Source organism: Dipodomys merriami, unplaced genomic scaffold, assembly GCF_024711535.1.
Source record: "Dipodomys merriami isolate MVZ:Mamm:240054 unplaced genomic scaffold, mDipMer1.0.p SCAF_57, whole genome shotgun sequence".
Taxonomy (NCBI): Eukaryota; Metazoa; Chordata; class Mammalia; order Rodentia; family Heteromyidae; genus Dipodomys; species Dipodomys merriami.
The window spans coordinates 7484266-7600039 of record NW_027206146.1 but is presented as its reverse complement, the minus strand read 5'-3'; the positions used below and the strand labels follow the sequence as shown (position 1 = coordinate 7600039).

General features: G+C 54.6%; 4 protein-coding genes, 1 non-coding gene and 1 pseudogene across 10 annotated transcripts; 5 read left to right on the top strand and 1 right to left on the bottom strand.

Moving 5' to 3' along the window:
* Positions 1–756: 756 nt before the first annotated feature.
* LOC138812866 (zinc finger protein 541-like) lies at positions 757–29628 on the bottom strand. 5 transcript variants are annotated; one of them, XM_070001093.1, is made up of 18 exons: positions 25308–25379; positions 24118–24273; positions 17754–17835; positions 16900–17304; positions 15474–15717; positions 13618–15310; positions 11082–11140; positions 10670–10829; positions 10279–10452; positions 9339–9663; positions 7256–7319; positions 6654–6796; positions 6265–6368; positions 4260–4335; positions 3620–3708; positions 1988–2128; positions 1531–1712; positions 757–1442 (listed from the first exon to the last, which is right to left on the bottom strand). In XM_070001093.1, the coding sequence occupies exons 4-18, from the start codon at positions 17204–17206 to the stop codon at positions 1271–1273; spliced, it is 3933 nt and encodes a 1310-aa protein (XP_069857194.1). In that variant the 5' UTR covers positions 17207–17304; positions 17754–17835; positions 24118–24273; positions 25308–25379; the 3' UTR covers positions 757–1270. The 5 variants fall into 5 exon arrangements, with proteins under 5 accessions (XP_069857194.1, XP_069857193.1, XP_069857195.1 ...); XM_070001092.1 differs by lacking the exon at positions 25308–25379 and adding an exon at positions 24483–25300; XM_070001094.1 differs by lacking the exon at positions 25308–25379 and adding an exon at positions 24751–25300.
* A 3594-nt stretch (positions 29629–33222) lies between these two features.
* On the top strand, positions 33223–68264 carry LOC138812865 (BRD4-interacting chromatin-remodeling complex-associated protein-like). The gene is given in 16 exon segments (XM_070001089.1): positions 33223–33304; positions 48280–48380; positions 50556–50601; positions 50703–50745; positions 53875–53940; positions 56288–58243; positions 59314–59490; positions 62674–63111; positions 63113–63301; positions 63433–63616; positions 63723–63832; positions 64834–64895; positions 65300–65448; positions 65657–65751; positions 65912–66014; positions 66724–68264. Coding segments are annotated over 14 exon segments (4599 nt in total). The 5' UTR covers positions 33223–33304; positions 48280–48380; positions 50556–50560; the 3' UTR covers positions 67710–68264.
* Positions 68265–69989: 1725 nt separating this feature from the next.
* LOC138812864 (EH domain-containing protein 2) lies at positions 69990–86958 on the top strand. The gene is made up of 6 exons (XM_070001087.1): positions 69990–70077; positions 72909–73333; positions 73837–73934; positions 78711–79123; positions 84291–84455; positions 85441–86958. Exons 2-6 carry the CDS (start codon positions 72930–72932, stop codon positions 85990–85992), a joined length of 1632 nt encoding a protein of 543 aa, XP_069857188.1. The 5' UTR covers positions 69990–70077; positions 72909–72929; the 3' UTR covers positions 85993–86958.
* A 2818-nt stretch (positions 86959–89776) lies between these two features.
* On the top strand, positions 89777–96362 carry LOC138812863 (ribosome biogenesis protein NOP53-like). Of its 2 annotated transcripts, XM_070001085.1 has the most exons (13): positions 89777–90020; positions 90663–90727; positions 92909–93014; positions 93308–93507; positions 93785–93855; positions 94223–94318; positions 94510–94614; positions 94739–94930; positions 95074–95249; positions 95366–95432; positions 95912–95988; positions 96074–96130; positions 96249–96362. In XM_070001085.1, exons 1-13 carry the CDS (start codon positions 89797–89799, stop codon positions 96253–96255), a joined length of 1443 nt encoding a protein of 480 aa, XP_069857186.1. In that variant the 5' UTR covers positions 89777–89796; the 3' UTR covers positions 96256–96362. The 2 variants fall into 2 exon arrangements, with proteins under 2 accessions (XP_069857186.1, XP_069857187.1); XM_070001086.1 differs by lacking the exon at positions 96249–96362 and having other exon boundaries at positions 96074–96134.
* Positions 95470–95578, top strand: LOC138812940 (small nucleolar RNA SNORD23). Its single transcript, XR_011367655.1, has one exon. It is a non-coding gene; the product is annotated as a small nucleolar RNA SNORD23 (small nucleolar RNA).
* A 5997-nt stretch (positions 96363–102359) lies between the features above and the next one.
* Positions 102360–104854, top strand: LOC138812575 (selenoprotein W-like; annotated as a pseudogene).
* The last annotated feature ends 10920 nt before the right edge of the window (positions 104855–115774 follow it).

The window sequence follows — 115774 nt, the reverse complement described above, 5'->3', positions numbered from 1 at the left end:
AAATAGCGCTTTGGTGGCTTTCCTCTCAACTCATGAGGCCCATTAAACACTATACCTGCCCAAAATGCCTCAAAACTGTTAAGTCATCAAACAAGGGAAGTCTGAGAAACCATCACCACTGTTATTGCAAGAGTCTAAGGGAACAGGATTACTAAATATAATAAGATATCCTGGATGGGACTTTGACATAAAGAACACTGGTAAAAATGAAGGCAATCTAAACAAACTATGGACTTTATTTAAAATGCTGTGCTGATATTGATTCACTAATTGTAACAAATGTATCATACTAGTGGGAGATGTTAATGATGAGGGGAAATAGGAGTGGAATATAGGACTTTTTGGTACTGTTCTTGCAAAATTTGTATAAATCAACAACTATCCTAAAAGGCTCCTTTTGTTTTCTGGAGAAGCTGAGTCCTTACACTTATGCATTCTATCGTGGAGCCACAGCCCAACCCTAAAAAGACTTCTTTACCTAAAATTAAGTTCTAAGGCCCCACCCCCAGATGTAAGCAGAAACTATGGGAGAAAAAACCCTTGCCCTCAGCTCTCCTGCAGCTCTGCTGCTGGGATGGAAGCAGAGAAAGTCTCTTAACAGGTGATTTTCACATTGTACACTGAATGATTGCCTGGAGGCAAATGCCCAGCTCTCTCCGGGCCTCCAGGGCAGGCACAGGGGCTCACCTTCCGGATCTCAGTGGGGGCTGTGTGCTTAGACGCCTCTGTGTAGCTGAGAGTCTGGGGAGTCAGAAGACAGCTGCTCAAGAACTCAATTTAATATGATTTACAAGTAGACACGTACAAAACACACCTAACAATGTACAAGTCACTGTAAGACAATGGATGGACCCAGAGCACAGAGCCCCTGCTGTGGGGAGGAGCCAACCTGCTGGTGATTTCAGTTTGCACCCGCTGATTCTCCACATCTCCACCTCATCCAACAGAACAAACTCACACCGGCAGCTAAGACTGAAGAGCCTCTGCCCCCCTCCCCCCATCAAGCCTCCCAGCTCCAGGCAATATAGAATTGAAAGGAGTGGATGACTATTAACCTGCAGAGGATTAAGCCTCTGGTCCCCGCACAGGGACTTCAGAGCTGTCTGGTGACATCTCTGCCTGTGCACAGCCAAATGGGCCAGAGAAACTGGCCAAGAGGAATAGGATAAATGGGAGTGGTGAGGGAGGGGGGCGCAAACACTCTGCAAAGACCCAGGGAGGCAGGACAGGGCTGGAGCTGGAGCCCCCCAGAGTAGCTGCCAGCAGGGAGTCACCACTGCAGAGGGCCAATGTCAGCTGCCAGCTCCTCCTCCTCCTCCTCCTCTTCCTCCTTTAGTGGAAAGGGCTTGACAGGCCACTTGACTCTGACCACAGGCTCCACGTGTTCCTGAAGGCGATGCCGCTTCATGTGGGCATTCCGACTCTTGATCTTGTCGAACACCCTGTTGAGCCAGAGGACGTGGGTCAGACAGGGAGGAGGTGAGTGGCCAAGGGAGGGACCATAGGCTAAGGCCCGGAAGGACCAGCTACCTCTCACACTCTCTGCATGGAAAGACATCCTGGCCCTCCACACTTCCTGGCGGCTCAGGGGTCCGCTTTGGGCCTGTGCTTGGGCTGGGACTGAGGATGGACTCTCTCCTATAGGTCTTGGTCTTTATCTTCAACTCTGGAGTTGGACGGTGGCTAGATCGTTCCCGAGGGCTGCAAGTGACCTGCAGAGAGGCAAAACCATCAAGGTGCTGAGTGTGACCCTTGTGAGGGAAAGATAGGCTAGGCACCCAGGAGCTTTACAGGAAGACCTTCCCTTGAGACTGCTCCCCCCACCCTTCCAACTACAGTGGCTGTGTGTGTGTGTGTGTGTGTGTGTGTGTGTGTGTGTGTGTGTGTGTGTGTGTGTGTGTGTGTGTGTGTGTGTGTGTGTGTGTACATGCACCTGCCCATTGGGACCACGATGCACTCCAGCCTCCTTCCCCCTTGGTCCGCTAACCTTTTCTTCTGTCCTTTCTACCTCATCCAATTCTCTCCTGACCCTCTTTTCTAGTCCAGGGGCTCGGCCGCAGTCAAACTTGATCACTTTTTTCCAGATGTAATAATACTCAACACACTGTGCTACAGTCTTTGTCTGGATCTAGTGGAGGAAAACGGAAGTAGGCTGTTGGTGGCACCTCACAGGCCCCTAAGTGCCCCAGCCAGCTACCACCTGGTGACAACCCTACTGTACCACTGGTCTAGTGGTACCTGGCTTGGGGGGCCCAAGCCCACCCAGCACAGGCAGGGTCCACCCAGGCGATAACAGGATCCAAAGTGAAGCCACACATTAGGCACCCACCATCTAAGGCTAGCCCAGGAAGTTCTTCCCATGGGAAGACCTAGAGGCGGTGCTTTTTTTATCACTCAGCCCTTACAGGCAGACAGACCTGAAGAAGCCTTGGAAGCAAACTGGCCCACTCAAGGTGAGGGGTTTTGAGGACACAGTTGAAGCCAAAGGCACTCAGGCCCTGCCCCTTTGTCCTTCCCTCTGTCCTAAGAAGAGTTCTCTTGGGGGCTGGGAAGTGGCTCAGTGGTAGAGCGCTTGCCTTGCATGCATGAAGCCCTGGGTTCAATTCCTCAGCACCACATAAGCAAAAAAAGAAAAAAGCCGGAAGTGGCGCTGTGGCTCAAGTGGTAGAGCGCTAGCCTTGAGCTGAAGAGCTGAGGGACAGCACCCAGGCCCAGAGTTCAGGCTCCCAACCAACTGGACCCAAAAAATAAGTAAATAAATTTAGCCGGGCCCTGGTGGCTCACGCCTGTAATCCTAGCTACTCAGGAGGCTGAGATCTGAGGATCGCGGTTCAAAGCCAGCCCAGGCAGGAGAGACCGTGAGACTCCTATCTCCAATAAATCACCAGAAAACCGGAAGTGGCGCTGTAGCTCAAGTGGTAGAGCGCTCGCCTTGAGCTGAAGAGCTGAGGAACAGCGCCCAGGCCCAGAGTTCAAGCCCCACGACCGACAAAAAAAAAAAAAAAAGAGTTCTCTTTAAAGGTTGAGTTCTGGGGCTGAGAATGTAGCCTGGTGGTGGGGTGCTTGCCTAGCATGCAGGAAGCCCTGGGTTCGATTCCTCAGTACCATTTAAAAGGAAAAAGCTGGAAGTGGTGCTGTGGCTCAAGTGGTAGAGTACTAGCCTTGAGCAAAAGCAGCTCAGGGACAGTGCCTAGGCCCTGAGTTCAAGCCCCAGTACTGGCAAAGAAAAGGAAAAGGAAAGGAAGGAAATGGAGGGCTGGTGTACATGTCAGTGGTAGAGCCCACACTGAGCATGCTCAAGGCCCTCCAGTACATTCCCAGGAACTGCCCACCCCTCCTCTGGAAACTCCTCGGGACATTTCAGTGGGTAGTAAGTTCATGCCAGAAATCCTTTCTGCACATCACTGTTTCGGCTTTGTGTATTCACAAGCTAGAAGTTGAAACAGAGCATTTGTGACATAAAGAAACACCATAAATTAAAAAGAAAAGGCAGCTGAGTTTCTGATCCTGAACAAGGGAAAGTTTCTGATTCTGAAACAATAGGAAGCAGATTTACAGCACCAGCCAAGGTCCTGAGAGAAACATTCACAATCTTTGAGCAGTGGTAGCCAAGCCTCACCGTCTTGTGGATCAGGTGAAAGTCCTTCTTGTGGGCGCAGAATGCCTTCTTAAAGAGCCTCTTCTCCATGGGGGTCCAGATGTCTGAGCCTGTGGGAGAACACGGCCAAGAGGAAGAGATATTTCTCCCTGTGGGACCACAGCCAGAGTGGAAGTGCAGACCACCCTCCACATTAAAGCCGCCATTCCCCAGCACCAAACGTGTGCCAGTGCCAGGTGACCCACAAAAAACCTTGCAGTACTCTAGTGGCAACCAAGACTTCAGTGGCTTGCTAGGGGACGTGGCCCAGGCAGCAGTGAGAAAACACAGCGAGCCTGGTGCTGGTGTCTCATGCCTGTAATCCTAGCTACTCAGGAGGCTGATATCTAAGGATCACGGTTCAAAGCCAGCCCGGGAAGGAAAGTTTGGGAAACTCCAGAAAACTGGAAGTGGCACTGTGGCTCGAGTGGTAGAGCACTTGCCACTTGCCTTGAGCTGAAGCTCAGCGCCCAGACCCAGAGTTCAAGTCTCATGACCAAAAAAAGAACACACTGGTCAGGCCCCTGAGGAGGAGAAGGTCAAGGCAGAGTGTACCACTGGGCCTGATTTGTTGGCAAGGCTCTCAACCAGGCCCTGGAGTGCCTGCCCTTCCCACACTTACCTGTGTATCGATAGTCAGCCAGTGGGTGGGCACGTGACTTCTGGGGTCCTCGGAGTAAGAGAGTCTCTAGGGCAACCTGGAATGAGGGCAGGTGCAGGCTACTCATAGGGCAGGGCAGGGTGGGAAGTGGAGTAGCACCCGCACTTCTGCATTCATGTGGACATTACAGTCATCCTCACAGCCTCTCCTACTACCAGGGTCCTCAAAGTGGGTGGTCCTAGGGCAAGGACAGCAATAGGACTTGGCCACACCATGGGGTGTGGTGCCATTCTGGCCCCAGCGCCCACTCCCGCAGAACAAGGCCTGGTGCTGGAAAGCCTGGCCCTCAATGGGCTGGACTCACTTTATCCACAGCACACCATGGTGGCTAGTAAGCCTCGCACAGTGACGGCTTGTTTTGTCTTTCTTAAAATACAGGCCCTGTGAGGGCAAGGATGTATCCCCAGCATCATCAAGAATAGATGGGTCATTTCTGGGCTCCAGTGCAGAATGGAGACCCCTTATTCAAAAAGGATAAAAAAAAATTCCAGGATGGTGGCTGGGAATGTGACTTAATACTAGAGTGCTTGTCTTGCATGCATGAAGCTCTGGGTTTGATTCCTCAGTACCACATAAAAGAAAAGGCCAGAAGTGGCTCTGTGGCTCAAGTGGTAGAGTGCTAGCCTTGAGCAAAAGAAGCTCAGAGACAGTGCCCAGGTCCTGAGTTCAAGCTCCAGGACTGACCAAAAAAAAAAAAGAATTACGAGATGGTGACACCCACAGAAGGATGGGCATATAGGAGGTATTCAATAAGAATGCACTGCATGCCAAACACTGCCCCACAGCCTGACAGAAAGCGAGGCCACCACCTAACGCCTGCCTTCCTAACAACAATGCCTCCCACTACTCAGAGTTGGACTTAATTTCCTAACTGAGAGATGGGACTGTATAGTAGTTTTCAGATGCAGCCTTTTCTCTTAACAGTCCTGGGGTTTTGAACCTAGGGCCTCACTAGGTGGTGCTCTACTACCTGAGCTATGCCTATTTTAAAAAGTTATTGTTATTCTAAAGGTGATGTACAGAGGACATTACCAGTTATGTAATGCCACCCCTTTCCTCGTTCTTTCCCAGTTTTTCTCTCCCATCGCATCCACCAGTTCTTTTTTTTTTTTTTTGCCGGTCATGGGGCCTGAACTCTGGGTCTGGGCGCTGTCCCTCAGCTCTTCAGCTCAAGGCTAGCGCTCTACCACTGGAGCCACAGCACCACTTCTGGCTTTTTCTGTTTATGTGGTACTGAGGAATCGAACCCAGGGCCTCATGCTTGCAAGGCATGCACTCTACCGCTGAGCTACCTTCCCAGCCCCCGCATCCACCAGTTCTATAGTTCATTTTTAACGTAGTGTCCAGTGAGTACCATTGCCTTAGTGTCCAGTGAGTACCCTTTTGCCTTAATTTTTAGCCTGGACTGAAGGTCCTCCTAGCTCTGCTCCTTGTACAGCTATGATTATAGAGCCAGGGGATTATGCCTGGTCTTTCAATCAAAGGATGAAGATGGACAGACAGTGCCTGTGACTTTCAGGCCAGCCTAGACTACCCAGTGAGTTCCAAGCCAGTCTGGCCTACTCAGTGCGATTCTGTCTGAATAAACAATGAAGACAAGAACATATGGACAGGGCTAGGAAGTTGGCTCAGTGGTAGAGCGCTTGCCTTGCATGCCTGAGGCCCTGGGTTCTATTCCTCAGAACCACATAAGCAAAAAGAAAAAAGCCGGAAGTGGCACTGTGGCTCAAGTGGTAGAGCACTAGCCTTGAGCTGAAGAGCTGAGGGACAGCGCTCAGGCCCAGAGTTCAGGCCCCGGAAAAAAAAAAAAAAAAAAAAAAAAACATATGGACACAACTTGAGCTGGATTTGTTGCTCCCTTCCCCACTGCACCCCTTCTCCAAGGATCAGTAATGATGGGACAAGTGGAACCCACAGCTGAGCGTCCACGACAATCCCACTCTAGCCTGGCCCAGCCCAGCCTCACCTCAATGCTGCCCTGGGCTTCGTGCAGGCAGTGCAGAGCGAGCTCCAGGTTGGTGCCCCCTCCTGGCATCACACTAGAGCATGCCACGTTACAGAGCTCTGTCACTGCGGTTCCGGTTGCAGCAAGCAAGGCGCGCAAGGGTTAGGAAAGATGAAGGAGTCAGGAGCTGGTCAGGTGGACACCTCCCTTCCTCCCTCCCTCCCTCGCACTTCTCTGTGGACAAGGAGGGTGAGCAGAAGCCTTCCCTGGGCTCTACATAGCTCAACTAGCCACTGGGTCAAAGGAGAAGACAGAACACAGCTGGGGAGAAGCGACCCTGGGAGGGGGAGACTCCCTGGTACTGGTGGGGAAGGAGGAGCTTTTCAGTGAGACCCCAGAGCCTCAGCCACCTCTGTCCTGTGTCTCGGGATTGGTCATCACATCTCCCCATGGCTTCCAAACCAGAGCTGCCACATGCTTGTCCACTCCAGCCAGAGATCTCTCCTGCAGCTCCGGGATCTCAGCCTGAAACCGGCTCCCTATGTTGATGTGTCTGGAAGAGATACGCTGGGGTGACCAAGATGAGAAGCAGAGGCCTACGCCAGCCACAGCCTGCTCTGTGGGTCCCGATGCCATCTTGCAAACACATTTCGGGAACCTCTCTAGGGTCACCTCCTTCCTCCTCTGCCTCTCTTAGGGTCTTGGACAGGGAGGTGCATGCAGATAACTGGCCACATCTGTCCAGCCACAGACTGCGCTGTGGGCTACACCATCACTAACTCTGCTCAGAGCCCCAAGGACAGGCTGTCCCACATGCCACATGTCTGCCAGAGAAAGAAGTAGCAGGGGAACTTCCTGCATCGATCTAGAGAAGCCCACTATTTGCAAGGAGACTCTGCAGTCTGACCTGACCTTCTATGAAGCAGCATCTTGGGGAAAAGTGATGCTGGGCCCCACCGTCTGTGAAAGACCCTCTTGTAGAGGATGCCTGGTTCTCACTGCTCCAACTCACGGTTCAATGCTGATCTTCGTGTCATCCTTCACCACACAGATGCCAAAAGAGCCATCCACTTGATCTAGAAAACACACAACGAAAAGCCTCAAGTGGACCAAGTGGACATGACCCCTTTCGGCTGCCTTTGTTGACACAGCCAAATACAGGCCATGAGGATACCTGGGAGGGAAAGGACGTCTGAAAAAGCTGAGAAAGGAACTCAACAAACCAATTAACGAATGACAGTGACACATTGGTACTAAACTAGTAAGGGAAGGTCTCTGGAAACTGTCATAAAGGCATACAGCATATAGAGAAATATTTACTCAAGAAAATGGATGAAATCTTGATAAGAACAAGCATTTGTGGTATTTGAGCCAGGGCCCGCTCTTTCCTCACCCAGCTTCCAAGGCTGCATATGGAGGTTCCACCCAGGGAGGGGTAAACAAAACAAGGCTCTCCCCTGGTCCCCACGCTTCAAGATGTTCAAGGCAGGCAGAATGACAACTTCTCACCAAAGAATACTGATGTTATTTTAAAAGTGGAAATTCTGGTGTGAAAAAGTACAATAGTGAAAATGGAGCTCAACAGGCTTAAGTTGGCAGAAGGAAATAATTAGCAAACTAGAAAATAGATCAGTAGATATTATGGAATCTGAATTAAAGAAAAAGAAATAATAAAAGTGAAGAGAACCTCTGAAGTGTGGGACACCATTAAATGTAATACTCACATGTAATGGGGTAGAGAAAGGAACAGAACACATTTAAACAATAATGGTAAAAATTATAAACATGTCTGTGAAGCTCTATGAACTTCAAATAGGACAAATAACAAAGACATCTAGAAGAAGCTTTGGTGTTATCTGGCGTGAACAAGGCCCTGATTCCAACCTGAACACTGAGGAGTAAGTGGGGGGTGGGGAGGTGTACATCTAAATAAGATGCTGAAAGTTAAAAGATAAAATTTTCAAAATCGGGGCTGAGAAGGTGGCTCAGTGGTAGAGCGCTTGCCTTGCATGCTTGAGGTCCTGGGTTCGATTCCCCAGCACCACATAAAGAAAAAAGCCAGAAGTGGCGCTGTGGCTCAGGTGGTAGAGCGCTAGCCTTGAGCTGAAAAGCTGAGGGACAGTGCCCAGGCCCAGAGTTCAGGCCCACTACTGGACCCAAAAAAAAAATTTTTTTTCAAAATCGAAACAAGAAAAAAACAAAAGCAAAACTCTTATGAGCCGGGCGCTGGTGGCTCATGTTTGTAATCCTAGCTACTAAGGAGGCTAAAATATGAAGATCATGTTTTAAAGACAGTCTGGGCAGGAGCATCAATGAGACTCTTCGGTTTTTCTTTTATCAGTCGTGAGCCTTGAACTCAGGGCCTGAGTGCTATCCCTAAGCTCTTTTGCTAAAGACTAGCTCTACCACTTTGAGCCACAGCTCCACTTCCAAGTTTTGAGTGGTTAACTGGAGACAATTGTGTCATGGACTTTCCTGCCCAGGCTGGCTTTGAACCGTGACCCTCAGATCTCAGCCTCATGAATAGCTAGGATTACCAGCATGAGCAACTGGTTGCTGGCCCATGAGATTCTTCTCTCCAATTAATCCCCCAAAATTCATAAGTGGAGCTGTAGTTTAAGTGGTAAAGTTCTAGGCTTGAACAAAAAGAGCAAAAGGTTGGGAAGGGGAAACAAAGGAGGAGGCTACAATGCTTGTTAAGAAATGTAATCATTATCTTGCCCATGTAATTGTAATCCCTCTGTACAGTATTTTCACAATTAAAAAAATGTGAAAAAAAGAGCAAAAGGATAACACTCAGGCCCTGAGTTCAAGCCCCAGTACTGAGACAAAAAAAAAAGGAAAGACTAAAAGAGTATAATGTTACACTTTCATAGTGCCATTAAGGAAATGACACAGAAGGTCAGACAGCGATTGGTCTGACTAAATGGCCTCGGTATTCCTTCTGTCTGCAACACTGTATGCATGTACAGGGTGCTGGCCCCCTAGGGATCCTGGGACACTACTCAGCAGCAACACCAGAGAGAACACTGGACCCGATATCACAGGGAGGCATAGCATGGCCAAGGAGATGCGCCCTGGTCTGTACTACTCACCAAACACAGAGCTGAAGAGCTGGTAGGGCCCCGCCTGGGGTACAGGGCAGAGCGTGTTGAAGTAGAGCCCAGAGCCCTCCCGGATGGGGCTAAGCATGGGTGGTGGGGTGTAGGGGGAGCACTGGAACAGGCCCTTCAGGAGGTGGTCTACCAGGAGCACAGGGGAGGGCAGGCAGCTCTGGTGGCAGCCTCCCCCTGGCGCTGGCTCGCCCAGTGCAGAGGGCGGGGCAGGCAGGAGCAGCGCCTGGGGCTGTGGGCGCTTCTTCCGCTTCCTCTGCTGCCGGCTGTCCTTGCTGTCTCTCTCTTCCCCATCTTTTTCTTGTCCCTGGCGCAAGAGAGCCCAGAGTCAATGGAGGCCACCTATAGCACCGCTCAAGTCTTCTGACTGGCCTCATGGGACAGGCACACCCAGTGGGGCCACACCTGACCCCTCAGCCTAGGAGGCTGGCCCAGCCATCCCTGTGCCAGAGCTGGGATGCTGCGCTCTGCTGGCAGCCGAGGCTCTACCCTCCTATGCTCCTGGTAAGAGGTGTGGGGACAGCATCAGAGACACCAGGTGGCAGTGTGACTAATGAAAACCTATTCCACCAATGCCAGGGGCTCCTGGGACCCAAATGTGGACCCAGCAGGGTTGAAGGGGACCAGACACCATCCCCGAATGCAGCAGAACCTCTCCAGTGTGGTCCTCATGCAGGCTAAGAAGGTGAACCCCGCTTCAAGTGCCCCCTTCACCTGCACAAACCGTGCCACCCCTCCAGCTCACTCCTTAGCCTTAGGGTCTCAGCTTGAGGCTCACAGACTCTGTGTGCCCCTCATTCCCTGATGAATCTTGGCCATCACTGGCTGGCTCAAGTCTGTGTCTTCTACAGGCCTGGGCCAGCATAGGACTCTAGGAGCACTGAATGAGAGATCCAATCAGTACTTCTAGATAAGCACCCACCTTGGCTGCGCCTCCCAGGCGGCGAGGTGCTGGAGTCACAGGGACTGACAAGGGGATCACCAGAGGGGCGGTGGCCATGCTGTCCAAGGACTTCCTGCCTCCTGGGGGACTCTGTCCATCCCCGTCCGGCCTTAGCACCTGTCTTGATGGTTTGCAAAACTCGGTGCCAAATCCCTAAACATAAAGAAGTGAAGGGTCTCTAAGTGTCATGGCCACTTCAGATTCCCAAGCAGGGAAGCTGGGGGGGCCTGGACCAGAGGGAGCAACTGCTGAGTTCCTGCCTGGTAAAGGGGGGGAGGGTCCTGTCCTAGAGCAGCCGATCCCAAAGGCCCTCCCCCAGGATGCTGCCTTCAGCTGCCATTGGCCCCAGAAGCCTCTCCAGCCCCTTCACCTGCTGTTCCTGCTTCCCCCGGGGTGATGGCCACTGGTCACTGTGGAAGCACATGTGGCTGCTCAGCCCCTTCTCGGTGTAGAACATCTGGCTGCAGTTTTTGCAGACAAAAGTGCTCCTTGGTTCTGTCCAATCAGTGGGACCCCCATTGGGCTGGTGGCTATGGGCAAACGAAGCAAGGAGAATGGAAAGAATGATTATTGTATTTTGCTTTTAACTCATATCCACTGGCCACGATTGATAAACCTTTCAACATGCAGGCCATACTCAAACTCTCTAGGCCAGCAGAGCCTCTTCTGGATGGAAGGCCTTCAGCTCATCCTCCCTTCCCCCCCACCCCACCCCACCCAGGGCCACCAAGGACTCTGCCGCAGGGAGAGCCCAGCCAGGACAGGAGGGCTTCCTAGCTTACCATCCACCTGCCACGTTCTCCTCCTTCATTGGATGAGGGAGCCTGTAGATGTTTCCACCCTGTACAAGAAAACACATATGGGTCCACACAACAGAAATGAGAAGGCACTGGAGATCCACATCTAACAGACCCTGAGGGAATACCACCAGAGGAAGACTTTACACCCTTGGATTAGGTAATGGACTCTTAGGTAAGACGCCAAAGCAAAATGAAAGACCAAAAACAAATTGGGACTTCATTACAATGGAAAACTTTTATCCTACAAACGATAGCACAGAATGGGAGAAGCTGTTTATAAGTCACATATCTGAAGCCAGGCACCGGTGGCTCATGCCTATAATCCTAGCTACTCAGGAGGCTGAGATCTGAGGATCTCGTTTCAAAGCCAGCCCGGGCAGGAAAGTCTGTGAGACTCTTATCTCCAATAAATCACTAGAAAACTGGAAGTGACACTGTGGCTCAAGCAGTAGAGTGCACGCCTTGAGCTGAAGAACGCAGGGACAGCACCCAGGCCCAGAGTTCAAGTCCCACGACCGACAAAAAAAAAAGTTACACCAATAGCTAAGAAGCCAATGAGAGGGTGTTCAGCATTATTATCCATAATAAAAAGGCAAAACAAAACCACAAGGTGCTACAGGCATGAAGATAGAAAACAGCCAGGCATAATCATACATGACTGTAACCCCAGCCTTTGGGAAGCTGAGAAAGGACCATAAGTTTGGCACACACATTGAGTTCCATGAGACTAGGTTGCATAGTGAGACTGTCAAAAGCCATAATGAAATGTGACTTGACACTCACCAGGTTGATTCTAATAATAATAATGATGATGATGATAATGATAATAATAATAGCTATACCAAACAGTAGGGAAGAATGTGGAGAAATTGTACCCCTCATGTGCAGTAGTGGGTATGGCCTGATAATTCCTCAAACATTGAACATTGACTTCCCATGTAACCTGGCAATTCTACTCCTGGACATCTGCCCAAAGAAACAAGAGCATGTGGGGCTGGGAAGGTGGCTTAGTGGTACAGTGCTTGCCTTGCATGCATGAAGCCCTGGAGCAGAAAAAGCCGGAAGTGGCATTGTGGCTCAAGTGGTAGAGTGCTAGCCTTGAGCTGAAGAGCTGAGGGACAGCACCAGGCCCAGAGTTCAGGTTCTAGGACCACCACCACCAACAACAACAACAAAAAACATAAGAGCGGGCTGGGAAGATGGCTCAGTGGTAGAGCGCTTGCCTTGCATGCCTGAGGCCCTGGGTTTGATTCCTCAGCACCACATAAGCAAAAAGAAAAAAGCCGGAAGTGGTGCTGTGGCTCAAGTGGTAGAGTGCTAGCCTTGAGCTGAAGAGCTGAGGGACAGCGCTCAGGCCCAGAGTTCAGGCCCCACAACTGGACCCCCAAAAAAACCCAAAAAACAAAAAAAAAACACAAGAGCATGCATCCACACAAGCAGCTGGGCAAACATGCTCACACAGCCATGTTCACAATAGCTAAGAGGGAAACAGCCCACCCATGAATAGCTAAAGAAACTCTAGTCTATCCATCCACCAGCATATGGCTCAACCATTAAAGAAACAAACGAGGCCCGGACTTGCACAGGAACACACATGAATCTTGGGAACACAGTGCTAAGTGACAGGAGCCAGGCACAAAGGGCCCCAGTGTATGATCCACTTCTCTGAGATGCCCAGAAGAGGCAGCTCCATAGGAAAGGCTCAGAGGATGGAGAGATGATAGGCAGGCAGAAAGATCAGGGGTGACAACAGACAGATATAAGGGGATGAAGTCACATAGCGGTGAACCTCATGAATCCACTAAAAACTACTCAACCGCACACTTTCAAAAGGTCAGGTGCTCAAGATTTTGAGTAATAAAGCAAAGCAAAACAAAACAAAACACTAGATAGGGGTGGGGCAATGAGAAGGATGCGGGCATTACTAAGGGGTGCGGCTAGACACTTCAGAGTAGGTCCTCAAGCGTGAAGCGGGAGGACCCAGGCTAAAGCGAATTAGGGTGGGCCACACAGCAGGCAACCTTCCAGTAGAAAACACACATATCACGCAGAAGTACTTAAGGAGGCGGGAGGGTGGGGGCTCTCTACCTTCATCTCCTCTGAAGAACTTAAGGAGACAAATCCAGAAGGCAACAGGAGGCAAAAGAAAACAATCAACAAAAAAAGCTTAGTGACATAACAGTGACATAACAGTGCTCTGGTCACCTCTCCATGGTCTCCCCGCTTCAAGCTCAAGCCTGTAATCCTGTAAACCCAGCTGTGTGGGAGGCAGTGATTGGGGGGCTGCAGACCGAGGGCAGCTAGGTGAGTAAGTATGGGGGACTCCATCTCAACCCATTACTGCAGCTACAGGTAGGGGAGGCACAACGGCTTGGGCAGTCATTCCCAACATCCCAAGAGGACCACAGGCCAGGTCCACCTGGACATAGAAGGAGATCCAAGGTAACTAAAAAGGGGTTCAAGTGGTAGATAGGATGTCTTGTATGACGCCCTGAGTTGAGTCCCCAGTATTGGGTACCTGGATTCTGTTGAATATGGTTAGCTTGGACTTCACATCGCGGCCAGGATCGGCGGGAGGCCCACTGGACGAGAAGGAGGCCATGGCCACCTGGCTGGGAGACGCAGCGCAGCACACGTCCATCTTCACCTTGTCCTTCCGGAAGCCGGAGAAGCGCTGGGCTCTGGGGTTCCCCGAGAACAGCCGGTAGCTGGCCCCTCGGGGGCAGGCTGGGCCCTTGTCGGGCCTCGTGGCCCCGGCGACCGCGCAGCCGTCGGCTTGGGCCTGCTTCCCGGGCAGCGGGGCTCCGGGCGGCTCCTCTGCCCCGAGCTGGGGCTGCCGCGCGCCCGCGGCGGGGAAGATGTCCCCCAGGTCCAAGGTCCCTTTGGAAGAGCGCAAGTGCTTGGCCAGAGAAGAGATGTCGGGGTTCCGGGACGCCTCCAGGGGCGCTGGGAGCGACGGCGGGGCGGAGGCCACCTTGAGGCCGCCCTTGGCGTCCCGCCGGGTGCCGCCGCCGCTGGGCGAGGTCTCCCTGGGCGCGGCGGGCGCCGTCTTCCTCCTGCGGGCCGGAGAGCCCTCGGGCTCGGGGTGTCCGGGGCCCCCCTGGAGGGCGTCCGCGGCGGCGGGGGCCGGCGGGGGCGGCTGCTGCGGCCAGGCTCCCTGCAGCGACTTGAGGGCCGCCTGCCGGGCGTCGGCGGGGCGCGGGGCGAAGAGGCGCTGGGACGCCGACAGCACCTGCAGCATCTGCACCTGCTCGTGGCCCGCCAGCGCCTCCTGCGACTTCAGCAGCAGCTGCCGGAAGAGCGGGGCCGCCTCGGCCGTGCCGGGCCCGTCCGGCTCCCCGGGGCTCGGCCAGGACAGGGGCTCGCCGTCCTCGGGCTTGCTCCTCCGGGAAGGCCAGCCGTTGTTGTCCTCGTCCGCTGCGCACGCCTCGCCGGGCGCCTTGGGGGCCGGCGGGTCTTCGGCGGCGCCGGGCGCGGGCTCGGCGGGGCCGGGCTCGGCGCGGGGCTCCGGGGCCTTGTGCAGCACCAGGACCCCGCCGCCCTTGCCCTTGGGGCAGCCGGGCAGGCTCCGCAGCCAAGGGAAGCTGTGGCCCGGCGTCGGGGCGCCCGCGGCGGCGCCTCGGAAGAGCGGCAGTCGGGCGGGCAGGGCGCCGCCCTCGGCCCAGCTCTCCCGGGCCGGGGGCTGCGGCGGCGGCTCCGGCTCCGGGGCGTCGAGGGCACCGTTCTCCGCCGCCCTGGACGGCGCAGCTGCGCGCGCATCCTCCGCAGCCGCCTCCGTCCGCGGGGGCTGGGGATCCTCAGGCCCCTCGGCGCTCCCCGGAGCTCCCGGGGCCGCCGCCTGGGTGCAGGAGGACCCCGCGCCCCGCCCGTCGCCGTCGGAAGGCCCCGCCAGGGCCGGCCCGGGGGACGGGATCTTCTGGTGCACGATGCTGCTCACAATGCAGCGCAGCAGGTCGCGGTTGGGCAACACCGAGCTGGGGGACCTGGCTTCAGGGGGTCCTGGGGGCCGCAGGGCGCTGGGGGGCGGCAGGTCCGGGTGCGGGGGGTCCCCGAAGGCTTCCTCTTCGGGTGGGGCCTCCCGCAGGATGCACAGGCCGTGCTGCACCTCGTAGTGGCGGCGCAGGGAGCGGTAATCGCAGTAGCTCTTGCTGCAGCCCTGCTCGATGCACACGAAAGGCTTGGTCTTCTGGTGCGTGAGCATGTGCCCGGTTCTGCGGGCACACACAGGAGACGTGGCTGAAAAGATGACCTGGTAGGGACTGACCTCCACCACCCTGCCCTTGGATAACCCTTTATCAGAACTAAACAAAACCTACTGAACCCCAAGGTTGGATGGGGAGAGGAGCAGGAGTCAGCACTCCATTGTCTACGTACAGGTGGTCCTGCCGCTTGAAGGCCTTGCTGCAGACTTTGCAGACGTGCTTCCTCTCCTGGCTGTGCGTCAGGTAGTGCTTGCTGAGGGAGCTGGCACTGCTGAACACCTTTCCGCAAAGGCTGCAGTCCAGGAGCGGGTTCTGCGGGGAGCTGTGCTGCCGCTTGCCTTTCCGTGCGCTCCCTGAGGTGGCCCTGCCGCCTTCATCGGCCTCTTTAGGCACCTTCAGGGCGCCTAGCCCCAGGTCTAGACAGAGGGAGAAAGAACAGGTTATCACAGCCCAGGGCACTCCCCAAGGATGCTCTGCAGCTCTCCTGAGTGAAGGTTTTGCAAGGACGGGCCAAGACCTGGACTTCCAGCAGCTCAGGAGCACCAGGAGGGAATGAGGGCCCTGATCAGGCCCCACCCACAGGGCCGTACCTGGTTCCATGCCTGGTGCAGAGGGACAGGAATGGCAGCTGAGTGACATGACAGGCAGAGCTTGAGCCTACACCTTCACCTGCACCCACAGAAGGGCAATCTGCAGGGCAAAAGTGTGAGTCCCTGCACTCATCCAGCCGGGTCTGCTCTAGGCTTTTTACTTCAGAGGTGGCTTTCTACAAAGAGCTCCTGCAGGCACATTAACCTTCCCATTGCTTTTCCTCCTGACCCTGCATGGTGTCAAGAGGGTGTGAAGAGAGTTTTTCCAGGCCTGCAGATTGAACCCAGGACCTCAAAGCATGTGGGCAAGATAGTGCCACATCTCCAGCCCTTTTGTTTGCATTTCATTTTCAAGTCAGAGTCTCAAGTCACAGCCTTGAACTCAAGATCCTCCTGCTTCTACCTCCAGCAGGTATGTGCCACCGTGCCTAGCTTATATTAGGGTTTAAGTGGCCTCTGATGCAAGCCTTCCAAATAAAACCCAGCACATGAAAGCATATGTTTGACATGCTCCTGAAAAAAGCTGCCAAGTGCCCAACCGAACTGGTACAGATGTGAAGAACGAAAAAGGAATTGGAGTGGAACTGAGATTGCGATTCACTGCTAGGATGATGGGTCTATTTTCTTTTCCTCCCTTTTTTTTCCTGTTCTGAATCTCCCACCTTTTCTGTATCCCTTGGGGATACAGACCGAGTTGCCTGAGCACCAGCTGAGGACACTCAGGTGGGAGAGGGGAGGTATCCTCAGTTCTGAAAAGTTCAGCAAGTAGAGGAAGAGCACACATGTCTCTCTTGTTCCAAGGAACACAGAGTCAGGCTTGGGGAAAGAAGATTACAGGGCAGTTGACTTTAGGTCATCTGGGTGGGACAGGGACATAAAAAGCCACAGGTCCCTGGGTCACTAGTAAAGGAGGCTTGTCTACACTGACCCATGCAGAATCACCCCTGGATGGTTGGAAGAACTCCTGAGCATCCTGTTAGGCCCTTCCACCCAGGCAGGCAGTCTTACCTTGCAAGGAAGTCTGAGATTCGGAGTCTGCATATTCCTCCAACAGCTTCACAGAGTCACCGTCCTTCCCTGAGTACAGGGACAAAGTATCCAAGTTGTCCTCCAGCACCTCACTGGGCATGTCTGATGCTGGGAGACTGGGGTCCAGGTCTAAACCGCTGAGGCCGGCATAGAGCAGGTCTCGAGTGCTGGGCCCCAGGTCCCGGCTGACAGTGTCGTTGCAGTTGAGCCCCTGGCTGTCTGAGAAGGAAGGAAGGTGCATTTCTGATGGAAGGGCACCCTCGTCCTCAGGGCTGTACGGGTCCATGGCTCTCCTCTGCCCGGTCTTGGCCAAAAGCCACTCTGCAGATGAGCCAGGCTGTGTAAGGAGTCGGAAAGGAGAGAGCACCTGGCGGTGACTAGTTCCTGCAAACCAACACGGGGGAATCAGAATCTGCAGCCAAATGGGCAGAGCGTGGCCTTGAAACTCAAGCAGGCCTAACCAGGTCTGTGCTTGGCCACTTAAAAGCCACGGGACCTGGGAAGCCATTGAGCTTCTGGTGTCCTTATCTGTACACGAAGAGAGATGCATGAATTCCTTGCACATGCTGGACTGAATGCAACTCTTTCTTTAGCCTGGACAAAAATGTCAGACCCTACCTGAAAAATAACTAAAACAAAGAGGGCTGGGGTGTGGCTCAAGTGGTAGAGCGCCTGCCTGGCAAGTTGGAGGTCCTGAGTTCAAACCCCAGTACTGCAAAAACAGCAACAATGACTCTGGGAAACAACCCAAGGTTTTTCAGCCTCCAAGCAAGTCCCTATCAGGAAAAAAGATGACAGGAGCTGGTGGTAGAATGGGCAGTGCTTTAACTTACCCAGGCTTCATCATGTCCCTGGCTTGGCAGTGGAGAGCAAAGACAACAACCTGGCCCAGGTATCTGGTACGGCCTCCTGGTGCTGGAAGGAACAGAGAGAATTTTGTTCCCAAAGAATTGCGGTTCTGGGCTAGGAAGGTGGCTTAGTGGTAGAGTGCTTGCCTAGCATGCATGAAGCTCTGGGTTCCATTCCTCAGTACCACATACACAGAAAAAGCTGGAAGTGGTACTGTGGCTCAAATGCTAGAGTGCTATCTTTGAGCAAAAGAAGCTCAGGAACAGTGCCTAGGCCCTGAGTTCAAGCCCTAGAACCCTAGAACTGGCAAAAAAAATTTTGGCTCCCTGACAGACTAAGGCAAAGGTCTCGCCCTTATTTTGCTCAACTTGGCACTTTCTCAGGGAAGAGCTGGGTAATATGGAGGGCATTTATTGAAAATATCATAAAGAAAGTGAACCAGCCACTGCAGCCTAAGCAAAGCCTATTACTTGGGCAGTCAGATGCTTTGTGGGATAAGAGCTTTGAAGTTCTTAGCTAAATATAATCGCGCATAAGCCAGCAGCTGCACACCTAGAGATTTACCTATTGCAGCTGGAACTGGATGGTTACACAGAAACCTGCACACAGACGTTTATTACAGTTTTATTCACAACTGCTCAAATGTATAAGCCACCAAGAAGTCCCTCAATAGGTGAATGGATGCAAAACTCTTACATTCAGCCAGCAGGGACATTATCCTGCCATAAAATAGGGAGCCGTCAAACTGTCAAGAGAGATGGGAAACCTCAAAGGGTGAAAAAGGCAGTATGAGAAGGAAGCATGTTGTTTGGCTGCAACTACATGATGTCCTAGAAAAGGCAAAAGTCAGGGCTGGGAAGGTGGCTCAGTGGTAGAGTGCTTGCCTCACTCACATGAGGCCCTGGGTTGATTCCTCAGCACCACATAAACAGAAAAAGCTACAAGTGGTGCTGTGGCTCAAGTGGTAGAGGTCTAGCCTTGAGCTGAAGAGCTCAGGGACAGCGCCCAGGCCTAGAGTTCAAATCCCATGACTGACAAAAAAAAAAAAAAAGCACAGTGCAGGGAGGGAAAGTGAGATAAAATGAGGGAGGGGGTAAAAATGTTCGACAAGAAATGTACCATTACCTTACTGATATAACTGCAACCCCTCTGTATATCACCTTTACAATAAAATAAAAATTTAAAAACAAATCCTGTATGCAAATAATCACTTAAAAAAAGAATTGCACAATGTCATGGATGAACTCTAATGTAAATATAGACTTTGTTTACTTAAAGCTTCCATAAGCTGGGCACCCAGTGCCTCACACCTATAATCATAGCTGCTCAGGAGGCTGAGATCTGAGGATCATGGTTCAAAGCCAGCCTGGGCAGAAAAGTCCATAAGAGTCTTTTTTTTTTTTTTTGGTTCCGGTCGTGGGGCCTGAACTCTGGGCCTGGGCACTGTCCCTCAACTCTTTAGCTCAAGGCTAGCGCTCTACCAGTTTGAGCCACAGCACCACTTCCGGCTTTTCTCCTTTTGCATATGTGGTGCTGAGGAATCGACCCCAGGGCCTCATGCATACAAGGCAAGTGCTCTACCACTGAGCCACCTTCCGAACCCAAGACTCTTTTTTTTTGGGGGGGGGGGTCCGGTTGTGGGGCCTGAACTCTGGGCCTGGGCGCTGTCCCTCAGCTCTTCAGTTCAAGGCTAGCGCTCTACCTCTTGAGCCACAGCACCACTTTCTGCTTTTTTCTTTTTGCTTATGTGGTGCTGAGGAATCGAACCCAGGGCCTCATGCATGCAAGGCAAGCGCTCTACCACTGAGCCACCTTCCCAGCCCCCCAGCCCAAGACTCTTATCTCCAATGAACCACCAGAAAACCAGAAGTGGCACTGTATCTCAAGTGGAAGAGCGCTCACCTTGAACTGAAGAGCTCAGGGACAGCGCCCAGGCCCAGAGTTCAAACCCCGCAATTGACAGAAAAAATTTTTTAAAAAATATTCCATAGATTCCTGAGACTATAGAAGGCTGTGACTTAGACCTAAAAAGACTCTCTGAGCAAGGTCAAGCCTTGCTCTGTGTGAGCAAGAGGCAAAGGCCAAGGCAGGGCTGTGGCCAGCCTGGCTGAGTGGGAAGGCAGGCCTCAGGACTCAGAGCCAGATAAAAAGGCTGCGGGTTTTGTTGTGTTTCCTGCTCCAGGCATCTAGGGAAATCTTTTTTAAGTCACTACTTCACCACTAAACTTAGTGCATGACTTCACTGATCACACAGAACAAAGAATACAGTATTACCCAAACTAACCAGTTTAAAAAGCCACAAAACAATTACAACACACAAGTGGCAACAACCAACCCTAGGGGCTCAGGGAAGAATCTGACTCCCAGAGTTTCCATTTTAAAACACTGCTGGTGGCTCACACCTGTAATCCTAGCTATTCAGGAGGCTGAGGATCCTGGTTGCAATCAGCCCAGGCAGGGAAGTCCATGAGACTCATCTCCAGTAAACTACTCAGAAAAAGCCAGGTGCTGTGGTTCAAGGGGTACAGCCATAGCCTTGAGCAAAAGAAGCTTAGGGCTAGAGCCCAGACCCAGAGTTCAAGCCCCAGGACTAACTAAATAAAAAATAAATAAATATTATAGCATTCAAACATTCAAAGTGCCCCCATGAAGAGGCATGCAAACTAACAAAAAAGATAGTCTTAGCCAGGAGCTCATGTCTCTTATCCTAGCTACTCAGAAGATTGAGATCCGAGGATCATGGTTTGAAGCCAGCCAGGGGCAAGAAAGTCCATGAAATTTTTATCTTCAATCACCCGAAAGCAAGAAGTGGAGCTATAACTCAAGAGGTAGAGCACTAGCCTTGAGGAAAAAAAAAAATAAAGGGCTGGGAAAGTAGCTCAGTGGTAGAGCACTTGCCTTACATACATGAGGCCCTGGGTTCGATTCCTCAGCACCACATAAGCAGAAAAAAAAGCCGGAAGTGGCGCTGTGGCTCAAGTGGTAGAGTGCTAGCCTTGAGCTGAAGAGCTGAGGGACAGCACCCATGCCCAGAGTTCAGGCCCCACGACTGGACCAAAAAGCTCAGTCAGGAGGCTGAGATCTGAGGATAGTGGTTCAAAGCCAGCCTGGGCAGGAAATTCCGTGAGACTCTTACCTCCAATAAACCACTAGAAAACCAGAAGTGGCACTGTGGCTCAAGTGGTAGAACGCTCACCTTGAGCTGAAGAGCTGAGGGACAGTGCCCAGGCCCAGAGTTCAAGCCCCACAACCGGCCAAAAAAAAAAAAAATATAGCTCAGGGACAGCACCCAGACCCTGAGTTCAAGCTCTAGGACTAGCACAAAAGTAAGTAAGTAAGCCGGGCGCTGGTGGCTCACGCCTGTAATCCTAGCTACTCAGGAGGCTGAGATCTGAGGATTGCGTTCAAAGCCAGCCTGGGCAGGAGAGACCGTGAGATGCCTATCTCCAATAAACCACCAGAAAACCGGAAGTGGAGCTGTAGCTCAAGTGGTAGAGCGCTCGCCTTGAGCTGAAGAGCTGAGGGACAGTGCCCAGGCCCAGAGTTCAAGCCCCACGACCGACCAAAAAAAAAAAAAAAAGTAAGTAAATAAATAAATAAAGGTCTGTTCAGATGCTGCCCACATCACACAAATAAAATCATTCTGTGTCTGTCATCCTTCACTAAGCATAATGTTTTAAAGGTTCATTCACACCATAGCACGTATCCGTATTTCATTTTTATGGCTAAATAATAAAATATATATACTACTTCACTGCCTGGATAAACCTAACCTCAACCTGAAAGAAAAATTATAATAAAAATAAATAGCAGTGAATGTTTATTGAGGCTTTATTATGTACCAAAGAACTACTATAATCGCTTATATTTTCTTTAGTTCTCATATACCTCTTGGGGACATGTACTATGTTATTAACTTTATTTCATTGTAAGGAAAATGAGGCCCAAAGAAGTAAACTTGGCCCAAGTCAGTTTGGATCCAACCGTGAGTGATCTGATTTGAAAGTCCTTCTGCTATTATTACACACTTGAGATTGGAACACCTGTCCAACCCTCAGTACCTCCATTTCCAAGTTGAAAAATCAAGTGAGAGTCCTCCTCTAGCCATAGAACCAATGTATAACTTTAACCGATGGTTAACTCATTTCTCTGATTACTCAGAGGGTCGATTTCGGGTTTTTACAAAGTAGAACCAGGATACTTACAAAGGAAAATCCTTTTCTAGAGTTAGCTAGTGGATGAAACCACAGTTTCTTACTCTCCAAAAGCTGATTTTAGCAGGAAATGCAAATAAACATTAAAAATCAAGTACATTAATTTTCATAATAAAGTGATTGCTGGGGACTACAAGGGGTTGGAAGGGACAAAACCAGTTTTGTGATACTATTCAGAATTTATCTGTCTTGCTCAAACTCTGTGAAGCCTCTGAGAGATTCTGAGACTTGTTATCTCAAGAAGTTGGATTGAAAAGCAGATATGAGAATCCAGATGTACTCCTAGAATTCCAACTGCTCCAGAAGCTGAGGTGAGGACTGAGGTTTAAGGCTGTCCTGGGAAAACCTGTAAGACCTCTATCTGAAAAGCAAACTAGGACTGGGGGCATGGCTCAAGCAGTAGACCATTTGCTTAAGTAAGCACAAGACCTTGAGTTCAAGCCTCAGTGCCACCAAAAAAAAATAGTAGTAAATCAATGACATTCTTCTTATTAAATTTTATTATTGCTATTTTATTTTTGCAGTGCTGGGAATTAAATCCACAGAGTCATCCACTGAAGTCAAATATGTTCACACGGAGCTGCAACCCAGCTCTATTACTGCTACTTTTAAAATCAATTATTAGTCTGCAGATGTAGCTGAGTAGAGCACTTGCTTCATGCAGTACATTACAAGTGCATAGTTAAAATCAATAAGCCAAGTGCTGGTGGCTCACCCCTATAATCCTAGCTACTCAGAAGGCTGAGATGTGAGGATCACAATTCAAAGCCAGCCCAGACAGGAAAGTCTGTCAGATTAACCATGGAAGTGGCCCTGTGGCTCCAAGTGGTAGAGCACTTGAACAAAAAGAGTTCAGGAACAGTGCCCTGAGTTCAAGATCCATCACTGGTCCAAAAAAAAAAAATTAATGAACACCTTGAAAGTTTATTCAACTTCTAATATATCCCATATCAGTAGATACTGGTTGACATAAACAAAACTCTCTGGGAGTTTTCCTCAATAACTGTTAAGTGTAAAGGAAATCTAAGCTACAAAGTCTGAGAATCACTGCTCTAAAATGAAAAAGTCTAGTGTGTTCACATGCACCCAGGATAGTGTCCCTAAGAGAGAAACAATGCAGTGGAGATGTAGCTGAGTGATAAAAGGGCCTGCATATACAAGGCCCTGGACCCAGCCCCTTGAGCTGCATACACACACACACACACACACACACACACACACACACACACACACACACCCTCAAAAACCAAAATTCCAAACTGGTAGGTGGTATGCTTATTGGCTTATTCAATTATTATTTTTTGCTGCAGTGCTGGAGACTACCTAATTCAGGTCCTTGTACTCCCTAAGCAAACACGCTTATTACTGAGCTAAAATCCTCAACTCCTTAAATGTTAGCCTATTAATTTCATTGCCAGAATTTCAAAATCAGGTTTCATTTGATGTGAATTTTCTGGCCACTACTCAGAATTAAAAAGTACTGGCAAGGGCTGGGAATGTGGCTTAGTGGTAGAGTGCTTGCCTAGCATACATGAAACCCTGAGTTTGATTCCTCAATACCATATAAACAGAAAAGGCCCAAAGTGGCCCTGTAGCTCAAGTGGTAGAGTGCTAGCCTTGAGCAAAAGCAGCTCAGGGACAACACGCAGGCCCTGAGTTCAAGCCCCAGAACTGTTTGCTCGCTCTCTCTCTCTCTCTCTCTCTCTCACACACACACACACACACACACACACACACACACAAGTCCTAGCAATTCTGGCATGTCTTTTCCACCTGGCTATTCCCACTGGCTGGCATCACTTGGCTTGTAGCAAGCCATCCAGTGAGCTACAATCCTTCCTCCTACCGTCCTTGATCTGCCTATTAGGACCTAGTTACTACCCTAAGCTCCAAGGAAAGAAAAAAAAATAACTTATGCAATAAACACGAACAATGAAATATATCAATTAATCAATGCCTGCATTCCTCCAAAGAAGCCAGCTGCAATACATGCCACTTTTCCTGATCAGATTCCCCAAAAGAACTACTTTGATCTCCCCACTGGTATAGATACTATCAAAATGATTCGATTCTAAGGAAAGAAGGATGTGACAGAAAAGGTGTATTGGGACAAGTACCAATCATGGAGACTCACCAGAAGAGCAAGGGAGTGACTCTCTAGGGAACAGGTGAGACCAAGTTAAGCTCCACGGGGTGGGGGTTCAGGTGACAATCAGACCTTGACTATTTTACTTCTGGAAAGCTGGGTAGTCATTTCAGAATACGCATCCAATATCTTTTGATCTGAAAGCTGGTAGTGGGAAGGAAGGGGTCATTAGAACTTGGGTATCTAAAGAAACAAGGAGATAGGTTTGAAAAAGAGGAGTGGGAGATAAAGTTTTGGGAAGAAAAATGTTTAAAAAAGCAATACTGAACTGAGGAGCTATCAGTGGGGAGTTGGGAGGGGGGATCTTGTGTGAGTACAAAGAAATTATTTTAAATTTCTTTATCTCTCCTCACCTCTGAAAGGGACCAAGAGGGTTTTGCAAGGGGGAAAAAATTGCAACTTTTTGTTCTTAAATTGAAGGGGAGGAGAGGATTGGAGAAATAAGTATTAGATGAGATACTGGAAGAACTTGGGTTGGTTTGCTCTAAGTAGAAAAAAATATTTCAAAAAAGGGACTCCAGATGAGAAGAAGGAATTTTTGCTAGGAAGTGACCCCAAAATGGAGTTGGGGTGGTGGGGGGAGAACAAATACTGATTGAAAGACAAAACAAAACACAGTACTTTTGCTAGAGCGTCCTAAAAGTCTGGGAGGGGCGTGATCAGGAAGGCTTAGGAGAGGTTTTTGTTTGCGCTGAAGACCCTCAACTGGGTCTTTCCCCCCTCCAGCCCCTCAACAGTTGTGGGGTGCTGGGCCTAGAAGGGCAGGGCGAATGCAAGGCCGGGGTGCAGCGGGCCCGTGTGGAGGGCGGTCGGGTAGGGCCCGCGGCGCGAGCTGGGGGGCTGCGAGGGGGCAGTTGGGGCCTGGTGGGGCGGGGAAGGAAAGGAAAGCGGGTGCAGCGAGGCCAGGAGCCCCGATGGAGCCTCCTCCAAAAGGGGAAGGGCTGCGGGGGTGCAGCGGGGCCTGTCGGGGTGCAGAAGGTGCGTGCGTGACGCAGGGTGGAGGGCGTCCTTCGAAAGGGAGGCGCCGCCCCCCCCGACTTAAAAAAGAAATACCGAGGCGAATGGGGGTGTCAGCAGGGGAAAAGGGCTGAAGTTAGAGGAAAGGGGTGGGGGGATCAAAAAGGGGGTGTAGGGAGACAAGGGCAAGGGGGGCAAGGGCAGCAGCAACCGGGTTTTACCCGCCCCCGGGGGCTCGCGCGCCGGGGGGCCTCGCGCCTCGTGCCTCGCGGGCCTCAGCAGCGGCCGCCAGCCAGACCCCACGGCCCCGGGTCTGCGCACGCGCAGCCCGGATGCGCGCGCCTCCCCTCCCCCACGCGGGCCCCGCCCCCCCCACCACCCCAGGGCACGCTGCCTGGCCCAAGGCCTGCGTGCACGCGGCGAGGCCTCTGCGCGCGCGTGCGTGCGTGCGTGCATGAACTCTCCCGAGAGAGCGGCCTCGCACATCGCCGGGGGTCCTCAGCCGCATGCTTGCCCGAGCTGTGCGCGCAAGGCTGGGAGGAGAAGGGGCGTGGTCGGCGAGGGGCGTGGTCTGCACTGACCATGTGACCCACGGTCAGTGGCCAAAGGAGGCGGTTGGTCGCCATTTTGGAGAGCAGGCGGTTAAAGGTGAAGGGATTGGATGAAGGTCAAGCAGAGGGAAGGGGCTGCGGCGTGGGGGCGGGGTGCCATGTGTGCTGTGTGCATTCTGCGGCTGCTCTGAGAGGCAGAGACTGCAGAATCGATGCCAAGCTGCCTGGTCCAGACACCCAACTGCCTATAACAGGGCCCTGATTGGGCCTTCAGGCCTTAATCGTGGCTGCAGGAAGGGGGATCTCCTAAATCAGTAAAGGAAGTCCCCCTTTCTCAGTTCCCCATAGAGGAAATGGGCGTGGAAGAAAAAAAGGTAGTTAAACATTATTTTCTAGGCAATATTAGGGCCACCTTGAGCTGCTACTCAAACGCTGTAATCTGTGTGTGTATGTATACACACTGGGGCTTGAACCCAAGGCCTGGAGCAAGAGCTCAGGTTTCTGGCTGGTGGCTGGTGTTCTACCACTTGAACCATCTGGTATTTTGCTGCTTACCTGTTCTAGATAGAGGCTGACAGACTTTTCATGCCTGGGCTGGCTTCAAACCTCTATTCTCAGGTCTCAGTCTTCTGAGTAGCTAGGATTACAGATGTGAGCCACCCACGGTGCCCAGCTTTGGCAAGTTTTTAGGACAAGAAGAATTTAGCCTTTGCCAACCATTTGCCTTTTCTGGAATTTCTTTTCTTTGTGCTTTTTGCAAGTACCAGGATTTGGACTCAGAGCCTAGACTTAGATAATCCTATTATAGCCAATTTGATCACAGATGTAAACTTTATACAAGCTGTGTGTCTTTTGTATATTAAAGACAGGACGAAGCTTGTCCAACTGAAAGGAGGGCTAAGCTCAATAGCTAGGCAATGCAAATTAAAACCAGATATACTATCACATATTCACAAAGTTGGCTGATTTTTACACATTTCCTATCAGGAAAAACAAGGGGAATGGACACAGTACTAGCAACAAAATGGATAAAGTTACATTGTGGAACAGTTTCACCTTTTTGAATAAAAATTACACATACACCATGTTCCATGATCCAGTAAACCCCACAATCCAGAGTTTGACTCCAGAGAAATTGCTAGTCCTGTGCACTAAGAGGCATACACAATGATAAGTCATAGGCAGCTGGGTTGGACTCTAGATTGGATGATCCTAGAACAAAAAGATGGAAAAAAAGAAAGGAAATTAGAAGTCAAACCATGAAAAACAGAGTTTATTTCATAGGAATGATTTGTGCTTTTTTTTTTTTAACCCCTTTTATTTCTATGGTTGTTGGACACAGAGATGTGTGTGTCCCAGGCTGACCTTGAACTCACCATCTGCCTGTCTCTGCCTTCCCAGTGATGGTACTATTATTTTCACACTTTTGTTTTGGGGGTTTGTGGTTTTGGGGCTTGGACTTAGGACATTGGGGCTGTTCCTGAGCTCTTTTGCTCAAGGCTTGCACTCTATCACTTCAAGCCACAGCTTCACTTCTGTTTTTTTGTTTTGTTTGTGTCGGTCGTGGGGCTTGAACTCTGGGCTTGGGCACTGACCCTCAGCTCTTCAGCTCAAGGCAAGCGCTCTACTGCTTGAGCCACAGTCACTTCCGGTTTTTCTAGTGGTTTATTGGAGATAAGAGTCTCATGGACTTTCCTGCCCAGGCTGGCTTTGAACCACACTCCTCAGATCTCAGCCTCCTGAGTAGCTAGGATTACAGGCATGAGCCACCAGCGCCTGGCTTTCACTTCTGGTTTTTAAGTGGCTAATTGAAGATGGTCTCACTGGGACTTTTCTGTCTGGGCTGGCTTTGAACTGCAATCCTCAGATCTCAGCCTTCTGAGTAGCTAGAAGGCAGGAATCACTGGTGCTCAGCTTGTTTTCACACTTTTGACAAGTGTTTGGGCAAAAAAACAAAACCAGTGGAAATTGGACTCTTTCCATGCCATACAATAATACAGATGTGTTCCCATTTACTAATAAAGTTTTAAATGCAAGCAAAATAAACATATACAGTAAAGTGGCACGCAATATGGTCTTGTTTTAGTTGTTTACTGAGGATTAAACTCGGGGGCTTACGCTCAGCAGATGCTCTGCTACTACTCCCAGCCCAATTATTTGTAAAAAGAGATATTAACCCCTTGTCTAAAGACTCACATTCTGTAAGTGCAAGCATATGAGAAATCAATCATAAGAGGTCAGCAAAAAGGAACTGTGGAAGTAGAAGAGAAAAACAATAAAAGGGAAGCCCCAGCAAAGCTAAGGTAGAAGAGTGCTCTCAGGGAGCCAGGGGTCCACCTGGCCTTGGACTCGACTCTTACACCTTTTCCTATTATCTTTCCCCTTGGGCATGGCTCCGTCTTACTGTGACTCACCTTTTGAATCATTTCCTCCAAGCAATTTCAACCTCCTCACCCAGCCTGCCCTCCAAACTCCTTACCTGACCACTCAACAGCCAGATGTCTTCTCCAAGGTTGCACAACTGGCAGGAGCAAACCACTAAGCTAGCCTGACAGGTTCTACTTGAATTAGAAATCACAGATCTTCAGCAGGCACCAGGCCATCTCCTTAGGTGTCTAGGGTGCTGCTCCATATAAGGCCAAGCCCTACACAGAGAATCCATTTAGGAACTACTGTCACCTATCCCTAAAGTCAAGCTCTCTATTCTGCTCTTTTTTTTTTTTTTTTGTCAGTTGTGGGGCTTGAACTCTGGGCTTGGGTGCTGTCCTTGTGCTCTTCAGCTCAAGGAGAGCGCTCTACCACTTGAGCCACAGCACCACTTCCAGCTCTTTTTTTTTTCTATTCTGCTCTTTCTTTGCTGCTTCTAAGATGAGCCTCTTTGGTCCCCAGCTCCTGAGACCATCCTGTCTCAAGCATTGGGGGCACCTACCTCCTACCTCCTTCCTCCTACCTTCCTGTGTCATTCCTCCTCCTCCTCTCTTCAATCATCTTCTCCCCTCTGCCAGACCATATAAGTCAGAGTTCTTGAGAGGAATAGAGTTTGGATATGTAGAATTATAGAACATGTATAATTATGATACTTAGAGCCCTGTACAAACTCTAAGGGTTCCACATGTGAAGTCCAGCCAGTATATCATGAGAAAGATTTGGGCAAAATTATGCCATGGAAAAATGAATTCAATCCATCTTCTAGGATACAGATATAAATATTAGGTTGAAATAGAGGGAGAATTGGGCAGGAGGTGAGAAATCTGTGTGAATGGTCCTGTAGCTGGTAATGTTGTGAACCTTGTCATTTGTGTGTGTGTGTGTGTGTGTGTGTGTGTGTGTGTGTGTGTATGTGCATGAACTCAGGGCCTGGGTGCTGTCCCTGAGCTTTTCATTCAAGGCTAGTGGTGTAGCACTTGAGTCACAGCTCCACTTCCTGCTTTATGTGGATAGGTGGAGATAAGAGTCTCAGAGACTTTCCTGCATTAGGCTGGCTTCAAACCACACTCCTCCAATCTCAGCCTCCTGAGTATCTAGGATTACAGGCTTGAGCCATTGGTGCCTTTGCAGCTTCTTCTTTTTTCGGTTGTGGGGCTTGAACTCAGGGCCTGAGCGCTGTCCCTGAACTTTTTTGCTCAAGTCTAGCACTCTACCACAGTGCCACTTCTGGTTTTCTGGTGGTTAATTAGAGATCGATCAAATGTGATCATGGACTTTCCGGCCCTGGCTGGCTTTGAACTGTGATCCTCATATCTCAGCCTCCTGAATAGCTAGGATTATAGGTGTGAGCCAACAGCGCCTGCCCTCACAGCTTCTTAAAGCTACAACTTGCCCCCTTGGGGAGTGGACCAGGTTAGTCAATGATTAACACCGTGGGTGGTTGTCTCTCACCCCGTTTCCTTTGGTGTCTATCAGTAAACAGGTGAGAACCCCAGTTTGCTCCCGATATCGGAGGAGGGGCGCCTCCATCCCCAAGGTCACAGTGTACTGGCATGGCTCAGCGTCCCTGGAGCTGTCAGACGCTGGCCCTGCCCTCTGAAGCCCCGCCCCGCGACCCACCCGCAGTCGGCCCGATTCAAATCCAGCCAATGGCAGCGTGTAAACAAACCTAACCCCGCCCATCGACGAATAATTCCGGGAGTCGGACGTAAGGCCCATTTAACCCGGTGAGGAACTGGGGGCTGGACGGAATCTTGACCACGCCCTCACGCTTGGGCCAATAGGAAGGTAGGCTCCGCCCCCCGCACTTGCCGCGCTGAGGACCCGAGGCCGGGCTGGGCTCGCTGCTGCCTGATTTCCCAGCGTTTCGGGCCGGCTCCCTCTGTTCGGAGGGGGTGCGCGCGCGCGCTCTGAGGGCAAAGATCTTCCCGGATTTTTTCCATTTTTCTCCTCTCTTCCTTTGCCTGGGGCAAAGATCCCAGATCTCAGATTAGTGCAACAGTCACGTGTTCTGCTCGAGTGAAACCCTAAACTACAGATAAGAAAGTACTTGGATTGGCCAAATTTTCTTTACACCCGCCAGGGTGAGGGCGGAGCCGACGACGTTGTTTTGACTTTGGAGAGGGCGTGGTTCGGACGGTAAAGCTCTTAGCTATCCAGAGCCAAGGCCTTGGGTTCAAATCCAACATCTTCAAAAAGGAAAAGTGAATACATAGGGTAGAAAATATGGCACTTGGCAGGAAAGCGATCTATTCCTGCTAGAGGCATTATGGAGCTAGTGCACAGAGGTGAGACAAGGCCGATCTCAGCCCTTCTCCTAACTAGGATCACAGATATGAGCCAAGGAACCCAGCTCCAACTCAGTTTATCATCTGGGATTTAACAGTTTATACCTACTTCTTAAGTAGGAAGGGAGCATGGTATATCACGTTTAAAGAAAAGCATTTTTTCCCCCTTGAGCCAGGGGTGTCCCTATGTAACCCAGGCTGGCCTTGAACTTGTAATCCTCCTACCTTAGCCTCCTGAGTGCTGGGATCATAGGTGTGTGCCACTATACGGCGTCTGTTTCCATACTGGCCCCCAAGTTAACCTTTTACCATCCATTTTGCAGCTCCTGTCCACAGGAGATTTCTCAGACCTTACCAACTGCTTCCAAAATAGCATTGACAACTTGTAAGGTCAGCTCTATAGTTTAGGCTCTCAAGGACTGCAGGACCCAGAGCAGAGCAGGAAGGATGTACATTCCATCTGGAAGACAGGGGCTGGGTTCTGCCAGCTCTTCCACAACCCTGGCTCAGTCTAGGGATGGAGGACAGACCACATTACACCAGAGAAACCTGGGACCTGTAGGTATGAATGGTCAAGGCAGGAAACCGAAGTCAGGAGGCTTGTGTTAAGCTTACTTGCTCTATTGCTAAGAGTTGAGCTGTATGGGAGGCAGAAACTGGGGACTCTCTGGGCATCAATACCCTTGGCACCTGTTAGAATAAATTTCCTAACAGCCTGCCAGTGCCCAACTTCAGTCTTCTCCTCCCCCACGGCTGGTAGTTATAACAAGCTCACTAGTGCCACCCTTAAGAGATCCCTAGGTTACAAGGAAGTCCTCAGCCTGTAACTGGGGCCCCACTTCCTGCTCACAAGACCACGGTCAAAACACTCCCCCTTTTTGGACCTACTTTTGTTTACTGTAAGCAAAATGTCTCTAGCTGGAAGTAACAATGTCTCCCCTCCCATCCCCTCACCCCCGTGGGAAATTCTGATTGGACACATGCTCACAAGAAGCTCTGAAGCTTAAGCAAAAGCAGGTCCTGAGTTCAAACCCCAATACCACACACACCAGACACACATACACAAAGCACAGGTCAATCGATCGGGGCAGATTATGCAAAAATAAGGTCTCAAGGGATACATTACTGTTTGCCTTCGGAGGGGTCCACATAACTTCCAAGAATCCCAGATAACCACTGGGTAAATTTATTAACTTTTTTTTTTGGGGGGGGGAGAACGCTCTAGCTCTAGGTAGCCCAGGTTGTACTCAAAACAAGATCCTGCTGCTTCAGCTTCTGGAATGCAGGGATGACAGGCATGCCTCACCCCACCCAGCTTGGAATTTATAGTTTTCAAGGAATTCACCATCAACAAAACAAACAACCGGCATTTCCCCAGAAGTTCACTCCTCCCAATAACCCTATCAGACCTGTCGTTTTACCAGGATTTTTTTTTTTTTTTGGGTCCCATCGTGGGGCCTGAACTCTGGGCCTGGGCGCTGTCCCTCAGCTCTTCAGCTCAAGGCTAGCACTCTACCACTTGAGCCACAGCGTCACTTCCGGCTTTTTTTCTTTTTGCTTATGTGGTGCTGAGGAATTGAACCCAGGGCCTCATACATGCAAGGCAAGCGCTCTACCACTGAGCCACCTTCCCAGCCCTTACCAGAATTTTTGAGATGAGGTAATGGAAGCACAGAGAGGCCAAGTAATTTCCTCAACACCACACAGAGACAAAAAACAACAATTAAAAAGTGGATGTAAAAAACAGCATGTGAACCAGGAACTTGACTGGCTTAAAACACGTCTCCAGCAGTCATTTACTAACACATTTATTAACGATTACGCTATTGTGCACCTCCTGGGTGCACTAGCTTAGCTAGGGTCCTGGGAAGACAGAAGGGGTTAAGAGACCAGGATAGGAGTCTCCGCCCACCCCGCAGGGCACACAGTGGGCGCTCACCCAGCGTGAGGGGCATGGCCGCGAAGATCCGCGGGTCCCGTCCGCCAGACGCTCCCGGCCCAAAGATCGGGGGGATGGAGGGGTGGGAAGGGGGGAAATCCATCGAGGCTGTGCCGAGCCGCAATCTCAGACTCGGGTGAGGGATCGAGCCACAGCCCAGGTCCAGATCTGTCACCCCCTACCCCCGCCCAAAATCCCCGTCGCCGTCCACCCGGTCGGTCGGATGCCGAGCTCCTGCGCGGCGCCACCTCGGGACAACTCCAGCCTCCAGCCTCCATCCTCCACTCTGCTATGACCTCCGGCTTCCAGAGCTCGCCCTGGGAGGGTCCTCCGGCCAAACCACCGGCCCCTAAACGGGCGCCCCCTCCTCAGGTAAGCTCGGCTCCATGGTGGGGGGGGGGAAGGGAAGCGTCTGAGCGAGCCCCCGCCTCCTGCCGCCCGGACCCCGGCTTGCGGCGGCCGACAAACTGCACCCTAACCGGGGCAGGCGCACCGCAAGCCTTGGGCGGAGCAAGAGCGAGGGGGCGGAGCCCCGGCATGCGCAGCTTCCCATTCGTTATCCATCCCGCCGCTCGGATTGGCGGTGTGATGATTGGTTCTTTAAGGCGTGTAGGCGGGGCCTCCTTAAGCTCAGCCCCCGTGGAGGGCGGAGGGAAAAGAGGAGGAGGAAGAGGAGGAGGAGGAGGAAGAGGGGGGGCGGGACACAAAACCTTCAAGGTTTTTTTTTTTTTCCTCCTTTTGCATTTAGTTGTTTTTTTAAATCATCTTATTTATTTATTTATTTATTTTTTGCACACCCTCAGGGCGCTCCGGGGAGCGGGCGCGGGCCCGGGGCGCGCGCGGGCCGAGCGCGGGGTGGCGGCGGGCCCGGGCGCCGCGGAGCCGCCGCCGCCGCCATGCGATCAGGCAGTGCGCTGACCGGCCCGGCCGGCCGGCCCCTTCTGGGTCCTCCCTGTGCAGCCCGTGCGGGGCCGTCCCGGAGACCCCGCGCCGACGGCTGCTCAAACATCAGGGTGAGTTTCTCACAATGTAGCAATTTCTCTTTAAATCTCTTAACTCTCTCTACCTGCGAGTCGGGGCTGTGACAGGGCGCAAAAGCGAGGGGGGGAATGGGGGTTGGCGGCGAGGGTGTGTGTGGGGGGAGCCGGAGCCGGGGCCGAGCCCCCCCCCCCGACACACACTCTCAGCCCCCCAACCGGGGCGCAGCGCCCGCCGCCTCTCCGCTCTCCTTTTTTTTTTTTTTTTTTTTTTTGCTCGGCGGCGCCCACCATCATCTTCAACCCACCCCACCCCGGCTCTCTCCCGCCACCGTCGTCACCCCGATCTTTCGGGGACCCCCCCTTTTCTCCCTATATACACACACACACACACATACACAACCGGCGGCCCCTGCCCCAGCCCGGCTCCCGGTGCCTCCCCGGCCCTCCCGCCGGCGGCCCCGGATACAATGGAGCGGCGGAGAAGCGAGACCCGACGTTCCACGGGGGGAAGGGCGGGACCCCCCCCTGCCTCGGGGGACCCCCGCCCCTCGCCCGCTCCCCGCCTTTCGGGGTGTGTGTGTGTGTGTGTCGGGGGAACCGATGAGGGCAGTGGGGCAGCCGGTGGCTATTTCCCGGTCCGAGGCGAGCGAGCCCTCCGTTTCTCCCCGTCCCCTGCGCCCCCTCCCCAAAACGCTCTCATGGATCGGGGAGGGGGAATGTGGGGGTGCCGGGACACCTCGGCCTGCTGGGGAGGGCTGGATGGGGTCTCCCCCTCCCCGCCGCCCCCAAACAATGAGCGTAGTTAACTTGCCCCCCACCTCCCCGAGCCAGGGACCGGGCGGGCCCCCGCCCCCCCAACCCCAGCCAGCGGGCCCCAGAACTGGCGAACGTTACTGGAGGGGAGAAAAGGGGGGGGAGTCCCAACTCCTGTCATGCCCCCCCCCCCCGATCTCCACCCGGACGGGCCGGGAAGGGGAGGCACCAGGCCCAGCCCGGGCACCGCGCTCGGGTGGTGACCTTTAGACAAAGGCAGCCCTTTCCCGGGGGTGAGCCCGGGCCTCTCCGGGCCCCTCGACGGGCACCGGCGGGAGGGCGGGCGGGAGGGAGGGATGGCGGCGGAGGAGGAGGGACGAGCCATCTGGTTTTCCCATCCCTGGCTGCCCCCTTCGGCTGCTTCCCGGGCTCCTGTCACGGGCGGCAGCCGGGAGAACCAGGGTCTGCCCGGCCCTGCCCGGCCCTGCCCGGGCCTTGGTCGGCCGCCAGCCGGGAGGGAGGACCGCGGCGCGGGCGGGCGGGGGCTGGAAGGCACCGTGGCCGCTTCCTCCCCGCGCGCCTTTGTTTTGCTTTGTGGTTCTGAGCAGCTGAACCTCGGGGCTAGTGGGGGTCAGAGGCCTCGGGGTCACCTCTCTTGGGGGAGGGGGGAGAGTCTTGGTGACAGCTCCGACATCCCCCCCCCCCAGGCTGTGGGTACCAGTTGGTGCCCAGCCACCCCCGTCCCCTTCTTGCAATAAAAATCTAGGGACACCTTTACCCCCCCCTCCCCCCAGACTCTAGGCCTGAGATTTAGGATTAGCTTTCTGGCTTTCATGCTCTCTCTGCATCTGGGCTGGGGGAGGGGGGACCCTGTCAAGGGGGACACACACCCCAGATGGAGAAATGGGAGACAGGTCTCTCAGGGACCATCCCTTTCCTCTGCCCCCATGGACTTCCGGGGCAGAGTTACCTCCCCTGCCTTTCCCCAGACCTTCCCCCTCTCCCAGAAGCCGGAAATAACCACAGCTCTATATGGGAGGAGGGGAAGAGTATTATGGGTTGTCAAGTGTTACCAACCCCGGGTCTGTTATTGTCCCCATTCTCCAGGCGGGCTCACTGAGGCCCAGAGGGGTTCAGGAGCTTGCCTCATGTTTTGTTTACATGGCTCTGCCATGGGAAAAGGCCAATCTGTGAGGTCTTTCCTCATGTCTTTGTGGCACACTCTTGGCCTTTGGATTTCAGGGGTCCTGGGTTCCCCCTAAAGGAGCAGGGAATGTTTCCTCCTGAGATCTGGTTTAGGGAAGGAGGGAGGGATAAAGAACAGCTGGAAGGGTAGGGACTGCCCTGTTGGGGTCCCTGATCCTCTACCCTGTGACCTGCTGTCATTCTGCCCTGGGATGCCAGCTGACTGGTCAGGCCACGACCTCCTGTAACCTTCCAGCAGACCGGTCACCTCTTGGCTCAGTGTCATGCGCACATGACAATAATTAGAGTTGGGATAACTGACCCTAGGTGGGAAAGCATTGTCCTGTGGGTGTGGATGCTCGGGTGAGCAGTGAGGCCTCTGGCATAGACTCCCCCCCCTCAAGTAAGGGGAGAAGGGGGGGACTGGAGCTGACAGGGGCGGGGGCGGGAGGGGGGACAGGGCTGGCCCCAGCCAGTACATCCACTACCAGGTGTTGCTGGTGATCCATTTTCTGCCAGCTGAGGCCATGGCTGTTGGTGGGGGACCCACTCCAGGCCAGGCTGCAGGGGTAGAAAGGGGGAGCTGCCAAGTTGCTCTCAGCACTGGGGGATCCCTGTGGCTTTAGGGAGTCCCCTCTCTGATGCTCCTTGCAAGGATAGCAGGCATGGGGAAGAGACTTCCTGGAGGTTGAGTGAGAAGGGAAGGGTGGAGGCAAGGGAAGCTTAGAGCTGCCCTCTGTGGGGGGTGGGGGGAGAGGATAAGGGAGGAGATGCCCACAGCTGACTTCCTTCCCAGAGGCCTCCGGGGCCTTGGCCAACTTTTTGTGGGGGAGGGGCTGGGGTGGGATATGGAGTCTGTCTGACACTACAGAAGGTCCAGAGAGGGACATTTCGGATAGGAGGGGAGGCCCTGGGGTGCAGGAGCAGCTGCCAATCCTCCCCAGGCACTCCCCCCCAACCAGCCCCACCCCCACCTACCAGGCTGTCTTGACTTCTGGTCTCAAGAATGCACCAGGCTGCTGCGGAGGGGGGGGGGGGGGGAGCTAATTGGAAACAGGGAAACAAGGGCCTGGGATGGGATGAGAGCCTGGTTCTCTTCCTCCTGGCTGTTTTGGGGGAGGTCTCCTGAAAGGTGTCCACAAGTATAGCCTCCCTGTGAGCAGACACAGCATTCTTCCCCCTCCTGGCATCGCCATGTCTGTCCGCTCTCTCTTGCCTGAGTTTGCTCCCTCAGGGTCACACCATGTCAGAGCCTGGTGAATAGTCTCCAGGGCGTCCCCCAGTTCTTCCTGCAGCACCCCCCATTCGTGTTTTGTCCCCGTTGACTAGAGCCTTTGTGTCAGTGACATGCAACTTTCCCCATCCAGAGGGAGAGATTTCTGCGTGGCGTCTGTTTTGGTTTGGGGGGGTGGTGGTGGAGCTGGTGGCAGGGGAAGCAATGTTCCCAGTTAAAATTCCTGAGGGCCTACTGTGTGCCCAGGCCCTGAGGATCCATCTGGAAATTAGGACTCAGCCCAGCAGGAACCCTGAATTAGCTGCTGCAGGGTTTGATTAGTTCTGTCTGGGTGGCCTCAGCTGCCACCAGGGAAGAAGTCTCTCTCTCTTTCCCTCTCTCCCTCCCTCCCTCCCTCTCTCCCTCTCTCCCCCTGCCTCTCTCTCCCTCCCTCCTTTCCCTTTCTCCTTTTATTCCCTTTTCCTTAAATGATACATACCCATGGGACAAATTTCAAATTCCAGAGACACAATGTCCCCTCTCTGGCACCTTTGGTGTCCCTAGCTCTCTTCCCCAGGGACAGACGACACCATTGAGAGGTTCTCTGTGTGTACCCGTTGTGTCTTCACTGTGCCCACATGCTAATGTGCTCTCCTGTGGTTGGGCATGTTGTTTTTACCTTATCTTCCCCCCCCCGCCCCCCCCCCCCCACCACATGTAGATCTTCATCTTTTTCTTGACTTTGTTGTATTCCACTGGCTGGACAGACCTTGTTTTCTGTCATGGGCGTGGAGGTGTGGCTCAGGCAAGGGGTCCACTGGTATAGGTCCTGCTGGGAAGTGGTTGTGATTGGATTGCTACATCAGGATCTGCAAATCGGACTCCCTCCTCCCTCCCTGTTTTTTGGGTTTTTTTGGGAACAGAGTCTTCCTATGTATCCTGTAAGTTTGAAGATGGCCACCTGAGTGCTGGGATTACAGGTGGGCGCTACTATTCCTAGCTGTGTTCTTTTTTTGTTGGTCATGGGGCTTGAACTTTGGGTCCCTGAGCTGTTCAGCTCAAGGCCAGTGCTCTACCACTTGAGCCACAGCTCCACTTCCGGTTTTCTGGTGGTTTATTGAAGATAAAAGTCTCATGGATTTTCCTGTCCAGGCTGGCTTTGAACCATGATCCTCAGATCTTAGCCTTCTGAGTAGCTAGGATTACAGACATGAGCTCCTGATGCCAGGCTGCTGTGTTATTTCTCTAATGTTGTAGTTTGAAAGGAGTTATTCTCTGTCCTGGTCAATCTCAGTCAACCTGTCTGCTAGGCCTAGCTCTCTTTGCCTCAGTGACCTTGCTCTTCTGCCTATGGCCAGCATTACATGCCTGTTACTTGTTGGGGGACAGGAGTGCAGACCCTGGAACCCGACTGTCAGTTTGAATCTTGGTTCTGCCACTTGTTGGCTTTGGCAAAGAGCTGGCTGACTCTGGGACTCAGTCTTCCTCTCTGTTGAGTGGGTTCATCTCTGGCCCTACCTTGTCCGGTGGCTGCAGTGTTATGTGACATTTGTAAAGGTTTTGGTAGTCAGTGTGGCTGTGACATTTCAGGCGCTTGGTATCTTTTCTGCCCTTCTGGGTTGTGAACCCTCAAACTGGCAGACACAAGATTGAATAAGTGTGGTTTTGGTGTTGATGGCACTTGAGTTTTAAATTCAGGGCCTTCTGCTTTCTTTCTTTGTATATGCTGGTTCTGGGACTTGAACTCAAGGCCTGGGTGCTGTCCCTGGGGTTTTTGTTGTTGTTGGGTTTTCTTTTTGCTCAAGGTTAGTACTCTACTACGTTATCCAGAGCTCTACGTCCAGCTTTTGGGTAGTTCATTGGAGATGAGAGTCTCACAAACTTTTCTGTTTGGACTGGCTTCGAACCATGACCCTCAGATCTCAGCCTCCTGAGTAACTAGGATGACAGGTGTGAGCCCACAGCACCCTGCCCTCTCTGCCTATCATAGGTATACACCTCATAGCTAGGCTACAAGCGATCCCTTCCTTGGTAGGGGCAGTACTGGAATTTGAACTCAGTGCCTTGGACTTGGTAGTCAGGCAGGCACTCTAGCACTTGGGCCACCCCTGTGACCAGAGCAGTTCCTTCTTGTTTCTCATTTTTCTGGTCTGGTCTGCTGCCAGCCAGGCATACCGATTCCAGGAATTCGCAGATGACACTGGCAGTTAGTTGTTCTCACTGTGATCTGCAGACTCTTGGCATTGAGTTTGGGCCAGGCACACGGGGCCTGTTTTGCCACTTGGGAGAATGGACACAAGGGACAGGGGCAGCTTGCACCATGCCTGGCATGCTGTGATCATGACTGTGATTTAAGTTACGTTTCAGGTTAGTAGGTGAGGTCTCCTATGAGATCAATACCCAAGCACCATTGCCTTCCCCAGAAGTTAGCCTTTAGTTGGCTTTGGTTTGGTGCTGAGGTTTGAACTCAGGTCCTCCCACTTAAAGCTTTTGGTTTTAGTTTGTTTTCTTTTCAGATAGAATCTGTGTGCTTTTGCCAAGTTGGCCTCAGACCATGATCCTCCTACTTCTGCCTCCTGTAGCTGGGATTACAGACGTGCGATTATGCCTGGTCCGTCCGTATTTATTTTGGTGATGTTGGAGGTGCTTGTGCTAATCACATCCTGTGCCACTGCGTCCTGTCCCTCCTCCCCAACCAGGGCTGGCATTTTAAGCACTAGGTAACATTTAGGGCAGTAAAGCACCCACCGGACTGGAGAGAAAAGCCTAGCCAGCCAGCTTTGGTGGAAACTTCACCAGTGTCTTTCCTAACAATTTTCTGCTGATCTTTTTTTGGCCTACTTTCCCCTTCTCCTGCCCCACACTATTTCCCTCCCCTTTTTTTGTTGGCGTATTTTTTAATTTTTGGGTCCGGTCCTGGGGCCTGAACTCTGGGCCTGGGCGCTGTCCCTCAGCTCTTCAGCTCAAGGCTAATGCTGTACCACTTGAGCCACAGTGTCACTCCCAGCTTTTTTCTTTTTGCTTATGTGGTGCAAAAAGGGCCTCATGCATGCAAGGCAAGTGCTCTACCACTGAACCACCTTCCCAGCCCCGTATTTTTTTTTGCGGGGCGGGAGGGGGGTGTTGGTTGTGGGGCTTCAACTCTGGGCCTGAGTGCTGTCCCTGAGTTCTTCAGCTCAAGGCTAGTGCTCTTACCACTTGAGCCTCAGCACCACTTCCAGTTTTCTGGTAGTTTATTGGAAATAAGAGTCTCACAGAGCTGGGTGCTGGTGGCTCACACCTGTAATCCTAGCTACTCAGAAAGCTGAGATCTGAGGATCTTGGTTCAAAGCCAGCCCGGGCAGGAAAGTCCGTGAGACTTTTTTGTTTGTTTGTTTGTTTGTTTTGTTTTTTGGGTCCAGTCATGGGGCCTAAACTCTGGGTCTGGGCGCTGTCCCTCAGCTCTTCAGCTCAAGGCTAGCACTGTACCACTTGAGCCACAGCGCCACTTCTGGCTTTTTTCTTTTTTCTTATGTGGTGCTGAGGAATCGAACCCAGGGCCTGATGCATGCAAGGCAAGCACTCTACCACTGAGCCACCTTCCCAGCCCCTGTGAGACTCTTTTCTCCAATAAACCACTAGAAAACCAGAAGTGGCGCTGTGGCTCAAGCAGTAGAGTGCTCGCCTTGAGCTGAAGAGCACAGGGACGGAGTTCAAGCCCCACGACAGACCAAAAAGAAAAAAAGCCACAGACTCCTGCCCGGCTGGCTTTGAACCATGATCTTCAGAGCTCAGTCTCCTGAGTAGCTAGGATTACAGGCGTGAGCCACTGGCACCTGGCTTGGAATATTTTTAAAGTAAGTTCTAGACTTCATCTCATTTCAACTATTATTTTTTATTATTTTTTTTTATTTTTTTGTCGGTCGTGGGCTTGAACTCTGGGCCTGGGCGCTGTCCCTCAGCTCTTCAGCTCAAGACGAGCGCTCTACCACTTGAGCTACAGCACCACTTCCTCAACTATTATTTTTTGTTAGTCTCTTGAACTAGGTGCTAGGGCCTAGGTGCTGTCCCTGAGCTCTTTTGCTCAAGGCTAGCGCTCTACCACTTGGAGCTACAATACCACTTCCAGTTTTTGAGTGATGAATTGGAGATAAGAGTCTCTCAGAGACTTTTCTCTTCTGGCTGGCTTTGAACCACGGTCCTCAGATCTCAGTCTCCTGAGTAGCTAGGACTGCAAGCATGAGCCACGGGCACCCAGCTGTTTATTTACTTTTCTTTCTTTCTTTCTTTTTTTTGTCAGTTGTGGGTCTTGAACTCTAGGCCTGGGCGCTGTCCCTCAGCTCTTCAGCTCAAGGCAAGTGCTCTACCACTTGAGCTACAGTGCCACTTCTGATTTTTTCTGCTTATATAGTGTTGAGGAATTGAACCCAGGGCCTCATGCATGTGAGGCAAGCACTCTACCACTGAGCCACCTTCCCAGCCCTGTTTATTTACTTTTTATGTGGTGATACTGGGGTTTGAACTTAGGACCTTTTGCTTTCCCTGCTTTTTCAAGGCCAGTTGCTCTACCACTTGAGCCACAGCTTCTTTTTTTTTTTTTTGTCGTTCAGGGGGCCTGAACTCTGGGCCTGGGGGCTGTCCCTCAGTTCTTCAGCTCAAGGCTAGTGCTCTACCACTTGAGCCACAGCGCCACTTCCAGCTTTTTCTGCTTATGTGGTGCTGAGGAATCGAACCCAGGGCCTCATGCATGCAAGGCAAGCTCTCTACCACTGAGCCACCTTCCCAGCCCTGAGCCACAGCTTCTCTTCTGGCTTATCATTGGTTTATTGGCGATAAGAGTCTCACGGACTTTCCTGCCTGAGCTGGCTTGGGATTGTGATCTCCAGATCTCAGCCTCCTAAGTAGCTGAGATTACAGGTGTGAGCCCCTGGCCCTGGCTCTTTCCAGGATTTGAGAGGATCCAAGGGAAGGACACTCATGCTGGTGGTGGCAGCAGACTTCTGAGTGGTCCGTCCAGTGTCTGTGTCCCTTATGTCCCCACTGGGCAGTGAATAGCTGTATCTGTGTGACTAAGGCTTTGGGGTCCTCCTTAATGCCCCCTAGAGTGCTGGCTGCCATGGACTTCTGTCTTCCTCAGGAATTACAGGCATGTGCTACCACTCCCAACTTCACTTTTAGTCTTGACAAGTATTTGTGTGCACTGCTATAACCCACACAGAATCAAAATACACCAGTCCACATCCTTTCCCCCAGCATGCCATTGCCGCTTTTCCCAGAGGGTGTGCCAGGTCACTGTGACCATGCACACACAGTGTCGTGGGACTAAGGGTGTGGCCATTGTTGGGGGTGGGTGCTGAGGTCTCAAATGCTTACTACCAGGCCCAGCCCTCTGCTTCCCTTTGTCACTGCATCTCTATACTATACCCCTGGGAAATGGGGTGGGGGTGGGGGGAGGTGGCTGGGGCTTACCCCCTGTCTAGGAAGAGCTCCTAGTATCTACTGAGACCTTATTTGAGACAGGGTATCACTTCCTGCCCAGGCTGGCTTAGATCCTTGACTCTCCCAATCTCAGTCTCCTATATAGCTGGGGTGACAGATGTGCACCGCCACACTCAGCTATTGGTTGAGATGGGGTCTTGCATAAATGCCCTCACAACTATGGGGGGGGGATGTTCTGGAGGACTTTCATCACCCAAGGGCTGCACGGCTGGTGGGGGGTGGGGGAATTGAGGCTGGACCAAAGGTCAACACCTCTGGAATAAAGCAGGGAGTTTCCAGAAAGAACTTAGCCCAGGTGAGAGAAAGTCAGGGACAAAGGTGTCTTGGCCTGGAATTCCCTGGGTTGGATGGAGGTGGGACCATGTGACGTGGCTCCCGGTGTCCCTATATCCCTACTCCCAAGTTGGTGACCTGGCCAGACCCCTGTCCACACCTTACCTGTGACCTTTCCATCTGATTTGCCCATACTTCCTTGGCCTTCCCCCACGGTCTCACTGGGGATTCAGGACGGGCAGGGCTCGAGGGAGCCTCCCTTACAGGGCACAGAAGGAAGGGGCCAGGTTAGAGGTTGGGGGGGCAGGAGGTGTCTGCAGGCACCAGGGCACTCCTACCCCCTTCCCCCCCTCCCCGGGGGTCTCCATCTTTGAGAGGTCCTTAGGAGTATGTGGTGGTGTTTTAGTGCTGGGATTTGAACTTGGGACCTGGAACTTGCTAGGCAGGCATTCTACCACATGAACCACACTCCAGCCTCTGTGGTAGTTCTTAGTTTGAGGAAAGTGGGGGAAGGGAGTACTGAGGTCCTATTAGGAAACCCACATTTATTTATTTATTTTATTTATTTTTTGGGTCCGGTCGTGGGGCCTGAACTCTGGGTCTGGGCGCTGTCCCTCAGCTCTTCAGCTCAAGGCTAGCGCTCTACCACTTGAGCCACAGCACCATTTCCGGCTTTTTTCTTTTTGCTTATGTGGTACTGGGGAATCGAACCCAGGGCCTCAGGCATGCAAGGCAAGCACTCTCATACTGAGCCACCTTCCCAGCCCAGGAAACCCACATTTGACTCTGCACTCTAGAGCTTGGTGAGAGCGCTCAGGGGGCTCTAGCTGTGGTTAGGGGCTTGGTCCCCATTGAGGTGGGCGACCATGATAACATCTGTTACCATCCTCATGATACCTGGTCCAGGAACTGATCTAGAACCTTCCTAAGTATTGGAGGGCTCCACTTTACAGATGAGAAACTGAGGCATGCAATGGGTTAGCGGTCCCACAGCTGTGTGATTTTTTTTTTTTTTTGGTCGGTCGTGGGTCTTGAACTCTGGGCCTGGGCACTATCCCTCAGCTCTTCAGCTCAAGGCGAGTGGTCTACCACTTCCTTTTTTCTAGTGGTTTATTGGAGATAAGAGAGTCTCATGGACTTTCCTGCTTTTGAACTGGGATCCTCAGATCTCAGCCTCCTGAGTAGCTAGGATTACTACCCAGCTGGAATTTACATTTTTAATCAATGGATGGAAGTCAAATACAGGTCTTCCCTATTTGTAAATAGCGAATGTCAAATCTCACTGTTCTTTCACGTGTCCGCCCCTCCCTCCCGGGACACTGAGTGTGAGTGAACATGGGCTTTGTTTTGTCTCCAGCTGTTCCCCTCCGCAGAGCCTGGCCTGTGACACACAACTCAGTACTTAACTGCGGAGTGCATGAGTACTTACCGAGCAGGGTTCTGAAAAGATCTCAGTGAGTGCAAAGAAAATGTGAGGAGCTGGGCTCCGGTGGCTCATGCCTGTCATCCTAGCTACTCAGGAGGCTGAGATCTGAGGATCTTGGGTCAAAGCCAGCCCGAGCAGGAAAGTCCGTGAAACTTTTTTTTTTTTTTTGGGGGGGGGGTCTGGTCGTAGGGCCGGAACTCTGGGCCTGGGCGCTGTCTCTGAGCTCTTGAGCTCAAGGCTAGCACTCTACCACTTGAGCCACAGTGCCACTTCCGGCTTTTTTCTTATGTGGTGCTAAGGAATCGAACCCAGGGCCTCGAGCATGCAAGGCAAGTGCTCTACCACTGAGCCACCTTTCCAGCCCCCCCCCCCCCTGAAACTCTTATCTCCAATAAACCACCAGAAAACCGGAAGTGGTGCTGTAGCTCAAGTAGTAGAGCGCTAGCCTTGAGCTGAAGAGCTGAGGGACAGTGCCCAGGCCCAGAGTTCAAGTCCATGACCCACCAAAAAACAAAGAAAAGAAAAAATGTGAGGAATATCAGAGACAAGCTCAGCATCTAGCTACTTACCTTTAGCATTCTAGGTTAATGGAGGACTTGAACTCAGGGCCTGGGCTTGGGAGGCAGATAGATGCTCTTTCACTTTTTTTCCCCCCTCAAATAGTCTCCCAGTTTTGCCTTAGGATCAGCCTTGTCCTAGACACCCCTCCTCCCAGGCATAGTGCTGTCCACCTGTCCTGGTCAGTAACAGCGCAGTGTCCAGAGCCCATATAAAGCTGGAATTCACCCTCTGGGTTGGGGGCAGGGGGGACAGATGCTCAGAAGTACCCCAAGTCTCTCCTGTAAGGTTTAATTTAGCTAAAAGGAGACAAGATGCCATGTAAGTCATCCTAAAGGGCCACTCCCAAAGCAGGGCTGGGTCACGCATAGGATGCCAGGTTTGATCCCCTAAACGCACACAGTAGCCTAATCCCCAGAGTCTTACGTTAATGGTATTAGGAGAGTGGGTGACTAATCCCACTGTGGTGTTTGGAAGTGATTTGATTAGATTAGGGCATGAGGCTGAACCCTGGTGATTAGATCCTGGCTGGCTACATAGGAGGGAGGGAAGAAGAGAGAGACCTCTCTTTCTCCCTCTCTCTCTCCCCCCTCCCTCCCTCCCGTTTTCCCCCTCCCCCTCCCCATCTTACCCCCCCCCTTGTGTGCTCCATACTCCTACCACCAGAATCCATGCCACGCTTTTTCTACTTTGTGCACTGTGAGCTATATCAACCCATCTGTGAAGTAACTGGCCCCAAGCATCCCATTGTAGTGGGAGGAAAAAAAAAAACACAAAAGCAGCTGACCACTACATCACTCAAAGGATCTTCCCAGCCTCCTGGGGAGACCTTCTTCCCCAGCCCTCCTGGTCTGTTGCCTTCCTTGCTACAGCAAGGCTGCTGGACTAGATCTGTTTGTTTTACCCCTGAGATCTGATATGTATTTTATTTTTGGTCAGTCTTGGGGCTTGAATTCTGGGCCTGGGCGCTATCCCTCAGCTCTTCAGCTCAAGGTGAGCGCTCTACCACTTGAGCCACAGTGCCACTTCCAGTTTTCTGGTGGTTTATTGGAGATAAGAGTCTCCCAGACTTCTTTGCCCAGGCTGGCTTTGAACCAGCCTCCTGAGTAGCTAGGATGACAGGCATGAGCCACTGGCATTCAGCATATTTTTATTTCTTTTTTCAGTCATGGGGCTTGAATTCAGGGCCTGGGTGCTGTCTCTGAGCTCTCTCGATCAAGGTTAGCACCCTACACTACAGTGCAACTGTTTTCTTGTGGTTAACTGGAGATGAATCTCACAGGACTTTTCTTCCTGGGCTGGCTTTGAACCTCAGATCTCAGCCTCCTGAGTAGCTAGGATTACAGGCGTGAGCCACCAGCTCCTGGCTCAGAGTAATTCTTCACTGCTAGGATTTGAACTCAGGGCCTTGTGCTTGCTAAGTGGGTGCTCTTCCACTTGAACCACACATCCCTCCCCAGCCCTTACATTTTTGTGGCTTACAAGCAGCATGCATTGATTGGACTGAGAGATGAGAGTTAGCCGATGCGGTGCCCTGCCTGGCAGCCTGGCTTGGGCCATGTTCTGACAGGCAGAGGAGGAATTCACAGGCTTTCTGGAAGGACGCTTTGTCATTGTTGCGTCAATGCCGGCTCAGGCTGCTTGTGGTTTTTCAAGCCTGGCTTTTTATAGCATGGTGGTGAAGAATGGTGGGCTCAGAATCACAGGGTCTAAGTTCAGGTTCTGGCTCCATTGTGTGATTTGGGGCAGGGTCTTGACACCCTCCCCTCCACCCCCTCTGAGCCTCCATTCTCTGTGTTCTCTGCTTTGGGCCTGACTGACAGCCAGGGTGCTGAAGCACTGTAATATAGCCAACACTTTGTCTGAGAGAAGCTACAGTAATAAGTGAGGCTGGGAAGGTGGCTCAGTGGTAGAGTCCTTGCGTTAGCATGCATGAGGTCCTGGGTTCAATTCCTCAGTACTATATAAGCAAAAGACAAGTGAGTCTTGGATTTTTTTTTTTTTTCCTTTTCAACACTTTGGTTTTGAACTTGATCTTGTACTTGGTAGTTCCACGCCCTTCTTTGGAACTCCGGGTCTCTAACAGTGACCAAGGCTCATCTTACACTTGTGTGGGCCTGTGGTGGGCTGTCCATGTGGACTCAGGTGACCCATAGGACACCTGTGCTGAAGGGACATAATGTTGTTCACTCCACACTCCAGGTGTGCAGAAATGAGATTTTTACATAGGAGAAGGCTCACTGTGGGTAGGAAGTGGCTGCTTTTAGCCAGGTATGGTGGTATGTACCTGTAATCCCAGCTACTTGGGCATTTGGCCAAATCAGGAGGATCTGGAGTTTGAGGTCCATGAAAGTAAAGTTAGTGAGACCCTGTCTTAACAATAAAATCCAAGGCTAGGTGCTGATGGCTGTCTGTAATCCTAGCTACTCAGGAGGCTGAGTTCTGAGGATTGCAATTTAAAGCCAGCTCAAGTAGAGAAGTGCATAAGACTCTTCTCTCCTATTAACTACCAGAAAACTGGAAGTGGAGCTGTAGCTCAAAGTGGTAGAGCACTATCCGTGAGCATAAAAGCTCAGGGACTGCACCCAGGTCCACAGTTCAGGCCTTAGGCCTGACAAAAAATAATAAAATAAAATGCTGGGTCCTTGGTCCAGACTGTATAGACAAGGTTGGTGTGAGTTGAGCTGGGTGTGTGTTGGGGGGAGCTGCCCCAGGACTGGACTGATAACACAAAGTTTGGAACAGGAATGATCAAATAATTTTTTGGTGCTGGTACTGGGGCCTGGACACAGGACCTTGTACTCTTGCTTGGCTGATGCTCTATCACATGAGCCACAGCTCCACTTCTGGCTTTTCTTGCTCCTTTAATTGGACATAAGAATTTCATGGTCTTGGGGCTTGCATGCCTTGCATGCTTGCTTACCTTGCATGCATGAGGCCCTGGGTTCAATTCCTCAGCACCACCACATAAGCAAAAAGAAAAAAGCCAGAAGTGGTGCTGTGGCTCAAGTGGTAGAGTGCTAACCTTGAGCTGAAGAGCTGAGGGACAGCGCCTAGGCCCAGAGTTCAGGCCCCATGACCGGACCCAAAAACAAAACAAAACAAAAGAATTTCATGGTCTTTTCTCTCTGCACTGGCTTCAAACTCCAGGTCCTCAGATCTCAGCCTCCTGAGTTCAAGCCCTAGTACTGGGAGACCCACAGACACACTCACACAGACAGACAGACAGACAGACAGACAGACACACACACACACACACACACACACACACAAAGTGATAAGCACCTGAAGATGCTTAATGGAAGGTGGGATATTTGCTGGAAGACAGGAAGTTGGGCAGTAGCGTGGGGTGGGGGGAGTGGAGAAGGGGAAGGCGTCACACATGCGCAGTGTAGTGCGCCTCCCGAGCATGCGCAGTCCTTCTTCTGCTGGGGGAGGGAGGTAGAAGCTTTGGCCCGTGGGCAACTGGGTCCATTGTGTGCAAAGTCAGAGGCCGTCCAGCTGGAAGCAAGGTGATGCGTGTTTGGATGGGAAGAGGAAGTCTGCCCGGGTGTAAGGACTAAGTTAGTGTCCCGGGCACTTAGTAGGACGGAACTGCCTGAGGTTGGCTGAAGTACAAGTGATTGATAGGTAAGGCCCTGGAAGTCCCGGATGTTCACCGCGCGCCATGTTTTGGGTAGCCTTAAGCTTCTATTTGCCCCCTCTTCTCTCTCTTGACGCTTAATCGTTAATTTTTCTCTTTTTAAATGAAACATTCTCATTCTATAACCCATTCGGGCATGGAATTCCAGCCTCACTTGCCCACGGTTGGGATTACACCATGCTGACTCTCCATTCTTCCCCATCCCTTTTTGGTTTTTTGTTTTGTTTTGGTGCCAGTACTGGGGCTTGAACTAGGGCCTCATGCTCTTGCCTGATTCTTTTGCTTAAGGCTGGTGCTCTCCCACTTAAGTCACACCTTCATGTTGGTCTTTTTGCTGGTTAGTTGGACATGGGTGTCACAAGGACTTGGACTCAAACCATGATCCTCAGATCTCAGCTTCCTGAGTAGCTTACAGGCGTGAGTCTGCACCCTTGCTGTCTGTTGACTTACTCACAACCTTTCTCTCGTTCTCTCCACAGCTGGCCCCCAAAAGGACACTCTTCAAGTCCCCAGCTGGGGGCTCCGTGTAGACCTGGAGTGGACACCCCCTCCTTCCCTTCATGATTCGTTTGTAGCACAGGTAACAGGGGTGGATCCCAGATCATCTCAGAGGGGCAGCTGTCTTCCGCACATCCCTGCTTGGCAGAGCCTGGCTTAGCAAACTTCCCTCAGTTCTTTGGCCTAGCCTGGGCCTGCTGGGGCCCAACCTTGGGCCATCCCCCCTGCCTCCCGTAGCTACAGGAAGGTCTTTCCTCCCCGCTACCCCCTTCCCTCCAAATCCTTTGCACAGCTTGCCTTTGGGAGATGTCTATGGCTGGTTGGGGAGAGCAGGAATTGTAGCTCACAATCTGTGGATGCAGGAACATGCTGGAAGCTGGGCCAGGGGCAGGACAGAGTTTTTGCTCCTCTCCTGTGCAGTGAGAGTCTAGGAAGGAGCCTCTGTGATGCTCCCTGGACCAGCTCAAAAAGGGAGAAAAAAAAGATATGAGACGGGGTGTGGTTGTGCCTACCTTTAATTCCTAGCTCTTGCTGTGGCATAGGTACGCTGATTGTGGTCTTTGGTCCACCAGGGCAAAAGCACAATTCCTGATCTAAACTAAAACCAAAAGGACCAGGGACTGTGGCTCAAGTGCCTAGCAAGTTCAAGGCCATGAGTTCAGTCCCTCATGCCACCAAAAAAGGAGAAAAAGGCATGTGGCCCCAGGAATGCATGCTCTGTCTGGGCCAAAGGACTGTGAGAGAACCACCCCCCCCCCTTCTGAGCCAGTCCTTGTCCCCAGAGCTTGGTTACGTCACAAAGCACTTGAAGCTGGGGTTGTCTGGGTGCTGATGAGGACCCTGTTAGGTGTATTTAGAGTGCCATGAGGATTAGAGGCTGAGAAGCCTCTGGGGGCATGTGAGACTGGGTTGGGGGTGGCTTTACACAGGGATAATCGTGATTGTTACACTTGTGTCAGTGAGGTTCAGGACCCTTGGACACACACACCCAAGGGAGGGAAGGATGCAAAGCCGTAGTCCTGGGCTGGGACACCCACCATCCGGGGCTGTGTCTGCTCCTCTGTATCACTGGAAAGGAAGGTGGTCTAAGAATGCACGCAAGGACTCGTCCATCTGGGGGTTTGGGCAGAAAGAAAGGTGTGAGGTCCCATGCCACTTAGAGGGACGGAAGGATGGAGATGGGATGGACATTTCAACGGGGAGGTGGATGGATAAATATTGGGAGCTGGGTGCCAGTGGCTCACACCTGTAATCCCTAACTACTTAGGAGGCTGAGACATGAGAATCATGGTTCAAAGCCAGTCTGGGCAGGAAAGTCTGTGTGAGACTCATCTCCATTAGGCTACTCAGAAAAGACTGGCTCAAGTGGTAGAGTAGTGCTAGCCTTGAGCACAAAGAGGCTCTGGGACAAGCACCCTGAGTTCAAGCTCCAGGACCAAGGGAAAAAAAAAAATTGGGAAGACCAGTGGACAGATGTGTAGGAGGACCGGTAGGTGGGTGGAAAGTGGCAGATGGGGAGGGCATGGAAGGAGGGCTGGAGGGTCTTGGCAGGATCTTGAGGACAGAGGGATGGTGGGGTGCTTTGGGAAGATGGTGGGCTCCCTGAGGGCTGGGAGGGCTGTTGGGTCACAGTTTGGGGAGCAGCATTTCCTGCGGGCATGGCACTGTGCTGACAAGGCCCCTGTCCCGGGGGCTGCACGAGCTAACCTTTGTGAAGTGCTCGGCCGGGGTGGGCTCGTGTCAAGCACTCAACAAACGTTAGCCCTCCTCATCCTCATCATTGTGACCATGGAGGTCAGCCTCGTGGGCCCCCCCCCAACCCTGTGAGTCCTCCTGCCTCACCTCCCCGACACCCTGCCCTCCCTCCTGTGCCTAGGGCCCTCTCTGATCGGCCCCCATCCTCGTCCACTTCTGGATAGGACAGGCCCCTAGCACCCGCCATCTGTTTGCAGGGCGGTGGAGAGGAGACATGTGGATGCCCCCCGCCCCTCATGTTCAGGGTGGGGGACAGTCCCCATTGTCAGCAGCAGCAGGCACTGGGGGCGTTTGGGGCATGAGGAGAGGAGAGGAGGATGCCCCCCACTCAGGCATTTCTGGCTAGGAGGGGAGGTGACACTCACCCCCACCTGTCCCCATGGACCCAAGGGAACATCAGCTGTGGCTCCCTCCAGGGGGCTCCCCTGAAGGGAGGGGCTGGGCAAAGTGGCACAATCTAACCTTGTCTCCCTCGCCCTCTTCCCGACCCCACCCCATCCAGTGGCGATGGATGATGAGGATGGGAGATGCTTACTAGACGTGATTTGGTGAGTAACGCCGCACCCCCCCCTGCACCCCTTCTCTAACAACCCTCCCCCCCCCCCCCCCCCCCCGCTCACCTCCTCAGTGTCTCCTCCCTCTCTTTCAGTGACCCTCAGGCGCTCAACGACTTCTTGCATGGATCAGAGAAGGTAAGTGCTGGGATAGGAAGGGGCACTGCTTGGGTAGGAGGCGGCAGAGTGGGCATCTCCTGAAGGGCACTGGGCTTTTGATGGTGCCAAGCGACGCAGATAGTGAATGCCTGCCATTATGCCATAGACAGTTTCCAAGTGAGGAAGTCAGTCACTGACAGAGGTGATCAGGGATAGCAGAGTGGGATCAAATAATAGGAGGTTTAAAAGACAGGGCCAGCCGAGCGCCGATGGCTCACGCCTGTAATCCTAGCTACTCAGGAGGCTGAGATCTGAGGATCTCGGTTCAAAGCCAGCCTGGACAGGAAAGTCTGAGACTCTTAGCTCCAATAAACCACTAGAAAACCGGAAGTGGTGCTGTGGCTCAAGCGGTAGAGTGCACGCCTTGAGCTGAAGAGCTGAGGGACAGCGCCCAAGCCCAGAGTTCAAGCCCCATGACCGACAAAAAAAAAAAAAAAAGGGCCATACCTGGCGCAGGTGGCTCATGCCTGTAATCCTAGCTACTCAGGAGGCTGAGATCTGAAGACTAGTTCAAAGCCAGTCCAGGCAGGAAAGTCTGTGAAACTCTTATCTCCAATTAACCACGAAAAAACCGGAAGTGGTGCTGTGGCTCAAATGGTAGAGCACTCACCTTGAGCTGAAGAGCTGAGGGACAGCACCCAGGCCCAGAGTTCAAGCCCCAAGACAGACAAAAAAAAATTAGCACCCTGCCAGATGCTGGTGGCCCACACCTGTAATCCTAGCTACTCAGGAGGCTGAGCTCTGAGAACCATGGTTCAAAGCCTGCCCAGGCAGAAAAGTCTGAGACTCTTTTTTTTTTTTTTTTTGAGACTCTTTATGTCCAGTTAATCACCAGAAAACCAAAAGTAGAGCTGTGGCTCAAAGTGGTAGAGCACTAACCTTGAGCTTTACAAAAGCTCAGGGCAGCACCCAGTTTCTGAGTTCAAATCCCATGACTGACAAAAAGAAAAAGCTGGGCACTTGTACTTATGCTTATAATCCTAGCTACTCAGGCGATCTTAAATCTGAGGATCATGATTCAAAGCCAGCCTGGGCAGAAAAGTTGACATGAGACTCTTATCTCCAGTTAATGCCTCAAAAACCTGAAGTAAAAACCAGAAGTGGAGTTGTGGCTCAAAGTGGTGGAACACTAGCCCTGAGCAAAAGAGCTCACAGTGCCCAGACCCTAAATTCAAGCCCCACGACCTACTCCCACTGCCCCTCCCCCCCAAAAAAAGACAGGGTTACTGTGAGGAGGTGATGTTGACAAATGTCATTGTGAGACAAGGAGCAGAAGGAGGGGGAAAACAGTGGGTGTGAGGATGGAGGAGACACAAGTCACTTGCTTCTGCAGGCCTGGTGGACCCTGCTAAGCAGCTGTGCATGTGACTCTGGGTTGTTAAGCAAGAGAATGGGGGTTTAAGGGTTTGCACCGCAGAGGCTACCTCTGCAGTGGTGGTGAGCTGAGGAGCAGAGTTCATTTTCTACAGCAGTGGAGGTATTGACTGGGGCTGGGCTCAACCGAGGGCCCGCCCAGGGCCAGCAGACGTGCATACCCTTCGCTCCTTCCTGTGGCTGTGGGCAGGAGGTGCCAGCTCCTGACCATGTGAGCCCTTGGCACCTAACAGATGCTTTCCTCAGAGCCAGGGAGCCAAGAGAGCAGGGCAGGAGCTACAGTCTTCTCTTCCTCCCTCCCTCTCTCTCTCTCTCTCTCTGCCAATCCTGGGGCTTGAATTCAGGGCCTAGGCACTATCCCTGAGCTTCTTTTGCTCAAGGCTAGTACTCTACCACTTTAGCCACAGCACTAGTTCTGGCTTTTTCTGTTTATGTGCTACTGAGGTGTTGAACCCAGAGCTTTATGTATGCTAGACAAGCCCTCTACCACTAAGCCACCTTCCCAGCTCATATTTACTTACTTATTTTTGTGCCAGTCCTGGGAAGTCAGTGAAGTGATCTACGCACTGTCTCTGAGAATTTTCCACTCAAGAATAGTGTTCTACTGAGGGACAGCACCCAGACCCAGAGTTCAGGCCCCACGACCGGACCCAAAAAAAAAAAAAAAAAAAGAATAGTGCTCTACTGTTTAAGCCACAACCCCACTTCGGGCTTCTTGCTGGCTAGAGATAAGACTGTCCTGGACTTTACACTCCTCCTGGCTTTAAACCAATATCCTCAGATCTCAGCTTCCTAAGTAGCTAGGGTTACAGATACCAACCACTAGCACCTGTCTCATAGCTTTTATGACCCAGCCTCCAGAGACCCCCACAGTCATTTTTATTGCATTTGTGCTCATCGAAGAGAATCCCGAAGTGCACTCATGCCTTGAGGGAGGCAGGGGCACTCACTCCAAATCTATTTTTTATAGTTTTGGTTGTGTTTTTGGATTTATTATATATGCACTAGTGTCTTTGTTTTGAGAAATGACCCAGGCTGGCCTCAAACCTTCAGTCCTCCTAAGTGCTGGGATTACAGGCATGTGCCACAATGCCTGGTGAGCTCAGCCTTGCAGGGCAGCAGGAGGATGGGCTGTGAGCCCTTGGATTTGGGCATCTGTTGGTGGACATAGAATCAGGTAGAGTTGGTAGGGGAGCCACTATCTAGGGGTTGAAGAACCCCAATGATGGGGAGTCTAGGGAACATTCCAGAAGTCCAGTGGGGCGGAGTGGTGGATGTGTGGGGGTCAGGGCCCACCTCAGGTGCCCTCGAGTCTGGGCAGGTCCTTGCCCGCTGGGCTGTGCACTGGGAGTCCTGTTGGGTGCTTGGACTGAGTTGCTGAGGGAGGGGCTTGGTGAAGACAGGGACAGTCCCAGGGGGCAGGTGGCATTTGGGGTGACTTCCAAGGATGAGGCAGATGCTGGGAGGGGCTGCTTGGGTGCCCACAGGAGCTGTGCACTCAAGGCAGGCATATCTGGGGGCATTCTACAGCAGGCTGGGCGGGGGGATGGGGGGTTCTGCTACAGACCTCTTTCTCTGGAGCCTCTCTTCTGAAGCTCAGGTTCATGCCTTGCGCCAGCCCCCACCCCAGCAACTTGTTGTTTTATGTAGAGTAACCCTAAATTGGTTTCTGCTCTAGAGCCTGAGTCTGCCCTGCTGACCTTTGACCTTGGGTGGGGGCGGGTCTTCTTGCAGCTGGACAGCGATGACCTCCTGGATGCTCCTGTGGAGGCCCAAAGTGCCTTCTACGAAGGTTCTGGGGTAAGTGGCCCCAGCCCCCTCTTGTTTTGCTAGGCAGAGCAAGGGGCAAAGAGGGAGGGAAACCTGGGGGACCAGCATGGGGGTGTGGCCTGAGGACCTTTATTGGTGGGCAGGGCCTGGGCTTTCACTGGTGGGGATGTGGCCTGAGGGCCTTTATAGGTAGGTGTGGCCTGTGGGCTTTCAGGGGTGGGAGCATGGCCTGAAGGCTTTCACGGGGTAGGGGGTGTGGCCTGAAGGCCTTCAGGTGTGGAGGTTTTACCTGGGGCTTCCATGGGGGCGTGGCCTGGGGGCTTCCAGGGCCAGGTGCTTAGTTCAAAAGCTCCCACAGGCAGGGGTGGGGCTGAGAGGGCTGCAGTGCCAGTACTGCCTGTTCTGTGAAGAAAGCAGAGGGCTGGGAAGGTGGCTCAGTGGTAGAGGGCTTGCCTTGCATGAATGAGGCCCTGGGTTTGATTCCTCAGCACCACATAAGCAGAAAAGGCCAGAAGTGGCACCATGACTCAAGTGGTAGAGCTCTAGCCTTGAGCTGAAGAGCTGAGGGACAGCACCCAGGCTCAGAGTTCAGGCACCACAAACGACCAAAACAAAAACAAAACCGCAGAGATGGAGCCAGTGGACTGAATTAACTGGGGTGGACGCTGGCCCTGGGCAGTCACAGGATTAAGTAATAAATCACTTAGTGCATTTATAGGCCCAGTAACAATGTTGACCCGGCATTTCTATGTATCTTGTGACTATTACTCTGGTTTTTGAACCCCACCTTGGTCTTTCCTGGGACTGTGTGCCCCACCACACCCAACCTCAACCATTCTTTTTTTTTTGCAAGGTGGGGAGGGGGAGAGTTGTCAGTCCCTGGGACTGACAACTAGGCACTGTCCCTGAGCTTTTTCTGCTTATGTAGTACTGAGGAATTGAATCCAGGGCTTTCTGTATGCTAGGTAAGCACTCTACCGCTGAGCCACCTTCCCAGCCCGTGACCATTATTATTATCATAGCAATTGTTTTCTCCAACCTGTAAGGTAACAGTTTGCGTACTTGTTCTGTTTTCACAACTGTTCTAGGAGCCTGGCCGGTTCCATATTTGGCAATTGCACAGGGTTAGGGTCCTGCCAGCCCCACCTTCCTCTCACGATGCTTCAAAGTTTTTCTGATTCTGGAAAGGCTGTGGCTCAGCCACTGTGCATAGCGTCACTCACTCACCTTTATTATATTTTGCAGTACTGGAGACTGAACTCAGGGCCTCACCTGCCTGCCTATCACCAGAGCCCTACACAGCTCTGATTCTTTCTGCTGATAGTTTTTCAGATAAGGTCTGAAACACTGAGCTGGGCTGGCCTCAGACTCATTCTCCTTCCTCTGCCTCCTGAGTGCTGTGACCAGGTGTGAGCCACAGCACCAAACATTCACTTTTCAGTGGCCAGATGGAGGGAAGTTCAACCAGACAGAGCCATGTCTCACCAAAAGCACTGGGGAAGCTTGGCTGCTGTAAAAGTTATGAAACTTATTGTTGCTTTTTGTTTGAAGAACATTTTGAGGTTTGAGAATCATAAGTATTGTGGTCTTCTATGATTAGCTAAGTAACAGGCATGGTGGAGCACACCTGTAATCCCAGCACACTGGCAGGAGGATCTGAAGTTTGAGGCTAATCTGAGCTATATAGGAAGACCTTGACTCAAGAGAAAAAAAAAACTCCTTTCTGCTCATGGGTACTGGATGCAGGTGGAGAAACAGGCTAGATTAAGAGGCTCTAGGTGGCCGGGTGCTGGTGTCTCACACCTGAAATCCTAGGTATTCAGGAGGCTCAGCCCTTAGGTTCAAAGCCAGCCCAGTTAGGAAAAAAAAATCTATGAGATTCTTATCTCTAATTTAACCACCAGAAAACCGGAAGTGGCACTGTAGCTCAAAGAGCTTGAGCGCTGGCCTTGAATGAAACAGCTCAGGGACAGCGCCCAGACCCTGAGTTCAAGCCCCACAACTGACAAAAGTGTTTTTGTTGTTGTTGTTTATTTGGTTGGTCATGGGGCTTGAGCTCTGGGCTTGGGCACTGTCCCTCAGCTCTTCAGCTCAAGGTGAGTGCTCTACCACACTTAAGCTACAACACCACTTCCAGTTTTCTAGTGGTTTATTGGAGATAAGAGTCTCCTGGACTTTCCTGCCCAGGCTGGCTTTGAACTGTGATCCTCAGATCTCAGCCTCCTGAGTAGCTAGGATTACGGGTATGAGCCACCAGCGCTCCAGGTAGAGACCAGTGGACCATTCTATTTTCTCTTGAGTATGGCGACCTGGGGGGGGGGAGGGGGGAGGCCCTTCCTTTTGCTCAACCTCACATCTTGCCTCCTTCTGCTTCCAGCTCCACGTGCAGGAAGCTCCGGGCAACCCCCTGAACCCGGAGCCCACGCAGCCAGCCCCCAGCGTGGACCTGGACTTCCTAGAAGATGACATCCTGGGATCCCCCGCCCCGGGCGGCGGAGGCGGGGGTGGCGGGGCCACTGACCAGCCCTGTGACATCCTTCAGCAGAGCCTGCAGGAGGCCAACATCACGGAGCAGACGCTGGAGGCCGAGGCCGAGCTGGACCTGGGCCCCTTCCAGCTGCCCACGCTGCAGCCCGCTGATGGTGGGGCAGGGCCCACTGGAACCGCAGGGACAGCCACCGTGGCCACAGGGCCCCAAGCCCTCTTCCCAGGCAGCGCCGACCTGCTGGGGCTGCAGGCGCCGCCCACTGTGCTGGCACACCAGGCCCTGGTGCCGCCCCAGGACGTGGTCAACAAGGCCCTGAGCGTCCAGCCCTTCCTGCAGCCTGTGGGCCTGGGAAATGTGACCCTGCAGCCCATCCCAGGCCTCCAGGGCCTGCCCAATGGCAGCCCGGGTGGCGCCACTGCAGCCACATTGGGCCTAGCGCCCATCCAGGTGGTCGGCCAGCCGGTCATGGCCCTCAACCCACCAGCCTCGCAGCTCCTAGCCAAGCAGGTGCCTGTCAGCGGCTACCTGGCCTCGGCTGCGGGGCCCTCGGAGCCTGTGACCCTGGCATCAGCCGGCATGTCGCCACAGGGCACCGGCCTGGTCATCCAGAAGAGCCTCCCGGCTGCTGTGGCCACTACGCTCAATGGGAACTCAGTTTTTGCTGGGGCTGGGGCAGCCACCACGGGGGCTGGAGGGGCGCCCTCGGGACAGCCGCTGGCCGTGGCCCCAGGCCTGGGCGCCTCACCCCTGGTGCCTGCACCCAACGTGATCCTGCACCGCACGCCTACCCCCATCCAGCCCAAGCCGGCCGGGGTGCTGCCCCCCAAGCTCTACCAGCTGACCCCGAAGCCCTTCGCCCCAGCGGGTGCCACACTCACCATCCAGGGCGAGGCGGGGCCACTGCCACCGCCACCCAAGGCCCCCCAGAACCTGACTTTCATGGCGGCGGGCAAGGCTGGCCAGAATGTGGTGCTGTCTGGCTTCTCGGCACCTGCCCTGCCTGCCAATGTCTTCAAGCCGCCCCCTGCCAGCAGTGCCCCGGGTACCACCGCCGCCCCGGCCGCTGGGGCCCCACCCCCACCCCCCAGCGCCCTGAGCAAGCCCATGAGCCTGCACCTGCTGAACCAGGGCGGCATCGTCATCCCGGCCCAGCACGTGCTGCCTGGTCAGAACCAGTTCCTGCTGCCCGGGGGGCCCCTGGGCGGGCAGATCCTCGCCGCTGCCCCCCACGCGGGTGCCCCGCTCCTCGCCAACCCCATCCTGGCCAACCAGAACCTGGCGGCCCCGCTTAGTCTGGGCCCCGTGCTGGCCCCGCATTCGGGGCCACCCAGCGCCGCACACATCCTCTCGGCTGCCCCCATCCAGGTGGGCCAGCCCGCCCTCTTCCAGATGCCCGTGTCGCTGGCTGCAGGCAGTCTGCCCACCCAGAGCCAGCCGGCCCCTGCTGGGACTCCCGCCGCCACCGTCCTCCAGGGCGTCGCACTGCCCCCCAGTGCCGCCGTGGCCATGCTCAACGCCCCCGATGGCCTGGTGCAGCCCGCCACCCCCACCCCCGCTGCTGCTGCCGGGGAGGCCAGCTCGGTCCTCGCTGCCTCCGTGCAGCCCACCTCCGCTGGGCCTCCTGCCGTCAGCACCCCGCTACCCCCTGGCCTCCAGCCATCGCCCGCACAGCAACCCGCGCAGGTAGCCTCCACCCCGCAGGCCTCCGGACCCCCTCAGGCCACCACCCCGCAGCCCAGCCCGGGCCTGGCATCCAGCCCCGAGAAGATCGTCCTGGGGCAGCCGCCCTCTGCGGCCACCTCAGCCATCGTCACTCAGGACTCCCTGCAGATGTTTCTGCCCCAGGTACCTGCGCTGGGGTGGGAGAGGGAGGCTGGTTGGGGGCAGTTACTTGGGGGTGGGTGGTGTTCATGGGGTCGATGGGAGCAAGGCAGGGTAAGCCAGGCTCCAGGGGAGGCCTATGAGGTGAGGGACCAGTCTGGGGTAGCAGTGGACAGATTGACAAGCTGACTGACCAATGGACAAGGGACAGGACCGGCTGAAAGACAGGACACAGGGGTTTCAGAGGGCATGGGGAAGATGTGGATGGGTGGGGAATGATGTTTGCATGAAGAGAGGATGGATGGATGCAGGGTGAATGGATGATGAAGGATGGATGATAGCCGGGAGCCGGTGGCTCACACCTGTCATCCTAGCTACTCAGGAGGCTGAGGTCTGAGGATTGCCGTTCAAAGCCTGCCCGGGCAAGAAAGTCTGTAAGACTCTTATCTCCAATAAACCACTAGACAACCAGAAGTGGCGCTGTGGCTCAAGCAGTAGAGCTCTAGCCTTGAGCTGAAGAGCTGAGGGACAGTGCCCAGGCCCAGAGTTCAAGCCCCATGACCAACCAAAAAAAAAAGGATAATGAAAGGATGGCTTCAGTATAGATTAATGGATAGAGGATGGATGGATTCGGTATAGATTGGTGGGTAGAGGATGGATAGATAACAAGGTGAGTGGATAATGAATGGATTGATGATGACAGGATGGATTCAGTATAGATTGGTGGGTAGAGGATGGATAGATACAGGATGAATAGATAGTGAAAGGATGGATTATGAATGAAGGATGGATTCAGTATAGATTGATGAGTAGAGGATGGATGGATGTAGGGTGAATGGATGATGGATGGATGGCTGATGAATGAAGGATGGATACAGGGTGAATGGATGATGGATAGATAGATATGGTAGAGAGAGGAAAGGTGAGTGGAAGTGGAAGATTGGCTGATAGAAAAGACTGTGGCCCCCAGATTGGTACCACCACAGTGACCCTGGCTGCCCAGCAACCCTTCTCTGGAGCCTCTGGGGTGGCAGTCTTGAGTGGGAGGCTGGAGCCCCTGGGGACCTTCTGACCCTGTGCGGCAACCATTGCAGGAGAGGAACCAGCAGCCCCTCTCCACAGAGGGTCCCCACCTCTCCGTGCCTGCCTCGGTCATAGTCAGCGCCCCGCCTCCCGCCCAAGACCCAGCCCTGGCCACCCCCATCGCCAAAGGAGCTGGCCCTGGCCCTCAGGCCCCCGACAGCCAGGCTTCCCCGGCTCCAGCCCCCCAGGTAGACACCGGGCAGCCTCTGTCCTCAGCTGAGACCCAGCCTCCGCCCTCCCTTCTCCCTTGCGCACCGCCCCTCGCTGCCCTGCCTGCCTCTGTCTCGCTGACTTGGGGAATGCGCCCGCTCGCCTCTCTCCCCTGCCCCACACTTCCCTAGTGTCTTCCAGGCATGTGATCGCCTCAGGTAGCCCAGGCTGTAGGATAGGTTACAGAATATATCAGGACAAGAAATGGGATGCTTTTCATGGCCAAGTTCACAGTTTACCTTGCAAAAAGGCACTAGGAGGCACTCAGCCAAAAGCTCCGTGCTCCCCAGCCCTGAGCTCCCCGGCGCCATCTTGAATTGCCTTAGTGTGCTTAGACACCTCATGAACTGTGGACAAGTCTGTACAAGGTTTAACCCTGCATTTGTTGTTTAAACTCAATTCCAGAATCTGTTTTTTCAAATTAATTGATTTATTGTGTGTGCCAGTACTGGGGCTTGATCCACAGCTTCGCTTCTGGCTTTTTGGTGGTTAATTGGATGTAAGGGTCTTGTGGACTCAGATTGGTTTCCAGCCCTAATCTCAGTCAGACTCCTGAGTACTTAGCTAGGATTGCAGGTGCGAGCCACTGACACCCAGCAAAGAGTTCTTGTTTTAATCTATATTTCTTCTACGTGAATGAGGTCAGGCAAGTATGGCTGATGTGCTTTGTAACTTTAAGCAAATGTGTTCAGGGAACAGCAGTGTGACCCTGTCTCCCAAGCAGGAGCACTTTCCTGTGTCTACAGGGAGTCTCCATTTTTTTTAATTTCATTTTATTTTTTTTTTGTCGGTTGTGGGCCTGAACTCTGGGCCTGGATGCTGTCCCTCAGCTCTTCAGCTCAAGGCTAGCACTCTACCACTTGAGCCACAGCGCCACTTCTGGCTTTTTCTGCTTTATGTGGTGCTGAAGAATCGAACCCAGGGCCTCATGCATGCAAGGCAAACACTCTATCACTGAGCCACCTTCCCAGCCCTGGAGTCTCCATTTAAACTTCACCACCTGGCCCATTTTCACATGTAGTACCAGCACAGAGAGAGACTAAACAGCCCAGGGCTGCCTAGTCGAGAATGGTAGTCTAGATTCAAAGCCTGGAGCTTTGACTGGGGCAGTTGTGAAAGCCAAACAATCAGACTCAGTTTACCCACCTGGGGGAAAGGATTGAGGCCGCTGCCATGTATACAGGTACATGTGTCCCCTAGGGGAACAATCACCCAGCTTAAGAACGACTGTGTTAGGCTGGGCACTGTGGCTCAGTCCAAGAGGTTGCATTTCAAGGCTAGCCTGGGCAGAAAAGCCTGTAAGACTCATTAACCAGCCAGAAAGGTAGGCTGGAGGCATAGCTCAAACAGTGGAGCCCGAGCTGTAGGCCAGCCAGTGCTGTAGGCCAGCCAGCGCTGTAGGCCAGCCAGCGGGCCCAGTCAATAAAAGGTCCTGAGTTCAACCACTGGTACTAGCAAAAACAAAAAACAAAAAAAAAACCAGCCTTTTGCTACTTTGTCCTCTTTCTTCCTCCTCCTCTGTAGATTTTTAGTTGTTGTTTTTGGTTTTGTGTGTGTGTGTGTGCTGGTCCGGAGGCTTGAACTCAGAGCCGGGGCGCTGTCCTTAAACGTTTTTTTTCTCAAGACTAGCACTCTACCACTTGAACCACCTGCTCCATTCCCCCTCCCCCCCCTCCCCCGTTCTTACCTGATCGTTTTACATACTGCTGTGGATTGGACTCAGCATCTTGTGCATGCTGACCACATTTCCCCCTGGGTTAACCCAAGCCTCCTTGGGGGAGGCTAGCTTGGTCTTTGTGGCAAGGTTGTGGGGTGTAAGATGTGGTCAGGGTGTTACCCAGCCTCTGCAGGGACCCCATGACCCCTCCTTCGTAGGCTCTGCATTGTAGGTTCTGGGGCAGGTGCTGGAGGCCCAAGGGCGTGGCCCTCCTGGGAGTCCTGGGACCCGGGCAGGGGACAGCCCCATGGCCACAGCAGTGAAGCTACCACCCAGATCTCTGCTTAGAGCCGTGGTGCTTTGGGGTCCCTGGGTTCATTGCTGAATTGGGATAGTTTCCTTCTGTTGGCTAACTGTGATAGGGGTTCTAGAAACGTCCCAGAGGCATGAAGGAAAAGCCAAGAGAGACTGGAGACCACGTGGTCCAAGTATGGCGATGTAGCAGGTGTACTGTGGACATGGGGGGTGGGAGGGGGACACTGAGTCCCTGGGGTGGCAAGTCTGGCTGCTGTGGGCAGCCTAGGGAGGTGCTGAGGGCTCACCAAGCCATGTGGGAGGAGGAGGAAAATCCCCCCTGAAGCAGCCTGCTGTGTAAGCTAGGAAGTGGTGAGCATGGTAGGCACATGCTAGGCAGGAGGTGATGAACTTGGGGAGCACTCATCTCCCCTTCCTGCTATCCCCTCCTGGCACCATCTGTGTGAGGCTGCTGTGCTCCCCAATAGTTGGTTACTGGCGCGATGATGGGTTTCTGGGGACCCGTCAGCCGCCTCTGGCCTCCATCAGTCGAGGTTGGCAGTCTAGCATTAAGGTACATGCTTGGAATCACTGGTTTCACGTTGGCCACCGTATTCCTCATTCTGAGGAGCCTGTTTTTGGGGGGAGCCTCTTGCATATTGCACAGTGCAGCAAAGGTCCCCCACATACCTGCAGACTCGGGGCCACCTGGGTCTGATAAAGAGGCACACAACTAGGCCGGTGCCCCTTCCCCCATTTCAGAGAGACCCCTGGACACACAACAGCCCAGGACTGGAGGTCAGGACCCCTCCTCTGCCCCACGTGGTGTAGCACCCCGCTTTTAGCCTGGCACCCACGGCCTTGGCTTGGTTGCTGGGCAAGGCCCACTGCCCCTTCCTGCTGCCACGCTGCCCCCGCTGCTGCTTTGCCGCTGTCCCCCGGCCCCCCAAATCCTGCTAGCTCGCCTTCTACTGCGGGGAGGGGTGCAGTGGGGCGGAAGTGGGGAGACTGGCGGACAGACACATGTGGGATGGAGGACAGGATGGGGTGCGGGGCAAAGCGGGGAAGAGGAAAGGGGCTTCAGCAGGGCCCATCCTCAGAACGGAGGCCTGCAGAGAGGGGGGCTCGGGGCAGGGTGCCAGGGGAACCCCGACTGTTGGCAGTGGTAGAGGAGGCTGGGCTAACCTGCTCTCCCTCTCCCCCTGCCCAGATCCCAGCTGCAGCTCCGCCGAAGGGCCCGGGCCCCGCCTCCTCCCCCTCACTACCTCACCAGGCCCCCCTGGGAGACAGCCCCCACCTACCCTCCCCGCACCCTGCCCGGCCCCCCTCCCGGCCTCCCTCCCGGCCCCACTCCCGCCCCCCCTCCCAGCCCCAGAGCTCATCCCGCCCCCCCTCCGAGCCAGCCTTGCACCCCTGCCCCCCACCCCAGGCGCCCCCCACCCTGCCTGGCATCTTTGTGATCCAGAACCAGCTGGGTGCCCCCCTGCCCACCAGCACCCCGGTCCCCGCTGCCCCTGGCCCCCCACAGCCTCCTCTACGTCCCCCGTCCCAGCCTCCTGAGGGGCCCCCAGCCCCTCACCTTGCCCCAGCCTCCACCACCTCCACCGCAGCCTCCTCTGAGCCACCCACCAGGTTGCCAGCCTCGACGCTACCCCGACTTCCAGCTCCAGTTCCCCCCTGGCCAGGGCCCCCACAAGTCCCCCACACCCCCTCCGACTCTTCACCTGGTCTCCGAGCCCACAGCGCTGCCCCCACCGCCTCCTCGGACCTTCCAAATGGTGACCGCCCCCTTCCCAGCGCTGCCCCAATCCAAGGCTCTCCTGGAGAGATTCCACCAGGTAATGGGGGCGGGGAGGACTGGGGCCCTGCCCCCATGTGTACACAGTTCCTTCTCTGCCCAGGACCCCTGACCATGCCCACCGCCTGCCAGCCCAAGCCCCACACCTCTCACCCACCTGTCTTTCCTCAGGTACCATCTGGGATCATTCTCCAGAACAAGACTGGGGGAGCCCCTACCACCCCGCAGACCTCCACCAGCCTAGGGCCCCTGACCAGCACCCCTGCCTCCGTGCTGGTCAGTGGGCAAGCCCCACCTGGGACCCCCGCTGCCGCCACCACCAGCCACACCTCAACCCCGGCACCCATGGCTGCAGGTAGGGGAGGTGAAGGGACTTGGGGAGAGAGGGAGGTGGGCTTGATGGAGTGAGGAGGGACCTTCACACCAGTGACCCTGGCCCCTCTCTCCCTTGCCCACCCCAGGCCTCCCTCCTCTGCTTCCTGCCGAGAGCAAAGCTTTTGCCAGCACCCTCCCAGGCCTGGGTGTGGCCAAGGCCACTGCTTCCGGGCCAGGGAAGACCTCCGTGCTGCAGGTATGGGGGGCTCGGGCTAGGGAGGAGGGCGTACCAGTAATGAACTCAAAAGGGAAACAGGCTGGAAGGATGGAGTTAATGGTACCCAGCGCCAGGCAGAGGCAGCCAAGACACACGAGAGCCAGACAGGGACAGCAAGGGGCAGGCAGGACCGCCCAGGCAGCTGACTGGTACCGAGATGTCTGGTGACAATGTGAGATGCCCCAGGACAGGAGCAGGTGACACTGGGGGGCATAGACAGGGTCAAGACCACAGGGTGGCTGGGCACCAGCGGCTCACGCCTGTCATCATAGCTACTCAGGAGACAGACCTGAGGATTGTGGTTCGAAGCTAGCCCAGACAGAAAAAAAAAGTCCCTAAGACTCTTACCTCTAATTTAACCAGCAAAAAGCTGGAAGTGGGATTGTGGCTGAAGTGGTAGAGTGTCAGCCTTGCACAGAAAAGCAAAAGGACAGCACCCGGACATGAGTTCAAGCTCCAGAAGCCCCCCTACATGTACACAGAAGGTCCTCTATAACTTGAGCCATATGCCCAGTTCTTTTTTTGCTTACTTTTCTGATAGGGTCTTGAATTTTTTTTTCCCAAGCTGGCCTTGAACCACCATCCTTGCTGCTGCTCTCCTCCCCCCCCCCCCCCAGGTCTCTGGCTTTTTCTTTTTTTTTTTTTTTTTAAGAATACAACATTTTAATGAAAATTGGTCAGTAAGATGTGTACTTCATTGGGCTAAATAGTTACATGAGATGTGACTGAAACTTAAAATATAACAGATTCTGAAATGTTACATATTATCATCATCTGATTCATCTTCTTCCTTCAAAGATTCCTTAGCATATTTCTCTGCTTCTTCCTTTATATCTTTTTGTCTGGCTTTTTCTGTGTGCACATATAATTAGCTCACCTTAGTTATTCCAAGGGAATCCAATCCACAGCTGGGGCCGGGCTGGAGTGGAGGACCCCCCCTCTCCCCCCCAGCAGTCACTGGTCTCTCTCCTTCCTCCCAGTATGAGAGCAAGATGAGCAGCCTGAAGAAGCCGCCCCCCCTGCAGCCCAGCAAGGAAGCCTGGTAAGTGAGTGAGATAGTGGCAGAGAAGGGGTGGGGAGGTCTGGGATATAGAGGATATGGAGGACCCCCCCTTCCCCGCTAGAGTATGAAATAGCAGGGAGAGGAGAGAAAAATCTTAGATGCAAAGTTGGTGGGGATGTTCTTCCCCCACCTGGTGGGAGACAGAATTGCATGGAGTCCAGCCTCCTATTTCTTTTCCTGCTTTGGGTTGCTCTGGGCAGGAGCACCTCTCTCGGTCTCAGTTTCCTCTTTGATAACACAGGGGTGCAGGTGGCAGCTGCCGACTTTGTTCTGTTGGCACATGCTCCTTTCCCCTTGCAGTGTCCAGCTTGGGGCTGGAGGCTGGGGCCTGGGATGGGGTCCTCACCCCACTCTGTGATCTCTACCCCCTGCCCTGCCCCCAGTTTCCTGGAGCATTTGCACAAACATCAAGGATCCGTCCTGCATCCCGACTACAAGACGGCCTTCCCGTCCTTCGAGGACGCCCTGCATCGCCTCCTGCCCTACCACGTCTACCAGGGTACCCTGCCCTCCCCCAGTGACTACCACAGAGGTGAGGCTCCCCACCAGTGTCCCTGTGCCCTCCCCGCCCCCCAGCTTTGGGACTGGCACTGGGTGTGGGGGAGAGGGGGGTGGGCGGTAAAGCCTGGGCACACCTGGCTGTACATGCATACTTGTGGCTTGTGCTGCGCGTGCACATTCGTGGGCCCTCCATACGCACACATCCGACCTCGGGCCTTGCTGGCTCTTCCTCCTGGTAGTGGACGAGGAGTTCGAGACGGTGTCCACGCAGCTGCTGAAACGCACCCAGGCCATGCTGAATAAATACCGGCTCCTACTCCTGGAGGAGTCCCGGGTAGGGTCCCCATCTCCCCCTCACCTGGGAGGGAGGATGGAGGGGAGGCCACAGGCCTGGACTCAGGACAGACAGCAGGAGCCCACCTGGACCCCCAGGGTGGACGCCTCTCTCCCTTCTCCATCCTCACTTTTTTCTCTTCCTGTCCCCACCCCCCCAGAGGGTGAGCCCCTCAGCAGAGATGGTTATGATCGACCGCATGTTCATTCAGGAGGAGAAGACCACCCTAGCTTTGGACAAGCAGCTGGCCAAGGAGAAGCCAGGTGAGAGGCAGGGGGGGCGAGACACCTCAGATGCCCTCTGTGAGAGGCGAGAGGGTGATGCAACCCAAAGCATGCCCCTGTGAAAGCTGAGTGGGCGCTGCACCCCAAATCCCTCTGTAAAGGGAGAGGGTGTGACCCCTACCCTCCCCCCACAGAGTTGGGGGCGCATGGCTCTGCCTCCCTTGGCCACCAGGTGGTGCCAGAGCCCTGTCCAAGAAATGAGAGCAGGCCCGGCTGGGCAGACAAGGTGTTATACCTAGATGGCACCATTCTCCATACCTGTCGGGTGTTGCCACCCCGAAAAAGAGCCCTCAAGTGTTTCCTCCCAGTGTCTCCAGTGCCCACCTTGGTCTGCAGGAGGCAGGTGGGGGAGGGGAGGTTAGAAGAGCATTGCCGGGCTATATACCTCAACTACCCTGGTTCAAATCCCAGCCCTCTGGGCACTGGCTGGGTGAGCTGGGCTGTCAGATGCTCTCTCAAGCAGCTGCGATTACAGGTGCACCCTGCCAGGCCCATGCTCTTCCAGTTCTCTGGGACCCCTCACCGGGTCGTGGCTCGCGGCGCTCTTGGGGGTTAGGGGGAGCCCTGTGTGCCCAGGTTCTTGCCGAAGCCAGGTCCAGCGTGCACCTGGCAGGCCGCGAGGGTGGGGTGGGGGGGTCCCCTCGGCCAGCCCTCCTGAGCGTGTGGATTTTCCTCCCCGGCCTCGCAGACGAGTACGTGTCTTCCTCGCGGCCCCCGGGCCTCGCCATCTCAGCCCCGACTTCGTCCTTGTCCTCCGAGGGCCACCGGCCCCCGCCCGCCGCCTCGGCCCCCGCCCCGGCGCAGCCCCCTGCGCACCCGCCCACCAAGCTGGTGATCCGGCACGGGGGCGCGGGCGGCTCCCCATCGGTGACCTGGGCGCGGGCCTCGGCCTCGCTGGACGCGGACGAAGACGGCCCCATGCCCTCCCGCAACCGGCCGCCCATCAAGACCTACGAGGCCCGCAGCCGCATCGGCCTCAAGCTGAAGATCAAGCAGGAGGCCGGGCTCAGCAAGGTGGTGCACAACACCGCGCTGGACCCAGTGCACCAGCCGCCGCCGCCCCCGCCGCCACCCCCGCCGGGCCCGGGCCGCGTGCCCGAGCCCCCGCCCGCCGCGCAGGTCAACGGCACTGCCGACCACCCGCCGCCCGCGCCCCGCAAGCCCGCGGGGCCGCCCGCGCCCTGCCCGCGCCTGCCGCTGCGCAAGACCTACCGGGAGAACGTGGGCGGCCCCGCGCCCCCCGCGCCCGCCAAGGTGGACGAGGCCACCAGCGGCCTGATCCGCGAGCTGGCGGCCGTGGAGGACGAGCTATACCAGCGCGTGCTGAAGGGCGGCGAGCCGGGGGCGGGGCCGGGGGCGGGGCCGGCGCCCGCGCACGCGCAGCCCGAGCCCGCCTGGGAGCCGCCCCCGCTGCCCCCCAGCAAGCGCCGCAAGTCCGAGTCCCCGGACGTGGACCAGGCCAGCTTCTCCAGCGACAGCCCGCAGGACGACGCGCTCACCGAGCACCTGCAGAGCGCCATCGACAGCATCCTCAACCTCCAGCAGGCGCCGGGCCGCGCCGCCACCGCCGCCGCCTTCCCCGCGCCGCACGCGGGCCCCGCGCCCGCCTCCCCCGCGCCCTTCCCGCCCTCCAGCCACAACGGAGGCCTGGGCGCCAGGACGTTGAACAGATAACACCGGCTCCTCCCCAGCCTTCCGGGGGGAGGCGCAGCCCGGACACCCCGACCCCTCCTCGCCTAAGTTATTTGAGTCACAAAGGCCTCTCCCCTCCCCCCACCCCACGCCTCCCGCGTTCGCGGCTGTGGGGCCCTGGGCACGCGCGCGTGACCCGGAGCTGGGCAGGGCCTCAGACCCGCCAGGCCTCTCCCGCCGCCGCCCCCTGGGCCGCGAGACAAAACACAGCGTGTCCCCACGCGTGTGCGCGCCCACCCGTGTCCGTGTCGCTCTGTGCACGTGCACGCGCGCATGCGCGCACGCGGTCCCGTCCCGCGCAGCCCGAGCCGCAGCAAGACGTGGGGTCCCACCCCCACCCCCCCCAGCCCGGGCTTCCCTCCTCTCCCCACATCCAGCCGCCCCGCGCCACGTTTTGAAATCTCGGAGAGAAAACTAGTACTGTAAGATAAACTTTTTTGTACTGTATTTATTGTGCATAACGATTTTTTTAAGAGGAGAATTCTGTACATTTAGAACTCTTGTAAATTAAAAGCCGATCCTTTTTTTAAAACTGTACTCCCGCCCCTCCGGCCCTGTTGTTTCTTGGTGGGGATGTGGGGAGGGCATTCCCGGCCCTGCCTGCCCGGGTGGGGAGCAGGGCCCCCCAAGCGGCTCCTGCCCCATGGGTGGGGGGGTCTGCAGGGCATGGGGAAGGCGCCCCAAGGGGCCAGGTCAGACCTTGCACTGGGTCATGCTTGCCAGGCATCTGTCTGCCCATATCGATCACTTTGCATAGCAAAACCCGGGAAGTAGCTCCCGGCCTAGCTGCTCGGGGTCAGGGTACTGGCTGCTTTTTATCTCAATATGGGCGTCCAGCTTGCTTCACAAGTACTGTGGTTAAAAACGCTTATTTTATATTAGATATAGCCTCCCAACATCCACATGTTCCAAACTATGCACTGAGCCAACCACTGAGGAAAAGTACAGAAGGAATCCCTTTGCCCATCTACTCAGGAGGATGAGATTTAGCTGAATGATTGGGATTTGAGACAGGAAGGCACTCCATCTCTAGTTAACCAGAAAAAAGCTAGACTGGATAGATGGCTCAAGTGGTAGAGCAACAGCTTTGAGTAAACAAGCAGAACAAGGCTGGTGCCAGTGGCTCACAGTTGTAATCCATAGCTACTCAGGAGGCTGAGATCTGAAGTCTGGGCAGGAAAGTCTAGGAGACTTCTCTCCAATAAACCACCAGAAAACCAGAAGTGATGCTGTGGCTCTAAGTGGTAGAGGGCTAGCCTTGAGTGAAAAAGCTCAGGTACAGTGCCAAGCCCTGAGTTCAAGCCCCATGATTAACAAAGAAAAAAAGTTGAGCTATGTCCTGAATTCAAACCCTGGTACCGGTTCATAAATAAATGAAAACATAGCCAGGCCCTGGTGGCTCATGCTTGCAATCCTAGCTAGTTAGGAGGCTGAGATCTGAGGATGGTGGTTCAAAGCCAGCCCAGGCAGGAAAGTCCCTGAGACTCTTATCTCCAATAAACCACCAGAAAACCAGAAGTGGCACTGTGGCTCAAGAGGTAGAGCGTTGGCATTGAGTTGAAGAGCTGAGGGACAGTGCCAGGCCCAGAGTTCAAGCCCCACGACCAACAAATAAATACCTGCAGAATGGATTGGTTAACCAGTGCCAGGAAAGAAATTGTCAGGGGTTGGGGAAGAGGTGCTTTACAGAGGAGTGAGGAAAACAGAGATTCAAGGAAGTTTACCAGCAGGGAAACTGAGGTACAGTCACTCCTGTTTCGTCGTCTTTTTGGCAGCATTGCTGAGAACTGAACTTTGTCAAAGCCTGGCATTTGCTAGCTAAGTGCTCTATCACTAGTCTTGAACTTGGGTTCCTCCTGCCTCATTCAGCCTCCAGGGTACTATAATTTCAGACATGTGCTACCACCCCTGGATCAATTATTAACTCTTATTATTGCCTCTGTGAGGAAACAGATTGGGAGGTTGGTGGATGGCCCTGTGCTCAAGGAGGGAGCAGAACCGACTTCACCCTGCGCTTCCCTGAGTGGCCACCAGGGGGGGACGCGGGAGGCCGGGCCCAGGCCTGGGCTGGGTTGGATGCTCTGGTCCCACGTAGCCGTCCAGGAGCGCGCGAGGCCCGGCTCGCTGCGCTGGGGCCGTGTGGCCGCCGGGGGGCGCGCGAGGCCGGGGCCCGGGCCGGGTCGGGGGCGCCGCGCCCGCCCAGTCCCGCCCCACCCCGCCCGCCCTCCCAGCGGACCGCGCCCGCTGCCCGCGCTCGCTCCGCACTGCGCTCCCCGCGCTCCTGACGCCCGCCAGGCCCGGCCGCGCCGCGCCCGACCGCGATCCCCGCCGCCGCCTGCGCCGCGACCCCGTGAGTGCTCCGCGCCCCGTCCCGGGACCCCTGCTCCCCAAGCCACAACAGTGCTCCCCAAACCCAGCGGCCCCCAGCTCCTCGGCCCCTCCAGGCCCCCCCTCCCCGCCCCTCGTATACCCCCTCTCCCCACCCCCGTATGCCCCCCTCTCCCCCACCCCCCGTATACCCCCCTCTCCCCCACCCCCCGTATACCCCCCTCTCCCCACCCCCGTATACCCCCCTCTCCCCCACCCCCGTATACCCCCCTCTCCCCCACCCCCCGTATGCTCTCCTCTCCCCCATTCCCCATGTGCCCCCCTCTCCCCACCCCCGTGTTCCCCCCTCTCCCCACCCCCGTATACCTCCCTCTCCCCCACCCCCCGTATGCCCTCCTCTCCCCCATTCCCCATGTGCCCCCCTCTCCCCACCCCTCGTATACCCCCCTCTCCCCCACCCCCCATATGCCCCCCTCTCCCCCATTCCCCATGTGCCCCCCTCTCCCCACCCCCCGTGTGCCCCCCTCTCCCCACCCTTTGTATACCTCCCTCTCCCCCACCCCCGTATGCCCCCCTCTCCCCACCCCCGTGTGCCCCCTCTCCCCCATCCCCATGTGCTGGCCTGCTCTTCCCCTGTCCCTGGCTCTCAGCAGTGTCTTGCTAAAGAGTTTGCAAAGATGCCTGCGAAGAGCCAGGCGTGCGAGACAGGTCGATGGGAAAGAAATAAAAAGCCAGTTTGCAGCGTTTTCTTGAGGATCCCTAAAATTATAAGCATGGAGATGAGGGAGGGAGAGAGAAACACAGCGATGATGAGTAAAAGGAGCTACACAGGCTGAACAGCAGAGATAGATGGTAGGTAGATAGATGTTAGACAGATACACATAGATGATAAGATAATAAGAATGATGTCCAGACCAACAATCAGATAGATAGATCAGATAGACGATAGGAGACTGACTGGCTGGGCACTGGTGCTCAACACCAGTAATCCTATCTACTCAGGAAGCTAAGATCCAAGGATCCAGGTTCAAAGCCAGCCCAGGTAGGAAAGACTCTGATTCTCTTATCTCCAATAAACCACCAGAAAAAGCTGTAAGTGGCACTGTGGCTTAAGTGGTAAAGCGCTAATCTTGAGCAAAAGGGAGCTCAGGGACAGTGCCCAGGCCCAGAGTTCAAGCCCCACGACCGACCAAAAAAGAAAAGAAAAAAAAAAAGAGACTGACAGGTGATAATATAGATAGATGACGAGAGACAAATGGATATAGAGATAGATAGATAGATAGATAGATAGATAGATAGATAGATAGATCTGACACAGAGGTGCTGGGAAGGTGGCTCAGAGGTAGAGTGTTTGTCTTGCATGTATGAGGCCCTGGGTTCAATTCCTCAGCACCACATAAGCAGAAAAAGCCGGAAGTGGTGCTATGGCTCAAGTGGCACAGCACTAGCCTTGAACTGAAGAGCTGAGGGACAGCGCCCAGGCCCAGAGTTCAGGCCCCAGGACAGACCAAAAAAAAAAAAAAATCTGACAGATAAGACAGATGATAGACCTACAGTAGGTCTGAGGGAAGTAGGACTGTAATAGAGATAGAGTGTAGCAGGGCTGTAGTAGTGTTGTAATGGTGCTATAGTAGGGCTGTAGTAGTGTTGTAATGGTTCTGTAATAGAGCTGTATTAGAGCTGTAGTAGGGCTGTAATAGGGCTGTAGAGATCCTACTTTGGTGGTGGTGCTCCCCGCTCCTGGGTGGCGATGGGCCCTCTCCCTGACTGGTTCTGAGGATGGGTGTCCAGCTTAGCAATCTTGGGCGAGCGACTTTTTCTGTGTTTTCTTCTCAGTGTTACCAACAGTTCCTTGCCAGGAGAGCTGAACTGGTGTCTGCTTTACAGTGATGATTAACATTGCATTTGCCTGTCTTGATAATATCTGATGATCTCAGCACCCACAGCCTCTCACACCCCTGGCCCTTTGCACATTTTGCCACGCTGACGTCTCTGTCCTTACTGAAGCTCCCCAAAAGTCAGCCGTGCTTGGACCTTTTTTTTTTTTTCTGGTTGAATGTGGGACTTGAACTCTGGGCCTGGGTGCTGTCCCTCAGCTCTTCAGTTCAAGGGGAGCGCGCTACTGATTGAGCCACAGCACCACTTCCAGTTTTCTAGTGGTTTATTGAAGATGAGAGTCTCACAGATTCTCCTGCCCCAGTTGGCTTTGAATTGCGATCCTCAAACCTCAGCCTCCTGAGTAGCTAGGATTACAGGCCTGAGCCACTGCCTAAGGTTGTGCAAGCATTGTTAACTATTTAGTGCCCAGGTCCCCCGCTGGGGGTGTGGTGGGAGCCATTGGTCTCTGTGTTCATTTCTGGGCCCGCAGCTTGTGAAGTAGGGAATGGATAGATTGCAGTGAGAATTGATCCATGGCAGGAATAGATGGACTGGGGAGATGTGTGTGTGTGTGTGTGTGTGTGTGTGTGTGTGTGTCTGTCTGTCTGTCTGTCTGCGTTCCTTCCAGAAGGCTCCCTCTCACCCACACTTACCCTCCTCCAGATTCCCCTTCTTTTTTTGGGGGGGGGTCCTGTCATGGGGCCTGAACTCTGGGCCTGGGCACTGTCCCTCAGCTCTTCGGCTCAAGGCTAGCGCTTGAGCCACAGTGCCACTTCCGGCTTTTTTTCTGCTTATGTGGTGCTGAGTATCGAACCCAGGGCCTCATGCATGCAAGCAAGCACTCTACCACTGAGCCACCTTCCCAGCCCCAGATTCCCCTTCTTGAGCCATACCCTAGATGGACCTGTCCCTTCCCATCCACTTCATCTCCCTCCCTCCCATTCTGCCCCCCACTCATGTCCTCTCCTCCCACAGACAGCCATCCAGTGGTCTACCATGTTCAGCTGGCTGAAACGGGGCGGGGCCCGCGGCCAGCAGCCCGAGGCGATCCGCACGGTGACCTCGGCCCTCAAGGAGTTGTACAGGACCAAGCTGCTGCCCCTGGAGGAGCAGTACCGCTTCGGGGCTTTCCACTCGCCTGCCCTCGAGGATGCCGACTTCGACGGCAAGCCCATGGTGCTGGTGGCCGGCCAGTACAGCACGGGCAAAACCAGCTTCATCCAGTACCTGCTGGAGCAAGAGGTGCCTGGCTCCCGAGTGGGGCCCGAACCCACCACCGATTGCTTCGTGGCTGTGATGCATGGGGAGACGGAGGGCACCGTGCCCGGCAACGCCCTGGTGGTAGACCCGGACAAGCCCTTCCGGAAGCTCAACCCCTTTGGGAACACCTTCCTCAACAGGTGTGGTTGGCCGCCAATGAGGAGGGGTACCCTGGCACCCCAACTCTGCCTCTCTCCCATGCGGTGCCAGCTCCCCCCTCTGTCTGCCTGGTTCTTCTTCCTCCTCTTCTGCTGTCAGCCAGGTTGCTGGGCACACTCAGAGAAGTGACTGACCATCTCTGTGCCTCTCCTGCTCCTCTGAGACATCCAAGGGATGGCTTCCGCCGCGGGCTCTGGCTTCGCTTCATTTCACATAGTCTGATTTTTGTTGTTGTTTGTTTGTTTGGGTGAGACACGTCCTTGCTGAGTAGTCCGGCTGTCCGGCCTCCACCTCCTCTGAGTTGCTGGGATTACAGGCGTGCACCACCATGCCCTGCTGGAACTGTGCTTTTTTTTTTTTTTTTAATGGATCCATTTTCTCTTCCTGACTGTCCATCTCTCCAGCTCCTCGGGTTCTCTGCACCTTCTCTCTCCTGCTCCCCTCCCCCCTTCCTGCACTCACCCCTCACCTTGCTGCTCCCCAGGTTCATGTGCGCCCAGCTCCCCAACCAGGTCCTGGAGAGCATAAGTATCATCGACACCCCCGGCATTCTGTCAGGCGCCAAACAGAGAGTGAGCCGCGGTGAGTGAAGGCCTAGCCCAGGGTCTGAGGGAGGAGGCTGGGGCCTGGACCCCTGGGTCTGAGGGAGGAGGCTGAGGCTTAGACCCCTGGATCTGAGGGAGGAGGCTGGTGCCTGGACCCCTGGGTCTGAGGATGGATGCCAGGTCTGAAGACAAAGACCAGGTCTGAGGGAGGAGGCTGGGGCCTGGACCCCTGGGCTGAGTCTGAGGGAGGAAGCTGAGGCCTGGACCCCTGGGTTTGAGGATGGATGCCAGGTCTGAAGGCAAAGACCAGGTTTGAGGGAGGAGGCTGGTGCCTAGACCTCTGGGTCTGAGGGAGGAGGCTGAGGCTTGGACCCCTGGATCTGAGGGAGGAGGCTGGGGCTTGGACCCCTGGATCTGAGGGAGGAGGCTGGTGCCTGGTGGGTCTGAGGGAGGAGGCTGGGGCTTGGACCCTGGGTCTGAGGATGGATGCCAGGTCTGAAGGCAAAGACCAGGTTTGAGGGAGGAGGCTGGTGCCTAGACCTCTGGGTCTGAGGGAGGAGGCTGAGGCTTGGACCCCTGGATCTGAGGGAGGAGGCTGGGGCTTGGACCCCTGGATCTGAGGGAGGAGGCTGGTGCCTGGTGGGTCTGAGGGAGGAGGCTGGGGCTTGGACCCTGGGTCTGAGGATGGATGCCAGGTCTGAAGGCAAAGACCAGGTCTGAGGGAGGAGGCTGGGGCCTGGAGCCCTGGGCTGGGTTTGAGGGAGGAAGCTGAGGCCTGGACCCCTGGGTCTAGGAGGCTGAGGCCTGGACCCCTGGGTTTGAGGATGGATGCCACATCTGAAGGCAAAGACCAGGTTTGAGGGAGGAGGCTGGGGCTTGGACTCCTGGGTCTGAGGGAGAGGGCTGAGGCCTAGATCCCAGGGTCTGAGGGAGGAGGCTGGGGCCTCCCCTGGTCCTGTCCCCTGGGCCAGGCAGGTTGAGCCCAGGAGGCTGGGATTCCCTGGGCTGGGGGAGGGAGGCCAGGCGGCACACGTGTGAGCAGGCCCAGGCCGCATGTCTGGGCGGGCCGAGGGTGGAAGGGGAGCCCAGGAAGAGACAGGGAGACCTCAGGGACAGGGACGGGCCCGGCTCTCAGCAGCCTGAGAGCAGAGCCAGCGCAGGGAGGCCTGGGCCTCGCCAGCTCCTGGCTCGGGCCTGGGCCACAGATGGGGCTGAGAGGGGCAGGAGGGGGGATCTGGATGGGGGCCAAGGCCCGGCCTGGAATTTATAAACAGCTGTGCAGGGGGAGGGGGGGGAATTCCAGAGGGAGCCAGCTCCACCCCTGCGGGGCCTGCCCTGACCCAGCTCTGCTGCCACCCTTCCCCTCCCGGCCTGGGGTTCTCCACCACCTGCCCCTTCTCACCCTCTGGCCGGGCCAACCCGGCCCCTTGCCTCAGCCCCTTGCCTCCCCCCCCATGCCCTGCCCCCAGCCTCAGGCTCCGCCCACAGGCTCCTTCTCAGTGTCTGTCCCGCCCCTTCCAGCCCTTGGCTGGCCCGCCCCTCCCTGGCCCCGCCCCTCCCTGGCCCCGCCCCTCCACAATCAGTTCTGCCTCCGCCTCTCACCATATGGCCCCGCCCCACGCATTTTAAAGTCTCTGGCCCCGCCCATCCGAGGCCATCTGGCCCCGCCCACCTCCCTGGAGTCAAACTGGAGCAAAGGAACAGGCGGTAGAGCAGAGGGGAGCTTGAGTCCGGCGGGATGCGGGCCCAGGGTAGTGGTGCCCCTGACACCCCCCCCACCCCCTCGCCGGGGGCAGCGGGAGGGAGGGCAGCAGAGGAAGAGCTCTGTGTGCGCGTGTCTGGCGTGTGGGATTGATTGTGTGTCTGCAGTGAACCTTCGTGAACTGAGAGTTCAAAGCCAGGCTGGCTATGTGGCCAGGCCCTGACTCAAAACACAGAATATGTACATAAAAAAAAAAAAAAAGCAAAACGAAATGATTTTCGAGGTGGCAGCTCTGGAGTTGGAACTGGGGGCTTTAGGCTTGCCAGGCAGGCGGGCTGGAACTCGGGCCACGCCCTCATTCGACCACGCCCACCCACAATGTGCGTCAGCGGGTGGCCACGCCCATTTCAGTCCCGCCCCTGCTTTGCTGTGTCCTTATTTTGTGGGCACCTCCAACCTTCTGATGTAAAATTTACAGATGTAAGTCCCCACTCCCAGCTTGAACATATGATTGGTGCTACTGGGATTTGAACTCAGGGTCTGTGCTCTGCCACTTGAGTCACGTCCCCAGGCCTTTTTGCTTTAATTTTTAAGGTTGGGTCTCACACAGACCTGGCCCGGCCTGACCCTGGTCCTCCTACTTCTACCTCCCAAGTAGCTGGGATTACACATAGGAATCACCACGTCTGCCTATTTATTATTATTTTGGGGCTTTTTTGAGACAGGGCATGTCACCCAGGCTGGGCTGGATCTCAGCTAAGCTCTGCCACTGTGGGCTTGTAACATTAGAGTAAGCCACCTCACCTCTCCTTGCTTGCTCCAGGGCTGGAGAGTGGGGTACAGTGGGCCTCCTAGCTCTTCAGAAGGGTTGTTAGTTACACCATGAAGCACACATAGTGTGGTTCAGCATATAGTAGGTGCTGTGAGCATGCTAACCAGGACTGTTTTTCTTGGCCCAGTATCTCCTAGTCTGTCCCCGCCACGTCTTAATTCCATGGCTGATTCAACCCCCTGCCCTCCTTCCCTCCCTGTCCCAGGAGACACTCTTTTCCAAATCCAGGCCCCTGTGTGTGTGTGTGTGTCTGTGTGCGTGCAAGCTGGGAACGTACAGGGAGGCCCAGCTGCCGTCCTTCCAGTGATCTGCCTTCCTCGCCACCACCTTGCCCCAACAATGCCCCAAGTCCCCCTATCCCTCCTGCTTCCTCCCAGGCAGAATTAGGCCTTCATCCTCTCACACCTGTTTCCTCATCTGGAAAATGAGGTAGCAGAGTTCCTGGCTGCTTGCTGGTGCCCAGCAGATTCAACAAGTCAGTCTATGTGGCTGGGGATGGGAGGAGTTTCAGGGGGTCCCCTCTTGTCATCTGCTTCCAGGAAGCCCTCCCTGCCCCTTCCCCAGGGTAGGTCAGTCTCCTGGGAACCCCGCCTCCCATTCCAGGCTGACCCCTCTGGAAATGTCTATGTACACCCCCCAAGGATTGCCACCCTAGAAGCATGGGGGGGGTAGTTCTTTTCATAGTTTTCTTTGTTTTTTTGTGTGATTTTTTTTTCTTTTGCTAGTCATGGGACTTGAACTTGGATCCTGGGCAATATTCCTGAGCTTTTTCCCTTATAGTGCTCTACCACTTTGAGCCACAGCACCACTTCTGGTTTTCTAGTGGTTCATTGGAGATAAGAGTCTTGCAGATTTTCCTGCCCAGGTTGGCTTTGAACTGTGATCATCACATCTCAGCCTGCTGAGTAGCTAGGATTACAGGCATGAGCCACCAGCACCCAGCTCCTTTTCACAGTTTTCTTGAGGTCTTAATCCATCTTGCCCTGAAGCTGCCTCAGTTTCCAGTTCAGTGCCAAGCACTTTACCTGCATCCGCTCACTTGCACCCTTGAATGGCACCTGTGAGACAGGTCCTGTCCTCACCTCCAGAAGAGGACACAAATTCAGAGAGGCTAATTGACTTAACTAAAGGTCACACAGCTAATGGGGACAGAGCAGGATTCAAACCCAGGTCTTCTTGACTGTCAGATGGTAGAGTGAGGCCTCTCAGTCTCTGCTTTCCTGTGCTCTGCTAGTTGGTGAATGAGTTAGTGAATGGCCAGCCAAGGTGGGGAGAAGTGAATGAAGCTCATGGGTGGAGACAGGAATGAAGGAAGGAAGAAATGAGTGAGCACAGAGCCAGCACTTCCACTCTGTCTGTGTTGACTCCAGGATTTAAGGCAGAGCTTGAAGCAGAAAGGACTCAGGAAACAGATTGTAAAAAAAGTGTCACAGGGGGAGGGGAACAGAAGAGTAGCATGGTGGCTCACTCCTATAATCCCAGCTACTCAGGAGGCTGAGTTATGGGGATGGTTGTTCAAAGCCAACCCAGGCAGGAAAGTCCTTGAGACTCATCTCCATTAACTACCAAAAAAAAAAAAAATCTGGAAGTGGAGCTGTGGCTTAAGTGGTAGAGGACCAGCCTTGAATGAAAAAACCTCAGGGACAAACTGGACACCAGTGGCTCACACCTGTAATCCCAGCTACTCAGGAGACTGAGATCTGAGGCTCGAGGTTCAAAACCAGCTCAGCAGGAAAGTCCATGAAACTCTTTTTATTTTTCCTTTTCTTTTTTGTCAGTTGTGGGCTCTACCACTTGAGCCATAGTGCCATTTCCCCATGAGACTCTTAACTCCAACAAACTACCCAGAAAAAAAAAAAGCCAGACGTGTCGCTGTGCTGTGGCTCCTGTGGTAGAGCACTAGCCTTGAGCATAAAGAGGTTCAGGAACAGCACCTAGGCCCTGAGTTCAAGCCCCAGGACTGACATTAATAATGACAATCACAACAAACTAGTTAATCAAATTAAAGATGTGAACTGTGACCCTTTGCCAGGGAATCTGACTTGGGAGGGGGGGTCCTGGAGAGGGGCCCTGGTGACAGGGGCGTTTAGGGAGGGAGGGGTCAGGATACAGGGGAGGGGCTCCTTGAAATGCTTGGTAGTTATTGGGGCTTGCAAGCCACGCCCCCAAGTGTAGCCACGCCCCAAGCGACCATGCCCGTGTGGAGCCACGCCCCCAGTGGCGCTGTGGTATTTTACAGGCCAGTCCTGGGGCTTGAACTCTGTTCTGCTCCGCCCCAGGCTACGACTTCCCTGCCGTGCTGCGCTGGTTCGCTGAGCGCGTGGACCTCATCGTCCTGCTATTCGACGCGCACAAGCTGGAGATCTCGGATGAGTTCTCAGAGGCCATCGGTGCCCTGCGGGGCCATGAGGACAAGATCCGCGTGGTGCTCAACAAGGCCGACATGGTGGAGACGCAGCAGCTCATGCGCGTCTATGGCGCGCTCATGTGGGCCCTGGGCAAGGTGGTGGGCACGCCCGAGGTGCTGCGCGTCTACATCGGCTCCTTCTGGTCCCAGCCGCTCCTGGTGCCCGACAACCGGCGGCTCTTCGAGCTGGAGGAGCAGGATCTCTTCCGGGACATCCAGGGCCTACCGCGCCACGCAGCGCTGCGCAAGCTCAACGACCTGGTGAAGCGGGCCCGGCTGGTGCGGGTGAGCAGGCCGGGGCGACTCCCTCATCCCCCCCAAACGCAGGGCCTCACTGTGTCTCCCCCAACTGGTGTCCTTCCCTTACTCCATCCCTTCTTCTCTTCCCTCATCTCTCACTCTTTGCCCGTCGTTCTCCATTTTGCTACCCAGGGTCTACCCCAGGACCTTTGCACTTGCCATTTACTTTCTCAGCATTCTCTTGCTCCCTGGCTATTCCCGATTTATTCCAAATCTCTAAAGGAAGGTCTTCCTCTGCCTTCTTTTATTATTTCAGTCAGTGTGTGGGCTAGTACTGCAGCTTGAACTCAGGGCCTGGGCACTAGCCTTTAACTTTTCTGATCAAAGCTGGTGTACTACCACTTGTGCCACAGCTCCACTTCCTGGTTTTGAGGCTTCACTGGAGATAAGAGGCTCTTGGATTTTGCTGTCCAGGCTGGCTTTGAGCCCTGATCCTTAGATCTCAGCTTTGTGAGTAGCTAGGGTGACCGGCACACACCTTTTGATGCATTTGTAATTCCTCCTTTTCACGGTGGTAGTTTTCTCCAGTGTCCTCATTGCCTGGTCATGGGTCAGCCTGGTCAGCCATACATCACGACTGGTCAGCTCATACTTAAGCCACACAGACCCGGGGTTTTGGAGTCCTTCAAGCCTGTGCTCCCAGCAGCTGGGACAGAATTGCTCTGCAAATATTTACAGGAGGGATCTCACTAGAAAAGCTGGCACTTAACAAAGTCTCCTCTGTGCCCAGGCCCCCGCTGGGTAGCCCTGGGGACGTGGAACCCAGAGCAATTCTACTGTACCCCAGGTTCCATTCCAAGATGAGGACAGGACAGCGCGGTGGGTCAGGGGCTAGGTCGGGTCCTCTGGCCCTGGGGAAATCAGGGAGGGTGCTTGGAAGAGAACACACGAGGGAAACTGACAGAGGACACGGTGTCAGACAGTCTAGGGCTGGGGGGGGGGGGACGGTGGTAGGAGTCAGGCCCTGGGACCTTGTGCAAAAAACTACAGAGAGGAGGGAGAGAGAGACAGGGAGAGAAGGAAGGAGAGAGAGGGAGAGCGAGGCATTGCTTACAGGCCTTGTTGTAAGAACGATTTTGGAGGCCAAATTCAACATTTCCACGGGAGGCCGCCAGGGTGGAGGTGGGGCAGGAAGCCAGGAGGCCTAGAAGGTTCCAGGGGGAGCGGTGTTGGTCCAGGAGCTTGCTTACAGGGGTGACTCAGAGCCGCACCCCGCTGCAGGAATCCCCCCTACGATGCGGCGGGGGGGGGGCTCCCTCGCAAGCCCAGGCCTCAGGGGTCCTCTTTCTCTCCTTTGCCCAGGCCTGGGGGTTCCCCTATCCCTGTCCTGCCCAGGCCTCCGGTCCTCCCCCTCTTCTCTTCCCTGTCCAGTGCCTGTCCTGTCTTTATCCCCCTAGGTCCCCTGGGGAAGTAGAGGCCCGAGCTGCAGCCCCAGGCACCGGGACACCTGGAGCCCCCGCCAGGCAGGAGGCGGCTCCGGAAACCGGGACAAACCCCGGAGCCCGCCCCGCGCCCTCACGCCCGGCCCCGGGCCGCCCACGAGCCTTATCTCTTCCCGACACCTTCCCCCACTTCCTCCCTGGAAAAGCCATCAGCGCCCTCCCGCCTGCTTTCCCCATGACCACGCCCCCAGTTCCTATTGGCCCGTTACGAGGCCCCGCCCACCACACCGGGACACACCCCGTTCATTGGCTTCTCTGGCCACACCCTCCCGCAGGTTTGTCCTGCAGGTTCAGCCCCCCGGGGTCCCTCAGAGCAATCAAGACTCGGGAGGGCAGAATTCAGGGTCAGCTGTGACCAAACTTATTCCCGCCCCAGTCACCCCAACACACCTCGCAAGGAGGATTCAGCCACACTTAGTCGGTCCCTAACCCTTTACCATCCTCCATGCTTTGCAACGGGACTGGGTGATGACTTAACTTCGTGCCTCAGTTTCCCCACCCATGCAGGGCAAGTGTGACTGACTCCACTGGCTTTACTCAGTGGTGGAGGTCATTAAATGAAGGCTTATAGGATTATTTCTTTCCTTTCTTTCTTTCTTTCTTTTTCTTTCTCTTTCTCCTTCTTTCCTTCCTTCCTTTCTTTAATCAGTCGTGGGACTTGAACTCTGGGCCTGGGCACTGTCCCTCAGCTCTTCAGCTCAAGCCTAGTGCTCTACCACTTGAGCCACAGCACCACTTCCGATTTTCTGGTTCATTGGAGATAGAGTCTCACGGACTTTTCCTGCCCGGGCTGGCTTTGAACTGTGATCATCAGATCTCAGGCTCCTGAGTAGCTAAGATTACAGGCATGAGCCACCAGTACCCAGCTAAGTATTCTAGGATTTTGTGGTATTTGCTGCCAAGCTTTCAGGTGGGTCTGATTCTAAAGGAGTCCAAGTGCCCCCTAACTCCAGACAGAACCTATACCTGGCCAGGCCCCAGGCGCTATAGCTAAGAAACGTCTCTTTTTCTCTAAAATAATATTTTACTGGGAAACAAGACATTTAAAAATGACTCAATCCAAAGGGAGCTCAGTGAAGGGACTGTTTTACGAGGAGGGAGCAGGGAATGGGTGAACTGAGGGGGGGTTCTAGTGTCAGGGTGTTCAGGCAGAGAACAATGCACCAAGGCCCTGGGGCCACCAGGAACCTGCTTGTTGGAACAGGAGCCCCGTGTGGCAGGCGGAGGGTGGAGGAGGTGATTCAGAATGAGCCGGGGCTGCCAACATGTTTAACATTCTAAACCTATGATGCTTTCAAAAATATCTTTAACAGCTGTTTTGATTGAACTCTTAAGAGGATCTCAAGGGAAAGCATTCATGCTCTGTCAAAGGTGCTTCCTCCTTCCCCACCTCTCTAGCCCTCAGATTCTGTGCTAAGTAACAACTCTCTAAGTACTTTCTCATGTACTTCTTTCCAAACAAGTTCTTTTTTGGGGTGTGGGAGGGAGTGGGGGACAGGGCTGGATCCTATATTGCTTGCCCAGCACATCCAAAGCCTTCCAGTCATTTACAGGACCTTTGCACGTGCTAGGCAAGCGCTCTACCACTGAGCCCCCCATCTGTAAGTCTGATTCTATTTTCTTTTTATGAGCGTGCGTAATCACTGAGCTTCCTGTACAGAGTGGCCAGCATTCATTTGGATGAGAGCAGAATAATTCATTTAGTGAGATTGTAGCTCAGAGGTTCCTAAGTTCAGGGGTTTAGCCCACCAGTGTTTCCTGAGAGCCTGCTGTGCCAGGGCTGGGAACAGAGGAAACCCACAAGGTCCCAGGGCCCCCCTGGGGCTCATATTCTGATGGCGAGACCCTTAAGTACAAAAGCCGATAAAAACAATGAGTTAAGGTAAACTGCGAGGAAGATAAAGGTGAAGCTATAAAATACTAGATCTATGGTAGCAGTCAGGGCATTTATTTTGTGGAGATGAAGTAGCCAACTGCAGGGAGATCAGGATAGAGTTCCAAGCAGAGCAAGGGGTACAGGCAAAGGCCCTGGGGTAGGGGAAAGGTTAGCGTGCTGGAGGTTAGCCAAGGAAATCTGGCAAGGAAAGATGGGGCGGGAGATGCAGGGTAAAGTTGCAGGAGGTAAATCCTGTGGGCAGTAGTGTGGAAATCCCAGCACTCTAGAAGCTGAGGTTAGGAGGGTTGAGAGTCCCAAGCTAGTGTGTGCTACACAGCGGGTGTAGTGGTGCATCTCTGTAATCCCAGTTAGTCAGGAGGCTGAGTCAGGAGGATTGGGGGAGTTTGAGGGCAACCTGAGGGAAAGTCAGTGACAAACTGTCTTCAAAACAAAATATGAGGGCTGGGAAGGTGGCTCAGTGGTAGAGTGCTTGCCTAGCATGCATGAAGCCCTGGGTTCAATTCCTCAGTACCACATACACAGAAAATGTCAGAAGTTGGTGCTGTGGCTCAAGTGGTAGAGTGCTAACCTTGAGCACAGAGAGGCTCAGAGACAGTTCCTTCTTTCTTTCTTTCCTTCCTTCCTTTCTTTTGTTTTCTCTTTCTTTTTCCCTCCCTCCCTCCCTCCCTCCCTCCCTCCCTCCCTCCCTCCCTCCCTCCCTTCCTTCCTTCCTTCCTTCCTTCCTTCCTTTCCTTCTTTTTGCCAGTTCTGAGGCTTGAACTCAGGGCCCGGGCACTGTCCCTGGGCTTCTTTTTACTCAAGGCTAGTACTCTACTACTTGAGCCACAGCACCACATCTGGCTTTTTCTGTGTATGTGGTACTGAGGAATTGAACCCAGGGCTTCATGCATGCTAGGCAAGCACTCTACCACTAAGCCACATTCCCACATTCGCAGCCTGAGACTCCTTTTTTTTTTTAATGGTCTTCCTTTTTTAATTTTATTAATTTTCTTTGTATGTGGTACCAAGGAATCGAACCCAAGGCTTCATGCATGTTAGGCAAGCACTCTACCACTAAGCCACATTCCCTGCCCCAGACTCTTACCTCTAATTAAGCATCAAAAAGCCAGAAGTGGAGCTGAAGCTGAAGTGGTTGAGCACTAACCAGCCTTGAGCAAAGTCAGGGATGGTGCACAGGCCTTGAGTTTACGCCCCAGTAAGTTTTCTCTCTCTCTCCCTCCCTCTCTCTCTCTCTCAGTAAGTTCTCTTTCTCTCTCTCTCCCTTCCTCCCCCCACCCCCCCCACAGTACAAATCAAAGGGCTGAGGGCGTGGCTCAGCAGCTCAGGGCCATCTGCACAGGCCATGGGTGCAACCGTAGCACGTCCAGATTTCTGGTCAGGGTGACAGAGCTGGGGCAGGCGGGGGGGGGGGGGGGGGGGGGGGGGGCGGGGGGATGGGAAGGGCTCAGGAGGAGGAGATGGCAGCTGGCCCTGAATTCCAGGCCAGGTCTCAGAGGAGATGGAGCTGGGTTGGGAATGTGGGTGGGCCCCGAGCTGGGTCTCCAGCTTGGAGAGGGGCCCCTGGTATGCAGAGTGAACTGCTTGGGGAGGCGTGGCCTAACCTGAGGGCGTGGCGAAAGCCAGCGTGGGCATGGTTTAACGGTGAGGGGCGTGGTCTATGTGACATCAAGAACCCAGGCTGAGCCCCTCCCTTCCTCCCTACTCACAGTGGGGCTGTCCCCTTAAGCGCCCCCCCCCAACTTCCTAGAAATGCAGATTCCAGGCTCTGCCCAGTTGGACCTGGCTCAGGTGCCCATGCCTCTCCCTCCTGCAGGTTCATGCCTACATCATCAGCTACCTGAAGAAAGAGATGCCCTCCGTGTTTGGGAAGGAGAACAAGAAGAAGCAGCTGATCCTCAAGCTGCCCGTCATCTTTGCCAAGATTCAGCTGGAGCATCATATCTCCCCTGGAGACTTCCCTGACTGCCAGAAAATGCAGGTTTGAGGCTTCCCCCCTGACACACACACACACACACACACACACACACACACACACACACACACACACACACACACACACACACACACACACACACACACACACACACACACACACACACACACAGAATGAAAAGTACTTCCTGCAAACAGGTCCACCAGAGCCTGGTTTGGTGACTTTCCATAGTGGAGTGGATGGAAAAACCATAGGAAAAGCTTCATTTTCTTCATCTGGGCATAGTGGGGAACACCTGCAGTCCTGGCACTCAGAAGGTCCAGGCAGGAGGGTCTCTAGTTTAAGGGCCAGTTTGGGCTACCTGTCAAGATCCTGTCTCAAGAAATGTCAGCATCAGCCCCACACTGTGTCTCCAAGCCTGTAATCCCAGCTGCTCAGGAGGATGAGATCCAGAGGACCAAGGTTGGAAACCAACCCAGGCAGAAAAGTCTTGGAGATTTCTATCTCCAAAATAAACAGCCAAAAAACCTGGGCTAAGCCAGCCGCTGGTGGCACACACCTTTCATCCTAGCTACTCAGGAGGCTGAGATCTGAGGATCACAGTTCAAAGCCAATCCAGGCAGGAGAACCATCAGAAAACTGGAAGTGGTGCTGTGGCTCAAGTGGTAGAGCCCTAGCCTTGAGCTGAAGAGCTCAAGGGCAGTGTCCAGGCCCAGAGCTCATGCCCCATGACCTACAAAAAACAAGCAAAAAAACCCCAAAAAACCCCAAACAACAACAAAACCTCAAACCTCTCCTTCCCTGGGCTGGCTTTCAACATTGATCCTCAGATATCAGCCTCCTGAGTAGCTGGGATTACAGGTATGAACACCAAGGCCCGGAGGCATGCATTATTCAGGTCTCTCCTTGATCATGGTAGCTAAGGTGGAAACCAAGACCCAGAGAGGGGAGACCCCTGGCTCCCGGACACCCAGCAGGTGTGGGTGGCGTGGAGATGGCCACCTGATGTGCTGTGTCCCCCTGGCTGCAGGAGCTCCTGATGGCCCACGACTTCACCAAGTTCCACTCGCTGAAGCCGAAGCTGCTGGAGGCCCTGGACGAGATGCTGACGAAGGACATCGCCAGGCTGATGCCGCTGCTGCGGCAGGAGGAGCTGGAGAGTGTGGAGGCCGGTGTGCAGGGCGGCGCGTTCGAGGGCACCCACATGGGGCCCTTCGTGGAGCGGGGGCCGGATGAGGCGCTGGAGGCCGGCGAGGAAGGCTCAGATGATGAGGCCGAGTGGGTGGTGACCAAGGACAAGTCCAAGTATGACGAGATCTTCTACAACCTGGCCCCGGCCGACGGCAAGCTGAGCGGCTCCAAAGCCAAGACCTGGATGGTGGGCACCAAGCTTCCCAACTCGGTGCTGGGGCGCATCTGGAAGCTGAGCGACGTGGACCGCGACGGCATGCTGGACGACGAGGAGTTTGCTCTGGCCAGCCACCTCATCGAGGCCAAGCTCGAGGGCCACGGGCTGCCCACCAACCTGCCCCGCCGCCTTGTGCCGCCGTCCAAGAGGCGCCACAAGGGCTCGGCGGAGTGAGCCAGCCGGCCTAGGGCCTGCGGGCACCCCACCAACCCTGTGGGGTGCCCCGGGCCCAGCCGGCCACCTGCTAACCCCTACCTTGGCCCACACGCGCTCTGCCTGCCTGCAATGCCCAGCTGTCAGGACTTGGGGGGGGGGGGAAGGGCTCCTCCTTGCTCCTTGAAACTCTACTGAAAGCATTTTGTGGGGACCAGATGTCCCTCTGCACCCTCTGGGGTCCCCTACTAAGGGACATAGCACCGACTCACCTGGTGACCCCAACACGAACCCCGTGTCGCTCCTCATAAGCGAGCTGGCTATGGTTGAAATGACCCTCAACCCCCATTTCTGTCTTTTCTCCATCATTACACCCTTAGGTGTGAGGGGTAAAAAGCAGGGGAGGGGGGGAACGACAGTCCCTCCTCAGTCCCCCCCCATCCATTCTCTCCCACCTTGTTTTTTGGGGGGAGAGGAGGCAGAGCTGGGGACCCCGCCCTTCACGCACCCCGCTCCCACGGCACTAGAGGTTGCCCTCACCCCACAAGCCCACGTGGGTTATTTCTGTCCCCTTCCTTCCTCAGCTTCCCCGGTTCTAGACCCAGCACCAGTCACCTCCCCCCCACCCCCACGTCGCAACATGTTCCCATGGTGGCCCCCTCTGGACATGACAGCTCCGAGCTTCACAGCCCGGATTTTCAGGGATGTCATGGGAAAGGGGGATGGGTTCTTGGTGCTACAGCCCCTCCCTCCCTAAGGGGACCCCCACACACGCCTCTCTGTGCCTTCACTACCTACTAAGTGTGCTTGACCCAGGTTGGGGGCCCAGTGAACAAGATGGGCAACAGCAACAAAAACCCAGCTGCCTCCTCCAGGCTGCCCACCAGAGTTTCTGGTCCACTGTCCACCCCTACCCATGTCTGGGGACCTGGAGACCCAAGCCTGTGCCCTCCCCCACACCGCAAATAAAGCCGAGGCTTTCTTCTCCCAGGGTCTTCAGGTTGTCAGCGTGGACCCCTGCTCCCTGGGGGAAGGGGTGCTCTGGGTGGGGCCTTGGAATGGGAGGGGGCCCTAGGGGTTCTCAGGGCTGGGCTCTGTGACTCAATGCAAACGGGGCTGGGTGACTCAGGTCTGGGCTGGGGGCCAGGGCAGCATATTTTCCGAAGAAAAGTTACTCCAGGGGAGGGGGAGGGCTCCCCTCTCTGCTATCCCATGGGACACCCAGTCCCTCCCTCTCTCCTGCCTCCTCCAGCATGCCTTGGGGCCTGGGAACAGAGGGGGGGGGGGTGAGGAGGGGAGCTGGCAGCCATCGGCTGGCCAGCCTAGCAGCTCCCTGCTGGCCCCTGCTGGTCGCTGTGGAGCCCGGCGGGCTGGTGGCTGAAGCCAGGGATTGGAGCTCAGGTTTGCAGGCTGCGATGGGGCACTGTAGGCCTGGATCCCTGGCCCTGCTGTTTTCCTTTAAGAGTCAGGAATGGTTTTTATGTGGTCAGAGATCTCTGGATGGTGGCCAGGGCACGGGGCCTCTTTCCTTATTTGTCAAGATGAGTTTCCTTATTTGTGAAGATGAATTTGCTTGGGAGATAAAATCTCAGAGGTGAGGCGCCCAGATGCCAAGCGCAGCCTAAAGCATTTCACATACAGCTTCCAATCTTCAGGGTAATCTACTGTTAACTCTCATTTACCCACCCTAGGAAATTGAGGCACCAGTGAAGACTAGGACCAAGTGTGGTGGCTCAGAGCTGTAATCCTAGCTCCTCAGGAGGCAGAGATGGGAGGATCAGGATTTGAAGCCAGCCCAAGTAGTTAAAAGTCTACCTGAAAAATTAAACTAAAAGGAAAAGGGCTGTGGGCATGGCTCAGTGCTAGAGCATTTGTGTGAGACCCTGAGTTCAAGTCCTAGTAACCACCACGAATAGAGGAGGAAATGTTATTGAAACTGCATTTCTAGCAATCGTAATAGTCTTTCTAACATAACTTGAATATGAGGTTCTCTTGTTTCCAGACTCAATCTGTGTGTGTGTGTGAGAGAGAGAGAGAGAGAGAGAGAGAGAGAGAGAGGGAGGGAGAATATATTGGGACTTGAATTCAGAGCCTGGGTACTGTCCCTGAGCTTTTTTATCCAAGGCTGGTGCTCTACCACTTGAGCCACCATTCCACTTCTGATTTTCCTGGTGATTAAAGAGATAAAAAAATCACGGACTTGGGCTGGGGAGGTGGCTCAGTGGTAGAGTGTTTGCCTTGCAAGCATGAGGCCCTGGGTTCGATTCCTCAGCACTACATAATCAAAAAAGAAAAAAGCCGGAAGTGGCACTGTGGCTCAAGTGGTAGAGCACTAGCCTTGAGCTGAAGAGCTGAGGGACAGTGCCCAGGCCCAGAGTTCAGGCCCCATGACCGCACACCCCCCCCCCAAAAAAAATTACGGACTTTTTGGCCTGGCCTGCCTTCAAACCAGGATCCTCAGATTTCAGCCTCCTAAACTGCTAGTATTACAGGTGTGAGTCACCATGGCAGTCTCCCTAAAGCTGTTTTGATTTCCAAGACTGGATGATTGAAACATTGCTAAATGTTTAGAACTCAGCTTGTGCCAGGTGCTGGTGCCTCATGCCTGTAATTCTAGCAACTCTGGAGGCTAAGATCTCACGGAGGACTGTGGTTCAAAGCCAGCTCAGGCAGAAAGTCTGTGAGACTCTTATCTCCAAAAAAACACTCAAAACTGGAAGTGGTGCTGCTGTGGCTCCAGTGGTAGAGCACTAGCCTTGAGCTGAATCACTCAGGGACAGTGCCCAGGCCCAGAGTTCAAGCTCCACGACCGACCAAAACCAAAAATCAAAAAAAACCTCATCTTGTGTTCAATCTTCTGATCATTATGATTTTCTTCCTTCAGCAAAACAAGATTTTTTTTTGCCAGTCCTGGGGCTTGGGCACTGTCCCTGAGTTTCTTTTGCTCAAGGCTAGTACTCTACCACTTCAGCCACAGCGCTACTTCTGGCTGTTTTTGTTTTGTGGTACTGAGGAATCAAACCCAGGGCTTCATGTACGCTAGGCAAGCACTCTTACCACTAAGCCACATTCCTAGCCAAACAGAACAAGATTTTATTGTTGGTGGTCCTGGGGCTTGAACTCAAGGCCTGGTCACTGTCCCTGTGTTTTTGTGTTCAAGGCTGGCACTCTACCACTTGATGCTTGAGGCACAGTTCCACTTATGGCTTTTTTTCTTGTGATTAACTGGAGATAAGAGTATCAAGGATATTTCTGCTTAGGCTGACTTTGAACTCATCCTCTGATTTCAGCCCCCTTAGTAGTTAGAATTACAGGCATGAGCCACCGACAGCTGGTGATATATGGATGTGTGTATATATGTATTTTTTTTTTCTGTTGGTCGTGGGGCTTGAACTCTGGGCCTGGGCATGTCCCTCAGCTCTCCAGCTCCTCTACCACCTCCATTACCAAGAGTTTCACGTACTTTTCTGCCCAGGCTGGCTTTGAACTGCAATCCACAGATCTCAGCCACTAACACCCAGCATGATGAAATATTTTAAGTTAGAAATTGAAGCTGAGCGGCTGGGAAGGATGTTTACTTAGGGTGTGATCCAACAACCTATAATTCCTTTCTGTCATTGGGAATATGCAAAGCTCCAAGATTGGAGGAGAAAACCCATTTTACCCTTTACCAATATGGCAGCCTCTCCATCCGCTTCGTTGTATAATCCCTTTACTAAGATGGCCGCTACCGGAAGTACGTCAGGAAAGAGTGTGGGAGAGCTGCGCGCGCACGTCCCAGACCGGATTTTGGAGCGTCAGCCGCTGCGCTCTCCCTTTCACAAGATGGCGGCGGGAAGCAAGGGTGGTGATGCTCAGTCGCGCTCAAAAAACGAGGCCGACTCCGGCTTCTTGGGGCTGCGGCCCACTTCGGTGGACCCGGCGCTGAGGCGACGACGGCGAGGCCCGAGAAATCGGAAGCGGGGGTGGCGGCGGCTCGCTGAGGAGCCGCTGGGCCTGGAGGTCGATCAGTTCCTGGAGGACGTGCGGCTGCAGGAGCGCACGGCCGGGTGCGTAGGGCGGGACTTCCGGGGGGGGGATTTCAGGCTTGAGTGGAGCTGTGGGTTCTAGGCCCGGGCACCGCGCGGGATCTGGAGGACTGGACGTGAGGCTTCCATATGTAGCGGATACCTCCACGCCGAGTCACTAAGTGGCCTCTTAAAATAAGTACGTCCCACGCTTCCTCCTTAGCTTTGAGGCATTTCCCAATACTTAAATATGGATAAGCTAAGCCGGGCGCCGATGGCTCACGCCTGTAATCCTAGCTGCTCAGGAGGCTGAGATCTAAGGATCGCGGGTCAAAGCCAGGAAAGTCCATCAGACTCTTATCTCCAATGAGCCACCAGAAAAGAGGAAGTGGCGCTGTGGCTCAAGTGGTGGAGCGCTCGCCTTGAGCTGAAGAGCTGAGGGACAGCGCCCAGGCCCAGAGTTCAAGACCCACGACTGACCAAAAAAAAAAAATTAAAAATGGGCATGCTAATCTTCCCTGTATAATTTGTTAAGAGCAAAGTTGTAAATGTTACAAGTCCTGTAAGCTGAGGCGTGAGGTCTCATCCTGTGGAACATTCCACAGGAGGTGATTGAGCCTCAGAAATTGAATTCTAAGACCACGTTAATTTGTGGTCTTTTCGTCTGTCTCTCCCATCTCTCAGTGGCTTGCTGTCAGAGGCTCCCAATGAAAAGCTGTTCTTCCTGGACACGGGTCCTAAGGAAAAAGGTGAGGAGGGCTTTGGGAGTGATGCACAGCCGTGATTGGTGTTCATTAGCCTCTTTCATCCTTTTGATATCAACACACTAAGAACTGTGTTGCCTGCCTATAGTCTCAGATTATTGGGAGGTAGTAGGGGGATCCTGAGTTCAAGGCTAGACTGGCAGCTAATGAGACTTTGAAAAACAAAAGGTCTGAGGCTTTGAGTTGGGTGACAGTGTTTGCTTAGTAATCAGAAGACATTGAGTTAAAATACCAGTACTGACAGAGGCACTGGTGGTTCACATCTGTAATCCTAGCCACTCAGGAGTCTGAGATCTGAAGATCTCTGTTCAGAGTCAGCCGGGGTGAGGAAGTCTGAGACCTTTACCTCCTTTTAACCATCAGAAAAACCGAAAGTGGAGCTGTGGCTCAAATTGGTAAAGAGTTAGCCTTGAGCAAAAATTGCTCACAGGCAGCACCCAGGCTCTGAGGTCAAGCCCCACAACCCACAAAAAAAAATGTGTGTGTGTGTGTGTGTGTGTGTATGTGTGTGTGTGCTGTGCTTAAACTCAGAGCTTAGGCACTGACCTTGAGCTTTTTTTTCTGCTCAAGGCTGGTGCTCTACCACTTATTTAGGTGGTTTACTGGAGATGAGAGTCTTACCTGCTTTTTCTGTCCAGACTGGTTTTGATCCTCCGATGTCAGCTTCCTGAGTGGCTCAAAGAAAGGATTGGGGTTGTGGGTCAAGTGGTAGCATCTCCCTAACAAGGCCCAGGCCCAGGGAAAAGCCAGGTAAAGGCCTGCCTTCTCAAATAGGTTAGAAACAAGAGTGTTATAGCTGCAGAGAAGCAAATAAAGGAACTGCCTTAGGAGATCTGATCTATTTTTAGGCAGCTGAGCTTTCCTAAGAACAAGAGGATCTCTACCAGGCAGGGAGGGAACTGGTCTTGACAGGCCTGCTGTCCTTGTTAGATGGTTGGGTCCAGACCTGCTGAAACAAGTACAGGAGAAGCAAGTTGGGAATGGCTTCCATGAGTGACTGGGTTTGCTTCCTTTGTTTCCTTAGACAGGGTCTCACTGTGCGTTATAGGCTGGCTTGCAACTCGCCATCCTTCTCCCTTGGCCTCCCAAGTGTTGGGATTACAGGTGTGCACCACTACAACCGGCTAGTAACATGGTTTTCATCAGTAATGACATCACCACACTAACATGGGGTTCTCTGCTTGAATAAGGGGTCCAAAATTAAGCTGTAGAGGCTGCGATGTGAGCTGAAGAGCTAGTGGCTTCACTGGCTAGCTGGCCCAGCCCTAATTGTGATACCACAGCGGGCATGTGCACAGTGGGTGAGATAGGTTCTAGATAGAGACATGGAGCCCATCCTGGCCTTGAATTCGCCATGTAGCCCAAACTAACTCTGAAACTTGGGATCCTCCTGGGTGCTGGGATTACAGGCATGCACCAAACAGGGGACTTAGAACAGAGGAAGGTGGTCACTGTAGAGAGCTTTCCCAGGAATGGATGTGGTCTGGTGTACAACAGAGGAAGCAGCTGAGGGCAGGTCTTGGGGAGGCCAGGAGAGGCAGAGCGTGAACACATGGCCGCTGGCATGGATGTTGCTTTGTGGAGGGATCTTTGCTTCACTGAGTGTGGTCAGGACTGCCCCGGCTTGGTCCCCAGCACTGCAAGAGAAGGAAAAGAGACTGGAACAGGATTGTGCCTGTACACAAAGGTCATCCTTGTCTTCATGCTCCTGAGTCTGAGGCTTGAACTTGGAGCCTCTTACTCTAAGCTTCTGTGCTCACTGCTAGTCCTCTTATCATTTGAGCCACGCCTCAGGTCCAGCTTTTTTTTCTTAGTTAATTAGAGATAGCCTTGCAGGTTTAACTGCCTGGCTGGCAGTGAACTGCCACCCACACATTTCAGCTCCTGAGCTGCTAGGATTACAGGTGTGAGCACCAGTATCCAGCTGCAGTAGAGTTCTTAGAATTGATGAAGCAGACATAGCCTCCCCTGATCTCTTCCTCACTGGTTCTGTGGCTCTTTTCCCTGTGGCCGAGAAGCCTTGGAGTAGCCTGTGGGTGGGAGAAGAGTATCATGGCACTTGGACGTCACCTCAAGTCCCTAGGGTGGCTTGGAACGCAGGCCTGGGGCGGGGCGGGGTTGGTCTGTGGTGGGAGGAGGCCTGAGGCCTGGGTTCTGTCACTTCAGAGAGGGCCAGGAAGACCCGGGTCCAGAAGAAGCCCCATCGTCTCCAGAGGCCCCTGCGTGTTGACCTCACCCTCGAGAACACGTCCAAGGTCCTTGCCCCCAAGGAGTGAGTGTCCCTGCACCACAGCCCTTCTTCCTAGCGCAGTGCCAGGAAGGGCTGTGGGTGGGGTGGGGGATAATGTGTGGCTGAGGCTCTGGTGAGGGGAGAAGGGCTCTGGGATTTGTGTCTGGAGCCCGATTGGAGGGGTGTGGTGCTGTAGGGACAAGTGGTGGACAGCCCTGGGCCTCGGTGGTGCTGAGATGGGTTTAGATATGGTTATTTTTGGTTAAATCTAGGCTGGGACCGGTGGCAGGGGAGGGCTGTTGTCTCATCTGCTGCCCTCCCTTCCCTCCCGACAGCATCCTTGCCCACCAGGTCCCCAATGCCAAGAAGCTCCGGAGGAAGGAGGAGCTATGGGAGAAGCTGGCAAAGCAGGGCCAGGTGCCGCGGGAGGTCCGCAGGGCCCAGGCCCGGCTCCTGAATCCTCCTGCAGCCAAGGCCAAGCCGGGGCCCCAGGACACCACTGAACGGCCCTTCTACGACCTCTGGACCCCCGACAGTGAGTGACCGCTGGACTGCCCTGTGCACTGTGTGGCCCGTGTGGCACGCAAGATCCTGTGCACCATGCAAGGGAGGCCCTGCTGGTTGCTTTGGCTGTCCAACTTCTCAGCTCTTCCAGACATGGTTTGGTGGGTGTTCAAGGACCCTTGGGGGCTCAGAGCCCCCCTTCTCGTCTGAGCTTCAGTGCTACCTTTCATAAGGGGGGGCTGGAGGGCCCCTGGGGGCCACGGCACTTTTCCTTGCTAGATCTGCAGCTGCCCTCGCTCTTCCTACAGACCCTCTGGACCGGCCGCTGGCTGGCCAGGATGAGTTTTTCCTGGAGCAGACCAAGAAGAAAGGCGTGAGGGTGAGGCTTGCGGGAGTGGGGCTGGAGGGTCCTTTCTCTAAGGACGAGGCCCAGTTCGGGATTCTGGAGGCAGCCAGCTGGTGCTGGTGGCACGGAGGGCACAAGCAGCCACCCCTGCCACCCGTGTCTCATTCTTATAGATGAACAGGAAAGAGATTGGGGTGCCGATCGGTGGTAGGTTGCATAGTTGGGGAGCTGTAATGGAAAGGAGCTGGGTCCTGGAGGAGGGAGGAAGGGCGGAGCAAAGGCTGAGAAGTGAGGCAGGTGACAGGGAGCCCATTCCTGTCCCGAGAGCTCCCCTGGAGACAGGTGGCTAAGATCCTGACCCTCAGCTGGCCCTCATTCTGCTGGCCTCCTCTTCCCACAGCGGCCACCACGCCTCCACGTCAAGCCCTCCCAGGCACCGGCTGTGGAGGTGACGCCAGCGGGAGCCTCCTACAACCCAACCTTCCAAGACCACCAGGTGGGTGGGTGCTGGGCAGCCACGGCTACCTGAGGCCTAGCTCTGTGCCCCCACTCCCCCAGTTTGGGACGCTGTCTGCCCCTGCCATCACTGAGAGCGTCCCGTTACGAGCCGCCCGGAGAGTGGCACTGGGGTGATGGCAGGTACGGCTCCTGGGAGCCCCCATCTCATCACCCCCTGTGCGCCCTCAGGCCTTGCTCCTGGCGGCGCATGAAGTGGAGGTGCAGCGGCAGAAGGAGGCCGAGAAGCTGGAGCGGCAGCTGGCCTTGCCCACCGCCGAGCAGGCTGCCACGCAGGTTTGTCCGCCCCTGCCGCTGGGCCCCGCCCCTGCCGCTGGGCCCCGCCCCTGCCGCTGGGCCCCGCCCCTTCCCTCCAGCCTGACCTCCGGCCACACCCCCTCCGGCCTGCCCCCCTCCCCAGGAGACGGTGTTCAGGGAGATGTGCGAGGGGCTGCTGGAGGAGTCCGACGGGGAGGAAGAAGGGGAAGGCCACCCTAGAGCTCCCGACGACGACGATGACGACGGGGTCGAAGCCCGCCGCACCACGGCCACAGCCACTGCGGAGAAGAAGACAGAGCAGCAGCGGCGTCGCGAGAAGGCTGCCCGCAGGAAGGTGAGCCCTGACCGGGCCGCCGCCAGGGGCGCGGGAAGAGGCTGCGGTCTGCGGAGGAGGGGGAAGGAAGGGAGGCGCCCAGCCTGTGGTCCCCGTGCCCTGCTAATCGCGGCCCTCTGTCCCGTCGTCCTCTCGGTCCGCAGCGGGCTCTGCAGGCCGCGCTGCGCGCCGCCCGGCTCCAGCACCAGGAGCTCTTCCGGCTGCGCGGGATCAAGGCGCAGGTAGCGCTGCGGCTGGCGGAGCTGGCCCGGAGGCGCGAGCGGCGCCGGCTACAGCGGCTGGCGGAGGCCGACAAACCCCGCCGGCTGGGGCGGCTCAAGTAAGAACCGGGCCAGGATGTGCTTCTGATGTCTGTACTCGGGGAGGTGAGGGAGGGGCGCCCATGGCTGCTCTTCCCGGAGTCTGACCCTGGGTGCCCATGATCCCCGCTCACAGGTACCAGGACCCTGACATCGATGTGCAGCTCAGCTCCGAGTTGTCCGGCTCGCTCAGGACGCTGAAGGTGCCTGGCGTTGGGGAGCCGCGGTGGGGATGCCCCGTGCCCAGTGATGACTGTTATCCTTGCTCCCCGTGCCCCCCGGGGCTGTGGGCGACACCTTGGCTGCCCTTGGGCTGGGCCGGCTGGGCCGTGCCCGGGGGCTGAGGGCACGAGGCATGGGGGGGGGGGGCCCTGGGGGGTGGGCTGCCACCCTCAGAAGTCCAACCCTCCATCTTACCCAGTCCTGGTTGGGGTCTTCCTCAGACTCTGATCGTGCCTCCATTGCTTCTGCCCTGGCCTTTCCAGATCCCCAGTAGTTCTGCCCGCCGCGGGTCAACCCACATGAACGGGACGACCAGGACAGGGCTGCAAGCTTGGGCAGACTGAGCCCCTGGGCCCCTAGAGGCCGTGCTGGGAGGATGGGGCTCCTGCTGGGCTCCACAGTGGCGTGGGGCCCTGGGCTTCTGCCGGGCCTGCTGAGCTTCTGTCTGTCCCACACACAGCCCGAGGGCAACATCCTGCGAGATCGGTTCAAGAGCTTCCAGAGGAGGAACATGATCGAGCCACGCGAGCGAGCCAAGTGAGGGGGCGGGCATGGGCGGGCGGGGTGTGCGCCCAGGGCGTGCGCCTGTCCCGTGGTCCCCTTAACCCTCTCCTTTCCACAGGTTCAAGCGCAAGTATAAAGTGAAGCTGGTGGAGAAACGGGCCTTCCGGGAGATCCAGTGAGTGGCCCGACTTGCCTCACCCCAAAGACGCCCTTCCCCTAGGGTCTGTGGGCCCCAAAAGAAAGTGAGGGGCCGGAAGCAGCCTGCACTCATCTGCTCCAACTCCTGTCTCCAGGTTGTAGCAGCTGGGATGCTGCATCCGGGACCCTGTGTTTGAAGGATGCTGGAGCCCCGCCCTGGACCCGTGAGGGGTGCTGGCCCCGCCCCTCAGTAAAGCTCTGTGACCAGCCCCTGAGCTTCTGTGCTTCCTTCACCCCCACAGGCAGCTTAGCTTTTTTGAACTGAGACTGGGATTCGAACTTTTTTTTTTTTGGCCAGTCCTGGGACTTGAACTCAAGGCCTAGGCGCTGTCCCTGAGCCTCTCTGTGCTCAAGGCTAATGCTCTACCACTTGAGCCACAGCACCACTTCTGTTAATGTGGTACTGAGGAATCGAACCCAGGGATTCATACACGCACTCTTCCACTAAGGCACATTCCCAGCCTGGGATTCAAACTTTTTTTTTTTTGTCGGTCGTGGGGCTTGAACTCTGGGCCTGGGCGCTCTCCCTCAGCTCTTCAGCTCAAGGGGAGCATTCTACTTCTTGAACCACAGCGCCACTTCTGGTTTTCTAGTGGCTTATTGGAGGTAAGTCTCACGGACTTTCCTTCCCCGGGCTGGCTTTGAACCATGATCCTCAGATCTCAGCCTCCTGAGTAGCTAGGATGACAGGTGTGAGCCACTGGCGCTCGGCTCTGGGATTCAAACGCTTGATCTGACACTTTTCACTCATTTTGGCTGACATTCTACCACCTGAGCTACACCAGCATAACTTGTTTCCGTTGGGCCTTGTGTGTGTGTGTGATTGGTTGTGGGGCTTGAACTCAGGGCCCTGGCGCAGTGTTCTGGAAGAGCGAGGGAGGCATGCTGGTGATCCCCGGCCGGGTCAGGTGGGCCGCAGGCGCCGGTGCGGCTGACCGTCCCGCAGTTTGGGAGCCGCCATGGTGGGCCGGGGGGGTCCCCGGACTCCACCGCAGGCAGAGCTTCCTCGGGGCGGGGTGGGGGGGGGGTGCTGTGGTTGGCGTGGGTGCGCAGGGCGCCGGGGAGCTTTTCCCAGCTGCTGGAGGCGGTGGAGGATCACAGTTCAGGCCAGCCCGAGCGAAACACTAACGCGTGACTCCATCACCGGTGACCACCCCGCCCGGCCCCTTCCTCCCGCGGACCTGCCCGCAGACCGCGCTGGAAGGAAACGGCCTGGCTACGGAGCGGCACAGAATGGGAGGAAGTGGCGAGCGCGGCAGAGAGAGGGACGTGGGGGTGGGGGGTGGGGCGCAGGCCGGGCCCGGTCCACGCTCGCCCTGGCAGACTCTACAGGGCTCCGCCCGCTTCCCCACTGGCAGTGCCCGGGCCTGTGCTGCGGCTGCGCCCCTCACCCCTGCCCTTTGGCGGAGCCTAGGCCAACCTTGAACATCCTCCCAGCTCAGCTTTCCCTGGGCAGGGGCTACGGGCCTGCGCTTTCACCTTGGGCATTTTTTTTTCACTCAGAACCTGGACACTGTCCCTGAGCTTCTTTTGCTCAAGGCTAGATAGTGCTCTACCACTTGAGCCACAGCGCACTTCCAGCTTTTTCTGTGTATGTGGTGCTGAGGAATCGAAGCCAGGGCTTCATGCATGCTAGGCTAGCACTTTACCACTGAGCCACATTCCCAGCCCTGTGCCACTACTTAAAAAAAAACTATAAATAAAACTGGGGACCAGCAGCTCAAGCCTGTAATCCCAGCTACTCAGAAGATGAGATCACAACCAGCCCCAACAGAGAAATTTCAGATTTAGCTCCAATCAATCACACATACAAGCCAGAAGTGGAGCTATGGTTCAAGTGGCAGAGCACTAATCGAGTGAAAAAGCTAGAGGACAGTGCCCAGGCCTTGAGTTCAAGACCCAAGGAGGGAAAAACCTTAAAATCTAAAATATGGGGCTGGGAAGGTGGTAGGGTGTTTGTCTCGAATGCATGAGGCCCTGGGTTCAACTCCTCAGCGCCACATAAGCAGAAAAGGCCAGAAGTGGTGCTATGGCTCAAGTGGTAGAGCACTAGCTGAAGAGCTGAGGGACAGCCCCCAGGCCCCACAACCGACAAACTACAAAAAAATTCATGAAATGCGACTTTTTTTAAGGATGCAAATTAGTCAAAGGCTTGTCTGGAAAGGATATAAACTGGGACATTCCTCCTGACCCCAACACCCCTGAATTGCTGGCATCTGGCACTTGCTGGAGAGATAAGCCTTATCACTGGGCAGTGGGGGGAGAGGGGAGGGAAGGGAGAAGAATGCTCTAGGTGCTGACAAAATGACGTAGCTCTTGGCTTTCCTGTTCTCAAGAGGAAAGCCTCCATTGTCTGAAATGTTTATGTTCAGTTAAGTCACATGCTGTTTTAGAGCTGGGTTTTGTGAAAATTAATGCTACTCATAGTTGTACGTTAGTCCTGGCAACAGCAGGCCGACACATACACACATACCTTTCATGTTAGACACAAACCAAAGAAAACTGGCAAAACACTTAAGTCTCAGGAGTTGCACATTGTAACAAGGAGACATAACAACCAAAAAAATAAAAACCAAAAAAACCCACAAGGAAGCTCAGTGTGGCAGTGTAATGCACACGTGTAATCCCAGCTACTCAGGAAGTGGAGGGAGAATTCCCATTTGAAGTTGGTACGAGCAAATGCCAGAGACCTTGTCTGAAAAACAAACGGAGTGTGCCTAGGAAGTGAGAGGCCCTGAGTTCAAATCCCTCCTACTTCCAAAAGAAAACTGTCTGATGCTCCTACCTGTCATCCCAACTTCTCAAAGGTAGAGATTGAGTCACTGAAGCTGGAGATCAGCCACGGGCTAAAGTTCACATCTCAGCCAGTGGCTAGGCCTGGGGTCCAGGGGCTGTCAGGCCAGCCCCGTAGGGAAGCACAAACAGGATCAGTGAGATAAGGGGGTGCCCATCCTGCAGATCTAGGTGGCCCTCTGAGCTTTGACTACATCGGAGCCCACAGAAGCCCTGGTGGGGAGCAGCACTGGCGCCCTCTGGTGGCCGTGTGGGACTTGGGCTTTGGCAACGTGGAGTTTGTGTTCTATTCAAAACCTTCCACACCCAAAATGTTCTGCCCTGAGCTAGCAGGACAGCAGTTCGCTCTCCTTCCATTGTGTAGGAAATCTGTGTTTTGTGAAGCGATTCCTGCTGGGCATGCTCACTCCAGCGAGGTGAGGAAGGTTGAGTTCTGTTCACTTCACTCATCCTCTGCTTCCCCATCCTGGTCTGATCAGGTGGAAAGCTTGTTCCCAGATCTTCAAGCAGAGGATTTATAAAATGGTTCCCAGGAGAGCCTGCTAGGGGTGTGACACTCAGATGACAGCGCATCCTGGGTGGGTATGCACCCCAATTTGTCACAATCCATACTGCCATCTCTGAAGTCACTTGGGATCATAGGGGTGGGCCACCGTGCCCAGTTGCCAATTTTTATTTTGCCATTCCTGGGGCTTGAACTCAGCCTGGGCGCCCACCCTGAGCTCTCTGCTCAAAGCTAGTGCTCTACCATTTGAGCCACAGCTCTACTTCTGATTTTCTGTACCCTAAGAACTCGAGCCCTATACCAGAGACCCTTTTCTGGGGGCTGTGATCTGTGGATTTCCAGTCCAGCCACTTGGTCCGACAAAAAAAAAAATATATATATATATATTTGTGGGGCTTGAACTCTGGGCCTGGGCGCTGTCCCTCAGCTTTTCAGCTCAAGGAGAGCGCTTTACCACTTAAACCACAGCGCCACTTCCAGTTTTCTAGTGTTTTATTGGAGATAAAGAATCTCACGGACTTTCCTGCTGGGGCTGGCTTTGAATGGTGAGCCTCAGATCTCAGCCTCCAGAGTAGATAGGATGACAAGCGTGAGCCACTGGCACCTGGCTAAAGAATTTTTAAAGAAAACAGTGAAAAGGCCAGAAAGGAGCTTCATCTAAAGGACCTTCATCTGTGGGAGATGCAAGTGGGGCATCTCAGCCTCCCAAGTGCTGGGACTACATGTGTGCACTGGGGCTTTGGTAGACTTCATCAGGCAGCCCCAGCCCTTTTTTGTCCCCTGATACCCTCTGGCCAAATCACTGCTGAGTGGAAGTGGGAAGGTTTTTGTCCTGAGCTCTTTTTGCTTAAGGCTATTGCTCTACTACTTTTGAGCCACAGCGCTGAAATAGGGTAACCTGAGGAAAATAAGGCCTGGTGAAGGCAACGCAGAAATATGGCATTTAGAAACACAGAAGTACCAGCTTCACTCAAAGATACACAATGCATTCCTCACCCCAAGAATGAACACTTGTGCCAGGGTGCCGGTGGCTCACGCCTGTAATCCTAGGTACTCAGGAGGCTGAGATCTGAGCTCACCATTCAAAGCCAGCCCATGAGGAAAGCCCATGAGACTCTTTTTGTTGTTGTTGGTCGTGGGGCTTGAACTCTGGGCCTGGGCGCTGTCCCTCAGCTCTTCAGCTCAAGGCGAGCGCTCTACCACTTGAGCTACAGCGCCACTTCCGGTTTTCTGGTGGTTTATTGGAGATAGGAGTCTCACGGTCTTTCCTGCCTGGGCTGGCTTTGAACTGCGATCCTCAGATCTCAGCCTCCTGAGTAGCTAGGATTACAGGCGTGAGCCACCAGCGCCCAGCTCCCATGAGACTCTTTATCTCCAATGAACCACCAGAAAAACTGGAAGTGGTGCTGTGACTCAAGTGGGAGAGCACTAGCTAGCCTTGAGCTGAAGAGCTGAGGGGCAGTGCCCAGGCCCAGAGTTCAAGTCCCAAGACCTACAAAACAAAACAAAAACACTTGACTGACAGAGGATGGATGTCTCCCTGAGAAAAATGCTTCCCCAAACATAAGCCATCTCCTGCTGCCCCAAAATGCAGATAGCAGGGTGCCCCCCCCCTTTATCTTAAGGATAAGAATCTGTTCTATGGCAGGATGCACTCTTACCTGCAAACTCAGAAAGCAGCACCAGGTGTGATTAGAGCAAAGACAAAACACCTATCTTAACTTTGAAGCCGACCCCTGCCTTTACCCTGTACACACTCCAACAGCCAAAGAGCTGTGTGTCGGTGTGATTGTGTGTATGTGTCTCTCTGTGTGTGAGCTTACCCACACTCAGAGTGTGCCCCTGGCCCTTCAGCTCATCTGTTTGTCTGCGTTTTCTCTGTTTGCCTGTTTGTTTACTTAATAAAGCTCCGCCAAATTTTCTTACCATAGTGACTTGTCCAGAAATTCTCATTCTGCATCCAAGTCAAAGACCTAAGTGAAGAGTTCCTACATTTAAAGGGGGAACTTCATTAACCCTCACCTCTTCTAGTGACAAAGAGCGCCACTTCCAGTTTTCTGGGGGTTCATTGGCGATCACAGTCCCATGGATTTTCCTTCCCAGGCTGGCTTTGAACTGCGATCCTTAAATCTCAGCTTCCTGAGCAGCTGGGATTACAGGCGGGGGCCACTGCACCCCCTGCTCTGTATTGGTTAACCCAGAGACCATCCCCTGGGGGTGTTATACCCATCTTGGGAGGTGGGGGAGGGAAACAGGCTGAGAGGTAGGAAGGAGAAAGGTGTAACCCAACTCAGTTTACCGCGTGCAGCTCTTTCCACGCACCCCTCGGCTGGGAGCCGCGGGACGGTCCGTAAAAGAGGGCTGCCAGGTGCGAGGGCGCCCTGGGCCCAACCGCCAGGCCGTTACACCGGGCGCTCCCGAGAATCTCCCGCTCGCCCCAGGATCTATTCGAACTCTACAGGCCTGGTCCCGAAAGGAGGAGGCGTCAGCGCCACGTGCCTCGGTTTCCCCCGCGCCACCCGCTCAGTGTTTCAGCCAAGGGCGCGGCCCGCTCGGCCCTGCGGACCGTACCATTCCCCCGCGGGGGCGAGGGACGTACCATTCCCCCACGGGGGCGGGGACGTACCATTCCCCCTTGGGGACGGGGACGTACCATTCCCCCGCGGGGGGTGAGGACCGTACCATTCTCGCAGAGGGGGGAACCGTACCATTCCCGTGGGAGGCATCCCCCAGGGGTCGCTCGGAAAACCCGTTTCGGAGCCCCTTCTCGCCTGCGCGCCTCTTTGCTCATCACTGGGGCGGGGGGCGAGGGAGGTGGGATAGGCCGGGTTTCAGGGCCCTCTGCCCCCTCTCTCTTCTGCCACCCCCGGAGTTGGTTCGTCCCGCGGGCCGCGCAGGCCCCGCCCCTCCCTGTGCGCACGGCCCGGCGCGCGGACCTGGAGCTTCGCGAGTTTGGGGCGTCGTCGCTGGTGGTCGCCGCGGATCCCCCCAGCCATGGTCCTCACCGTGCGGGTCGTGTACTGGTGAGCTCGGGGAGGCGGGGGGGGGGAAATGGGTCCCCGGCCTCGGTGCAAAGGGCAGCGGGTTCTGGGGTGCGGGGGTTGGTGCCGGGCGACATGTCGGGTCGGAAGGGGATACTGAGGCACGCAGGCGCCGCGGGAGGGATGGATACGTGTTCTCGGGAGTCTTGTTTGCCGTCATGCCGCTACTCCCATTCCTGAGGCCCTCTTCCCCCTTGGGCGGTGTGTGTGTGGGAGTGGGGGTGGGGGAGAGAAGATTCCAGAATGAGCCTGCGGGGGCCGGAGCTCTGGAAGAAAAGCCTTGGGCATGTAGCGCTCCAGACTTGGGCTCCTCACCTCGCCGTTCTGGCCTCAGTTTCCCCTCATGCAGGGCAGTGTCCCGAGCGCCCCAGCCCAGAGAGTCCTGGAGGGCGGGCAGGGCTGCGGGGCGGGGGGGGGGGCAGGGCCTGGCAGGGCCAGGAGTTTGGGGCCACACCCCGCAGGTGGTGGAGGAGTTGGAATCGGGCCTAGCTGTCTGAGCCCCCACCTCCCCGGCCTGTCAGAATGCTGGTGCTCCGGCCAGGCAGGGCCTGCCTGGCATAGGGGGGGAGGGCTGTGCCCCAGATTCCAGCTTCTATTTCAATCTGGGCACTGGGAGGGGTTGGGGTGTGGGGTGACAGGGTTTTCTTTGGACACCCCTTGTTCTGCCAGCCCCCTCCCCCCAGGGGGGGGCCTCTGTTGCCTCTTCTGACACCTGTGCCCCCTGCACCTCTTCTTCCCTCTCTCCCCACCCCCCCTCCCCCCTCTCCTGGACCGTGTCTGCCTGCTTGCACCCACCCACCAGTGGCGCTTGAGGCTACAAGCCCAAGGTGAGTCCGGTGAGGGTGGGGAGGAGGGAGGAGGGCACACTGGGGGTGGGCTGGCAGCACCCAGCATGACCTCTGACCTCTCCTGTCCCAGTATCTCCAGCTCAAGAAGAAACTGGAAGATGAGTTCCCCGGGTGTCTGGACATCGTGAGTGATTGGGCAGTAGTTTGGGAGGGGGGGGTCTACCCTGACCCCTTCCACCCCCTCCTCTTCACTCCCTGGGGTGGGGGTAGGGTGTCCCCCAGACCCCTGAGCCCCGCCCTCCCTGTTCGCAGTGTGGCGAGGGCACACCTCAGGTCACCGGCTTCTTCGAGGTCATGGTAGCCGGGAAGTTGGTTCACTCGAAGAAGGTGAGTCTGCACCTCACCTTGTTTGGGGGGGGGGGTCTCTCTGGCTGGGGTTGATGTGGGGATCCTGGCTTACCCTCTCTTCCCCCTTCCTCCCCAGAGAGGCGATGGCTACGTGGACACCGAGGTGAAGTTTCTGAAGCTGGTAGCCGCCATCAAAGCTGCCTTGGCCCAGGGCTAGAGTGGCCCTGAGGGCAGAGGTGAGGTCCCCCTTGCCCCTCCTCCCCCTGTGTGTGATTACAGGCAGGTGCCCATCCCCCCAGTTCTTCATTCCTGTTCCGACTGCAGAGCTAAGGTGGAGCCGGTCCTGCATGGCCTGCTTCATTCTGTGGCCAGTAACTCCCCCCATTCCCTCCCGGCCGCTTGACCCTCCGTAGCCAGGATTGAACCCAGGGCCTCTTAAGCCACAGCTCAGCCCTTTTTTTGTACTTTTGGTTCTGAGATAGTGTTTTTACCACCTTTGCCCAGGCAAGACTCAACTTAAAATCCTTCCTCTACTTCCCAAGTCTCTGGGATTACAGGCTTGAGTCACCATGCCCAGCTCTCTCTTGTTACTTACACTCTGTTTTTGGTTAATGTGGAATGATACCTCTACCAAGAGAATTCCTTGAATCCAGGGCTGGCCTGGAACTGCTGTTCCTAAATAGAGTAGCCAGCCTCTAAATAGAGTAGCCAGGATTGTGGACCGGCCCACTGGTGCCTGGGGCATTGGGTTCTTTGGTGGTCTCCATGGGCACTGACCTTTGTACCAACTTAGCTGAAGTTGACTTGCCCCGCCCCCTCCCCTGGGCTTTCAAGGGCTCTTCACCCAGTGTTCTGTTCCCTTGATCTTCATCGCTCCCTCTAACACCCTTCTCTTTCCTCAGCCCGGGGCCCTCGGCCCTGCCCCTCCCCGCTCGCTTGATGACAGGAAGGACTGAAATGTCCGAGGACCCCTGGTCCTTCCTCGATGTTCTTGCGGCCTCCAGGTGGGGGCAGCGATCGACGCCCCTGGGCTTTGCCTCTGCGTGGGAGAGTGAGGACTCCTGGTCACCTCTGCCCGCAGCCCCCCCTCCTGCCCCATTTACCCCTCCACCCTCTCCCCCCCATCTCCCACACTCCCCTTTCCCCACGACCCTGTGCGAAGCCTGTGGCTGCCTTCTCCATCTGCTGCCATGAGCAACGGCTCCAATAAACATTCAGTAAACCAATGAGTTCAGAGCAAGGCGTCTGTGTGGGAGTCTGTCTGTCCTGGCCTGCCCCGTGGCCCCACCCTCTGCCCAGCCACAGAGGCAGCACACCAGCCCCGCCACACCTCCATGCCTGGTGCTTTTGGTGATTTTTTTTCCTCTGTTTTTTTTTCTTTTCCTCCCCAATCCTGGGGCTTGAACCAGGGACTGGACTGGGGTGCTGTCCCTGAGCTTCTTTAACTCAAGGCTAGCACTTCCAGCTTTTTCTGTCGATGTGGCACTGAGGAATCAAATCCGGGGTTTCATGCATGCTAGGCAAGCACTTGACCACTAGGCCACATTCCCAGCCCAACAGGTTTTGGGATTTTTTTTCCCTGGGCTGGCTTTGAACTTAATTCTCCCAAGTTTCAGCTTCCTGAGTAGGATCTTGCATTTGTGCCTGCTCCCGCCTGTGCGGGTTCTCAGGCCTGTTTACAACAGACAAGTAGGCCCAGTTCATACGCAATAGGCCCCTAGTATCTTCTACCTCAGAGGTCCTGGGTACCAAAGGACTAGGACTGGAAGCTGCAGCCCATTGGTTAGGGCTGGTAGTGGGCCCCACCTCTCTTCAGGTGGGCCCGCCCATCTGAAGTTCTGGAAGCCGGATTGGTTGGGGAAAAGAGCCCCGGCTCAGCTCAAGTTCACTCTCCTGCCGCGCCTGGGCCACACAATGAGTTCGTTCACACCGCTGCCGCCCAGTGGCCGTCTCTGGGAACTGCTCAAATTACTGAATTTTTATTTGATTTGGTAACATCTCGTGCCCATCTTAAAATTAGAAGTGTAGCTAAGAAAACTAGCAGTAATTCCTTAATATCATGCGATCCTTATAACATTAATGAATGCGCTTAATTTTGTCTTTTAATGTTCAATCCAGAGCCCGACCCAGTTGTAGTTGGTCCCTGTACTCCGTACTCAGTTGTTTTTTTTGGTCAGTCATGGGGCTTGAACTCTGGGCCTGGACACTGGCCCTCAGCTTTTCAGCTCAAGGTGTGTGCTCTACCACAGCTCCACTTCTGGTTTTCTGGTGGTTCATTGGAGATAAGAGAACCAGTCTTTCTTGCCCAGGCTGGCTTTGAACTGTAATTCTCAGATCTCAGCCTCCTGAGTAGCTAGGATTACAGGTGTGAGCCACCAGTGCCTGACACTCAGTTTTTTTAGTGTGTGTGTGTGTGCCCACAGGTGTGCCAATGCGGAGGCCTGGGTGCTGTCCTTGAGAATTTTTTTTCCCAAAGATGCTTCTTAGCCACTAGAGTCACAGCTCCACTTCTGGCTCTTTGATAGCTAATTGGAAATGAGTCCCACAGAATTTCCTGTCCAGGTTGGCTTTGAACTGTGATCCTTGGATCTCAGCCTCCTGAGTAGGACTATAGACATGAGCCACTGGTGCCCTGCTCTTCTGTTGTTTTGAGATAGGGCTGGCCTTGAACTCAGTCATTCAGCTTTAGCATCCGTGGGATTAGGGCATGCACTTTGCTCCTTGTTGCTCTATTAAGACTACTGACTTGGAGCCTTAACGGCTTCATGGGGATCTGGGGAATGGCTCAGTGGTAGAGCCTTTGCCTATCAAGCTGGGGACTGGGTCCCAACCCACATCCTGTTAATACTCACCCAAACAAGGCAACCACACTGCAAAGAGAAGCTTCCTGCACTGCTGTCCCCCAGTCTCCTCACCTTCTTGCTGGGAGTCTGTCACAGGGAAAAAGCAGGAAAGCCTTTTGGGGTACCCATGCTGTTCGTCCTGTCCTCTCAGTGGCTGGTCCTGTATCTGGGCCTCATCAGCTCTTAACTCACTACTGCCCAGCCCTGCCCACCTGGCCTAAGAGGATTGGAGAATTGGCTATAAGGGCACAGGACAGTAAGTGTGACCGCCAGGGGGCAGCAGAGGGCCAGCAGGAGGGGGCCAGCCCCGCTGGTGGCAGGTTAATTGCCTGGGCTGGCTTCAAACCACAATCCTCAAATGTCACTTTCCTGGGTAGCTGGGATTACAGGCGTCCGGTATCTGTCCTGGATCTCAAGACCCAGCAACTCTACAATTTTGTTTCTCCCTGTCCACCCTCAAGCCTTGTTTCCAACTGGAAGCTTTGCCACTCTGTCACCACCCACCCGCAGCCTGGCACAGCACGTGGGCCTCCCAAATCCACACTAATTCCCCCTGGGATTTTGCTGAGGCTGCCCTTGCCTAAGAGGATTGGGACATTTGCTAAATGAGACCAGGACAGGGTCAGAGAGGCAGCTGTGAGGAGCCCCGGGCGGGGAGGAGGGGGACAGAGGGGTGCACGCAAGGAGACAAGACCCCAAAGATTGTAGACTCAGGCCCGCAGGCTAACAGACTCTGGGGTTTTGATCAGCTCTGTCACACTGCCTCAGTTTCTAGTGTTGTTTATTGTGTTCTCGTGAGCTTTACTACAGCAGCCTACCATGGATGTAAACACAACAAAGCCCCAAACCAAGCCAGCAATGGGAGGTGGGGGGGGGGGGGCGCTAGGAAGCAGAAAGAACAAAAAAAAAACCCAAAACCAAAAGCTGCAATAACAAATATGAATGGGAAATAAAAGCATAGGTGTTGTCAGTGGATAAAATAAATTCCAAACAGATGGATGGATTAAAAAAATGGGGGCTGGGAAGGTGGCTCAGTGGTAGAGTGCTTGCCTAGCATACAGGAAGCCCCAGATTCAAGTCCTCAGTACCACATACTCAGAAAAAGCCAGAAGTGGCACTGTGGCTCAAGTGGTAAAGCGCCAGCCTTGAGCAAAAGAAGCTCAGGGCAGCGTCCAGGCCCTGAGTTCAAGTCCCCCACCTCCCTACACACACATACACACGATGCTGTTGGTGGTTCTGGGTCCCCCAACATTCAATTTGTGTCCTCCAGGTCTGAGTCAGGAAAGGGCTGCAGGCACTCTGGGGGTACAGGGGTGTACCCAGAGTGGCCCTGGAACAAGGCAGGCAGCCAGGGAAGCTGGGGACCAGGACTGGTGTGGAGGAAGTGGTCGGTTCACTGTTCACAGGGTGGAACCATCGAGTGGGGCAAAACCTGGTTGTTCATCCGATCTAGCTCCTCGGGGGCCCTGGGTGGCAACTCGGGGTGGCGATGTGTTGGGAGCTGGGGGCCCCAGGCCAGGGGCACTTGGGCCTGCAGGACCCTCAGCCTTCGCAGGGGGGAGTTATAGTTACAGCGTCCAAACCTGAAGAAGCTCCAGAACAATTTCTAGAGCACAAAGAGGGACAAAGTCAGGGACAAGGCTCTGTCATGTTTGTTACCCCTCCCCTCTCCAATAATTAGGGGACCCCAGAAGAGAGGCAGGGTGTCACACCAGGAACACACGAGGTTCTCAAGATTCTTGAAATCTTACCTCTACCTCTCAAGTAGCTGGATTACAGGCATGTGTCATGGTGCTAGTTGTCTGGATGTGGAGGGGGGCGGAGGAGGGGGAAGACCAGAGTCTGGGCTCCAAGGGAGTGAGTGGGGGATCTCACAGGGGGTGGGCAGGAGGGTCCCACCTGCATGTCTGACTCTTGTAGGCCCAGTCTGGTGGTTTGGGTACCCGTCCATGTGGACATGTCCTTCTAACAAGTTTCTGCTGCTCTGTGTAGGTCCTGGGGTAGGGCCATGGGGGGATCCGGGTATGTGGGGGGAGACAGGTGGGAAAAAAATCATAGCCTAGGGTTGGGATGGTGGCTCAGTGGTAGAGTGCTTGCCTTGCATGCCTGAGGCCCTGGGTTCGATTCCTCAGCACCACATAAGCAAAAAAAAAGAAAAAAGCCAGAAGTGGCGCTGTGGCTCAAGTGGTAGAGTGCTAGCCTTGAGCTGAAGAGCTGAGGGACAGCACCCAGGCCCAGAGTTCAGGCCTCACAACCGGACCCCCCCCCCAAAAAAATCATAGCCTATTCCTTTCCCTCCATTTTCCTTCCAGCTTACACCTGTCATCCCAGCTACTCAGGAGGCTGAGATCTGAGGATCATGGTTCAAAGCCAGCCTGGGCAGGGAAGTCTGTGAGACTCTTCCACTTGGAACCACAGCACCACTTCCGGTTTTCTGGTGGTTCATTGGAGATGAGTTTAACGGGACTTTCCTGCCCAGGCTGGCTTTGAACCATGATCCTCAGATCTCAGCCTCCTGAGTAGCTAGGATGACAGGCGTGAGCCACCAGCGCCTGACTTCCATGTGACTCTTCATCTCCAATGAACCACCAAAAATAATAGCTGGAAATGGATTTGTGGCTCAAGTGGTAGAGCACCAGCCTTGAATGAAAAAGTTCAGGGACAGCACCCAGGCCCTAATTTCAAGCTCTTTCCAGGCAAGCAAACACTCCCAGAATAAGGCCTGGCCTACTGGGCTCCTGGATGGGCATTATGTGGGTCTTGGATACCTCAGCCACAGGATTGAGTCCTGTCTCCCCCACCCAAGCCTCAACTCACCCCCCACCTCCTGGGATTGGGCTGTTCCACCCAGCATGCCCCCCCACCCCTCAGCCCAGCGTCCTTATTATCGTCATCTTCATCATCTGTGCAGTCTAGCAAGTCGTGAAGTTCTTCCATCCAGCCTCCATCCTCCATCTTCCATCCTCTCAGCCTCCCTTCCCAGCACAGCTCCAGTTCCAGAAACTAAAGAGATCACAGCCCAGACTTGGGACTTAAATCTCTGCAGGCTGCACCCTCTGGGCTGGGACCCTCCCCGCCTCTGGGGGAGGATCATCCTCACTTTTTCAACTGAGCACTTACTATTTTGTACAGCTGAGAAACTAGTGGTGTTCCCAGGACTCGGCCTCACCCTCAGGGCCTGCGGACTCAAACCTGGGGCTGGTACTAGCCAAGTGAGCTAGGCCTATGGTTCACCTTGGAGCTGGCTCTATCTGGGCCTGCTTCTTGTTCTGGATTTCCCCGGGGTGGGGTGGGGGGCCTGCTAAGGCCTCATGGCCCCTGCCCTTCTTTCTCTCTAAGAAGGAAGAAGGTTCTGGTGTCTTTCATTTTCTTTTTCTTGTGTACTGGGACTTGAACTCAGGGCTTGGGCACTGTCCCTGAGTTTTAGCTGAGGCTCTGCCACTTGAGCCACAGCTCTACTTCCAGCTTTTTGGGGGTTCGTTGGAGATAGGAGCCTCTGGGATTTTCTGCCCCGCAGGCTGGGAAGATATTATCCCAGGTTGAGCTCAGGGTTTAAAACTGATACTTGGAGCTGTAAGCCCAGCATTTGGGTGGCTGAGGCAGGAGGACTGGGAGGTAGAGGCTAGTCCTTGCCTCATTTGAGCCACACCTCTATACATTTTTTATTTATTAAAAATATTTTTGGGGTTGGGGCTGGGAAGGTGGTTCAGTGGCAGAGCGCTTGCCTTGCATGCCTGAGGCCCTGGGTTCGATTCCTCAGCACCACATAAGCAAAAAGAAAAAAGCCGGAAGTGGCGCTGTGGCTCAAGTGGTAGAATGCTAGCCTTGAGCTGAAGAGCTGAGGGACAGCGCCCAGGCCCAGAGTTCAGGCCCCATGACCGGACCCCCCCCCAAAAATATTTTTGTTAGTCGTGAGGCTTGAACTCTGGGCCTGGGCGCTGTCCCTCAACTCTTCAGCTTAAGGTGAGCACTCTACCACTTGAGCCACAGTGCCACTTCCATTTCCTTGGTGGTTCATTGGAGATAAGAGTCTCAAGGACTTTCCTGCTGGGGCTGGGTGTGAACCTCGATCCTCAGATCTCAGCCTCCTGAGTAGTGGGATTACAGGTGTGAGCCACCAGCGCCCACTTTAAATCCAGTGGATTTAAATATTCTTTACATGTATTTACTAACTGCATGTTTTTTTTTTTCTTTTTTTCTTTTTGGTCTGTCATGGGGCCTGAACTCTGGGCCTGGGCACTGTCCCTTAGCTCTTCAGCTCACAGCTAGCGCTCTACCACTTGAGCCACAGCGCCACTTCTGGCTTTTTTCTTTTTGCTTATGTGGTGCTGAGGAATCGAACCCAGGGCCTCAGGCATGCAAGGCAAGCGCTCTACCACTGAGCCACCTTCCCAGCCCATGGGTTTTTTTTTTTCCAAAGGAAACAATCTTTGGAAATAAACAGAATGGGCCAGACTCTTCAAGACTAGCAAAAAGCTAGTCTAGAAGCTTGACTCAAGTGGCAGAGTGCCGGTCTAAAGTTCAATACCTAGACCTTGACTTCAAGCCCCAGTGTGTGGACACGTGTGCATGCGCACACATACCTACATAAGTTCATGCACATGAGCGTGCACGCACACACACACACAGAGTTCTTCTCCAGCAACATCCATGGTGCAGGCCAGAGGGAGATTTAGGGTCCAAGAAGTTCAGAGTCCAAGTCCAAGTGAGAGGTGAGGCCTGGTAGGGTTGGATGGATGTATATCTTTCCTTGTGGGTCTATAGGAGGTTGCTCCCGCTCCTGGCCGCAGCTGTGGGAGGTGGGTGGTGATGATGATGGCCGTGTTGGGGGGGGTCAGAGGTCACATGGGACCCTACATTTCTTCGGGGTGTATTTAATCCTCTGCCAGAAGCAAATCATCCCTCAGGGTCTTTCTGAGAACTCAAGGTGATGGGAAGATCAGTGTTGAGGTGGAGGCCCAGATGGAGGCCCATCCCCGGGCTCTTCCTCTTGTGCTTAAACTCCTGGCGGCAAAACTGAACCCACCTGGATTAAGCACTTGCAACCACTGCCCTGTAAGCCCCAGGGCCCCAGGCTGGCTGCTCCCCCAGGCCTCTAAGTACTGTAGGTAAGGCTGACCCATCCCCAGGCCATGGGGGGGGGGGAGTTGTCCCTAGGGAGAAAGGCAGGAATGACCCAGAGTTGTGTTTTTTCGGTTTTGCAACCTCAGCAAAAGCGGTCCAAACACCAAGTCAGCTGCCACCTGCCTGCCAGGTGAGGCCGCAGCGCATGCCTGTAATCCCAGCAGGTCAAGGGCAGACACCTTCCCCGCCAGACTCAAACTAAAGGGGACCTGAAGCTCCTCCCTGGGGCGCGCCAGAGGGCAGGGCCGAAAAGAGCCAGTGCGTGTGTGCGTGTGTGTGTGTGTGGGGGGGGGGGGGGGCTGTCTTGACTGAGGATGGGGAATCTAGAAATTTCTATGGTGCAGCAGCGCCAGGAGCTGTTTTCCTGCCTGGCCAGCTTCCTTGCCACCAGAAGTCGCTCTGATGTCTCTGCCCCCCCCACCTGGGGCTCCCCAAGGGGGTGGGGGGCTCTGCCCTGAGGGGTCCCTGTCCCTTGTTTCTGCCTTGATTGCCAGTGTTCCTTAAACCCCTGCCATCTCCGCCTGTCCTGCCACACTGCAACTTTCTCCGGCCCCACTAACAAGGTGGTTGGGAGTTTTTGTTTCAAAAGAGCCCTGGGCTTTGGGCGGCTTGCAGATGCCTGTAGTATCTGCTACTCTGGAGGCTGAGATCTATAGATAGTAGTTTAAATCCAGCCCTCAGGGGGGTTAGGAAAGCTCCAGAGACTCTTATCTACCTTGAATCAGAAAAAGCCTGGGGTGATGTCATTGTTTTTAGTGGTAAAGCACTAGCCTTGAGCAAAAAGGAAATTTAGGGACTGCGCCTAGGCTCCCAGAGTTCAGGGCCCAGGATCTGGCAGGAAAGATAGGGTCAAAGGGCTGGTGTGGGGAGAAATAGGGAGAGAGTGGGGAGGGAGGGGGAGGGGAGGGGGGGAGGACAGGCACCTGCCTGGCTAGGAAGCTATTAACTACTATTATATTTTTGTTTTTATTTAGGTTCTGGCTTGAACTCAGGGTCCAGTAGCACATGCCTGTAACCTCAGAATGTGGGAAGACGGGGCCGTTCCAGGCTAGCTCGAGCTATGCAGTGAGACCCTGCTTCAAAAAAGGAGAAAAGATTGACTGTGCCACTTGAGCCCTACTACCCTTCCCCCCTCCTCCCCCCTCCCCCCTGCATTCAGCTGTGATTGTACTAATTAATGATGGCGTGTCCCGGTGAAGGGGGGAGGGAGATGGGGGAACAGGGGTGTCCCTCGTTAAAGCTGCTGTCCCCTCCCCCTAGGGTCACCAGTCTGGACTTAATCCTTGCTGATCCCCTCCTCCTGCCATTCTGCTGAGGTTGTCCTAAGCCGATTGGAGCATTTGCTAAATTAGTCCTGTGCCGGTGCAGAGGAAACTGGGATGGTGGGGGTGGGGGTGGGGACAGCGGGAGGGGGGGGGCCAGAACCACAGGGGAAGAGTACTGTTCGCCTCTAGAAAAGGTCTGCAAGGGAGGAAAACTGAGAAGGGGAGGCCAGGAGTCAAGCACAGAAAATGTGGAGAGGACATCGGGTGTTGTAGTGCATACCTGTAATCCCAGCAGAGCCAACATAACTCCACAAAACATGGAGAGTTCAAGGCCAGCCTGGGCTACAGAGCCAGCGTCGGTAACTTCTCATTAAGCCTGCCTGGCCCCTCTGGTCCTTCTCGTTCTCTGAGAATTGTTTGTGGCTGTCATAGGACCCGTGTGTCATAGGAACAGTGGTGGATTCGGGAAATTACAAAGTCAAGGGACTAAAACTGTAATCAAACCGGGCGCTGGTGGCTCACGCCTGTCATCCCAGCCTCTCAGGAGGCTGAGATCTGAGGATCACGGTTCAAAGCCAGCCCGGGCAGCAAAGTCTGTGAGACTCTGATCTCCAGTAAACCGCCAGAAAACTGGAAGTGGCGCTGTGGCTCAAGCAGTAGAGCACTCCCCTTGAGCTGAAGAGCTGAGGGACAGTGCCCAGGCCCAGAGTTCAAGCCCCATGACTGACACAAGAACAAAAAAATGAGCTACACATTCAGCCTGGTGTTTTCCTGTGCGAATCTTCCTTCCTTTTCGTGGATGATCACAGTCCCTGGCTAAGAGAACCACGTGTGGTTTTCCAGCCTCCCTCCATGGGCCCTTGGGTGGTTTCCGTTTCTCCTCTATTGTCAATAGTTCTGCTATGCATATGGAGAACCTCCCCTCCCCCTCTCCCCCAGAAACAAAGACAGGTCAGTGGCTCACACCTGTCATCCTAGCTACAGAGAAGACAGGGATCTAAGCCAGCCTGAGCAGAAAAGTCTGTGACACTCCGTCTCCTATTAACCGGCAAGAAACTGGACTGGAGGTGTGGCTCAGGTGGTCGAGCGCCCACAGAGCAAGAGAAAAACCCTGGGGTGGGGGTGAGGTGGGGACGTGAAGACAATCAAGCACGCCAGACTTTGTATAGGATCCAACACTTTTAATCAGTTTCCCTTTGAGGGCAGCCAGAGAGCGGGCAAGGACCAGATGTCCAGGAGGAATGGAGGGGGGGCACTGGTCTCCTCCTTTTGGTGTCACCCTGGTCCAGGAAAAGGGAACCCAGGATGTCTGGCAGGTGCCTGAATGAAGCTTACCCCCCCACCCCCCCATGGGACTTCTTGAAGTCTAACCTCCTGTTAACTGGGACCTCTTGGCTTCTAGAACATTCCATTCATCCTTGATGACCTCACAGCAGACTCAGACTTTATTTGAATATTTTGCAGAAGTCGGGGGAGGGGGACCCTCCCAGGCCTGAGGAACACCCCCCACCCCCGCAGTCCCCAGCCCAGAGACTGGAAATCATGCTAGATTGATCCTTGTTCACACAATCCTTATTCAACCCTGTGTCTTAAACTGGATTTAGCTCCATCCCGGAGCCCTGTGTGGCCCTTGAGGAATGCCCAGATTTGGGGTGTGTGTGTTGTGTATGTGTGTGTCCAGGCTGATGCACCTGTCCCAGTGGCTCACACCTGATATCCCAGCCACTCAGGAGGCTGAGTACTGAGGATTGAGATTTGAGGCCAGCCAGGGCAGGAAAGTCCGTGAGACTCTTATGTGCAAGGAACCACCAAAAAGCCACAAGGGAAGCTGTGGCTCAAGGGGTAGAGCGCCAGCCTTGGGTGAAAAAAGACAAGGGAGAGTTCAAGGCCCCCAGTTCAAGTCCCAGGACCTCCCTCAGACATAGAAATCTGCTGTTTCCCCTAACCTCTTCTCACATGGTGCTCCCGGGTGCTCCCAGGCTGGAGATCTCGTGACTAACTTGAAACCAGCCAGGGAACTAGGCAAATGGCACAAATCAGAGATTTGCCATCCGCCTCCCTGCTCCTTATGGTCTGTCCTCATCCCGCCTTGTCAATCAGCCCGTTTGGCTCCCGCCCCTTCCTGCCCCCCACCCCCACACCAAGGAGATCTCAGCCCCTGGCCAAGCCCCATGTGCTAACCCACACTAAAAAAACAGCACGAAAAGCTCGGAGAGGAAGAGTATATTTGAGATGAAGGCTTTGCTTCCAGACCTTGTCGGTCTCCCCATATCTACAAAGGAGAAAATGTTTTCCCTTAAAGACAACTATGAGGGGCCGCCCCTCCCCCACCCAGCTACCCCGATTCTATCAGTGTGTTGGGGTGGACTTTTCCAGTAGAAAATTCTAAAACACAGCCAGGCATGGTAGGGCATGCCTGTAATGCCAGCACTCGGGAGGCTGAGGCAGGAGGATAGTGAATTTGAGGCCAGCCTTGTATCAAAAAGAAAAAAAAAAAAATAAAAGGAAAAGGAAAAACCAGAGAGTGCCAATGGCTCATGCTTATAAAGTTACCCACGAGGCTGAGATCTGAGGATCGTGGTTCAAAGCCAGCCCAGGTAGGAAAGTCTATGAGACTCTCATCTCCAATGAACCACCGGAAAACGAAGTGGAGCTGTGACTCAAGTGGTAGAGCACCAGTCTTGAGGGAAAAGGCTCCAGGAGAGTGCCCAGGCCCTGAGTTCAAGCCCCAGGACTGACACAGGAGGAAAGAAACTAAGAATATGGATGTGTATACATTATTATACAAGAAGAACATATGTATGAACTATGACCTCTAACTCCCTAGTAGCTGCAATTACAAGTGTAGACCACCAAGTCCCGCTCCAAGTTAGTTTTAGAATGTCACGTATCCAGGCATTATAATGTAAGCATG

Bases quoted from the DNA above. Each gene is read 5' to 3' on its own strand.
- LOC138812864 (XM_070001087.1), top strand. From the start codon at position 72,930: ATGTTCAGCTGGCTGAAACGGGGCGGGGCCCGCGGCCAGCAGCCCGAG. The intron at 73,935-78,710 runs GTGAGTGAAGGC...GCTCCGCCCCAG, and splicing joins CAAACAGAGAGTGAGCCGCG to GCTACGACTTCCCTGCCGTG. The intron at 79,124-84,290 runs GTGAGCAGGCCG...TCCCTCCTGCAG, and splicing joins AGCGGGCCCGGCTGGTGCGG to GTTCATGCCTACATCATCAG.
- LOC138812863 (XM_070001085.1), top strand. From the start codon at position 89,797: ATGGCGGCGGGAAGCAAGGGTGGTGATGCTCAGTCGCGCTCAAAAAAC. The intron at 93,508-93,784 runs GTGAGTGACCGC...CTCTTCCTACAG, and splicing joins CGACCTCTGGACCCCCGACA to ACCCTCTGGACCGGCCGCTG. The intron at 95,989-96,073 runs GTGAGGGGGCGG...TCCTTTCCACAG, and splicing joins GAGCCACGCGAGCGAGCCAA to GTTCAAGCGCAAGTATAAAG.
- LOC138812866 (XM_070001090.1), bottom strand. From the start codon at position 29,619: ATGCCAGTACACTGTGACCTTGGGGATGGAGGCGCCCCTCCTCCGATA. The intron at 15,718-16,899 runs GTAAGACTGCCT...CCCTCTGTCTAG, and splicing joins ATCTCAGACTTCCTTGCAAG to ACCTGGGGCTAGGCGCCCTG. The intron at 1,713-1,987 runs GTTAGCGGACCA...GCCTCTCTGCAG, and splicing joins TAGAAAGGACAGAAGAAAAG to GTCACTTGCAGCCCTCGGGA.